Genomic DNA, 109,409 nt, shown 5'->3' with positions numbered 1-109,409 from the left:
CTTAATTGAGCGGGCCTAATACAATTATCTGTTCCGTCCCTAATGTTGTATGATAACAAAAAAACTCCTTTCATATTATATAAGAGATTAACGGGAAAACAACATTTTCCATCCCCGAATATTGTAAATATAAAAGTTTGAATAGTAATAAAGCACTAATTATATATATATAAAACAGATGTATTTATATTCTTGGTAAACGGCTATTCTACTTCATAGTAAGTACCGTTTCAACTACTTAAGGTATTACAACTTAAAACTAATGCTCTTGAGTTTATGAGTTTATAACTAGGTTTAGAATTAATGTAATATCAATAAAAGCCAACACGATTTCTGAAATAATTTTCTCATCGATCCATTTGATTATATTTTGATTCACTAAACTCAATAGGTTATAATATTAAATTAAACAAAACATAAACACACCTTTGCTATATCGTACATATTCTGTAAGTCAACGCAAGCTTGACTTCCACTTTGTTAAAATATTTTTATAAGAAAATCAAACATTTTGCAATCGAAATAACACATCTTCGTTTAATTTCGTAATCAGGCAATTTTAAGTCACCTATAATACGTGTATTAAGTTGCTACATTCCCGTGAAATTTAATATATATTATTTTGTATCAACTTACAGTTGAATAAATATGTTTTTAAGTAGAATAACAAAACGATTATTTAAAAAAATTTAAATTACTGAAAAAGACATTCTGTAGAGTGTAAGTTATTTTTTTAATAATGACAACACAATTTGTATAGAATGTTTAAGTTACTCACAAATTTAAAAATCAATAAAATAAATTGTTTTTTTTTTTAATAATAAATGCAAAGCCAGTCAAGGACAAGGCCATTAACTGTGATTGGTATGTTACATAAAGGTTTTTAGTTCATCATAATATACGCAGGTAAGTGTTTAAGATAGATAAATTTTAAAAAAATACTATGAAAAACATAAAAACTAAATAAAATGTACATTTTTGTTTTTTTTTTTGCTAAAAAGTTTCATATAAATTGATATCTTTGATAAAATATAGTGTGTTGTAAATGGTCAGAGCTACGTTGTCAAGGCATTCGAAAACGCTATTAGGATATTGTGTATTTATTGTTTTTTGGCTAAATTGACGATGTTCTGATAATATATATTTAACGATGATTTCAGTTCCACAGGTGGTGCATGATTCTGGTTCTGTCCATCCATGAGGGGTGTATGTGTACGTCAGGTGTGTCCAATCCTCGGTAGCGTTTATTTTATATCTTATCCTGTTGTCAGGTTTAGTTGGTTGATCAATATATCCGTGGTATGTTTGATTTTCCTTAATGTGTTGTCCCTAATTAAGTGCCATTAATTTCGAGATAAGTCGGTAATGGTAATTTTAGCTCCTCCCTTGATGTTATCTTTAGAAAAAAATTTCGAAGTACCGATGGTTTCGAAGTTTGATGTAGGTCACTCGTTTCTTGCTTCACTGATGTTCTACGATTTCGTCCCCCTCTATTCCAACATGGCTGGGTATCCATGTTAGAGTAATATGCTTAGAGTGGAGTTGAGCCGATTGATAATATCTTTGGTTATTTTAGGAATTTTGGATACTTAATAATGTGTTAAGAGAATCCATAAGAATGTTTAAAGAGATGAGGTTTAGCATCTCGTTAGTTAATTTAATTGCTTTTCTGATTGCTAAGTCCTCCGAACCAAAGCTACTGTTTACCAGTCCCAAAAATATGTTTATAAATTTATAGTTTGTTACTGGTTGATTCTGTATCTATAATAATGCATCTAGGAAGCAGTGACTAGGTATAGTTATGTATATCTATTTCAATGACAAAACTTACATTTTAGTTTACATTAATTCCTTGTTAAGTGGCTAAATAGAGTGTAAGCATTCGGGAAATGGCTGCAAAATAAACACTTAATACACAATAAACACGTACTGAAAATGTTTTAAACGTGATGAAATGCGTAAAGTGCTGTATTTCGTATATGTAAACGAAATGTTTAAATAGGTGTAATTAATTTCTGCAAGACAGCTACAAATTAACTTCACTAGGTACCTATATGAATGGTGTGCATCCGGTAAATTTGTATTATTATATCGTAATTGTATTTATATGTTAATTTACGAGACCTGCACATAGAAACTGAGGTATCTATATACTAACCATTACTAAGTACATATAATAATAGAATAGATTTATTAGTTTCAATCTTTGAGCTCATGAAACGTGAATAAAAACATTAATCTATACGAACAACCTCGTTAAAACGATGGAAACTATCGTACACCAGATATATTTGATATTTTCACCAAGTTTTTTTGCTAAAATTTCGTTTAAATGGTATACTTTTCAGAATATTTTAACTCTCTTTTTAAACAATTTTTATAGACATTCGACACTAGATATTTTTGATTTTTTTTCTACAAATATCGATGAGTACTAAAAAAATATTTAAAATATTTAGGCCCAATTTTTTAATTTTTTTTATTAGTATTTGAATAATGTCAAATGTTCACAAAATCACGAAAATTTTAAAATAATGTTGTATCTGTTTAAAATGAAATTCAACCATTTTTATTTCTAAGACGTGAAAGAAATTAAGATTCCTATGGTCAATGTTTCATATTAAGGCACACGGTGCTAATGTAATTTTGTCTAAAAAGTAAAAATACGCTTTATGAGAATAATGATCATGTTCTGTAGAATAAACTAAAATTGATTTTATTTTTTAACTTATAGAAGCCGGGTAATATTGTACGTGCGGCATTGAACTCCATTTTTGAACACTCTAATTTCAAACTAATTTAGTTGTCATGTTTATAATTTGTCTTTAAAAATAAGACAATTTAAAGCTTTTTTTTACAAAATATTTTGTACCATCATTTTAAATAAAATTAAAAATTTTAATTCAATGCAGCGTAAGAACTTCTAGGAATACCTAATAATTAGTTATTAAAATCCAACAATTCTACAAGGCTTGACAATTTTTCTTGTATAGTAATTTTACTCGATTTAATACACTGCATTGGCCCCTCCTATATAAATATTTATTATAACTAAGGTCGCAACTAAAACTTAAATATGATTCTCAAATTTTACAGAATTACGGAAAATTTTAAAAACCGGCACTCTACCTTATGACCAAAAAATAAAAAAATAAAATTTAAACACAATTCTTTTCATTGTATCTACATTTAAAATATGAATTTGTACGAAATAAGATATTCAAACAAAGAAGAACGATTTTAGTATTATTGTTAAAATTCATACATATTATGGCTTGAAACTTTTGTGTATATTAGTTTTATTGTGTTAAGGCTTCAACGTCCGAGGTTATTAGTAGGTTCATTACTGTGGGGGAGGGTTGGTTAGAACGCTGGTATATGTAGCGAGGATTTATCACGAAAAAGGGGGGGGGGGTCACTAATCCGGGAACCACTAACACCAGCCGAAGATTGATTTCAGAACACTGAGAACACATGGGTACTATAATTGCAATAATCAAAAATTGTATACAACAAATGCAATGTTTCAGGCAAAAATTAATTCGACATACCTTATAACAGTTATAACTTACAACTAATAGTAACATAAATTACTATATCAGCAGTATAAATATATCATAAAATATACTAGTACTATTACAGTAACTTTTGGTTGAAGCTAATAGAAAAATAAAAACAAAAGATCACTGTCTTGTACTTGGTGAAGACTGACAAACAGCCTTCGCTTGGAATAATTTTTCGTGTGAAATAATTTATCATTGAATTCAAATTGAACGTAATAATATACATTATAATGGCAATATACACTGGACACTGTCTTGTACTGCAAAACAGTTACCTACGTACCACCCTCCCCTCTCTTTAAATTTAAAATTCATATTCTACACACTTTAACTATTTTGTTGTAAATGGAAATCATTGTTGTTATATACCTACTGTTTTGATGTAGAACTTGAATATAGATTTTTTTTCTAAACTATAAGTACTCCGCTTAAAATTGGATATAGAATAAATCGATTATAAGTGGAAAATGATAAAGAAGAAAAAGGGTAGCTATAAAGTATAAACATATAATCCCATTTATTCATTTTTATTCTTCTTTGTTAACGAAAAATATAATATAATATTTAAATGCAATCTTTGCATATTTTATCAGTTGTTTCTTCAAAATATTTGAAAATCATACTAAACCGTTAGGTTAAAATAAAAATAAAAAAATAAAATAAATTTAAGGAAATTCCCAAATCAACATTTTTCAAAATTATATTATACAAGAAAACAGCTAATATTTTGAACTTGATCAGACATATAAGTTTAAATAGCCGAATATAAAATTGGTATGCTGGGCGGTAATGTAAAGCTTAGCCTGATTAATGTGATCTAATTTGGAACAACAACTGCAGTTGAAGTAGCTCTTGGAACAGGAGCCAAAGGACGAATTTTACTATAATTGCATCATTTGTACTTTGAATCTAATAAAAATCTATCTACATTATGCTATAATAGTAATCTACTTCTATCTAAAGTGAAATGTTGTATAGTTTTAGAGTATCTAATAATTCGTTTTATTTGGTTATCAATGACAGCGTGGAATACTGGCATACATAGTTATACATATATACCTACAGTATGATAAAAAAAACCATATTGACTTTATATTTATTTGTCATATCTTTGTGACAATGTCAAATAGCTAGTACTATATTATTGTGTTATGGATGTAGCAAAATTTCTTCTAAATACGACATCATGAATGATATTTAAAAAAATACATAATGAATAGTAATTAACGTATTATAGTTTATAATTATATTTTTAATCAACATAATCTAATATTCACAAAAGCTTTAAATCAAAATGTAAGTTGAATAATAAAAGCAAAGTAAATACCTAAATGTCAGAAATTTAAAACAAATACATCAATCGAAAGATATATTTTATTGATGGTATGTAGCTGTAAAAAGAAAAACAGAAACTACTTAAAAAAATTCTTTAATACCGTAAAAAAAAAATACCTAAGTATTAATTTTGTTTAAACTGTTAATAAATGATTGAGATAATATTTATATGCATAAACATATTATAGTAATTTAAATATGTATTTAAGAAACTTGATGATTCATCAATACTGTTTGATCTTTGTAAATTAAATAAATAAATGTTTCTTCAATTTCAATAATTACTTACAGCTGAACATTTTCGAAGTAAAATGTATTTAGTTTAAATCATTATACATATACTTATTATAATTATTAATTTCCATAAAGAAATTGCATAAAAAAATGGTAATGAAATAAAAAATAAAATGTTTTGAGTATAATCATTTGAATTATTGTCTATGATCAAGGTTATAAATCTCGGCTTGTTTATTAACCAACAGAAAATACTTCAATAGATATCTCTATATTATTCTATTGTATACCTAAGCTATATATTGTACCTAAGCACTCTTGTCCTACTTTCTCAAACTCTTGGCAACCACATCAATCCACCGAGTCCAAGATCTTTCAATTTATATTAATTGTCTTACATATAAAAACAGTGGTAAAAATTGTACTAAGTTTGTTATAGACTTAAAAATGTCTTTAAGACCATTAATATTGTAAAATATATTTATTTATTTAATATGCGTTGGTGTTTTTTATGTAAATTACATAATTTCTCAATATCATTATCGTTATTTTCTAGACGCTTTCTTGTAATCACTTACGACAATGTCTTTTGTTCATTAGTATCTTTAATGGTATCCATTAGCAAGACATCGGGAACGTGTTTTCGTCGTTTGATGAGTAAAAGTAATTTTAGCAGCTGTTGAACTTTACAGCTATAGGTAACATATTATTTGTGTTATAAATCGACAAACGGTCCAGAACAACAATTCTATTTGTTTAAGCGTCTAATTAAGGCAGACCGTTTGCAAAACTTCTTCCAACCCAATCATCAATCAAACAGTCTGGAATTAGTGGCAAAAAGACTTAAGGAGTAATTTGTTGTGTAAAGTGTGAGAGACCCTTGTAAATTGTATCATATGCGATTATATGACAAACAGGGCCAACAAAATAACACCCTCTTCAGTACTCCGTAAGGATTTTATGTCAAATTTCGTTATAGTTAGCTATTACAAAAGCTAAATTCATAATTGAATTTATAACTTATAGTTTCTATAACATATTTTGATTTCATAAAAAATAAACAACGGTAAACATTACGCCTTATTACAGTGTCCAATTATTTACTGTTTTTCAATAATTAACAATACGTAGAATACGTATAATATGTACACATATGGATAGTCAAATAATATAAACATTTATGAACATGCTAAATATTGTCTCGTTATAGCATTATCATTATTATCTTATTTGTCTACGTTACCTAAATAGATTAACTAAATTTTTTCATCCAGGAGATTATACCATTATAGAAAGTGAAAAAATTTTAATTAGCTGCATAAAAACACAGGCTAGTGAAAATAAATATTATTCAACTTTATTGTTCTACATTCTACATCGTGTTTTCAGATTATATTCCTTGAATACAAAATAAGTTGATTTCAACTCTCATAAGCAACAAATTTAATATACCTAAATATAAAATAAAACAATATTTTGATTGATTTGATTAAGAACCATTAAGTGTCATTAAAAATTCAAAATAAATTCTGTACACATAATAGCCCTAGCTAATAAGACAGTAAATTATTCTTGACATAACGACTAGTTCAAAGTGAAAAATATTATTTATATAGATGTGTATTATGATTATTATACTATACTAAAATATCGAACGTAGTATCATTTTATAAAATACTTTTATTCAAAAAAATAGAACATTTTAATATATTTTTAAGACCATAATTAAGTTATTTGAAGGTATAAATGTGATTGTATGACTTATTATTACAACACTCTACGACTTAAGAGTCTAAGCTACTGACACTCAACAAATAATTAAATGTAAGTTAGAACTCAGATTTTAACTTTTAACAAATAAATAAATACATTATTTGTAGTTTAGACATACAACTAAAACCACATTAATTTTCATGTATTACGCATGTATGATTAATAGTATTTAGAAATGCATTTTGGTCATTAGAGATTATAGTGTGGAAATAGAGTTAAAGTTTCTAACAAGTACAACTTACAACCTACTCATAGTCATGAAATAAATTAAAAATTACTAAATTTCAATTTGGAAAACTCCAAGTTGTCATGATCTAAACTTCTAACTTTTGAAAATTTAAGTTATTTATTTCTGGTAAATTATTCATTTTGAAATAACTTTCACAATGACCCCTCGTTATACGGCCAATTGAAATTACGGCATATTATGTATACATTTTTTCATTATTCGTTTTAAGGTGTTGTAATTCAAAACCGTATATAAAAGTTAGTAGTTGGAAGGAAAATTATAGATGTTCTATTCCTGATTCCTTTAGAAAAAATTTTTAAGAACCCATTTGAACAGAATTAATAATTTGAGCATTTCATTTAAACGATTCATTGTTTTGGAATGGTACATTGTGATAAAAATAATAATTTATAACTCAGATTTAGAGATATTATAGTTTTTAAATATTAAGCGTTCTTAAAATTTCATTTATCTTGAGAAAAAGTAAAACTATGATTGCATCAGTCCCATAATGGGAAGTGTACCGTTAATAATGGTAATTGGAATTTGAAATTTAAACAGTATTATTTAATAATCTTAATGCTTTTATTCTTCACATGCTTAATTTAAGTTGGGTACCTACTGAAGTAGAGTCTGAGTTGCTCATAAGCTTAATTATAAATATGGTAAATATTATAATTTTAGTTACTCGGTGTGAATCATCCAATGTCTAAACCCTTGGACCGACCTCAGAGGAATATTTCTCACAACTATTTATGGAATGTTGATCATCATTTATCACACTTTATTTGGCTTACAATTAAAAAATAACGAATATATTACAATGGGTTCAATAGTTAAGATTTTCGTGGTGTAATTATCTGGATTTTCGGCTTTAACTTTACTCTTTGAATTACGACGAGATATTTTAATGAAGACCTGAGTATTCCTGACCGTTTAAATTAAACACAAAAGTTTTCAAATCAACAAATACAAAATACAAATTAATGAATTATTAAACGTCGACAGATGCCAGAGCAATAAACAAAAACATAAATTGATCCTACATTTAGTTTAAAAATGACCAATAAAATAGCTGTTTGTAAATCTCGAAGTTTTAAAAATGTATTATTTTACCTAAAACATTTTAAGTACATTTTAGGTACAACAGGTACTAGACTGCTCGTTATCACTAATCCATAAGTTAATTAATGGTTTCACGGTTTTTTTTTTAATCAAAATAAACTTCTACATTTTGAAGAAATATGTATTAAAATTTAAAAGTTGAGTACCCGAAAAACGTACACATTTAATTTCAAACCATTAACCAATAGCTCAAGCTTATCTTTCAGCAGTTCTACACGAAATTTCAATTTTTAAATAACTAAAAGATTTTATGATTATATATTATATTTTACACGGCATGTGAGCATTATCAAACTTTTATTGAAAAAAAAAACAGTCTTTCACGTACCAGTTTGGTAACTATGCTTGCACAGAGTTCGGAAATTCCTCATTGTAAAAGGTGTCAAATACATAGCTCTTTTGCAAGAAGTCTTCATATTGCCTTTATATTGAATTCCTTAAAAACGGACGGTTTGCAATCCGTTTTTTTATTATGTGCATTCACGGAGGTATTTAATGTATTATTGTTATTATTAACGAAATATAATTATAAGCAGGTACGAAAAATATGTAATTTATAGTATGTTATCTGGGCAAGCTACTGATTCAGATGACTGCATTAGACTTATTGTTTTCTCTATTATTTGAAAGTGATTGTCTTGATAGAAGTATCGAAGTATGTTTCTGATTGAAATATTATAATTAAAACTCTTTTGAATGATTGTTTTGAATAATTGGATTTTTCGTAACTTTTTTTTATACATATATAAATATATATATTTTTTATTTTAAACTCTAAGACTAAAAAATATACTCCCTACAAGAAACTTTAGAAAATTGTTTATATTATGCTCCTCCTACCGTGGAACCGTTAACTAAAAAAATACATAATTTAATTGTAAACCTACAGGTACCCAAAGTATAGAATAATCCTTTACCTGAACGAAATAATAATATAGTTAAAAACAAATTACACATTTCTTGTACAATTGATGGTTAAAGAACTATGTTTTATTCATGTTTTTTATTGTAAAAAAACACTTAAGAATGCTATAAAATGGATACCTACTTTTATAAGATTTTCTTGCTATGAGCCCCCGGGTTAATATGATATTGAACCTTTACAAAAAAAAGTTGAGGGTTTCGAGCTCAAGACTTGTGAAACTTCATAAATAAGCAACTTTTCACGACACAGTACACATATTGAATGAATAAAATGTATTCTTCAATAAGTTCTGAAATATATTTTGGAAAAAAAATTATTTGATCTCTAAAGGTAGTATATATTATTACAGGAACACTGAAAATTTGTACTATATTAAATTATTTTCGTTTTTTTAAATGATATCTTATAATTTAATTTCAAATGGTATATTTTTAGTATTCATAGTGTTTTTATATAAAATACGTAAAATAAGTTTTAAATAAAAAAAACTTTTGTCGAAATATATTTATAAATGTTATTTTAAAAACATCCAACACTTTGTTTCCCAAGTTTTTTTTATGTACACAGTATTATTTTTAGTTTTACTAGTAAATCTGTTCATTTATGGTTGCAGTGGGAGTGTTGTTCTCTAGTGACTATAGTTGGTTGGGTTTGATCATTTAGGACATGTTATACAAAGAAAAAAAAATTTCAACAACCAAAACAATGTTATAAACATACGAGTATTCATTTTATTCGTAGTAGGGACGTACAGCTGGTTGTACATGGTTGAATGGCCTATCTTATCATTGAGGATAACCTATTTTCGGTGATGATATAGAGTACTAATAAAAACTAGATCATTGAGCCATCAACGTAATTTTTTAACATCTCTGTTTTAATTATTTCCTAGCAGATATATTATTTTTCAGTCGACTTCTATTCATGCTCAAATTTCATCGTTATTTTTCGTTACAACTGAAATAAATATTTTTTATTTGATTTTCCCTTTTTATTTCTAGATATGATAAGTATTTCTGAAGGCACCTGTATACATTTCAGTTATTACTCATCAGTCGATGTGCGCATGTTCAGTGAATAATATTTATAAGTGCTGCGAAATTTGATTACGTAGTTTCACGTGGGTAGATTTCTTTTCAAAATGTTGATGATCACGAACAAAGCGTATACGAGATCGTTGTGGTAAGACAGACAACAGCGCATATCGCGTATATACTTAGTGTATTTTGTTATTATTACTATTATATTGTATTGTGTATAGTATACGAAATAATGTAGGTAAAGCTTCTTTTTTTTCTGACCATCGCTGAGCCACGCCCAATTTAATTGAACTCGGCTCGGTTATAAATTAACGACGCACCCGGCCGATTTCATAAACGGTTTTAATTTCCTGCGTTTCTGGCGGAAAGCTAATGGCGGTTTCGTGTACGGCAAATTGACGACGTAAACAATATTTTGTACCTACCACCGGCAACGCGGGTATAACACGGACGCTCTAATAATATAATAATAATAATAATAATAATAATAATAATAATAATAATAATAATAATATTATAATATAGTGGCGGCCCGCGCGTGCACTTATATCATAGTCGTACAACAGATGTATATATATATGCGTTCGGCGGGTGTATAAGTACTTTACGAGCTGCTCTCCTGCCTCGGCGTTATTGCGTGCGTGAAAACTTCGGACGGTCCCAGAACCGCGACAGTTTGTGTGCGGATTCACAATAAACAGTCCCTGGCGAATCGATAAATATTTATACAGGTAGACCGTATATGAGTAGGTACACGGTGTATATACCGTGTATACTGTATAAGGCCTATCTACATTATATTATATTATTATATACATATATATACCTATATATGAATATGTAATTATTTAATAACTAATGACATCATTGTGATAAATTACCGTGATATTAATAATAATATTACTATTATTATTATTATTATTATTATTATTATTATTATTATTATTATTATTATTATAGGGTTAGGACGATAATATGACCTTAAGGCCAATATAAAATATGCACACGTATAGGTATGATCCCCAAAAAATATCAAAGTTATGCAGTTAAAATACGATCTAATTATACGACATTATAAAATCCTTTTATTCGTTATTCGTTCAAAACGCACAGTACATTTTTAATGAGCTTAAAAATATTTTAAAATGTTAAATGTTAAAATGAAAGTTTTGATGTTTAGCTCCCCCCCCCCCCCCCCCATTAAGTACCTAAGCATTGTTTGTGCCACATGACAATCCAAATATGAAAATATAAAAATATGTATAATATTGGATTATAAATGTAACTGAATATTGTGATTAGACGATTAAAATACATTACAGGCAACTACAGTTTGAACTTGGTTGAGATAAGGAGATAGCTATCAAAAACGAAATTATTAAAGATACGACTTTCTCAAGGATTCTTTACTATGGTCTATGAGTGATATCATTTTAAAATATGAATTTAATCATATTTCTTACTTTTTTACATTTAAAGACTCAAATTGTACCATATTTAAATGAGAAAAAAATTCATTAAAAAAAAATTGTTAGATACCTTTGAAAAAATTAATCAAATAAAATATTTTATTGTGACCATTGTGGGTTATTTATACGTTACGATTACATAGTATACCTTATCTGATAATTATAATAATATGTTATCGTTAGAATATTATAATATTTACAAACTATACAAATAAACGTCAATACGAATTTTCATCAAAAATTGAATTTGATATTTTAGAAGCAAAATTAAACAAACTATTAAGATTAAAAATAATGAAAACGGAAATGTGAGTAACAGAAAACTTAATCTAAGATCCGTGAATAATTTGTATCTAACAATAAGTTGTTCGTTTTATTGTCATCCATTCTTATAAGAAAAGCCATTTTTTATTTATTTTATATTTAATAAACTTTTCGTTCATTTTTCGACTAATATAATACTCAAAATTATATTTATGACTGACTTGAGATCTGTCAAAACGTGTGGTAAAAGATTAATTTCATAAATTGAAAACTTTCAAAACCGTCTTGATATATTTTATCGTAATTCCCTTGAATATCAGTTTAAATTTAATACTATCAGAAAGTTTGATCAATGACAACTCTCGTCAGCTTTACTTATCACGTTAAATAAACAAGTTGAAAAATATATGGAATTTTTTTTATACAATACAATTTTAAATAAATAATTCATACCTTTTCTTTTCCAGAACTAAAATTTTACTTTTAGACATAATTTTGAATAATTTTTTTTTATTAAATTATAAAATATATTTAGGTAAGTCATCTAATTACTTAGTTACAATTACTTCGGCAGCTATATTAAAACACATAATCAAATTGTTTAAATGAAATGAAAAAAAATGTTGTCTTATTTTCTTAATTTATGTTAAAGAGCGTGGAAAACGAGTCACCCCTAAATTAAGATAGTTAAAGAAACTTGCTGAGTTATGGATAAATTATACACTAACCGGTTCCTTTTATTTCTACATTGTTAATAATTAATAATAACAAGTATGTTTGAATCTTTTTTTATATAAAGGTACTTTCAAAAAGAATATAATATAACGAATAAATTATTTACTAAATATAATTTAAATTATGTAGTTAATTAGCTGAACAAAAACTATGTTATAAACAAAAACTGACGCAAGTTGTTTTTTTTTTTTTTTTGATTGCACCAACTAATATAACATTTCAGTTATATTGTTATAAATTTATAATTATAAACAATATAATATTTTCAAAAGTATAAAAGAGATGATAAATTATTTTATATTTGAAATGTCAAGAAATATGAGTAGACAAAACAAAATAATGAAGGGAATAAATAGTATCGCGTGGCTATACATTGAGTCTCCAATAAAATAATATTTGTATATCAGTATATGAAAAACGAGTTATATATTTTTAAAAAATATGATTTATCAATGGAATAATGACTATAAAAAACATTTAACTCATAAATCATATAGTATATAACAGTAAAACTCACGGGCTCCCCCCAAAAAAATGAACATTTCCCTCTCCAAAAATATTAAATGACAAATTTTAGAAGAACAATGATACCTACCTTCAAAAAATATAAATTCATAATTTATCAACGTGGCTAAAACTATACATAATATATAATATTATAATAATATGTCCAATGCCATTTGGAAATTAAAATTTATATCTTTAGAATAGGGTTTGTCCGTTGAGACGCTGTATTGCTATAATAATTCTATTTTATTTTTCAAGAATTAAATTATTGATACATACGTTGTACGTATTGTTATCATAGAAGCATGCTATTGACGGATATTAGGATATATTTTATATATTATTATACTGATACAGGAAAACAAAGAAATTCCAAACAATTGTTGTTTGAAAAATATACCATCGCTAGTTTTATTCAGCACATTCTCACTCGACACATGATGCCAAAGCACCAAACATTTTACCCTTTATAAACTATATTAAGGATTCGGATATTTCCTGTTTTAAATTCCCGTATTCAGCCAATATGTCATCCCTCCGAACCGATTTTTACATTACGTGAGACTTGACAAGACTGCAGGTTCGTTTCCTGTATTTAAAGGAAGTGATGACTCTTCCAACCATGTCCGAATCCAAGACCCTAAATACCGGAATACACCGTCCATCCTGTCTAAAACGCCAGGCACGTCTATTATCACAGCAGAACCTAACAAAATTAAATGGGTTAAAAAGTTTAAACTATAAATTAAAAACTTAGTTTCATAAAATATGTTGAAGCGAATGAGCGTTTATTTTATACATTTATTAAAATTTTTAAATATATATATATATACTATACACGGCACTTTGAATATGGATTACATTATCATTATTAGATAATTATTAATGCACATCAGAGTAAAATTGTTCTCAAATACCATTAAAAAGTATATAAATTATGAGTTATTGTATGAAATTAAACACTAAAATATGTACTAGCAGGTAGTCTAATTATTATTCGTGGTGCTGCTACAGAAAAGCGTAGGTAGGTATCAAATTTAATTTCGAATTTGTGACACTCTATCTTAATTATTGCTTTTATTCCATATATTAGTTTTTTTTTTAAACAATTCAAATTTCACTATTAAGTCTCGTATTATTTTGCCATAGCTATCTATTATTTATTTACTACAGTGCGTTAACAATGTTTCATTAATATATCATATTTAATTTAATTTAGATTGATGGAATACCTACTATATTTGTACATTATATACTTTTATAATCCTTAAAAATAATCAATTCGATTCCTACCAGTGATGAAGGGGATCTTAATAAAAAAAATAATAATAACCAAAGTCTTAGTACGTCCAAGTCCGGTCTGTTTGACTGAGCATACACATTAGGACCATAAATAGATTAGAAAAGAAGATCGTTAGAAAACTAACTTAATCCTAATCAGGTTGGAAAATACCTCAGTACTATTTTCGACCCGTTACATACGCGACGAGGCATGGAGTTATAAATCAAACAAAATTGCTATTAAGAATTAAGATGGTTTATAATTCATTTTTTTTTATTAAGATTAAACATTACTTAAAGCGTATGGTTTAAAATTGTTTATGTTTTAAATACAATTCACATCACACGGTTAAAATGTTTAGTTCCCAGAAATATTAGACAATTTATTATTTTGTCCAGTCTTGGTTTTGTTCAGTTGTCATCTATTTTTAACGCTATATTAAAGTGAAATCATAAATTTAAAAAAAAAAACGGAAAATCGATCTACCTTATAGTATATATCGAGTGTACTTCGTATTGCAATGGATTTGTTAAATCTGAATTCACTGCTCACATAAATCCCGTATAAGAAACAACGATTCTGAGCGAAGGAGACAGATGGATCAGCATCTATTTCTAAGGACGTATTTTTATCTTGTATTACATTTATAATATTATAAGTATTTTTTTAACTCAGTAGATTGAACTGATTTTTTCAAAAACATTCCATAGTATAAGATATAATATGTTATGATCAATATAAACGTACGGTAGAACAATGTGCAAAGGTTTGTGAATTGCGATATCAATATCTATTAAAAATTAGGTCTAAAGTTTTAAAACATTATGGTGTACAGAAAATAATAATTTCCTTATCGGTAAAACTTCCAAGTCCTTACAACTTATACTGACGTAATTAAATTCGATTGAAGATAAATCGGTATTATTCGTTTTGATATTTTATATTGTCAACATTTGAGCTTCAAACGTTTATAAAAATATTGTGACGGTGTATTTCCAATATTTTATAACTGATGAAACAACAACTCACGAGAAACTTTATATTACATTTTAAATTTGTTTGATAAAGAAGAGAAAATTGTTCAACATAAATCGAAAATACCTAAAAACATGTAGGTTTAAAATGTCTATTAACAAATCAAAGGTACGAAATGCTTTAAGAAAAGTCCCTGTGGTTATTTTTTTTAAATTACAACTCGATTCAATTTATATTGACGAAAACTGGTTTTTCTGAGAAAATAATCACGTTTTCTTGAGTTATTTGCTAGTTGTTCTCAATTATTAAAAAGAACACTGATAAACCTTGAATATACCACATAAGTAGAAAATTCCATCATCGCTTCACTCATAACGAAACACTTTTAACGTTACCTATTTGAAATTATGTTTTTCTCACGATAAAATAAAGTATCTGAAACCCAATTGTACTAATTGCATTTACACGGAATAAAATTATTTATGATGTTTAAAACGCAAAGTATCTGTTGCTTACAAGGTAATCTGAACATTTAATTTCAAATCCTTTTTTTTTATTCAAAACCATCCAATAAAACCAATTTAAATGGATTTACATCATTTCACTCATTAAATTTAATAAACCCTTAACAGCAATGAACTTCTTTATTATTTTAATAATGATTCTAGGGACTCTCTATAATGTAATTTATTTCATTTATTAAAAAAAAATTATAAATAAATAACGGTTTTTAACTAACTCAAATTGGTTACATATTTTATACTTTCATAATATTATTTATATAAAGGTGCAATTATTTGAATTCAAAATTTAATTTTTTTTCCAATTATTTACAAGTCATTCTATATCATAATTATGGTTTAAAAACAATAACTACGAGTAGATCGTACAAATGTTTTTCCTTATTTTAATTATGCGAAGATTTTACGTATCATTCCAAATGCATGAAGTAACTACGTTTTCAACGAAGACTACATTAAGGTTTATTATTGTTTTAGGACGTTCAAATATTTTTAGTGTTACAAACATACAATGATGGTAGTAAATTTAAAATTATTAAATGTAATTTAATGTAGTTTCTTGAATCAAAGAAGATATAATTTTAAAATTGTCGTGTAATTCTACCCACGTCTTAGATATAATAGTCATATCTCCATTTAGTCATTTATCCATTCAGTCGTTAAAATTTTACGATAGGTACTTAAATGATGTGGTATATACATGAAAACTAAAGTATTTTTCCATTCTTGTGAGGTAACATTTGAATATGTAATTAAATAATTAACATACATTAAAAGATTGATAAAAGATTTTTAAATCGCAAAAAAAAATGTTAAATTTCATCGACAAAGCTACGAAATGTTCCATAAATGATCGTATAATTTCTTTTAACGTCATTCCACTGGTACCTATTTATATTTTGTGTCAAAATATTATTATACATTGCATAATAATCTAATATTAACATCATGTATTATATTCAATATTCGAAAATTGTTGAAAATTCTTATTTTTATTCTTATTCAAAAAAGTATTTTTCTTGTTTTAATTATTTCCTGTGTATTTATAAGTTGCATAAGTTAATGTTAACGGAAAGGGATATCCATATAATAACTGTTTACCTTAAACCTTACAGTCACTTCACAAAGCTGCATACGTTTATTATCAACAGTATCTGCTTTTGATTTTCAAAGAATATAAAAATCAATTTTTTATACACAGCATCTGGTGTTTACAAGAAATAAAACGCCAAGTGCTCGAGAGCAAATTGTTTATGTTAGTTTCTCCAATATAACTCGTGAGGTGTGAATATGTGTGTGTGTGTGTGTGTGTGTGTGTGTGTGTGTGTGTGTGTGTGGTCACGAAAAGTTTTATCGGTCATGCAGAATATTATTCACCACGCCGGCTGATACAAAAGTTTGTAACCCGTTCTCTAAACACATAAATCATAATCATTGATGATTAGACCAACGGCGCTTTTAAAAAATGTCATTATTAACTAATTTATTGGTGCTAGACTGACCGCCATCATGATTCTCTATACTGTATGCGCATTACACACGATGTAATTATTGGTGTAAAATATTTTCGATATACATAACGTTTTTTTTTTGTTTGTACAACAAAGGATTTGCTGCAAAGCTTTTTACATGCATTACATTAACACCATCATCAATCACGAAATATTATAATTCTTATTAAATAATTTCACGCTGACGATAATATTTATATTATATTTATTATATTTATTAATTATTCCATGATATTATTGCCATGAATATTTTTTTTAAAATGATAGCTGTCTATCGTCGTTGTTTTCAAAGGTTTTCAAATATTATACATCAATATCTGTTGAAATGAAATACAACCATTAAATTGCTTTAAATTCATATAATATATATCTAATGTATAGGTTCTGGACGGATACGAAAGAATCAATATTGGTTGCAAAAAGAAGTCTATCTATTCAAGATTTAAACTTTGTCGTTGCTGTCGTTTATACTTCATTTAGTCGCATTATTTGTTTAAATTCTCATCGTCGTGCTGTGTCGTCTGCAGTTTTATCGGCTGTTTCGTTGTCAATAATGCCGATATTAAACAGAATATCCATTTAAATTATATTTGTAAACACAGTTTGGAAGTATCTTATTGTAAATGTTTTATTTAATCGAAAGTTGTTTCATAGATAGCCAAAAATGGTAAAACGGCTGTAATATATTATTATAGTGATTTGATTTGGTTTGTTTTGAAATGGATTTACTGGTTTTTATTACTGCTCTGAATGTAATTTGTACTTAGGTCCTTTCACCGTTGGTTTATCCAGTCTTTGTATTTTGGGGCAACTTATGATTTCTTCAACAGCAAGACTTACAATACTATGGATCTGTTTATGCCCGTCACATATAATATTTATGATATTTTTTTGAGAAACCTTTATTTTGCCTTAGTTGTGTAGCATCTATACTATATTTTATTTTTGTTTGTATAATATAGAAGATAGACGTAACTACGTAAGTACTATAATGTCGATTGTCAATCTATATTTTATTTCCATGGAAGTGTACCATGAAAACCTTTGAATTCAATTGTTTTTAGTGCAGGTGATGTACAGACGCAGTGAGCCCATAAACTTTGTAATTTTTTTTCACAGTTTCATTGTTTGATTTTTCTACATACAAATAGTTGTATTATATATTATGTTTGTTCTTCTTTATGTTATGTGCAATATGCTTGACAATGCAACAAAGTCTAATGGATGAAAAAGAATTATTAAAATACAAATTGCTACATCATAAGTAGGTTTTATTACACCTTGCATTAACAATGCATACGATTTTGAACATTTACCATAAATGCTTACAATAATAATAAAAGAGCACAACATAACACAATTATACTGACAATGCATATAGTATGATTGTTTAACACTGGTACTTATAACTACTTACCTACATGCTTGTCAATACAAACCATTTTGAAATGCTGTGCTACTTGACAGACAAAAATTCAGAAATACAAGTTAACTGTAAAATGTGCAAACATATTATTATACATAGAAATTAATCAATTTGTATTTTTAATTACATTGCTACCTACATTTTAACTATTTACAAAACGAAGATACCTCCACTTTCTTAATTAACTGTTTTAATTCAATTGCTTTGCTAGAAAATTAACTAACTAAATACTCCGTATAACGTTTTAAATATTTACTTTTACTACACAATAATAATAATAATAATGGTGCTCATAGTTTTAAATAGAAAACAAAAAGTACTGTACGACTATCATATAATGTATATACGATATATATATAAAATGTAAATTAACAAATAAATATAATAATCTGAATTCATCTAATAGTTTACCATAATATAATTAGATTAAAAAATAGTCATGATAATGTATATAGATAAAATCAATGATTGTGTTTAATAGGAGCTTATAGTATCTAAAACCAACGATTTATTTTAACAACAACGTAATATGTAAATTAATATTTTAATAATTAAACACTGTGCAGCCATGTGCGGTGTGCATCATAGAGGTATTTCATTGTGTTTTTATTCATAATTTGATACATACTAAATTATTATTAATAAAACTTAAATTTTAAAATATTGACACAAATCGGGTCTTGCAAAATGTTAACTAACTCAAAACCAAAAAATATAGTTTTTTTTAAATTTAAATTTATAGTTAATTTAATAATTTGTATACACTAATAATTTTTTAACGGAGTTCATGTTTCAAGTTATAGACTACTGATACCTGCAGTTATGAGGTTGTGTATAATATAAGTCCATAAGGGTTTATTTTTTATAACATGATAAATATTATTATAATGTCATGCATATATAACTTTGTTATTAGCTACATAGGTACAAAACCTTCATAAATACTAAAAAAATAAATTTTGTAACAGTAAACAGAATTCAAAAGTAATGAAATGCTGCTTACAGTGAACTACTTAACTAACGAATTAACAGCAATATAGGAATACCGTTTTTGGTTTTATGAATTTTTTCATTTTCGTATCAGGTTATTGATTAGTTTGTTCACATAATATGTACCTAGTAAGTACCTCAATACTAATCCCCAGAATTTTCAAAAGCTTTTTATAAATTAATTTGCTTTAACGATGATACCGTTTTCATTTCAAATAAACACAAATGACAAAGGTGAAAGGTTTTCTGAAAAATGCTTTAAATCCTGCTATATCATCACGCGTAAGGTCGTAACCCACTCTCATAGTGTTTTGAAAACATATATTTACATTTTATTTTTGTTTTGTTCATTTGTCAGTAAAAATATATTATAACCAAGCATTTTTTTCGAGGCGTTGAAAAATAATGACACAAAACCAAATGTTTTACACGTAATTAAATATTATAATGTTGGTATATATAAGGATCATGGTGTTTTCTGGAATTAAATAATTACAAAAAAACAGTTTCTCTACAATTGTTTAATATTATTGGTTTATGAAATATCATCACAGAGTATACAACTGGTAACAAAACGTACGTCGATAATAATACTATATGTGTGTAGTCTATGATTATTTGTAAGAAGGAATATGTACGCTTGCGTTGAGTTTTATTCCGCTCTAATTAATAAGATACGAAAACACTTTAATACCTAGTAATTAATAATTACAAATGAAATGCACCTTTAACTTAGTATGTGATAAATAAGCAATTTTGAAAGTTGACATCTCAGACAATCGGATGCAGTAACGACTACGAGTCTAGAAAAATAAACGCTCAAACAGCGTTTAACAGCTTTTAAACTTTATTATTAACAGTAGGTATACAATATCACGAAGCGTTTAATAACAAGTCATTGTTCGATGTAAAGTATTATAGTCGAAGTGAAGTGATTTTTTTCGAATTCACAAAGTATCTAGTTATATACGGAAATGATAATGGTTCAAAAACTTTCTCTAGCACACTTGAAAATATATAGCCCCGGTTGCTGTAAAATTTAAATTTAAATTGATTGTACACATTTCAAAGGATATAACTTTTGTAGTTGAAATGAAACATGATTTCTTCTCGATAAAGAGACTAACAGGCAATTTATCATTTACTAATTGTTTTAAATTAAAATAATTAAGAAGTACTTATACGGCATGCCTAAGGATGAGCAATATTTCAATTAAATGCATTTAAAATATGTATATTTAAAATGCATTTTGTATTTGATGTGCATTTTCAAAGTATTTTCAAAATACAAACAAAAAAAAATTAATTAATTCTCACCCTTTTAAATTTTAGCCCAGTAACTAAATATTAAAGAGTTATACTCTGTTATATAACTATGAACTATATTCTAGGCTACAGGTATACCCTAAAAGTATATATTATATACGTCATAGTCTCGATTATCTACATCACGTTTTTAATATGTAAAAAGTATCGAGCGAGGACAGATGAGTTGTACAGTATTTAATAATATTATTTTTTAAAGGAATCAATGTTTTTTAAATTAGTGATGAATATCATATTTAACCTTTAAAAAAGCTATAAGTTTATCATAATAAATATATATATATTAGCTGATCCTACACAACGTTGCTTGTGACATATTAGATGCACGTAGATTCAACAATTCAAAAACTTCGTCAAATGTAAAGTGCACAAATTCATAAGTTGTTTTGATTAAATTTAAAATACATGTCTAAGATTATATCAAATCATAATAACTATTATATTTTCTACAACCGACGGCAACAATATATAAATAACATAAAGATTGCTTTTCGCACATCACTATACACTCAACATTTGTGTGTTGAAAGGAAAAGAAAAAATAAGTAATAAAAAATAGCCAGTTATACGATAAATCTAACTGAATCTACTAACGACAATTTTATGAAAATCGGTCAAAAACTGTGGATTTGCATAATGTTCATCCGTTTTAGCCTTTAGGCCTTTGATTGTATTAAGTAGATAGTTGTAAAACTTGACTTTACTCAGGAAATTGAACAAATAAAAAATACAGCGCTATATAGGTGTATCTTAGTTATAGTTTATCTCTGTTCTCCGAAAAATCGGCGTCAATGTACCTATAGCTTTGTGAAATAATTTGACCCAGATAGGCAACCACAAATCACGGATTGGATTTAACGCTGAATGCATTTTTTGACGTAGTTTAAACTACTCCCTAAACTTGTATGATATCTCTAAAAATAACCTTTGACATTTTCATCAAAATTAATTTACCAGTTTTTGAGTGTTTACTTCTACAAACATACATTTGATTTTAAGAGATGGTATTTTTGATCGAGGCCATGTGAACGTGAACCTTTGATACATGCTTCTACCTCATCTGCCCGAGTACCCAATGGCAAGTATTTAAATACTTTGAAAAATTATCTACTGGGTTCTCATTTGAAAAGCGAAAGTTTTTTATCTCCGCGGGATACCCCTTAAGTAGTACAAAAAATCTCAAGAATTTGAAAACATGGTCATAAAATATATTTCAAAATTTCGAAAATCCGATTAAATATCTGTATTACTAAAGAAAAATGTTGGCAAGCATGCTTGTAGATTCACTCTTTACATAAATTATATTATATACAATTATTTTTTAAAGCATATAATGAATTTATCGTAATTCATATCATTTTTTTTTTAAACTTAAAATTAAAAAGCATTTTCAAATTCATATTTTATGTTTAATATTTTTCACTTAAATTTAATGTATTCTGTATTTGAAGTAGGTACACAAAGTGATGTTATTTTCTCGCCTCTCGCGCATACAAAATAATTATTCGATCAATTCGTTTGCTGTATAGGATTATCACATTTAAATTATGAACTGCTTTTGCAATAATCAATTAAACGGTAGTAGGGGAGTTATGTGTTATTATAATATGTTTCAAAACATTTAATGTACATCGAGTTGAACTACTAAATTGTTTACAAGTTATGCATATATTTAAAAATGGTTCTCGTTAAAATAACATTATGGTCCTCGTTACTTTTGACTTACCATATTGCGTAAGATAATATTTAGATAATTCGTTTTAAAAGATAAACACACCGGTTTATATGCGTTCTCTATAGAGTTCAAACCAACCAACGTAGTTTTTTTTTTACTAATCTGTAAGATCTATATAAGTAAATGCATTTTGTACTATATACAATACATTTTAAAACCGGACTACCATATTATATACACTGAGTCTCCTAAGATAATAAACTAAAACGGAATGAAAACAAGAAGAAAAATACTATTCGTCGCATAAATGTTTTCTTTTGAGTATATTAAGAAATGGTAAACGCAGCTCATTCAAAAACTTCTTTACCGGTGACCTTTGGGAAGACGGTAGTTATATGTTCAGTTGTTTCCATTTTCCCGATCTGCACAGTCTACGTTAAATAGGTAACACCTTATCGCGAACACGCTGTATACACCCACTCGCTACAACGACGTTATTATCATCACGTGCCAGAGGAACAGACGAGTCCTGCTGATGATTCGCTTACTTCAACTTCGCTTTAAAGCACTCTACAGTCTGTACGGTGGAAAATGAATGTAAATGACTCGTTATTGTAATAGTATCGTACTTTGTACTTGGGTGGGCGAAACCATCACGAATCACCAAGGAGAGAAGTGCCGCAGAGGCTCACACGAGAATCGAAACAACAATATATGACACTACCTACAGTGGCACCCTTAGCTATATTTCTGCCTATATCAGATATTATAAATGCAAGTCAGGTTGATCGCGTACCTCTTGCGGATTTCGTTTGCAAAAACGTTCAGTTTGCTTTTGCATGCCGACGAGAAATGATGTGAGTCGAGTTTATTCATTATACATACTTGATACTGTTACATAATATTTTTTACCGTTTGGATGTTGAGAATACATTTTTATTGAAGCAAAAAAACAAAGAATCTATTTAAAAATAATCAAGCAATCATATCAATATATTGTATGTATAACGTCATTCCTATCATTATTTCATAACATGAATTTCGTAAAATATGACGACACATACATAACTGTAAGACGTTTAACTTATTCGAGCAAACGGGATAATTCATTTTGACCTTTTTTTTGTTCATAAAATTGAATTTTATGTACCTATATTATTAGTTATTACTGTGTAATAAATATTTTCATAAAAGTAATTTCAAAAAGAAACCAAAATATTGATTTAAAATACTTTAACTAATGTGTAACTAATTATATGTTGTTCTAACAGCTGTACATTTTACATCATACAGTTCTTTATTCCAGAAGGTGTACCCTGTTTTTACAGATTAGTAAATTTTATTGAAATTCCGAGTACGAACAAAAATGTTCATTCCATTCTCTGAAAATATCCTTTCATGAATAGATTATTGAATGTTCAATTAATAATGACCATGTTCAATTCGCTTAAAAATTTAAAAAAGCTTATTAAAAATTAAAACAATGATTTTCATTTCAAATTTTAATTTTCTTCAATAGAAAAAACATGCAGACGTGTTCAGAATAATAAAAAAAAATTTTGAAGAGTACCTACATTTGTTACAATAAAAAATTATTTTCAACAAAAATAACACAAGTACACAACATACAAAAAAATTATATGACTTATAAGTTATAAGTATAATATATAAAATATATTATAGCTTATTCAAATCGTTCTCTGTAACAAGTTTTCATTTTTAAGTAGGTAAGTACTCTCGAAACGCTTCAAGCTTTCCAATCCATCTGCCTGCGGCCATAGTAACGTCTTCTCCTTGATACTTCAAAAACAATAATCTTCAAAGAGACCTAAAAATTCCTACCCTTAATCAATTAACAAAATTATATTACTTTAAAGTTTAAATTTCATACTAACTTAAACTCTCATAGTAACCCATTAATCAAACAACTATCCTCCATCTCACTTCCCGGTAATGTATGTTGAAGACTCAAAAGACAGTGGCCTAGGGACATACTAAAAAAAAAAACATTAAAAAAAAATAATAAACACAATAATACTTAAAATATGCCAGGTCGGGTGGCACTGCTGAAGTGCCCACCCATAAAATATGATAATCTCCTGTCATTAACCATTATCATTATTAACCACTATCAAAGTTGCTTATTAGTTATTACTTATTATACTAATTATATTGTATAGATTGTAAATAATTTTAATAATAAAAAAAAGTTAGTAATAAAAGTTGGTACAATGGTACGTAATATTTATATCTTATTTTTTTACTCTTATTACACACAGTTGACAGTTGCAAACACTAAACTTTATACGAGAATAGAATGTTGATAAAAAATGCTGTTGTCAGTATCTGCTTCGATAGTATATTGACTGTTTTTTGTTGTAAATGTATTGACAATAATGCATCTTCAGCTTTAGTTATACAGGATTAATCTATCTTGATTTTATACTGAATAATATCAATTTTTCGATCAGGTTAGATCATGTTAGGTCACACAGATGCACTCAGATTTTAAAAGCGGACCTTCTTTTTTAATTGACCAAAAACAATTTAAGCAGCCAAAATTATTAATTGCATGATTAACTACAGATATGCTGTGTTGTTGACTGTTGTCACTACAATGGCTGTAATAATGTAATATAAATGCATTTCAAATTGAGTAACGTTAACATTTCTATTTACATTTATTTATTGATTTTGAAAACATTAAGTTTTACTGTTACTACCTATCAGACTTTGAATGAATTAATTGTATTGCATAAAATCATAGAATACGTCTTGATCAATTTGTCTTAATTTAACACAATATATTGTACAGAAATAATGATAAAAACAGTAGTAATAATAATTTGGAATGATTGACAATAACCGCGAGTCTGTAAAATTGAATTATATATTATTATTATTATGTAATTCGTGAAATATATTTTACAATATAAATAATTATATATTTTTTTAATTCATCAACTTGACTTATTGTTGTTTTTTTTTTTTATCAAATCCATATTTCAAGTTCGTATGTATTTTAAGAGAGATAAAGTTTAAATTCAAATAATTAAAGTAATTGGGTTTGAACACGCCCCTCCCCTCAAACACCGTTTGTACGCCACTGCGGAATCGCATTCGTGCGTAGTATTTGATTATTTTCAAACAGGCACTTTGGAATTAAGTATTTATTTTGTTACAATATGTATTTGTTTTCAGTGAGAATGCACGTGTTACACGAATTAAATTGGACGAAATTAGTATACGAACCGCTGCACAAGTTTGAGACTCAGATCATATCAACAAAAAACATACAAGGATACGACAGCAAGAACACGGAACAGTGGTCATTAACAGGCGCGCTATTATACTCGGTCACAGTTATCACGACAATCGGTAAGCGTTACACGTGTTTCTCGATTGTATATCTTATAAATTATAATACTTTTGTGTGATTCGTTATCGTTACGGTAAAATGATTTCGAATTAAATTCAAAACTGAAAGCTGCATCACGTAGTATGCGTTTGACTCCGTGCGGGTGAGACGTTTCCGACAAACTTTCATTTTGAACCGATCATCTTATGAACTTTTTTTTGTTTAATGTCTCTGATTGGAATCATTTCTATTTAAATTAAATAAAGATTGTTTTTTAAAGTTTACACACAAAGTGTGCTGCTTAGCTAGGTTTGTAAAACCAAATTGACATTTTAAATATGGAATAAAACAATTATAGTGTTTGTAACTAAAGTGGTTTATGTAAGTGATTTCAATAAATTACCAAGAGGAGTTTGGGTGAAATTTCTTTTTTAAAGAGATGGCATAAGCTATTTAAATTATGTGATTTAATTATCTAAACCATACAATTATAAGTAAAGCAATCGAATTGTGTATCAACCCTCGAGATAATAATGGATTTAAAACATATAACTATTAAAAGGTATTACTATAGTAGGTATGATCATTTATTTTTATTCATAGAAAAAAATAGGCAAAAATGTTTAATTTATTATAATGATTTAACTTTTTTAAATTATAATGCTATATACATTTTGTATCATTTAATTCTTTTAAAATAAACCAGTGAACACATTAACAATATTTTTTACTATAATTAACTGAGTATATTGTAGATTCTCTTAAAACAAGTGCTGTTAAGTTGAACATATTAATAAACTGAGTAATATTAATATTTAATTGGCTCGTTAATTTATATTATAATAAGTAATATTAATGTTGTAATGTGTTTTAATACTTTTGTCGTTACCCATACATTTTAGATGCTTTTGTAACTTTGGTTTGAATAGAAATTATGCAGTATTATCTTTATTAATCAACAAGGTAGGTATGAAGACTACAAATGATGAAAAAAAGGTAGAAAAGTACCTAGTTATACTTAATAATACCACTGTTTTAAGTTATATTCGACAAAAGGGTGTGTCTAATTTATTCAAAACAATACAATTACTAATAATAATAAAATATTAATATTTTAATTTAAGGTTTTTAATGATATTGAGTACAAAAAGTTAGGGTGTAATAATAGTATAAAAATCGACAAAACAAATTATCAAATTCATCTCAGTTACAAGATATTAGATAATTTAAGTACCTACTCAATTTCTTACGAAAGGTACCTAAATTAAAATGTTTCTATAATGCTGTATAATATACGATATTTTAATTGTTATCTTAAAAAGATTTACTGTAATATTCAATTTTATATCAACTAAGGAGTAAGAACATTCGAAATTTAACTAAACTGTTAAATAAACTATCAGATATTAATGTACTACAGTGTTTAAGTGTCTCCTCGTTACTTCCACTGAAATTAGTTTAGCAAATAACTGCAAACTATAAATAAAGTAAATATTCATATCAGTTATAGTGTTATTTATACACTCTTCGGTTTGGTTCTATAGAAATTAAAAAAATTATACAATTTACAAAAACATTAAGTAAATCTTTAAAAGGTGGTCTAAGCTCTTAAAACATCGTGTAAGAATGTAAATATTTAAAAGAAATGTAAGTATACAAATAAAATAAAATAATATATAACAATGTATTTGAAAATAATAAACTTTCAAAGTATTTCCTAAGTTGAATAAAAACCCCATGAATAAAATCTAAAGGTTGTTTACTTTTAAACATACGTCTTAAATTTTTATCCACTTGTTTTAATGTTTAAATAGTTATTGAAACTATATAAAAGATAAACACAACATTTATTACTCCCCTTATAAACTTAACTTCTCGGCAAGGAAAAAAAAACTATTTGTAACCAAATAAAACTCAGCACAACACAAAAGAACATGCAAGATACCCAAACGAGAGAAGGTGTTTGACGTTTTTATAAACGAAATATTGGGACAACATTTTTAAGGGGTATCTATATATGTGCTACTATATAACTCTAATTGCATAAGCTTTAAATAATTTAATTAGGTAGATATTTAATAAATGTCTTGTTTAAAATTGGATTTTCACACTCCAAAATCCTTAGCAAAAAAACATTTTTCTCCTTAATATGAAATTAAAAATCCTTTTGCCATGGAAAAATTATTATATTCAAGCATAGATTATTTTTTTACTTGCTGATATAAAATATTCTTGAGACTATAATTTGCATTTTATGAATAACTATTGCTTTTTTATCTTGTGACCAAATAAGATTGTTTTCTATTAGATTCTGATAATTGTTGTAGCTTTTTTTCGGTTAAGGTACGTTTGACATGATAAAACTATAAGTTAAAACCGTTTTTGTAATGTTATAATAAAATGGAAACAAATTTCGAATTGTATTTATGTACTTTCCATAAATTGCCTTTCTTACGTTCCAACAATATTCATCAATAGAGATTACAGTTAAATATTAAATATCCATAAATAATAAAATGAGTTTGACGTGTCAAAATTACTTATAATCTTCAAAAACATTTATATTTGTTAGTAATAAAATACTGATAGTTAAGAAAATTTAATTTGGAAAACAATTATTTCAATGATTGTTTTTAATTAAATATTTAAGTAATCTGTAAAGATTAAAAATAGTTTTTTTTTGTTTCCCCTTAATAAAATAATGCATAAAACAAAGTGCCTAAATACTTTTGATTTATAATTGTGAAATTAAAATTTTAGAATAATTCATTGATTTACAATTTTTCTTGTTATGGCAATTATTATTGTTCAGAAAAATTAAATCCTTAAAATGGGTAAGATTGTACAAACATAAGGTTAATGATATATTTTTTTACAATACCATGGTGGTTCATTTAACTTGCTATTAAACGAAGCATATAGCATATTTGCTACATGCAGTATCTCTCAAAGCATATTAATGTTTTTTAATTTTTTTTTATATATGATTTGATGTCATCACGTCTTTCAGTTTTTTTTATAACTGAAAAGAACTAATAAAATGGGTTTATTTGAATAACTTGGATCTTATATAATTATTATGTATTCATAATACAAAATGACTTTACTTTACTCATATAGTCTATACAAATTCTTAAAAATATATTCAAAAAGGCAAAATTTAAATAACTAAGATAAAAAAAAGTAAAAATTTCATTTTCTTTCAACAAATATTTTCTATAATTATACAGCTATGTAAAAAAAAATGTACGTAATATTTTCAAGATGATGAGTGTTTACTGTTAAAATAATGATATTTTATAATATTGTGATGTATCTCATAATATTGATGTAATGAAGACACCAATATTTTAAATTTAATTTTTCAAAATATTATGTTAACCTGAATCGTTCATAAAACGTTTCATCCCTAAAATCCCTTTAATATATTTATTCATTCAACGAGTGTGTTTTTTTTTTCAGGCTACGGTAATTTGGCACCAAAAACACCAGAAGGCAAAATCGTAACTATGGTCTACGCGTTATTCGGCGTGCCGCTAATGTTGCTGTGCATATCCAATCTGGGGTCCCTGTTGGCCGGCACTTTCCAGTTCGCGTACTCCCATTCGTGCTGTTTCTCCAAGAGGAAATCGGGTAAGGGAAAAAATTGCATTTAAAAAATAATAATAAAAAAAAAAAAAACGTACCAACCGTTGTATAGGGTTAAAAACGTAATATTATCACGTCTGCAACGTACACCTCTATAAAATATATATACGCATATTATGTGCTGTATGTATTCGAGTGCAACCCCCCCCCCCCTCCCTCCTCCCCAACCACCACATCCAATCGACCCTACAAAAATCACGGATATCACGTGCGTGGGTATAATGAAGTTCCGCTTCGACTTGATTGAATACCGAGACGGTGTTATATAACTTTATACATACCTACACACACGCGCACACACATAATATTATATTATATACACGTATGTGTGTTACGCGCATATATAGGTAAGCGGTCCGTGTGCATTATCAATTGTAATATCGTTAATGGGTTTTCATATTTTAGCTCCTCCCCCGCGAACATCGAGCAAAGTTTTTTTTTCTGTGTAAACGCCGCGCAAGTACATTATTATAGTACACCAAGCCCGCATTATTATACATAAATAGTATATTATACGTATAGGTGTGTTGTAGTAGGTGAACGCGAAAATCTAATTTCGAGACCAAAACATATTTTTCTTGCAGATAATATTACTCTGACCTTTTCGCGTTCCCGTACACTGTATTATAATACATATACTGCTTTATGGAAGATTACTTAAAGAAAATTTCACGGTACGCCAAAGGTTTTTTTTATGACTGTATGCGCGCGTGTGTGGTGTGTTTGTTCAAAATATTACGCAAACTAATATTCCATTGTTAACACAAGGTATTAAATAACCTGAAGCGAAAAAATGGCTCGTTTAAAATATATTATCTGGGTGTATAATGGACTGAGTTATTTTTTCCGTGTCGATGACGAACCCATAATATTCCATACGCATGCGTGCACAGTGTGGTTGACATTTCTTTACCGTGATAGGATAACAACCTGGAACCTAATACGAAATGAAATCCATCCCCGCATTAGAAACTATATATGTTTATAACAACAACAAGAAAACTATACGGAGACAATTTGTTTAATTGTGTCGTACTTAGTTTTCTTTGATTATCACCAATCAATTATCTGTCATATTTTCATTACCTTAATATTGAACTTAGTCGGCAATCAAACATAACTATCGATGTGTGCCAAACAGGCGTGGGTTCGGAGGGGGTGCTAGGATTGCTACAGCACCCCCTTGGCATATTGTTACCTGGTTAAAAACAAATATTACATACCATACGTATTTTTCAGTGAGCCGTTTATAAGCTAAATAAGTAACAAAAAAAAAACTATTAAGTAATTTTTTCCTCAAAAATACTGATAAGTGTTAACCAGAAGTGACTGAAAATTAGAACGATACATCACTACCATGGGTATCAGACATGAATATTGTGTCTGGTGCCAAAAAAGCTCAAATGTTTGGATAAGAAATAAAAATCCCTCGACTTTGTGGTCAGCAAACTCAAAGAAGTAATATTATTGGTTTTAAGCCTACGGTTTGGCTTAGAGTTACAATATTTATACAATTTTTGGATTATATTGTACATGTACTTGATTCTAGATTTAATTAAAAATGTAATAATATTATTGCACTAGAAATCCTAATTCCTGCAAACATTAACTTTTATGATACTGATAGTATATTAGGACCGCTAAATTGCATTGTGAAGTTATTGAAGGTTCGGATTTAGAATTGAAAGCGGAAATAAATTTGGGGGAAAAAAAGTGGGCCAACATTCAAAATAATCCACAAACTACTGTTAAGGCATTAGAACATTGCAATGAATTTTTCCCCAACATCAAAATACTATAACAAATTTGAAATTTTTGCCAAGTTACCAGTTTTTACAGCCACAGCAGAGCGTTCTTCTCAACCTTGAAGAATTCGAAAAATGTTTAACGGTCCAATATGTCTGAATAACGTCTAAATGATTTAACCATGTTAAATATTCACAAACAGATAGATATAAACCAAGTAGTTAACACCTTCACTCGGAAAAAAAAGGGGATGGAATTAGAGTATAGGTCGAAATGGCCCGAAAAATTGTTATTTGTTTTTTGTTAATCAATTATAAAGAATTAAAAAATACAATTAGTGGATGTGATGGACTTTTTATTATTTTATTACAGAGTAGAATTTTTTTTTTAAATAAAGAGATTTTAGTAGTATTTTTAAAGTGTCACTTATGTTTATCCTTTTAAATATTTAGTAGAATATTAGGACTAAAAAAAGGTCGTGCCATCTGGATGGAGTAAATAGAATACAATACCTTAACCGAAGCATCCCCCATAAAAAAAACCTAGATCCACCACTGGGGCCAAATATTAAAGAGTACAGAAGGTTAATCTCGATGTTAATAATTATTAACATAATATGATGAACATAATATGCATATTATTCAGACTGCACATCAACTTTACACTAAGTAATGGTATTCATTCAGTGCTTTGTGTAAAAGTTATTTTATTATTTCGTAGCCTATACATTTTATTGGGTTTCTTAGAATTCAAAAACAGTCAGTAATACAAACGCTGAAGATTAGGTTAATGCTGTTTACTTAGGGTCAGATGAAATGATTTGTGAAGTTGAAAACATTTTAATCTATTCAACTTTGTCTGAGTTTGATTCGAATTTCATAAAAAAAAACATCTTTGAAAAACACTTTTACGAATAATGATAATTCTGCTGTGCAGTAGTATAAATAAGCTTGTCAATGTAGTACTTGTTTTGATAATGAAATTCAAAGTTTTCTTTGTGAACTTAGTAAATAATTATTTATTTGGACGTATTTATAGAAGTTTGGTTTGAGTTGCATAGTTTACAATAGTATTTGAACTGAACAAATAAATATTTTACAACTACTATACAACTAAAGTATTTATTTTTTGTTTTTCGTAGAAATTAAGTTACCAAGTTTTCTATAAGTATGAAAACTTCAATAAATATTTAAAAAGCACCAAATAAGTAGTTTTTTTTTTATTGTAAGACTAATGATAAATCATCATATTCTAAAAAAATATTTTGATTACAAAATACATTTAGGTTCCACATAGTTCATTATTTTCTAACGTGATAATGAATAAAAATATCGTTTAAGACATAAAAATACACAAATATTTCGGAAGTAGGTTTATTATGTTTACCATTGAAAAAAAAATTCTAAATACTTACTCCAATATCCAAGCTTAAATGCAATTGAGTGGTATAAATATATAGTATTTTATCGAGCACTTTATGTAATATACAATACAGCCGTATTGGGAGTTTAATCGGTGTCGTCTCTTTAGGACTTGTCAAATGTCACTTGGTGCATATCACTAGACGTGGGAGGCTTATAAAATGTTTCAAGTTTTAATTCAGAGAAGCTGTAAAATCTAAAAGTTGAATGGTGACCAAATGGATTTGAGGTTTTGGCGACACAAAATATTTCTTCTTTTGGTTCACTGTTTTCACCTGTATTGCAGTCGTAAATTCGAATAGAAATCTTAGTGGTGAGTAATTGTGGAATGAAATTTTTGGCATAGTGCCACTTCAAAAACCAACCAAAAATAAGACGATAAAAAAAAAACAAACAAAAGTTTTCGGTAGAGCATAAATAATTAATCCAATTAGGACGACAGAATTCATCTACTACGATACCGGTGACACTAACTATGATTTATATACATTTCGATTGCTATAGTTTATTAGCCCTTTTTTTTCTTCAGGAGGACACCTGGTAATTTTTTATTACAAAAAGTTTATTATCTCTGCCCACCCAAGTTGTATATTTCAATCTTCTAGTGGCTTCATAATAATATAAATAATCTTATTCTGAAAATTATGAGGTGTTGACAAATATATATAAAAATAAAAGTTACTTTCTTGCTGCTGTTTGAAAACTGAATTATTTTTTTTAGTATAAGAAAATGCATCGCCTGAATTCGTTTTGTGCAATAAATAACGTCATGCGAAAAGTATCTGTCAAGTCTCAGTTTTTTATTATTATTTGTATTTACGCTAAAACGTTCAACTCTTATTTGCTTTTAATGTAGCTGTTTTGTTGTGGAAATAAAAATGAGTAAATAATATATTATTCATATACTGAAATGTGTATGTAATATAAAAAAGAATCCGAGTCTTTGGAGTTGGTGTGGCTGTAGCGTCTCTTTATTTTAAATAAACTGTTATTATTAGCACTCAAAATATTAAATAAAACATATTTTTTTTAAAAATACAAATAAAACTATAACTACAAGACCATATAATATCATATGGCCTTAAAAATATTAAGAAAGATAACACAAATTTGAAACGTTAAATAATCAACGTAAATATGCTTTACATATGAAAACCACTTGTCCTGGTTTATATGAAACTTTAAGATTTCAGTTTGAAAACCAAAAGTTATCGCATTCTATAAACGGTCCTAAATGGAATACATTTTCTAATAAAAATATAAACTCAATTTAGTGTAAAAACACTAAAAACTTTATAAGTCAATAAAAATAGTTGGGCTTTAAATTGTCTTACTTCTCAAAGAGTACGAAAATCTTGTTTTGCTGTACTATGGTAACAATATTGTTTATTTATTTTAGAAAATATGAATTTTTATGCAAAACAGAATATAATGACCTAACATCTTTCTAGAATATTTTTTTTGTTCAGCTAAATATGAATTATAGTTTCAACTAGTTATAGTTAAGATACAATATAAATAGTATTTGATATTTTACTAAATAAAAAGTGAAATACGAGTATTGTGCTATATTTTAAGTTGTATGTAGTTCAAACAAAATATATGCTAAAGCTTGGTATCTTATTATATGATTAATTTGTTGATATTGTTCATAAAACTAATAAAAAATCAGAAGATATCGATACTTGAAAATTCAATATACTATTTGATTGTAGGTTAATTAGATTTATATATGCTATTAAAATGACGACTTTACAATGTTTATTTAACAATTTATACAATGTTATCTCAGTAATGAATCGAAAGAGGACTTAAATATCACATCAGTTAGTTTAATTTAGTGGGAACTATACGGAATTAAAGAAATTTATTCTTCTAAAAAACATTTAGTACAAAATTTAAGAAGAACAAAAATACTTTATATTGAGATGGAAGTACTATTAATTTAAAAAAAAAATTAATATTTGTTATTGTACATTAAATATATATATTACATAACCTATGTAGTTGATGCTTAACCAATAAAAAAACAATATATATATATACATTACATTACATATATACATATATTACTGTTCTTAAGGGATAGGCAACCAAAACCATGGTAAACTTTCGTTCACATAAAAAACATTACTTAGCTATTATGACTAAATATGGCTAGACATAATGATATAATGCAAACGATTAGAATTAAGCATTAACTGTTTAGATTTTATGTATTTATTAAAATATATTTTTTACTCATTATCCCACCCAAGACATTTTTAAGTACTATCGTCACACTAAAACACAATCGTTAAATTAATATTATTTATAATTTATTTAACTGACACCAAAAAATATAATATATCAACTGCAAATTGATAAACCATCAATAAATAGGTAGTATTTTAGTAAATTATTATAATAATATACAACATCCACGAAGAAAAAAGTTTACCCATTAAAATATAAATTTTTTTAATGAAAAGGTGTAAAATAGGGTTATCGACTTATAGTTTTATAGAAGCATAAAAATTAAAAATATAAAAAAATACAACTACAGTGCTATATAGAAATACAATTTTATTAATATTGACTTTTCTTTATTTTTTTGTATTATAATAAAGGTTTAAGAATATAATATATGTTTTTCAATAAGTTATTTAGGTAAACTTAAAACTAAAAGAATTCAAAAAAAACTAATAGTTTATATTTTGCTATCATATAAATAAAAAATACACAGTAACATTAAACCACTCTAACCATTAGGTATGTATTTTTTTAAAGAAAATTATTTTGAGTGACTATCGCCTAAGTGCTTTTCTATTTTATAGGTAATAATACAATTTATGTTAATAACCTAATATAATAAATAACAAAAGACAGGTATTTATTTAGTTATGGCTTTTATAAAAGTTTTTTTCTAATTTTTAATTTAATTGTTGGTAACATAATTTGGTTGCATCCGTCATTAACCATTCTTAATCATATTGTATTGATTTCACTTTAAGTTTAAAAGTATTAGAAGTTTAATTTGCAATGTTTTTCTAAATTTTTTTAATAAAATTAAAATTAAAATTAGAATACAGTATACCTTGCTGAAGATCCCAAAATTGTTCATCCTCTTTGTATGTGGTTAAGTAGGAATCAAGGAACTCATAATTCCTTCGAATTGAATTTAAATGATTCCTGCTATATGTTATTCATAACCATGGCACTGAGTCATCTTTTCTCCAGTACCCTTCTAACTTTTTGATTGCTATTCTTCATTACGCTGACGTACCTACTCCATGCAATTCACAGTAACTATTAACATTAAGTCCTTTACAGCCACGGGCCAATCATATTCTCAACTATATCCTTTAATAGTTTACTACGATGAATTTGTCTGTTATCCTTGAATATTTAATATTATTTAATATTAATCCATTCCATTGTTGTATGACATGATTTGTCATAATTTAGTTTTTTAATTAGTTTAATTTTAAGTTGTTATTATAATATACCTACAGATTTTAAATGATAATTATTATTCGAATACCTTTCAAGCACGGTATGATTTAAAAGCACTGGTTTAAGCTGAAACAAATTTCCTAGTACATATACTTCACTCGACGACGTCCAAATCAAAACAAAATAATATAACAGCCAAAGCATTTCATTTTAATAAAATATAATGAGGGTCTTTAAAAGTTGTGTTCTCAAAAATGTTTGTAGTCGAGGAACATTTTTGTTATTAAATTTTTCTAAACAATTTTATTGTCATTATTATTTTTATCCCATTAATCAATAATAACGACAATTACAACTCATATATATATATATATGGATGTACCTTTGATACGTTTTATTTTTTTGTCGAGTAAACTATATTTTTGTCTACCGTTTTTCATCGGTATACTTACATCGTCTACGACATAATAACGTGTTAGCTCCAACTTTTTTCATTCCGAGAATGTTCATTTACGATTAACCATGGACTGCAATACCACCATAACTACAAACGTTCGTATTTATATTCTCTACACTGTCTACTGCTGTCTACTTTAATAATATAAACTTTGTAATTTAATCTGTAACAGAAGTATCGAATTTTATTGCTATTGCACCATCTGCAATTAGATTCAATTCGGATACTTTTATCAAGATTTGCGTATTCTGTGCGCGTTTGTTATATCGTTTTTGATTATGCTCATTTAATTTTTGTTTTCTTATCTTTATCTTATATTCGATAAAATAATAATTCATATGTACATCATGAACAGTATAAGTATAATAAGTTTGAATAAAATCCATTTTTTATTTTCTGCAGTAATTTTAAGATATTATTTTCTAAATCGAATTTACACAATTCTCATCTCACAATAATTATTTTATAAAAAATACGATAAGTATAAAAACATTTTTGTTAAGTTATAGAACTATACAATATAGACAAAACGTCATAATTGTTTATACACTTTTATGTACTTCTAAATTAGATAGGCACATTGTACAACAATATTAAAATATTATTGTATTTACTTTTTTGTACATATTTTCCATGTTTTTATTATACATTTTATATGAGATTAAGTTAACAAACAGGGCAAACCAAAGAATAATACATAAGATAACCAAATTTACGCCTTAGAGAAAAAATACAGTTATTTAAATTAGCTTTAGAATAAATTTATATGTTAAGAAAATACAAATAATAATACATATTTAATTTAATGCGTCTTATCTTTGTAGGTACTGTATATTTCTATAATAATACCAATACAAAAGTTGTTATTTTTTATTATGTACTAAGACCGAAGTGTAGCTACTTGGCACATTATATTTACAAATTTAATTTTTTTTATAATCTATAAAAATGTAATTATGATTTCACAATAAAAACAATTATTTTTTAGTTTATAGGAAAATTGCACTTTATACTCGAGCACTATTTCGTTTTAATTAAATTAAGTTATTATTATTTTTATTATTTTGTTTTCAATGGAGCACGCAAATTTAGCTACTACTTACTCCTACCCTGCATGTATTTTCGTTTTTTAAAAAAAAAATTCTCTATGAGAATTTTATGCTGAGTTTAGGAAAAATGACTACAAAATCTATATTAGTTTTTTTGTATTCGTTTTTATTTGTTTGAAGCTAGTTGCCAACAATGTGCTTTAGTGACATGGTTTTATTTAAACAAATCATTTTTGATATGAAAATATTTAGATATTACACGATTTACTTTATAGTTTATATACTTACAACAATTCAAATTCTTAGACGAGTTCTGCTTCATCGACCTTTTTTTTTCTTGGACGCACACTGTGTCCAAAAAGCTGCAAAACCGAAAAATATAAATTACACAAAATTAATTATATTTATTTAAATAATTATGGTTTTAATAAGTAATACTCATAATAATGATATCAAAAACATTTTTTTTTTGAATCCAAATTCATTTTGTACAGCTTGATAAAATATGATAAACACAGAAGTACTAAACAATTAATCATGCAAATCATGAACATATTATATACTAGTGCAAATATAACATGCGATAAGGATAATTATGATTATTACTTTGGTTATTGTGATAAGATTAATATCAGTACCTATACTACTTGGTATGTTAACAAATGTTTACATTGCACGTTAATGACAAAATATGAAAAAAGATCACAAGATATTTTCAAATAAAACCATTATGTAGTAAAGTGTCTACATAATGACGTGTACATTATTTCCAGAATTTTTAATTTGTATGAACTACTCTATAATTGTTTATTTTTAATTCAAAGTTTGAATTGAAATAAAATAATAAATAATGATGTAGATGGTCTATTATTGCTTGCCTTAAAAACCGATAAGATAAAATGTAATACTTTGCTAGCTTGATCATGAGCTTACTATATTATACACATAACAATGTTTGTTCTATATAATTATAGTATATTTTGAGACAGTAAATAAGATCATGAAGAAGGGATTACTACCATGACGGAAAATCGTTTACCGGTAAGTATTTAATACGGTCAATAGACATAATATTATAATATTATCCTGGAAATTTAATAACGAGATACTGCTACAGATTCCATAACAAGAGTACAATTGTGATTAATATTATAAAAGCATTTTTATCATTATAACTTAACACTTTACAGTGTTTACACCTATGAGGTAGCTAGTACAATAGTACATGCCTACTATATTATGCGATTCACTATTCATTGAGATCCATAAATGGCATAGAAATTTATCAATCGTCATTCGTGGAATAAAATCTGTCCAGAATGTTCACGAACGATTTCAGGTACGTGCCTGTCGCTCTGGAGGGTGATAAGATTAAAAAACTAAAATACATGAATCGAGGTGGATGAGCAGATTCGTGTACAGTTTTAGTGAATTCACATTTGTTTACCATTTGCCAAAAGTAGTTGAAAATGTTGAATGAATATTGAAGAATTTCGGTTTTGATTCACTTTTTATCGGAAAACGTATGACTACAACACGAAATTTGAAATGATCAATGTTAAATGCGATGTGTGATAATCAGTGATAGCTCATAATTATAAAATCACTTTGTCCTGATATTATTTTATCTGTGCAGTCTGAACAAGTAAACACACATAATATTTCAAAAAATAAAATAAAAGTTTTGTGTCGATAATTTTTCCGTTCTTCTTTCTTAATGTAAATGGAAAATTTACAATTTATTGCTGTTTCATATTTCTCTCCAGATTTAAACATTCAAAAAATATCTTAGTTTTTTGTTTCATCAGAGGTATATCATCCGTATTTATAAATCTCAGAATGAAGTATGGTTGCTTGATATCCTATATTCTAATACTACTTCTAGACTCTAGTTACCGACATTTTGCATTATTATTCGAATAAGTAGAAACAACTTGTTTTGATCTTTGATCTAAGCTTCCTGTTATTTAGGCTTTATATACATACAATGCATTGATTATGAATATCTACATGGTTACAACACATAAATCATAAATTATACTAAATGTAACATTTATAATCTACAGTTTATTCAAATTCATAAAACAACTATATTGCATTTTGGGTTTACCATAATATGAGTGTCGTATTTTCCTATGTATGAACATTGGACACTATGGACCAATCAAATTAAGTATTGCTCAAAATTTAAGGCAAACATTTTAAGAAAAACATTTTAACTTCTCGAATTCTCTAAGATCATATAATTTAACAAAGCATTATCACTTTCATACATGTATAAATCACATTTCTACACTCTCTCTCTAAAAATGCATGTTTAGCAAGACCAACCCTGTATTGTTACTTTTAAATTTTAATATTAGAGTGAATTCACTTATTATCAAACTTTAAGATAAGAACATTACCTGTGTCCCTATTTTGACTTTTTAATTTTTTTAATTTTAATTGTCATACAATTTATAAGCATTCTTAAATCGAAATAATTTACACGCTTATAACTTACATAAAAATTAAAATATCATAAAATAGCCATCATAAGGAAAAGGGTAATGTCCTTAAATTAATGTTTGATAATATTTGAATTCACTCTATTATTAAAAAGTAATAACACAGGGTTGGTTCGGTCAAACGTAAATTTTCCATGTGCACGTGGGTCAGAGAGAGAAAACAAATAGTGCGCAGACATCCTCTTAAGGTATATAGTTCATAAATATCAAGAAATTACAAATGTTAATGAATCACGAACCATAAGGTTAGGTTGACAGGTTGTATACCATAATGTGTAGCTTACTAATCAAAATATTAATAAAATCGGTTATTTTTTTAAGTAATTGAAATAATATCAATACATTTTCGTAATAATTAAATTTCATTTCACATAATATTATATTAATAGTTGGTTTTACGACGTATGTGTGTAGTGGGTACATTATGATTATAATTACAAAACAATTTTTAACATCTTTTTTTTACTCAAATAAATAAATAAAATTGTATAATATAAATAATAGCTGGTCGATTTTAACGGAAACCACGAAAAAATAAATGCTGTATTCAGGACAGTATAATTTTTCGTTTTAATATCACGAATATGATTCGATGATGTATAATAAGTCGCGTGCTTATTACTTTTTTGTTATTATTATTAAAGCAGTAGTAAAACACAAGAATGGGGGTGAATAGTTTCATGAATAATAATAAGAAACAAAGTAAAACAATTATTATTTACAATATACGAATATGTTAACCATATATAAGGTATTATTCTTAAATTTCCAAATTATAATACCATGTTTCTAAGTTTATGACTATATTCCTTTTAAAGTTAGCCCAATTACTTCTGTTTACAATAATGTCTTTTAAACGCTGTGTATAGTTTAAACCATCTATACATCTCTACACTTGTGGACGTATACAATTTATTTAAAATATAAATTGTAATATTTCTATCAGACATTTCATTTAAAAAAATTAAAGAATGTCTTAATTAAATCAATTAATTCTCTCATTAATGTGTAAAACGTTATTCCACTATACTGCAGTTGATATGAAAATGTTCGCCTTAAACAAAGAAAAGTATTACAATAAACAATTTTAAAATTCAAGTTCAATAATATCGTCATTTATGTATTTGGACATAATAAAAGGTAAAAAAAGGGGTAAGTGTATGTCACTCTGCTGTTCAGTAAGTTACAAGTGGGTCACTGTAATAGATAGTGTTAAATTTGAATTCAATGACAAAATATCATCGTATACGAAAAACGATTTTGAGCAAAAACCGTCTGTCAGTCTATAATATTACCGAGTAATTTAGTATATTTGATGATGTTATTGTGAATAAAATAATTTATTTTACTATTAAGCATTAGTACAGTAGGATAAATTCATTTGCTAAAAAAATTGCATTTGAATAATCATTGAGTGTATAAAATATATTCATATTTATTCATTTAAAAGTTTCAAGTACCCACGAATAATATTTTTTAATTTACAATAAAATTAATAACATAAATCATTATTCTTGGTTATTTAATAATATGTAATGTCGTCCACATTTGAACATTAAAAAATGTTGTTGATTTTTTACGAATTTTGTCGAAATTCTAAATTCAAAAGCTCATAAAAAGTTATTGGGGATTTACAACCAATTTATTTTTTTTTTAATTTTCACTAATGCTAAGTACTACCGATGGGTGGCTTCTTACTCACGTAACCCTTTAATGCTTGTTACCCCAATCTCACATATTATACTTATTTTGCTTAACTGTATAGATTGTATATTTCTTGTAAAAATTAAAAAAAAAAAAATTTCACTACCTAATAACAACTTACAAAGAACCTTACTATTACTATTACATTTTCAAGTTTTTTGACCACGCAAAACATTTTTTATCAACATTAACTTAAAAAACAAATAATAATCGAAAATTGCATATGCCTATAAAATATTTAACAGGAGTCAAAATATTTTGAACATTTTATGGTGTATAGAAAACGTGGATATCAAAAATTCAGTAAAAACGTCATATATCTAAGATATATTTTTTAAGAGTTATATAAAAAACCAAAATCGATTTTGTCGAAAACCGTGTTTCCGTAAAAATGTCTGCTTTTCCTCAAATTTTTGTTTGTTTTTTCTGTTGCTTTTGAAAAGTATTGGGAATTTTTTCTTCTGACTGTCCCAAAACGACACAAAAAAATAAAATAAAAAAACACACATCATTGTAAGATCAATACATTCATCGCTTCGCTCAAAATCTAAAATATAATAAGTACGATGTGATGTAATGATGATGGATATCCAAACTATAATGTCGTAATATTGAATATATATCATGTTATTATGGGGCATGTTCTGGATTGTGAACTTTACTTAAATCTTGAGTTGGAATTAAGTATACTTTTAAGTAAAACTTATTTTTTGCACATTCATTCACACTTAATGTTATAGTATTATACAATATTTTTGATGTTTTGTGTTAAATTATTAATTTTACTAGTGTATGTATGTATTCAGCAATTTTCCAGTTTCTACACAGAGCTAACTATGAAAACGGTAAAACTCGATAAACTGCCCTTATTTTATTACAGACATACAATATAATATATTTTGAGGTTTTGAAGTAATTTTTTGTATAATCAAACAGTATGTAAAAAATATTATAACCAAAGTATCATGGATAGATTTGGAATGAATTTAATAATTTCTTACTTGCCATTATAGTATAATACATAGCAAGTTCTAGAACGGCTGAAGTGGACGGATACGAGACATTTTTAATAAATCATTGACCATTGTTCAGCATTATATTTATAAGAGGGTCTAATGATCATTGTACGCTTTAGCTTGCCGAGAAGGTTGTTACTAATTATCCCAAATATTTTAATTGTAGCAACACAAACGAAAATTTCAAAAGACGTAAAATATGGACGAACTGCAGACGATGAAGATAAAACTTATGATTGTATAGTCAACAAAATGATAAAAATATTGCCATTAGAAAAATATTTTAGTTGGTTTTATTTTTCTTTGCATACCAAAGTATACACCATTATACATCGAATATTTAAAAATATAACTATTTACTTCTAATTAATAATTTTAATTAAACAACGTTTTTTTTTTTTTTAATTGAAACAACTTAACAATTTTCCATTATTTTTCCAATGATACGTACTTTTAAACATTACATGATTGCAAAAGGTCAATTTTTGCTTTCAATTAAAAAATGATACATTTTTTTTCGGTACAATTTCACGGTTGTAATATTTTGTATTCAAATACCAGTGGGCCTAATACGGGTACTTACGGGATAACAAAAATGTATTGATTTTTTAATTTTATTTATTATACGTATAATATGCATGCAAATAGTTTTGGTTTGATAGTTTACTACTTATATACAGCATGATTCACCGTTCACCAAACATGCTGACCCCCTAATGTTTCCTTTAATAATGAATTTATTTATATTTTTACTTTTGAAATTATTTAATATACTTAAGATTATATTTTTGATTTCTTGAACCTAACCTTAGTAGATACTTTTATTACAAATGTTGGTGCACCGTATTCAAAATTTGGATGAGAAGTTTTTCAGTTAATGAAATGTTTATGATAAGGATAATAATCCTTAAAATGTTTTACAAAAATATAAAATCGATGTAATATTGCCTATTGGATCTAAGGTGTTTATGGTGCTTGGGCCATTACTATAATTTATAAATTATAAATGTTTATAGATTAATACAAATTACTAAAATGGTCAATTCACCATAGTCCCAATGTATTCCAAACCCATTATAATATCGACACACAATCATCTTTTTTAGTTATTACCCGACTTTAAATAACTCAACAATAACTTGTTCGAATTTGAATTTAAAAATATTCAACAAAAATGATCTACTAAATAAAATACAGTAAATAAAGGGGTACTAATTTGGAAACAAAAGTTTATATCTCTGCAGGACACCCTTTTAAGTAGCACACCAAATCCTGTTAATTTGAAAATATGGTATTTTTCTTTAATATACTTGCAAACTCTAAATCAGATTTTAAATAACTACATAATTGAAAAAAAAAATAGGAGGTGACTTGGTGCTCAGTGAATCATTATGTTTGTATAATTTTTTCTAATCACTTTTACTGGTATTAAAGTCACATCAACAATCTAATGTAATATAATTGTATGTACCTAATGGCTAATAGATTACATAAATTGTAATTACTGAGTAAGTATGTTTTTAAGATAAGTTATTTTCTCGATTTGTACTGCCAGTGATAACATTTTTTTTTAAATACATACAACTTACCTATCTTAAATAATAAACTTATATCTTTACTGCTGCCTTGCAGTAAATATTCTTACCATCTTTCTATACAATGGTGAAAATGTTTGCACTGTAAATGAAAAGTAGTCGCAGCAATTTTAAGATGGATTTCAATTTCAATCAGAAGTTATAAAACTGTCTGTTGGTCTGTATCATCTGGGAATAAAATAGGAACGTCTAGATGATACTCTGCGGTTTTGATTTACTATATTATTTACTGTTAAGGGGGGAACAAAAATCTTTCGGACAACATGCCGTCCGAAAACGACTGTACTGTATTGCGCACTAATTAAAGATACCTACGTAGTTCTTCTTTTCAATGTGATTGGATTGGTATTTTTGTTCGGCATACCTACTTCCTATATTATTTTATTGATTTTATCGTCGTAGTTGAACGTTCCTAAACTTTGTTTTATATCCAAACCATATTATAATCATTGCGCACTGCGCTGAGTACATGGATTACATCAAAAATTCAAAACACTTGCGAATTCCTATGCCTATTGTGTTGATATTGTTGAGTTAAATTGGAAATTAAATTCAATGTTCGATATCAAATGTATCGTTGCACAATACACAATTGTCATGCATGAATAAGGTGCCCCTAACTCTATTTAAGTTTCATTTGACCCTGTTTATTTATTTATTTATATTTAAAATGTATACTCGTGTATAATATTATATTTTACTATTTACGAGTACCTGCATACAACTTATTTGATATATTATTTAACAATGAGTAGATATTTAGATATTTAACAACAATAATACGCGATAATTGGGATGTAACACGGGTTTAAAAATCATTGTATATAAATGGTATTGAAAGTCTCTTGTCAAACTTTAATTAAATACGTATTTATGATAACGCTATAATATATTCATTGGATTCTATTAAATTTAAAATTGTATTCGTGACTTACAATTTTTCATTGTTTTAATTATAATTAAATGACACAATGCCGAAGCTCACCTAAAATACACGAGTGGGTAATCGAAAAATAATAATCAACGCAATCTGTAGGTACCTGAAGAAATGCGATATTATTATAATATTATCCCCATAGAAAACAATACCAAAGAATTGAGCGATGCACACGCAAAACGCAAACGAAACGTTCCGTTTGAACGACATTAAAAATCTTCGGCCACCAATAATAGGTAGGTACATTATCATATTTTATGAGCATTATATTAACTTTGCCATTGAACCCTTTTTATTACCCATATATGTCTTGGTACGAGATGAACTTTGGATAAAACTTACGCGCGATTTACGGTCTGTGGTTGAATAATAACGTCCGAATAGCATATAGACAATATTTTCCAACCCATTTCGTTTCTAACAATAAGCACGTTGCATCGTGCATTTTCGGTTACAATGACGTTGAGATAAGTGTTCATACAATACCTACAACGTGCGTAAGTCAGTCGCTTTATCAAAACGGCCTGGAACACATTTTATAGCTATCGTAAATTTGTTTTTTTCCCGACTCAAATCTCATACAAAAAAATAAATAAATTTAACACGCAGTGGACTGTATATTATGTACAAACGACTGGCCATGATAAACGCGGACAATATCGCACTTTTATAACTTGTCTACGTTATTTTACCGTCGAAAATATTTTTGTTTAATTTTCAAATACCTGCAGTAAGTATGCCCGGGATGTATGGTGACATTTTCAGATTGAAATTGAAGAAAAGCTATACCTAGAGAGCACACAAACAGAATATACTTAACGGCTGTGCCCTCGAGGGCGATCCGCAGTGGAACGAGAGTCGACCCGGATAAAATGTTAACGCTTTAATCCGGTACAGACGATTCGAGTCAGTTACCGTGACTGTATAGTATTATAAATCTCCACCCCACCCTTCGACAAGGGTTTCTAACAAAAACTGTAACTGGTGGTCGACATTTTTTTGGTCTGATCTCAATATGATAAGTTTATAATACAGTGCAAATAATAATATACGCTTTAAAATCGTACTACGCGTGTAGGGTATCGTTATATTATATAACATTGCTGAAAAATAAAATAAAGCTCCATGATTGATTATACAACGCTCCTAACCAATGAACTCATAATATTAAATAAATGATTATTTGTGTTTTTACAAAATAACATCACAGATTATATGAAATTATTTATTATTTTAATTATTTTCGTATAATCTGTGATAATATTACTGTGAATGGGCATGGGTTGCCGTAGCAACGCACAGGAGAGAGACAATAAAATATTATTACATTTGACTAAATGGGTTTATTTATGTACTACTTAATAGCAATTTCGACATATTATAAGAAATGTGATTTACTCATTGTAATTAGTTAACGGCAGCCTGTGTATATTTATGCGGACTTTTAAAAACATGTATTATTTCCTATAATAGTTTAATGTCATAATATGTAGTTGCAGGTATCTATACAAAACGATGGTATTAAACCTAAATTGCATAATAGTTTGCCAAATGTACTTTATTTTTTTTAATTAAAATTCGTATATAGACTGTACCGTTTAGCAGATTCGTCGTATACAGTCAACCACAGCCCGACAATGCCGAAAAAACAAAACACATATAATCTACAAATAATTACAGTATTATGTTAATCTCGTCGTGTTGTATAGTGTTAGTATTACTAGGATTTTTTTGCCATTGTTTGATAGATATTATATTATATAGATATTATGCGAATTGTAAATGAAACACACATGTTTTCCTTGAACCTATATCATTTTTTCACAACCTTCAAGGCCATCCGTCATAAACCTAAATCAACCTATATCATAACTACCGTGCCTCCATGGCGTGACCAAATAATTTTTTAATGTAACTCAAAAACGATAAACTATGGATGCTTGACATTTTCATCAAAGTTTATATTAGCATTTTCTGTACACGATAACATTTTCAAAATATTTTGACACTTTTTGAGCTTTATATATTTTGTTAAAAAAAATTTTCACTGGGTCAAAAATGTAAAAAATGAATACAAGGTTTCGTTAGTTATACATATGCCATTTAAAAAATATCAAAATAAATAGTCACAAATTTTTTTATTTTTTAACTTAGAAGTTTGTTGAAAATTGTAAACATTTTGAAATAAGTAGTTCATAGTTCTGCCGTTACCAAAAAATTAAAAAATATACTTAAAAATACAACTTTTTCATAGAAATTTTAATTTCAAATTTGGTCAAAATTAGATATTTTTATATTCACATCTATAGGAATAACGGTTTTAGTTATTTTGTTGTAATTAAAAATATTATTGGGGGACGAGGTGACCGAGTGGTCTGACTCTTCCGCTGCGACGCAGCCGGTCGCGGTTCGATCCTCGGCCACCGGGCGGCATTTTTCTCCGGACAATTCGCGGTGACCGGAGAACAAGTGCTGCCATCCCCCACCCCCGGGGCATGGCAGAAACCTACGGGTGCCCCATTCGAAATTCTGCCAAAACAAACACACACGTGTTCCCCCTACCGTTCCAAAAACCTACAAACCATCAATACAAAAAAACCTACAGTACCTACTAATAGCTAATGGCCTCAGTTGCCGGGCTCAGGATCAATTAAAAAAAAAAAAAAAATATTATTGAAACTTTTAAAGTAGGTACCAATATTATATTATATTTAATACACAATAATGACCTTTTTGAACGCAAAATTTTCGACAAAAATTAATTCGACCAGTAGATAGGTAGTAGGTATCTGCTAATACAGTAGTATAACTAATGTAGTAAAATAAGTTGCTTTAAATAGTAATAATATGTCATTTAATTGACTTAGTAATATAGGCTGACAAATCGTCATCGCTCATAACAGTCATAACCGTTGTTCGTACCTATACAACGGTTGTGAATCATTGAATTCAAATTTACATTTCAATGTGTTATAACTCATAAGTAATTACTATAATATTTAAATTTATGTAAAAAATATGAGGGAGAGAGTGAAAAGGAGAAAATTACAAAATATAACATTTATTGTATTATTGTGTAATATATGTCTGACTACTAGATACTTATCATTAGGTCAAGTCACTGAGTAATTAAGTACCATTATTATACCTATACGGTTGTCTAGCGAATCGATAAAAAAATGTTTGAGTTGGCACATAAATGAATCTCGCCCTCATTATTCGGTCTGGGAAAACCCTGGACACTTTGTATACAATCGGTAACTACTGACAAAGACAATAGTTTGTTAAAAACAACAGTTATAATATCATGTCGTTTATGCGGTATCGATGAATTTTCCCGGAATGTCAAGTGGGATTTTTATCAGAGGTGTAAAGTAACAGCGAGTGCATCTTCGTTCGCTCGGCACAGCGCGGGGGACACCTTTCCAGAGTACATAATCGTTTAGCTTAATAAAAAGACATGATTAATGGTGTTTTATCTACAGTAGACTGACGTTAGGTCCCTTGTCGCCGTGCATCCTCCACGAGAGCGTTTAAGTCAAAAACATTGGCTTTTAACCTATACACAATGCAATAAATCGTTATACAACACGCGTCTTTTACATTTTGTCCATTCTACTGGAGCGTAGTGCGATGGAAAATAAAACATGCTACTTTAAACAGAGACAATATCTCTAATATAATATGCATCTCATGTGATATGGAATTTTATTTTTTTTTATTTTTTCAAAAAGTCATATTATTATCCAACGACATTTCATAAGTATAATTGACGTTTCAGCGTTATATTTACGTATATAAATTTGCAATGAAATAGTTGTATATATAGACCGAAATCAAAAACTATAATTAAGGTGCTTATTTTTATGGAACTGGTTAATAAAAAAATTTGGTTAAAATGTAAGTATTATAATACCTATAGTGAAACTTCCATTTAATGAAACATTTTTGAAAATTTAACCGAATTAGAACCAATTCTATTTTATGGATAACTCTATAGGTAATACGAATTTTTTGTTGCTCATGAAACTATATGCATGTTATTTGATATTTCGTTAGAATGCAAATTAATGTAGAAAAAATAATGTATTGGAAATTGTTGGAAATAAATTTAATTTAACTGTTTACATTATAATAATATACATAATATGACCATATTGAAATATTATTATTAAATATTGACCAAAGAATTTCACAAAAATGCAAGAACACTACCTACCGTAAGCTTATGAATAAGTTCAAATAAAAATGTATATTAAATTTTGAGTGGGTAGTTATTTATTTTCGATCAGATATTTAAAGTAATAAATAATATGTAAAAACTTTCTCCAGGTACCTATGTCATCTAAATTATTGTAAATTCAAATAGTTGGTATACCATATATGAATTTCCTAATCCCAAGGCTCGTTGTGTCTATCAATATTTAACAAAAAAATATACCTATATAAATATTCGTTTATAACTGCGTTTTTAAATAAAGTTATAAGGATATATTATTTTTTATTACAAAACATTGATTGCACTTTTTAATAATAAAAAATATGATTTATGACTAACATATTGTATTTAATTCCCCAAACACTTTCTCCCTAGTGTATGGGAAAACAAAGCGAAATGTTTGACTTTAGTTGCGTTTTTGTGGATTACGCGAAAAAAACAATGGGCAATGGAAATATGACAGAGGGATTGCCGTTGGACGATAAAAAAATGTTTGTAGTGGGAAATGTGGTGAAAAGAAGGTAAACAATAGTGTTATTAGAGACAAAACCAAAAGATCATTTGCATGACAATGATGATAAAAAATATTTTTTTCATCATGACGTTTCAAATGGTCATGTGCATTTAATTAAGTGCTGCGGGCTTATTAAAATTTTTAGAACAAGCGAATTACTCGCTTATAAATTATATTAATATAATTTTACCTTGTTTTATTTTAAAAAAACACACATACAACTATACAACTAGTGGATATGATATTTGACATCTACAAGTATTATTTTTTATATTTTTACCTCTCAAATGTTGAAAATTAATTTTAAACTGAAATGTTTAGATACAACTTTAAACTTAATTTATTTTTTGAAAATCATAATAACTTCACATCTAATACTCTAATATACAGGTTGATTCGTTAAGCATACTCGTTACTTTTTTCTTCAATAACATAGTTATTCAAAAGCGGACTTTTTAATTTTCAAGTGTACAACTATAGTAGTATTATAACGAGTAGGAATACGTTTGAATCAATACAAATCTAAAATAACGCTCCAAACATTTGGAATCAATACTATTTTAAATCGTTAGTCCAGTATTATCCACAAATATTTTTCCGTTGCGGTATTTCTATTTGTTACAACTTATAAGTTTTAAATTTTAATAAACATAGAATACAATTTATTGTGTTACATAGTGTTTTGTTTTTGAAATGTTTTAATTAGACATTTTATTATGAGCAGTTGATCATCGCTTTTCATAATATTTATACTCATTTAACATTATAATAATATTTATGAATTAAAATAAGAACCTTGATTTATTATTATTCACTAGTAAAAAAAAGAGGAAATTGAAAAAAACGCCGGTTTAATCACAGAAGGAAACGAATAATTTATTGAAAATATCAAATAATGAACTCAATGGATATTGCAGATGGGTATATATCATAATATTAGTACTTTTAACTGAAAGATGTAATTTTTCAATATTGAATTTTGCGCTATTTCTTTGAAGTGCACAGCGGAGGCTAAATGACTTGATGTGCACATATGAATATACCGTACGGCAATATGAAAATATAATTATTATTGTAGATTTACTGAAAACGAATACAAATCCGAAGTGGTGTTACTAAAGTGTAAATCGCGAGTGTGTTGCTGCAGTAAAAAGTTATAATCAGACCATATTCATGTACACATTGTACTGTAGCGTATTTATTGAGTGGTAGCCTGTGGGCATAAGGCGGAGGTACGCATATTGACATAATATTACTGTTACATTGTATTTATAATTTGTATGTTGCGAATAAAATTCTGTCGAGTCTGCGCAGTCTGTATGTATGTGTGTTTGTGTGTGTGACCGATGACATCTCAGCAGGGTATACACGCTTCTATAGAGACTGATACATGAAAGCAACTACAATTTCCAAATTCAATTTTTCATGGCATTGTACCCACACTTAATATGTTTTTATTGATGCATTATTGATTTTATGTAATTTATTTTCTTTTAAATGATAGTTTTAATTTTACATTTTAGAGTGGACATTTTACTTTTGTAGAAATGTTACAAAATAAATGCCATTTTGTCAATTGATATCCATACAACACCTTCTCATTAAATGCTCATGCTTAGCAGCAGAGAAAAAATTCTTTCTACGGCCAATGAATATACAAACATTTTAATTTATTAACACATTTCCTTAAGAAACCAACCAATCTATTTACAACCGAATTTAAATAATTCTCAAACGTGCTTATCATTATTATTATTATTATTTATTATTATTATTATTATAATTATTATTACTGCCTGATTACCTTTGTATGATTATTATGATAAATGTATTATAAAATAAAATATAAAATACTAATTTTTCTTCCCGGCTAATGACTTTGTTTTTGAATCCATCATAATAAATAAAAATAATAAAAATATTAATAGATGTAACCTATTAGATTAAATCGCTCTATGGTATTATCTAATGTATACCAGATACCTACTGTTCAATGTTTTTTTCAGTGCATGGGTATAGGAATGTCTGAGCACAATCTATATATAATATATTACTATTGTAATATGCGTCGAGGCGAAAATCATAACATAATTACATTTTATAATAATAGTTATAATTTACCCATTCCGTTTGTTTTTTAGAAAATCGGCGAGAAAAGTCGTCGAAAAAATCTTCGGCTGTAAACGCTGGGTCGGTGCAACACACTCCACCACCGCCACAACAGTACAACGTGAGCCACCACCAAAGGGCAGAATTGTCGCCGAGATCACGAAAACAGCAAATAGGTTCGAATAACATATTTTAGTATTTAATATTATAATATTATTATTGGGGTTCTGAAAAATTATTTTTAAAAATTTCATAAATGTCACAATGATTCCCTTAAAAAAAAATGATGTTTTGTTGTATTACAAAAAATCAACTCGATACATATTTTAATTTTTAATATTTTAAAAAGTATAATAATTTTATCGAAGAATTAGAAATGATTCATCAACGCCAGTTAGTATTGATGGAATAACATCTCGATTCTTGGAAGTGTGTAATCCATTCTCAACTCTCAAAAATATAAAGCTAAGATTATTTCAATTTGTGTTAAATAGTTATGTATGTTTAACTATTTTGTACGAGTTGAATTGTGAGAATTATTACATTAAACTAAAACAAAAGTCCTCGAGATAATATTTCAAATTACCTTAACTAAAAAAAGTAATAAATGTACAAATATGCAAAACAAATCTAATTACCCTAAGAATAACTAAAAAACATAGGAAATTAGAAAACAGCAAAATATGTGGAACAAAAGTTTAATTTGTAGAGTGTCTATAAAATGAATTAAATAATATACTACATAATATTATTATTAGAAGAATGAATTGTTCAAAAACACCTAAAATAAATGCAATATGCATTGAAATCCAGGCCCTAATTATTATACGTGCACGTTTCGTGTAAATTAGTGGACTGGTTCCCGCCCCCTCTTTTCTTAACAATTTTTCATAGTGCCGATTTAAAGCTATATTTACAGAAATAAAATGAAAAACGAAATCGCGATTTCGTGTATTTCTTTAGCACTTGTTAAAGTTACGACATGGACAGCGGACATATATAATTGCATACACGGTTATCATATTAGTATTGTTCAAATAAAATTTCTCGATATTATCGAATTTCAGACCGATTGTGTGCCACACAGCAAATAATTACGTCGGTTAGCTGAAAACGGGGATATTTATAACATGGGGTTAGAATGTCTGTCTGTTAGTTTTTTTCCGAAAATCTCGAAAAAATGGCGTTCGTGATAGTCATTATACAAAGCATACAAACCGTACTTTGTAGATATATTATTATACTTACCGAGAAAACGCCGCCGCTGTGAGTTTAATTGGCGGTGACAACAGCAGCGCAGTGGTAGTATCGTGTAACATACATAATACATATTGTATAATATGTATTATGTATAATTAATGTTTGTTTAAAATTAAATTAATAGTGTTTAACTAGTGGCGGTGGTGCTATAGGTTAAGTCACACCGAACAGCAAACTTTAAAATATCTCACGTGTAATAGGAGGGCCGTTCTAGTGATTTCTTGTTTATGAAAAATAACATATTATTTAAACCACAATTTATGTTTTTTTATTTAGACACATTATAATATTGTTATTATAATATTATATTGATAAATCAAAAAATATTTTTCATATCATGTTGTTTACCAATTTAATCACTTTGCTTAAAAACACGCTACCCATGTATTTGTTGTCTCCGTATTACACACGTACGGCATACCAAATTTTCGTTCATTATTTCAATGGTGTGCTGTTAGTTTTGATATAAGAGTGAATTGACTTACAATCAAACTTTTGTGTAAAAACATTATCTAGGTTTGAGCATCAGCATTTATGTGATATTTTAATTTTCAAGCGAGATATGATCATTTTTAATTTTTGATATTTCATCTTGCTTGAAAACGAAAATATCAAAATAATTACCGGCGTTTAAGCACGTATAATGTTCTTACCTAAATACTTTCCAATAAGTCAACTTATACTCTAATATCAAAACTAACAGCACTCCATTGAAATTTGAAACTAATGAATGAACATTTGGTATGTCGTACGTTTGTTGGACGGAGACAATAAATACATGAATAGTATATCCTCTTAAGTAACAAATGCCAATCCAAGTATACAAAACAATTTTAATAAGTGGTTAGGTGGGTTAATTTTTTTTTAATATATTAATTAATCAACAGGATTATCATAAGCAATAATAACACTATTGACGACCAACAACATAAAATAATATTACATCATTTAAATAAGATAGGTACAAAATAAAGAAGATAGTAAAAATTGGTACAGGCTAGATACACTTAGTTTAAATATTTTTATACAATTCCAATGAATTGGTGAATTTTATGGAGTGGTGATTTCTGGATCTAATGCTTAAAGTTTACTTGGATTATGACGAACATTGAGCTTATCTATGGTCGTTTTGTCTTGTAGTTTCTGTGAGTGATAAGTGTTTATCTGAAACAGGAATTGCACAAATGCGCAGATTGGTGGTTTTTGTCTCGTCTTGAGGTATTTGTGTGTTAGGTAAGAATGGCTCATTCGGGGTCTATAAATAATTATTTGGGTATGCCTAGGAAGCTGGAAGAGTACAACCGTGGTTCTAAGGTGGACGATCTAACTGTTCTAAATGTATTGTTTATGGTCACAGACTTTATAGGTAGAAATTTGTTAGTTTTTTATATCAGGATCAGGTGAGATTTTATATACTTAGGTAGGACTTAGGAACAATTCAAATGTTAACTCAATATTATTGTACTGAGATATTTTCACATTTTAAACTCTGCATTACATCACTTTTATAATATCAAAAAACACAATGCAAATATTATTTTAAGTAAAAACAAATGCCCTATATTTTGTTTTTGTATTTTTTTCATTTACTGTTGAATCGATGTTAAATGAAATTCTCAACCGTTGCATAATACGTCGGTTATTTCTCATCAATCCGGATTTAATAATACTTATTTTCTATTCGTTTTTCTCTTTAACGTGCGTGCAATATATAAATATATATGTTCGAAATACAATTATATTACTTTAATATAGCCTAGCTATACAGCCGACCCATTACAGTGTCGCGAACGCGTATAAATTGAATGGCTTAAAGTTATTATATGGCAATAAAACTGTTTCATAAAAATGATATCATTTAGGGTAGTAGTGTTTAGAAAAAATAAATATTATTAGCTATTTGTTGAAAAATATTAGTCACTATTGTACCTAAAATTCCAATTCTACCAAAAATTGAAAACTCAATTTAGCGTTTATGACAGGTCATAGTATAGGGACAAATTTTTACGATGAGTCGTTATAATATTTATACTATATTTATAGTTTTGGTGCCATGTATTCATATAAATCATCATAATAATATAATATATATATATATTATACAAATAAGTGCGTGAAATAAACAATAACTGTTATGAATTATTTATCGTGCCGATCGAAAAATTGTGTGCAAAACAATATGATCTTATCGTCTCCTTTAACAGTGCGACTCGATTGCCTATCATAACGTATAAAAGCGAGTAACAAGTGAACATTGAAAATACTGTGTACGTATTATTATATTATATAAAGCTAATTAGCGTTAATGTTTTTGTCGGAGGATGCGTGTTTATAACGCACGCATTGTAGCATTCGAAACGAAGAAGTTTAGATGATTTTATTTCAAACCACGGAGCTACAACAAAGTTTTGTGAATGTGAAACCCACTGTAGAATACAGTTGTTTTTTTAATTTTGTTATACACATGCGTGTACGATATTATTATAATACACAGGATTTCTGAATATGACGTACCTACCTATTCATTTCACCTGTTTAACGCACATATTTTTTATATTCATCATAAGTTTCCCCAAGACAGAAAATCTCAAAATCATGCAGTCCTGTGAAACTATATACTCGTACATATAATATTATATTAACGTATTCCGTTTGATTACGTTTGAAACCCATACCAGAGCGGTTTCAGTCTGGCCACGGCAAATTAATGCGTTTTGTTGTGGCCACGAAATCTATATGACTCGAGATTATTTACGTTAATCATTGTTCTGTGAAACATAATAAAAAACGTGTTCAATAAAAATATGCGTGATAATTTTTTATCGGTCGACCACGTGACATCAATATTATGATTTTATTATTAACTACCTATATTATTATAGGTATTAAAGGATTGTAATATTACACTCTCTAATACAATTATTTATAATTCATAATATTTTATGCATTCGTATCCACGTTTGTGTGAGTATTTCATAATTTTCTCACTCATCATTGTGTTTAAAGCACAAAAAAAAAATAAGATAAAAATTACTAAAGTTCGCACAAACTTTGAGACCCTTTGTTTTACTTTGGCCGGGAATAAGAATAGTTTTCAACACTCTCGCTAAATTACTACGTTATACAGGAAATAGAGAGTAATATGAACACTTATATTTTAACATCACCTTGCCGGTGCACTGTAAACTTGGATTTATTCTGAGAAGGTAGTTTAAGAGCCGAACAATAGTTTATGACGACAGGTATAATAATTATATTTTATTTATTTATAATGTTTATTCGGTTGTTATCACGCATTAGTATATAATATTATATTATAACATTATGCTATTTTCCATTCTAACTTATTTTAAACTATACACTTAATGAATCTTAATAATTTTATACTTTCGTTCAATGATGAAATAAAATGACATATCTATACTAAGAAAAAATAATATTTTTTATTCGTTGCTGTATTAGTAATTATGAGATATTAAGCAGTCTCGTTCAAAGAAAAATGTATTCAGGTTTATATCAACTTAAAAATACGCATGCAAACACGCAATTCGTTGCAGCTATAACAAATATGAAATAGTATTCAAAAATAATACAATATAAGTTATATTTATATAGTTTTTAGATTCTGCGCTGAGCAGTTTATTGGCTGTACTATGATGTGTATGGCTGGTATCACCTCTGAAGAAGTAAATATTCTTCCATCTTCAACTTTCCAACATTTTTCAATACAGTCAGTAAAATCATAAGAGTGTAGGAAACGAAGGGAATTTTCAACATAATATATTTTATTTAAATTAATAATAATAAATGTAGTTTTTTACTTAATATTTTGGCCTTTTTTGTGCTCTTTATAGACATATACATAGACTTTTATACATATTATAGGTAGTACATTCGATGCAATGAAGTTCAGATGACATTATAATGTCAGGAAAACTTCAATTAACCAAAAAAAAATTTTAATTTACAATTTAATAAATGATTTTCTTCTGTTGAACTCATTGAATGAACACATCTAAAAAGTGTGCATTATTATTGTAGTACTTGTTGTCCATTTGTAAGTGTCTGAATTTGCTTGCCTCGATTTCTCAATCCCACTAGGGAGATTTAGAATAAGAAGTAATATGTAGTCTTTTTTTTTATTAATCTTAAGCATCGGCAACTATGGATATCATCATATATACATGTATACAATTATATGGTCAGTGTCTTATTATATTGACGTTTTTATTTTCAATGAGATTTGGATGGGCCCGTTTATAGGCAATCCGTTCAGTCGTCAACCCATCACTGCTGATGGGAGTTTATATAGACAAATACATGTAATATTGGCTTTTATAGGTATACGACGATAAAATGGAGGTAATTTCAGGGATTTTTTACGAGACAGTGTAGATGTCCAAATAGTAATAAATTTAGACAAGACAACCGGAATTATTAAGGTGCCTAGGTAGTAGGTACGATACAATTGTGTGTATTCGTTTATTTTATATAATATATATAACCACCCATGACACGAAACTGAACAGTAATCACATGGTTGAACGATAACAAAACCTCAGAGACCCAGAAACCTCACGTCTTATAGTCGGATATGCGGATGCAAATACGGATATACGGATGCAAATAACTATAATCCTAGTCCGTATATTATGTATGTAAAACAAAAAACCACAGAATAATTCTACCTCGCCGTTTTTGCTGATCTTATTATACTATACGAAACCTGCTTATACACATTTATGCATATGCTACTAGTATAAATAACGTGAAAATATTTAATTCGTTTAATATAATAATTGAATAAAAGAATTTAAGGATGTAATCAACCGAACATGATTTAATTCAAGGCATGCTGCGAACAGAAATAAAAATACAATTTTCGCTACAGAATTAATCGATTTATCAAGACACTATTTTACATTATTTAACACATTTTAACCGTTGAAAGCAATAATTGATGTTGCGATGTACAATGCGAGTATATGTATAATGTATATATATATATATAGGAATTATTGCATAGGATATTTTAATGAATTAAATTTAAGTGTATTATGTCATTAACGACTTGATGAAATTAAAAAAAAAATTATCCTTCTCAAATATTTACGACCATCATATTTTCAAATGTACGTCTAATTATAGTTCGCAATCGTCGTGAACCGTAATTGGTTGAAAACAACTTTGTCAAATGCTTATTCCGTTTTAATAAGAAATTTATTTTTATTATTATTATTGAAGTTGTTGATTAGTGAAATATTAATTCATTCCTGTTTTATTCATGACTATCGATCTGATTTTATTTTCCTCTCCCTTTGTATATACCTACCACCACCACCAAGTTTAAACCGATCTGTGCTGCCCGAAAACTATAAAATATATGATCTCAAAACTGCACTGTGGGGGTGGTATTGATGTCTTCCGCGTCGAGTCATGTAGAACCAGTATAGTAGTTACTAGTTTATAAAAATTCAGAACAGTATTGCTAATATCACAAAATATTGTCTAGTAAAAAACTAAAAAATTATCGGAGAAGTAAACCACTGAAAACCATGAATGTATATTATATTATTAAGCATATAATACGTTGTACAGGCAATAATATTGTACTATATTATGTTTTTTAACCAAAGATGTAAAAGCTCAAAACTCAATGTTTCTAGCGCATGAATTATAAATTTAAAGCTTAAGCCATGGTAAGAAACATTAGGAACCAGTAAATTGTGATACAGGTATTTTGTTTTGATCATCTGATGTACCCCTAAAAAGTTTCAGTTATAGTTACAAACTAACAAATCATGATTGTACAATACATAAAAAAAGTACCATATAATTAAACTATGAAATTTTAAAATAAAATAAGTGTTTTGTCTTTAGAAAATCTACTTTTATTTCAATAAAATGTCTACACACACAAAATAAAAATGTGATGTGCTTATAATATTATTTAATACGATTAGTGTAACGATATTAACAATGAATCATAAATTCATAATTAATCATTAAATTATGAAATTATTAATAATTAATTAAACAGGTTTGAATTTAGTGGACGTATTATTCACATTGTCACAATGTTTTTGTTTCCATCTTACAAATTCGTGACATAGTAAATGAGCATAGCTTAGACATAAGATTGAATTTACCTGCTATTATTCAACTTAAAGGTAGCAATATTTTTGGTGTTTCATCGATTTTTTAATTTTGTAACGATGGATTGGTATGATCATTTTTAAATTGTAATATTTTACACACTTAAACCTCGCTTCACAATGAAAACTTTGAGTTTTATTTAATTGATAAAATCACTCAAATATTAGTGAGAATTAAGTCAAACAATAACTGCTGAATAAAATGTTCTATATTGTACACTTAAGTGACAGATACCTCACATTTTTACCAGACGTATTTTTAATGGCATATGAATAGTACATGATATGATTTGTGTACGACTATGACTTCGAAAGTAGTCGACAGTACCTATAGTCTATACAAGCACACACTTTTTCCTCTTCGAATTTATGTATATTTTGGTTTTTATTACGATATCATACTCTCCGTACCTATCTGTTTATAATAAAATAATTTATAATATATATGACAAGTCCTTATACCATATTTTTTTATCTATCGTACAGGTGGTAGCGGAGGAAAACCGGTGTACCGTTTAACGTCGGAGGCCAAACACGTCCTGTGCGAATGCGCCGAGTATCAACTGGCCAACTCGCCGACACACGACCACGTGGCTGCGCACATTCTCAGGCAACTGGGCGATCGTCCGGACTTGCCAACGACTGCTGCGAAACACGACGAATACGCGTACGACGACGGAGTCGGCGATGGCGAAAACAACGAAGACTGTTACCAGTGGTAAGCACTAATCACAATACAATTACAACTGGGAAAAAATGTATACGTACATCCTTTACAAGGGGGTAATAAAAAACAAGTGAATAAAGGCAACCAAAAATATACAGCGCAATGCCCCACAAAGAACTTAGGCATCATCTAAAACGATGTATTTTTTTCTTCAGTTATTCCATTGGCAGTCTACAGACTAAGTCTCATTTGATAATACGGATTCCTAAAAACACAAATCGAAAATCATTATTATGTCACTGAAATATTTTAACTTATAAGGTGGTAGGAGCACATAATATTATATAAACTCACATTAAATCATATTGTTGGTATCACAAAATGTTTATTTTATATGTTTATAAAATACATAAATATATTTACACACAATATAGCATGTAGCATATTTTTCAACCAATTAAAACCAAAGAATAGGTATATATTTCGTCAAACACAAAAAAAACATGTCTTGGACATCTCATCCACCTCTAATTTTTTTACCAACTCTGCCTTATGTCGGGTTGCAACTACCTGAGGTGATTTAAATTTGTAATTATAAATAGTATTAAAGCATAATATTATATTATTATGAATTTAATAATATATTATAACGACGAAAGAAACAATTTACGTATCGCGATACGTGTGCTGGGATTGCGTATGGTTCCGAAGGCACGGTGCCTGACACTAACAAATAACAATAAAGCAAGTGTATTATATTGTTTATAAACAGTCAAACAAAAAAATGATGGATTAGTGTATTGTAACGATATTATATCGGCGTGTTTTTCCGAAACATTTTTTAATATTTCAAGTTTTTTAAAACTTATACATATTTTCTTCGGAAAAATTGTTTCGTATATGGATTAGAACGCCAACCAAATAACTTTAGATAGGTACATGAAAATGCTATACTCAATAGCAGAGTCACTTTTTAGCATCGTTTATTTGATATACCTACATTTCTCTATTTTTTTTAATGTTTCGTTAAAATAATAACCATTGGAAACTTAATAAAAACGGGTGCTTGGTAATTATGTAGAAAATTGTTTATTATTTAAATATCCATCGTACAGATCCAATACTTATGTTTAAAAATAGACCGATATGTAAGTAAACCAACTGACGTGCCCGACTACCTACTCATTGGCCTAATGGTTGAAACTTAATGCCTACCAGCCAACGTCGTAGTGAAAATAGATTATAATGATTTCCGAGCACCATTTGTTTTCTCTCTCTCTAACCCATACGCTTCACAGAAAATTTACGTTTAGAACAACCAACCCTGTGTTATTACTTTAAATAGTACTGTGAATTCACCTATTATAAAACTTTAAGTCAAAAACATTACCTGTATCCCTGCTTTGGCTATTTTATGATGTTTATATTTTTATGAAAGTTATGAGAGTGTAAGTTAATGCAATTTAAAAGTGCTTATAAATTGCACAACAATTAAAATATCGTAAAAAATCCTAAGTAAAGAGCTAATTCACTCTAATGTTAAAAAATAATAAAAGTGACAACAAACGGTAAGTTCTAATAAACATAAATTTGCTATGTTGCGCGAGCGGATCCGAGGGAGAAAACATATGTTGGTCCGACATTCCGCGCACGCGTGTACCTATATTGCCTATACGACGAGCCGTTTTACAAAACGGTCGAAATCAAATTCGATGCAAAAATAATATTAATTCGATCACTGCAATTAACACTGCCATGTATTATCTTATGTCCAGATAATACAATGATCAAACTCGACAAAATAATGGCAATCGATCAAAGTGCATTAATGATATTATTATGTTTACGACGACAAATGCGGCAGTGTGCAAGACTGTTAAATGCATAATAAAACGGAGTAAAGTTTTATACTGTGTATAGGGGTGTATAGTTTTATGGTAATGAATTTTTAAACATGACCTTGCGTCACACCGTACATTTGCAGTAGTCAGATGACCGTATCGCATTTAATGACCCAAAAAGCGATTGTCCGGATCGTGGACTTTTATATGGATATAAATTTTTTTTAATAGTGTTGCACGTAATTTGTATTCGAGATAAAAAAAAATATATAAAAATAAACCTAGGTATATCATAAAGAAAATGACTTAGCCGGATTGAGTTTAATCGTAGACAAAAAAAAAAGAAACAGGACACACCTTGTTTCTACGAAAATACAAAAAAAAACTCAATATCAATTTCAACTTCGTCGTCTCGTGTTTGACAATTCTCAAAAACTGTCTCAATTGTGAAGGTTCAAGAAAACGTTTCGTTCATTATATTGTATAAACTATGTTTCTGCTGAGGTTTACAGACATATTATTTCGGGTGGTCTTTTGTGCTCGCAAACAGGCCAAATATAGGCTTATTAGTTATTATTGTGGCAGACGGTGGTGGTTACGCCAAAATGAATTGTTCGGTGAATCATCTCTGTAGTAATGACTCAAACATTTCGGTGATAATTTGTATTCATTATAACCGAAACTTGCACGCATTGCACATACAGTCCATCCAAACTGTGTACATATTGATTCACTGAGTATGTTCACGCCGCCCTTTTTATTCCATTTTTAAAATTGTTAAGCATAATTCAGGACCATATTTTCAAGTACTTAGGTTTTTTATGCCATTTAATGATTGTCTGTTGGCGGTACAAACTTCATTTTTTTTACTGAGCGTTGTTAAATAGATAAGTTTTTTGAAAATGTTTATACATCTAAATCAATATTTTAACGATTAATTTTCAAGTTACTCAACGGTGTGTATGAATGATAATATGTTTAGCAGATATGTAGGCTAAAATAATTTAAAAATTATAATTATTGCTAATTACGATTTGTAAAAATTGTCAGAGTATATATTATACTTATAAGTACCAGAATAATAATTACACATGTATTTTATATTTTAAGACAAACCATTATTTATTTATTTATAAAAAGCACGAGCTAATAACCCAATTGTTACAAATACTAAATCAAAAGAAACATAATTAATAAATATTATATTAACAAAAACAATAATGAAAGAAATCAAATGAATAAGGATACAATGGTGCTCGATACTCCAATACTTCCATGCCAAAAAAAGGTATATTTTACAGGTAGTAAATTCGACCGGTAACTTGCTTCCCGTTTCGAGCTATATCATTATCATCGATGTTATCGTGTCACTAAAATAAATAGTCATCCACAAATTGTCCAATTCATTGATGTCTTCAAATAATTTAGATTAGTACATAATATGTCTCATAATATCATTAATTTATTATTATAAATGTAATCGATATATTTTCTTATTAATATTTTGAATCGAACTTAAATCATTATTAATATGACAAAATAAACTACATATGTATTTTTTATTTTAATGAATTGCGTTTAAATAATCGATTTTTTTAATATCACGGGACTAGAATGCAACCATGCAAGTAAGCTATGACCTTCTTTTGGCTTTTTTGATCCAGGCGCAACTTAGCTATTAAATTAAATCCGGGACGCAAGTAGTATGCACCGTTTAGTGCACAGAAAACCGAAAACACTCAGATGATAATCTTGTGGTATGCCAAGTGATCCATATTTAATATACACTCAGCAAATGAGTAATAACAAGAATTTTAGCTGTACTAGCTCTAAAATATAACTACTACAGTTAACTACGGTTGATGGTATATTGATCCCACAATACAGATGCACGTTCAAAACAAAGCATTATCAAGAACAATATCATCCTTAGTGCAAAAAGTTTAATAACTGAAAAACTACTCGTCGGTATCTCGATTTAGATGCGTCAACGTTTTTTAAAAATATGTATGTATTGTTGACAATCCACAGGAAAAGAGTGGTTCTCATTTGAAAAAAAAAACAGAAGTTTAAATCGCCGCGAGACACTCATATAATATAATGGTTTACTCTTAAACAGTGTACAACATCTAAGTATTTGAGAATATGGAGTCTAAAGTATACTTAAAAATCCCAAAAATTTCAATGTGAATAAATATATCAAATCACAGGATTAGAGGAAGTGGGCAGACTTGGTAAATCCCAGTTATAAACTTCAATTATATAATATATTTAACATAATATATTGTAATACGGAGATTATGGTGGTAGCCTGACTGGCGCGGTTGTGTGCTGTTTTTTGATGTATAAAAAACTAAGCCGGTAGTACGTGAAATCACGTACGTGACTAATAAAAATTAATCGAAACCTATATTGTACGCGCATGGGAGACGCTGAACCAAAACGAGTGATTTGGGGATGTTTTATTACGGCCAAATGTAAATCGCACTGTACCCGCCATTGAGTGGGAGACGTATAAAAAATAAGACAGTCGGGGCTTTTGCGCTTGAACGGTTCGCGTACAATGATTTCGTCGAGTGTTTCCACCATAAAAAAAAAAATGTGCGTATATACACACACGTATAATATACACGAGCATTACGGTTTGCGACTGCAAAGTAAACTCCGTTCGAATATAAATTTCAAAATCCCGATCGCGTTCGGTTCGGATGGAAAACATTGCGACGCGTTGCTCCAACAACCGTCGTAGCTTACGCATTTATTCTAAACAAAAAACATAATACAAACGCCGATGTACACAGAGTGTTTGTCCCCGTCGATAACTTTTTTTTTTAATCAAATTGATATGCGGGAGCGTCATTTACAGGATGTCGTGGACGTCACTTGTGGGTGGGTGCGTTCATTTAAATTCCATGAATGATGTTTATGTTTTTAGATTTTTTTGTTGAAATTCAAAGACACTTGTTGAACACAAATAATGTGGTTTCTCACATTTTTTATGATAAAAGTTATAACATTTTTATCTTGAAAAGAACGATTGATATATTGGATTTATATACCGATGTGTATTAAGTCTAGAGTCACGTTTTGGAGTGAAATATTCATTAGAACCATCAACATTAAGAGTAATTTCTGTTAGTATTTTGGTAAAAATAGAAAATGTTTAATACATTTCTTGACAAAAAACTCAAGAAATACAGCGAGAAAACTAAAATAAATAAATACACTGTTCGGTGAAACGGTTCTGTCAACACTGTTTGTCATTTTTTATTATCATTTGTTTGAAAATACACAAATTATTTTGTACTTGGTTAAATTAATAAAAAAGTAAAATAAAAATCGTATTTAATATTTTAATATTATATTTATATTTTATACCAAAACAATTCTACACAAGGTTTCCAAAAAAAAAAAATGATTGCCACTTAAAGCCGTAGTATTTAAAGCCGTTGTTATGAAAATCATATACTTGGACGTAATATTGAACAGTTAAAAAATATAACAATTTTAGTTATTTTGCTTAAGTTCAAAAAATATTAAACACATAGACTTTAACCTTTTCATAGTTTGTTTTTATTATCATCATCCGTACATTATACGTAATGAAATTTTCATAATATTTATAATCATTTTAAGCTATTTATTCCACCAATTCCACCTATTTTACTGTACATCCTATACCGACTAAAAAAATCACTAAATAATTGTATAAACTTGGATAAACCATCCAATATACATCAATCTCCTCAGCTCAGAAACTCAATGTTTTTTAGGAATATCAAATACACATATTATACATCGGTTGCAGTGAGCTAAACTGAGTAGTTAATGGCCAATAGTCGACACCTTCTATGCAGCAGAAGCGAGTTGACGGTTTTTATAATTTTCGGATAGTGATAAATAATTGTCAACAAGAATAATAACGAAGATCTCAAAGAAAACTAACTTGGTAAATTAATTGCGCTATTTCCTGCGTGTGTACATAGTGTTTCACTGGTATGCGACAATTATCTCTTCTTAGAGATGTACCACCAGAGGGTCCAAAACGTATTTTTGTTTATTTATTCATTGTTATGTTATTATTGTATAAGCCGGTATCGCGTACAACTGTTGACTGTTCCATACCAACGCGATTCGTGGAAAACCAGCTGTTCACTAAGTATTGTATTTTCTGGACTTACACCGAAATTCAGGAAAAAAAACGAAATCGACGAAACTCTCTTCTCACTTCCAAGAATAGCTTTACTTATTATTCTACATTATATTACAATAGCATATTTTCGTAATAATTATTTCTTGTTTGACGTTTTCGGCGTAAACACGGGTAACGTTTGCAAAATAAAATATTATCATCAGATCACGACGCATTGTCACATTAAACAATAGTATATCTAATAATACGATTATCGGAATCCACTACCCATGATTCATCAGACTTTGCTCAGATCCAATGAGTCTGCGAGTACTAATATAACATTGTAAATCTTAAGTACTTTAATATTTATTATTATTTGTATCATCTCCTGAATAATATAGTTCTGCTAAATCATACTTAATAGGGAAAACAATATTGTCGTATTTTTGTATTATGGATCGAGAGTGTAATGTATATCGTGATAATATTATGTTTTGTACTGATTGTGATTGGATAATAATATTATGCAAAATTATTTGAAAATTATTTTATATTCCACGTAAAATTCTAAAATGGTGCTCACTTACCCCTTGGATTATGATTTCCGTATTATATTATAAAGAAGTTGAGAACCTCGATTTTATTACTATCATTTAATATTTGCTTAATGCTATTACTAAAACTGGTCAAATATTTATCATACTAAAAGTCAATTAATGTAACTTCCGTTCGGTATTATTTAAACAAAAATACAAGCTTTAAAGTTTAATGAAGAGGTGGTATACACACGAGGATAAACGCTGTGAAACACCTCGTGTATAAGAAATTAATATTTTACATTTTTCTTAACATAAAATAAAAATCATCGAAGGTTTAATTTATATATCTCTATATTTTTTTATGTGTATTCATAATATATTATATACGCAGTATGTACTTAATATCGACGACAGAATAACCATTATGATTAGTTCTTTATTTATAAGTTTTTTTTTTATCTCACGGACAATATGTTTTTGTTATCCGAATGTAAGGAAGTTAGGATACAACCTTGGATACAAGGATCTGATTCTCAAGGATCCCTGAAGATCGTTATAAACGGATTCTACATTATGATATTATATTCATTAGATCTAATATTATTTACTCTGGTTCTAAAACTAAATTCGACTGAGTTACAAATATTTAAAATTTGAAAATAATTCGAATTTTTTAATTTTTTTAAAACATAAACATTAAGCACACCTCCGACGACTCTTGACGCCCCTGTTGAGTGATATTTTTTTTACTTCGGGTTAATTGTAAAATATTCACCAAAATGTGTATTTCTGCAACATCTAGCTATCACAGCAAACCGTATTTCAATCTACAGACATCAAGTTAAGATAATTAGTGGTACATGTATAAGATGGGACATAATAATATATTATACGTGATAATCCATCGTTGGTTGTAAACGTCAATAAACGACTATCACATGTACGCGGGATGTAATATAATATTAAAATAATAATATTCCAGTGTACAATTTTACGATATTTTATTTTTATGTGCAAACTTTATAAAATACGTTATATTAGCTGATATAATATTATGGTGTATACATTGTGACGTTTATTGGTTATCGATCGCACGATAAACCGCTAGACGATTTGCTCGTTTAGATAATATTGTATTATTATTATTATTATTATTATTATTATTATTATTATTATTGTTATTGCTAGGTGCTCAGTATTCTATCATTGTTACGGGTCTTGCGTGGGATTGACTCACATAAGATGTCATTTATTTTCAAAGTCTAAATTTAATTCTAAAAAATATTTGAAACCAGAATACTATTTATACAACAGGAATGTAGAGTGATATTTATTTATTTATGCATAATATGACAATAATATAATAATTACCGTAAAATAATAGTAATATTTTTTCCCACTTTTGTTGGCAAAAGTTCTTGTGTTTAAAAATTCAAAAATTCAATTATTTGGAATATTTATGATTGCATTCTATGAGTGACGAAGAAATTATATATGCCTAGTTATGTGGCCACAGGCGTTATAATATTATAATTTAAATAGAGGTATTAAGCAACTTTAAATACTATAAGGATATAATCATCCATTTGAATAGGTTTATGAAAACATTGTCTGTGTTTAGTTTTAAGTATTTAATAGACTAAATATTACATCTATTTTATATTTTATGTAAAACCATTATTAAGGACAATTATTACTGACTAGTTATTATCTTTGGATTACAACTAGGAAACTTTTCATTTGAATTTCGATTTAGATACATCAACGTTTTAAGAAAAAAAGTGTAGTATGTACTACCACAAGACTCTCTACAAAAGATAGAATAAAACTTAAGTACCGATTTCAAAATATTTTATTTTAGTAAAATATCTAAAAATATGCTTGATGAATCAACCCGTGTATCTATATATATTTTAAAACCCGAAGAATAAATAGTGCGTTGTTTAATATAAGTTTGAAAGCTATTTGAAATCAACAGCTTCATAAGAAAAAAACGGTATCTCGTAAAGTAAAGTCCAATTTTCATTCAGAAAAAGATTTTAAATTCAGTTTTTCATCAAATTCTCAATCTGTAAACCCGTACCATAATCCTACGAGATGACTAAAAAAAATATATAGCAGAGATACCTACTTATCTAAAATACTATACGCATCATATAATATATTATATTCATGCTTGCACGTTTTTTTTTTTTTAATAATGCATGTACCTATAATTCAAATTTTAATTATTGTAATTTCAAACAATTCTTTAGGACCATTATTTTGAAATACTTGAATCTAAGAAGTGTCGTCCAGGGAAACGAAATTTTTTTCAAATGAGAACTATTTTTTTACTGTAAGTTATTGGAAATAGAAATTTGAATGAATAGTTTCTGATTTATTGAAATGTACCTATGCATTACGGATAATAATAGGTCCATAAAATGGGTTGGTTGAAATGAAGATTATAATGTTGTGAAAATTATAGCAATTTATTTGTATTAGGTAATCTATAAATATATTTTATTATTTTATTTGTAATAGTTAGTAAAATAAGTATGTTTGATAATTTCAAAATTCAGAATTTGAATGAATGCATTATTATAATAGATAAGATATTAAAATAACAGGAGAAGGAGGATTATAGATATTATTATTAACATTATATTTTAAATTATAACCATAAAAAAAATATATACAATATACATAAACTGATATATATATAATAATAAAAGCATTTTATGCTTTTATCATACAAATCTAATGTAAATAACTCATACCCAATTAGGTACTTAATATATTTATAAAAAATGTACCAGTATTTTTATTAAAAAAATGTAAGACATTTAATTTTGGATTTGTGTTACCCTAAAAGTGAGTCTCAAGAACAATATGGTGCTAATTTTTTTTTTAATTACAACACATCACAACTTTTTATCACTATTACAATCTGGAATGTGAAAATCATTTTTATCACCCGTAAATCGACCCATCCTACTTTATAATCATCGCTGTGGCAGTTGAAATTCTTTAATAATAGGCGTAATAATATACGTGGTTTATAACTCAATACAAATTCGATAAAAAAAAATTGACTTGTACAAGTTTCAAGTAGCACAACGGTTGCTCTACAAATACTGAAATATACATTGAGCCTTTTCCTCGCACCACATACATTTTTAACAGCTTCTTGCGGGTTTGTTTCCTCCCGATCTGGGCCAAGAAAAGAACTCGCTCAAACAAGTCTCAACCACCACTGAAACCGTATATTATCGAATATCGGGACGTCGTATATCGATGACATTTCTTTCGAACCATTTTATACTACACGCGAGGTATACGAACAGCAGACATCATGGGCTTCCTGCATATTATATTATATTTTAATAGTAGAATATATTTATATACATTAAAATAGCTATTTCATTCTCAAAATACAGGTTTCCGGTCTGTGGAACTTGCGGCTTGCTTTTGGACATATTCTGTCGTATCAATAAATAATTGTATTTTTCGAGTGTGCTCCCTGCTGTATAATATGGGTGCTTGACACATTTGATAGTGCTTGACGCGTATTCATATGCACGCAGCGTGCTATTTAGACATATTATTTTCGTGTAGTACCCATACAGCCGATAAACGGACAAAATTCACAGGGACATTTTCAAAAAATATGATCAACTGAATACAAATTGTAATAAATTAAAAAATATTGAATTTATTAAATGTATTATTTAAAAATAATAAACAAAATTTCAAATGATGGACTATAAGATAATAATAAAATATTATACAGATCATACGAATTGTACAGTACAATTCGTACCTATATTTAATACAAATTTTCTCAAATTGTTATTACTGCAGTTCAAAAAAAAAAAAGAAGAGCGTAAATTCACAATAGTTTTTATTGAACGTTGTGATAAAATTCCTCAAAATCGTGAAACTTTGCAAATTGTTATGAAATTAGAAATTCTTAAAATATTGCTTTTTATATCCAAGACAATTTATATATAATATTTTTGAATATTTAATACAAGATTCTTCATAAGTCTATCTACCTATTATTCTATTATTAAAAAAAATGGTTTACCGGAAAGTCACATCATTTTTAATGCAGAGCGTTTGAACTGTTTGAAGTTAACATTTTTAATACAGGATATTCACCCTCAAAGTCAGTAGTAGTTGCTTCTTAAAAAATTGTTTTATTATATTGGTATTCAAAATCAAATTTTTGATTATTTTTTAAAAAAATTTTTATCAATAAAAAAAACTGTCGTTCCATCGAAAAACTTGCATATCGAATACAAGTTTCCTCATACATTTTAATTATAATATTGTTTTGTGTTTCGCAGCCAAATGTACGGCGGGGCGCACGGCACGCCCAGCCGAGTGCCGCTCCTAAGCAGTAACCGTCAACAGCAACGGCGGCGTGGTGGTGCGGACAAGGACAGGCGACAGAACATCACGACCGCCGCCACCGCTTCGGAACAGTATCACCGCGAGGTTGCTGCTGCGGCGGCGGCCGCTGCAGCGGCCGCAGTGGCCGCGACCAACAACAAGCGGCCGAACAAGAGGCGCAACGGCGCACCACCCGGCGTACCGGTGGCCCTGGTGCTGCTCGTGTTGGCCGGTTACATTTGTCTGGGCGCGGCCGTCTTCGCCGCATGGGAGGGCTGGACGTTCATCGACGGCGCGTACTTCTGCTTCGTCACGCTGTCCACGATTGGGTTCGGCGACCTGGTGCCGGGCAAATCGTTCCAGGGCACCGACACGCAAAACGGACAGCTGCAGTTGGTCGCGTGCTGCGGTTACTTGCTGTTCGGCCTGGTCCTGATCGCCATGTCGTTCTCGCTGGTCCAGGAGGAGGTGGTGTCCAAATGCCGGCACGCCGCCCGCTACGTGGGCCTACTCAAACAGCCACCTCGGCCCGGCACCCAGCCGTACGCCTTGTAATGGCCACCTACAACCCTCATCCTCCACCCATACGTGTCGCCCTTTTTCGTTACGCGTTTAAAAAACCAAAGTTACAAAACATATGTCCAAAACATTATCCCCGAGTCACGATAAAAACCCGACCACGAAGGCAGCATATTATTATGCACGATGAGCACGAAATAATTTCTTTCACTTTAGAATTTTTAAACGAAACCAAATAGTCTTTTTTCGCCGATTTGTATAAAAAATCAGACACGTTCACTCTCGAACTTTCCGGGACACAGAAGTTTTTCTTAGGGGGTGTGCGGGTAATGATTATCACCCCTTATAGTGCGTTGAAGGATACGTATCCAACAGAATCACTCGATCGATCGCTACCGTACATGCATATTATAAAGTAAATACAATAACATTATAATATATAAGATTATTAATGCTATTTTTATTATTTATAAAACCGTGACGTCGTCTCGACATATGCATCTGTACCCTCCATATGATAATATATGTACTATTTACGATAGTATAAAAACGGCTCCCATGACGAACGATTTCCTAGTATCTTTTTACTCGCTCTCTCTCGCTCTATCTCTCTCTGTACCCAATCTCTCAAAACACGCACATACGCGAGGTAACACACTGTTGGGTACACCCGAAACGTGCACACCTGTTGACATAGGGTTTATATCTGAATATGCGCATATCAGTTTTTGGAATCTATATCATTGGAATACATTAAATAATTTACACTAACATAGTTCCCAAACATCGTTGCTGCAATTCAACGATTTGTTTAAAAGTTTTTATAAACGAATATCACTTATAACTCAGTTGAAAGTCATAAATCATAATATTATTATTATACTTGTTGCACGTTGAGCAGATGATTGGGAAACGTTGGTCCAGCTGAAATAAACTAATAATACTTTTCCCAGCAACCCAACGAGTAACAACTATATTATACTAACGGCAAAATATGGCCTGTTATACTATTAATTGTGTTCTGTCCGTTACTCCGCTCTATACCAAACACTTCTGTTTGAAATTTTCCTCCGAATGAAAGAATTAACCACCCACGTCCCACACTGTTGCAAACGACGTTTATATGTTTATAAGTTTAAGAAAGTTAACTTATTATAATATTATTGTGTTTTGTTTACGTTTTTCAAAACGAGTTTTGTTCTTTATGTATAAAATTATAAAATTATTATAAAATCGAAATAGATGATTAAACTTTGACTCTTATTTATTCACGTACCAACCAAAAATTGAAAAACTACGTACCTTTATAAAAATGTCATTTTCTAGTCAAATGTACCTATATAATTACTATATTATTAAAAATGTATATTATTTTAAGTATAAATTATTATTTTTAACTAAATATTTATACATATAATACCATTATACCTATTATATAAGCTATAAATTATACTATAAAATATGTTATATTATGATAATATCTTGTAACCGTATATAACTCATTGAAAACACATTGTAAATGTTTTCTATCATCTATATTGATAAAGTTGTAAATAAAATATGTTTTATTTTAAATAATTCAATATCGTGCCGGCCACTTGGAATAACTGTGAATAACTGTTCACAAGTAGATACTATGTATAAACCAACCTGCCTAATACCTAAATACGCATATTATTTCAAATGTCGATGATCACGAATTAATTTTTCATGTTTTTTTAATTGTTCGTTATTTGCACTCGGGAAATTGGCATACTAATTTTTTAGAACGGAAGATATACAAAGCATATGATATTTTATTTATTCAAATATATATATGTGATTGGTTTTGAACGTACAAGTATATAATAATATATTTATACATGCCGTACATATAATATATATATATAATTAGGTAACATGAAATACAAAGTATTGTTAATTGAATGATATTTTAAAATTACAAAAATATAACTAAAATCAATATTCAGAGTTTAAATACCTAATTTCGTCCTAATTTAAACTTGAAATGTCTAAAAAAAAAACAATGTAATGTAATACTTGTTTACATTTTTTGATTCCAGCATTTTTGGAACTACTTTTAAGCATTTTTGCATTTATTATTCTTCTAATACCTAATGAGACAACATCGTTATGTTTTCACCACAATCATAAGAGTAAAAAATTCTTTCAGCGATGATGCGCTCGTCGGAGAATGGAGATAGAAAATACTAAGAGGTTGCTTTTTGAAGCACATACACTTTCACACAACATTATATGCTCGAGTTAATCGTAAAATATGAATAAAGTATCATGTTTTTTTTTTTAATCAACCTGCAAAACAACGGCCTTACTACAGTTACTTGTATTTTCATATTTATAAATTCATGTTTTTAGAGGTCTTGTGACCTTTAAATTCAATAAGGAACATTTATAGGCAATTTCTAATATACTCGGCCATTGGCTGTATTTTTGGGTTGTAGTCATAAATTATAATTCGTGGGAGTATTATAAATCAAATATAGTAAAACTTAAACGTCTTTTTTACGCAGTCACATGCAAATGTCAACAATCTATTCTGCAAAAACCCTTTTATTTTTCACGATTACACGATTCTATACTATTGCAGTAGTTCGCTTAATATTTCTTATAACCTCACCCTAATTTTCATGCTGAAAAAAATATTCAAATTTCCCACGATCGTGAAACGACCAAAGCATAATAATATTTTTAAATATTTTATGGTCGATTAAACAGACGTAAGGTTTGAAAATTAGAATGAGCAATTGTTTTTACTGAACAATGAACATACGATAGCCCATGCTTTCCATAAGAACTCTAGCTCGCAGAACCCTCCGAGTTCATTTGTTTTTCCCCCATTTTCTCACTCTCATATATAACTACAAATATTGCTTGCAATATATTATAACCTCCGATAACTCGGCGTGCGTCAGTGTTTTTTTTTTATCTATAGTCGAATATAGCTTTTTCATTTCGTTTGACACTACAGAGACGCCTGTCAAAAACTTCATTTTTGTTTTTGTGTTTGAAAAAAGTTTACCTTGCTTCACTAAACATAATATATTTTAGTATACAGGTAGGTAGGTTGGTAGGTACCTACCTTTTTTTATGTCCTGTCGTTTTGAAATTTTTACAACATGAAAATAAACATCTACGGATGATGAAGTTTGAGTACCTACCATACTACCATGGGGTATATTGATAAAATGTTATCCAAGGTGCCGGCGTAATAAAGATGTATAGTATTATATATCACACAGGAACAACTGAGCACACAGGATAAAACTAATTATATAATATATATTAAATATGAATATATTATAATTATAATACTATTTGAACAATGAAATAATAAAATTAATGTGATAAGACAATTTCGACACTACACACAACGTGTAGGACGTAGGTACCTTATATGAGATGGATATTAATTAATAAACAGTAACAATGCTTAAGGAAATAAATAAAACAGGGCTCTGAACAATATAAATAGGTACTCAGTAAAATATTGTACCTACCTATCATACTTGATAATTGCAATAATTTTATATGATAATTTTGTTTAACTTAATGATTATTGATTATGAAACATATTTATATTTTATTTTGTTAATTTGGTAATTTAACTGTTATATTTTATGTTGATCATATTATATACTAATGAGTATTCAGTATTGACGGATACAGTGAATTTATGAATTTTAAATTGTTTATACCTATTACCAATAGATTTATATAACCCTTTAAAAACGTTGATCATTTGATAATCATGGAGTCTTATTTGCCAACACATTGACTGTTAATGACTGTTGAATGTTGATAATAGTATATACTTTGGGTATAAAATATGATTACGTTAATTTTAAAGCCAAAACAATACTCGTAAATGGTAGGTACGTCTAGCAGTTGAAATTGGCACATACACACGAATTTACCATGTTTTAACACCATAACGGTTAACAATTACTCGATAAATGCCAACAATGCTGACAAACCATGTAACGGACATCCGACAGAAGTAAAACTGGAAGTCAGAACAAATTTCTAACAGTTTAGTTGTGTATCATAAACTCATAAGTCATAAATCATAAACATACCATTATATCCACAAGACCTGTTTCATCGCAGATATTATGTTATTGGTAGCGTATATGAGAAAGAAAATTATTCACGTCATAATGGCTGCAGCAGGTCGACCCCGAAATTAGCATTATGCATTTATTTTATGCCACCAAAACGGTTTATTCTGGACCAAAACTTATAACAGCTTATAACAGCCTACCACGTATTTGATGTTTCTGGGCGAACAACTCGTAAAACTGAAAGTTGACGACTTTTAAATCTGTTTTTAAAATAATGGAAACATAAGAGGGTAGCACAAGAGGTACCTAACTGGGCGTTTAAAACGATTTTAGCATTATTTTTTTTTGCTATTCGGAATAGTCAACCAAAAAAAATATTTATATTAATACATCACTATAGTATACCTACACGCCTGGGAATACTTGTAAGTCACTCAACGTTTATTTACATACTTATACGACACCACGTGACACGTGTGCTACACCGCATTTATATTATATTCAACCCCATATTACAGAATAATGACGACATATTAAAATCCCTATATAGATGCATATAAAAATAGCCATTTTCTTATTTGGATGTGGTAGATAACATTTCTTTTATTTGTTTGACGATTTCGGGACAATAATAATAGTTAATATTATAACCAACTGAAGTGTTTTATTCACTCATACCCTGAGGGAGGGAGGATTTTAAAAAAAATAATAAAAATAGCAAAATGTAAGTTAGTAAATACCTTGGTATGTTTGTATATAGATAGTTAATACACTAATACCATTGCAGATTATAAATTAAATTTTTATAATCAATGGTAATACACTAATACTCAGGGATTACCTAAAGCCGGATTCAGAGCTATTGCGTCTTTCGTGCCGTATCGTGTTGTGTCCAAAATGTGTGCTCGGCCAAAGCCAATCTCTGTAAATTGTGTGGTAGATCATCATGGCTAGTGATTGATATTAATTTATACCTGTATAATGATTATCACGGCCAATCATATTACGATAAAAGCCACATGACACGACAGACAACGTTAAAATGAACCCTGCTATATTGGTACCTACTTACAAATAAATAATTTTTCTAATACACGAGTGACATGACTATTATTTTGAAATAAAAAACATATTGTTCATTGGGTACTTTCCTAACTAAGAATTATTTAATGAATTGACAAAAAAATTTTAATTTAATCATTTTTGGAGGGCACCTAAATACCTAATAGGATTCTAGCGGTCCCAGGATAATATTCAGTTACACAGTAACACAACTATATTTATAAAATATAAGTTCCCATTTACACATCACATTTCTACTAGCAGAAAAAACAACTAGGTAGGAGGTATCTACCGGTTAATTAGTTAAATTAATTTAGCTCCACGAACGAATCTACATTTCGTCAATTTTTGAAGTTTGCCATCTCTTGAGCGTTGTATATTTTTCATTTTTATCAGGTCTCTTAATGGTAACTAGTTATATAATAGGTAACTATTATATACGCCAGTGCGCGTCACCAACATGGCAACATTGAACATTGAATATTCTGTTAGACGTTAGTTCAACTAACTTAGCTGTTACCTGGATATTGAGTGGGTAAGTGGTAAGTACCTAGTACTGAGTACTATACAAGGTGTAAACAGATAGATTTGAGTACCTAACAAAAAAAAAAAAATGATGCTACTTTAACGCAGGACGAATTTTTTTTAACATTATATGAATAATAAATAATATAAGAAATATACTCATGTCAGCAAATTTCCTATATTTTGAAAAAAGTTTTTACGTTCCAAATGAATTTGATCAAAAAAAAATTGATATTTAAAAATATTTTAAAAAATAAGCTACTCGACTTAGATAAATGTTTTACCATCAAAATTGTTCTTATAATCAGATTTACAAATTGGCTATTTTTAACTTATCCAAAACAATTTAATTAAATTTTAAATTTTTTATATTCAGTATTAAAAAATAAAAATAATTTTTTTATATTAAACATGTAGCGCAAGTGACTGTAAATTATGTATAAAAAAAAAATTCAAAATATTGATTATAGCAAAAGTTATTGCATTAGTCAGTTATTTCTGTTACACCGTGTATAGGTAGGTGGTAAATGGTAATGTGCCATGTGGTATACCGTCAACGGAATTCGGCAATAATTGCCGAGTCGTGAACGCGCCTTGAAAACTACACTTGAAAATGGTATTGAGATTGAGATTGGCGTACTCATGATAGAAATAACTTATTATTACTTTTCTATCTTGGGTGTACTGATATCATTACACCTTGGTTTATGGTTACAATTTTGCTCATATCTAATTAATTTATTATCAGTGGTAGAGAGGTACTTATCACGGCTGAAATATTAAATTTGATAGGTACATACACTTGTAAAGTTACAACTTGTAGAGTTGCTCATATTTTACTATTTTACTAATTAATAATTTACGCATGATGTTGAATGTATAGAGAATAGAAGCTGAGTTCCTACTGGCCACGACTCGGAGCTATGTTCACTCCTCTAAGATCAATAAACAAAAACAATTCTTTATAGATTTTTGATCTCCACCACCAATTTGTTCGATGAACCGTCGGCTTAAGAATGCCCTGTGCGCCGCGTCCGCGGGAGTCTGTGGGTCATCAGCCGGCTTGTTCGGCAAGATTGGAATGAGTGTCAACGAGTTCTTCGGCTTGAACAATCAGGTAAAATTGATAATATTAAATCTTACAGATCATATTATTCAATAATTATATTAAACATCTATAATTTTATGATCCAAAAGTAAAACACACAACAAATCTACACCTAAAGAATCAATGACAATAGTAACGACATTGAAAGTGCAGGTCCTGATCTGTTAATTTTTGTTTTCATCTCATAGGCTCTGTATGCGAATTTGGCCAGATTTGTCATGTTGGCAATGGTCGTGCTAGCCAACGTCGGTGTTTGGCTAATGTATACCAGATCCCTGAGATTCGGTTCCACGTTGGTATCCACTGGCATCAGCATAGCGTCCAATTACATTTTTACCGTGAGTAACAAGGAACTAGCTACTTGCACTGTTTCATGGCTTCCCCATTTGTATTTAACGTCCTAATACTTCTATTAAACTTATGCAATAGCCATTCAAAGTTTTCATCAATTTATTTTTCGGTTTTTATTTTGATAGGCCAAACTAAATGTTTGACCTACATATTATAACTTTTCAAAACTATTTTATGTTTTTGAAATTATAAAAACTTGTAATTAATAACTAAATTGTTTTAATTATTCCATTTGAAATAAAAATGATTTGTTCTTACCATTGTTACCATCTAGGTTACCATTAACATAAATATATGATTTGTTAGAGTAACTATTAAAAAAAATCTTTTGTCATTTCTTAAAGCAAAAACATAAAAATGTATAACAATAATAGATATTTACGGGCAAAAAAAATAAACTAAGTCAAGTGCTGCTAACAGATGTCTCCTTAACAAGTTATCTACTTACTGTGTAGTGTGTATTATATTATGTGATACACGTCAAACTTTTAATTACCTATTGCCCTTCATAATTGTTTTCTTATACTTGCCAACTTCTTCTTGAGTATTATAATACTCAAAAATTGTCGAGGGTATTTTATTTATTCATTTATATCTAGGGAATTTTCCATGCCAGAAACTCTTATAAAAATCTGAGTATTATGATAGGCTTTTAGAACTACTGAGTACATTATGATACTCAAGGTGTTTATAAGATCAGTGACATTGGTAGGGAAGTCAACTTGTTAAGTACCTAACATCGTAACTCCTTGTCTATAGTCTCTACAATATTATTTACTCATAAAGTTGTTGTGAATTTAATTTTATAGATTGTTCAAGTCAAATAAAATTAATAATATATTTCTCTTGAAGCAAATTCTTTAGATAAGTGAAAACTTATGTGAAAAAGTTAGGTGTCATATTTAGAGTCCTCGGGTATAATTATCCACTATAAGATGCTCTTTAGTGTATACTTTACATATAATATTATCTTTTGTCGACTTTTGAAACATAAACAATTCAAACCATGTTTTAATTTAATACTTTTTTCTCATTATTGTAAATGCCCTTTTCTATAATATTATTGTTTTTTTATCACTCGAATCCAGTATTTAATAAATTAATAATAAATAATGAGTCGGTTAAAAATGTTTGTTATTTACCTTAATAACCTACTTATTTCTATGTTAGCTATTAAAAACTATTCAAATTAAAATTTAGATTTGATGCCCTTAATTTATAACATTGTATATATTTCAGGCTCTAACTGGTGTATTATTGTTTGCTGAGAGCTGTTCAATTCTGTGGGCGTGCGGCACACTTTCTGTCATGATTGGAGTTATACTAATGTCGATTTGAGTGTTTTATAAATAAAAGTATTAACTGATCTCATGTACATAAAATTGTTACTATTTAAATAAATAAGCATGCTTAGAAAAAAAAAACACCAACATATTTTATTATTACTACTCCAACAAATGTGCTTATAATAATTATATTTTCTCCATGTTTGATGATACAATAGAATAATTATTTAAAAAATGGTTTGACCTATTATGATTTGATTAATAAAATTGACATCTGTGTATAATCCACCAGTAGTCATGTGACAATCCGGTCATAAAGATAAATCAGACTCGTGTGTTATTTTAAAACAATTTTAGGTAAAAATGTAATATTGCAGGAATGAGAAACTACACATTTTTATACTTATATCAAAAGCAATTGTATTCCTATCAATTTGTTGAAATAACATATACATGTAACACATTTGAAACTTGAAATTCAGTGTCAAACAATCCAAAAAAAAAAAAATACTAATGCATTGAAATCTGAGCACTAATTATAACACGGTATTTTATATTATTTAACTTATGGACAAGCTGTCAAGTATAAAACCATAAATAAATACAACTTATACAACTTGTTAAAAATAAGAACATTCTATCAATTAACTCATTCATTCTTAATTACTATTTTGAGTTCTCACTATTCAAATGTTTTTTAGATTGCTGTTTAAACTTACAGATGTTGAATACTGTTGGTATCAATATATACCTACATTAAGATGCATTTAATCTATTTAAACTAATTTAGCTGATTTCTTGACAATCAGTTTTTATGATTTTAAACAAAAAAATATTGTTAAATAGAAGTTTGAAGTACTTTCAATGCTAAATTTTTGGAAACAATTCAAGTTAAATTCAATAGTTTACTTTACTATGTTTTTTGTGCTTAACTATACTGATATACTATCTTACTTCACATAAGATTGGTTTAATGATATTATTTTTTATAAGCACTTTGATCATTTTAAATACATAATAAAGAAAAGACTATGTATAGTATTTATAAGAGGAAAATATTTACACTGAAGTATGCAATGCTACAGTTCTTAGAGTTGTCGGATATAAAAAAGTATAAAATAGTTTCCAAAAGTAGAAAAAAAAAATATGCACAGCAGTTAATTATAAGTTATAACGATATGTAAAACCACAATTAGTTTAATTATTGCACTAAAGAATACACATCAAGTGAACTAATATCATGAGAATGTATGATAAAATGATACATTAATTTGGATTGTATAGGATAAATAAAACAAAGTTTTTTATTTGCTAAAAAAATACTGTTATATTTTATGTTGTGAACTGGCACAAGACTCAAGTATTATAAAAAAATAACTGGCTAAATATTGTTGCCACATCACAGTCTCTTTGGAACAGATAGCAGTTATAAAAATTAATTAGCACTCCAATATATTATATAAAGTAACAATAATTATATTATAACATATCGGCGGACTATCTAATGATATATACTTTATCTTTCAAAAATTTTAAATGATTACAATACAAGCGAAAAATTAAACAACATAATTGTATGTAAATATAAATAATAAATTGTAATAATATATAATTGGACGGATACAATTAAATATAATTTTTTTAAAAATGATATCCAATATTTCTTAAACATATACGATAATCATAGTTATATTTTTATCATTTTTATTTTGCTTTTTAAAAAAAATTAACTGTTTATATACACAACAAATTATATATAATATAACACACATATAATTGATATTATTTGTTGGAAATATGTAGTGACAACAACAACAATAATTGAGATAAACATGTCTATTGAAAGACGCTGGTCTCCAACTTCACCAATCAATAGTATTAGGAACATTGTGTGTATGTGTGAATATCTGTTATTATAATCAAATTATAACAATATTTCATAAATTTTGTTTGACTTCCAACAGTTCGGGATGGTTTTCGACAATGTTTAACAGAATATTATCGATGTAAGCCCGCAACTGATCGTTCACCTCCTGTTGATCTTTCAAGGCAGTTTTCATCTGAAAGCGATTAAAACATCAACAATATAACCTATATTTATTATTACATTATGTAAATAAGAAAATAAAAATGAACATCGTGCAGCCAAGATAGTTACTATTGTTACCATTTAATATTTAAATGAATTAAGCATCTTCAGGTGACATAAATTAAGAAAACGTTTGAATAAACAATAAAATAAAATATTAGTCTACAACAAAAAGTTTAAAATTAAATTAAAATAAAGTTGTACAGTAATAAAATTGTTTTCGATTTATTACCCATTATGATTAAAATGTATTTTATAAGGTTTTATAGTATAGATATACTAATGAATAATGCATTTTACTTGCTCAATAATTATTAATTATTTTTGATATTTATGAATTTGTATGGAAGTTATCAATTAACATTCTGATAGTAATAAACTAATAAGAAATGACGGGACATAGGGACTACATTGTGGTAAATGTAGTATTATATATACCAGGTTAAAATATATTAAACACGAGTGAAAATTGTTTTTTGTTTTTATACATTAATATATAAAAATAATTGAATCTTTTCACAAATAAAACAATATATAATATATATTATATTGATTTGTAACGGAACAATTAAATTATATAAAAATTCACAACCAATAAAAACATTAAACACCCACTAAAGAGTGAAAACAGCAAAAATAACAATTTATTACTTTTATTGTCAAACAAAATAAAATAATAGGTACCTAATCAAAAAATCATAAATTGTTATTTGTCAATTTTAGTATGCATGCAACAAAGCACACACAAATTGTAATAAAATGTCAAGTGTGTTATTAGTTCCATGCAAAAGGGTTAAATAATTATATTTTTTTGCTAATTCTTATCGCTTTTGAGTGTATACGTCGATTGACATTCCAATAAATTTAAGTCAACACAATACAATTAATACTGTGATCATTCAGGCTACTCGACGACACGGCAAAATAAATGTAGGAAGGCACCATGACAATATTATTATTGTTTGTGTTCCCACATAGCTACGGCTCTACTCGACGACGCGACGACGACACCAATGACATTGAGAGTTAACGACCGCGACTCGATTGAATCGTTTTCAACTGCTATTGTTAAACTCTCGGAATACGTACAAGATCATGATATCTATCAATCAATATTAGCCGAATCCATTTTCGATTTCATAAATGAAATGTTGAGGTATAATTACCGGGTGCGGTTAGAAAAAAAAATTAAGAAAAAAAGCCAAACACTGTTAATTTGATTTAAAAGAAAAACATATTTTAGTAACCAAACTGAAATTACCTTGTTTATTTGCAAAGACGAAGGACTGTGCTGTGAAAAGGAGCAAAAAAAAACAATTATATATAAGTACTTCAAGTGTGTTGTTATACATCAACATTCTACAAATTATTTATAAAGTGTAATGGTGTATCATATATTATATTATCATTTGCATTTTGTACGCGTGTGATATTATTTGCTCATATTATTGCTCTATTATGTGTACTATTTCTACTTACATATGACAAATTTTATTGACATAATTCGGGTTAGATGTGTTATTCCGGTATTGTTTATGTCTTTTCTGACGGTTTAAAAAATATTATTTGTAAGCACGGGTTCGCGAGATTATTAGATATTTAGACGAACGACACGTTAAAAAAAATTATTCCAAATATGAGTAACCATTAGTCGTATATAACACCGCACTTACGTCATCGTGAGTCAATCCGTCGAGTTCGGATGCGAGGCTGGGTGACTCTGTCAACAACAGCCTACCTCTCTCGATGCCTTTGGCTATGGAGGAAGCTTGTAGTTCGTCGTAGGAGTCTTTCAGTGCTGCCGAAAAAAAAAACAAAAATAGATACAATTAACACTCACTCTAACTGTTATAAGGTATTTGTTAGGTTAGGGTACGATTAGAAAATCACCATGACTAGGATACTACATAATATAATATTTACAGGAGTGGTTTTCCACATTTTTCAAACATGACCAACTCCACAAAATTGAATAGCACATGTCTCAACAATAAACAATTTTTTCTTCAACGTAAACCTCTTTTTCTTTCTTTCATTAAAGTTTTTAGAACAAAGTAGATAAATAGAATTGTAGGTAATTGATCATATAATAATATTAAGTAATTTATATTTATTAAAAAAAATTCAAAAGCTCCCGGCACATCAATTGAAAACCACTACTTTTTAGATTACACTTACATCGATTCTGATGTTTTAGCGACTCCAGCTGGGCTGTAAGCTCAGTAACGTACGGTGAAGGCGAATTTAGTTTGGCAATCATGGCTTCTTTTTCAAGTCGAGATATTTCCAACTCTTTGGTCAGACCATCGATGATCTATAAATATATATAAGGCATACGTGTAATATAAGCAGCACAGTCGGGCAACGTACAATGTGCATTAAGGGAAATCAATACAAAGTGTCGTTGTAATTGTTGTTTTAATTATTATAAGCAGAGGTGGCAGTATAATTTTTTATATACTGACCTCTTCGTTGTCCCTTTCTCTCTGTTTCAACTTCCTAAGTTCAGCCTCCAGCAGACGTATTTCATCTTTGAACGACTGAGCACCCACGTTGAGATCACTCACACGTTGTTCCAACGAAATCTTTTCGGTTCGCATCGCCTCTAACGCAGACTTGCACTTTTCTGCCTCCAATCGTAAATTCTCGTTAGCCGACTCAATACTTTGAAGTCTACAAATATAAATAAAAAATAATGGAAATTTATAACTATTAAGTCTTGTGCGTATAATACTGAAAAAAAGTATAAAAAAAATATCCACGCCTACCATTAAATAATATTTTATAATATAAGATTAATAACTAAATTTTATACGAAAAATAGCATGTTACTTACACAGCGTAAATTACAATTTAAAAAAAAAAAATAAAGGTTTAAAAATGTTTCGTTTACACTCCCTTTACCATTTGCTTATTATATTATGTTAACGAAACAAACCGTTCTTTCCTATCATTAAAAAAAGAAATATCATTGATATTAAATTACAACGCTTATAAATGAAAATTTAATGTCACGTCTTTTTATACAACGGTGTTTGCTTACTACTGCAAAGGGTCATCAATTCATTTTTATTCGTTCATACTGTTACAATTTACAATATAATTATTTTAAAAGTATCATACTTGCAGTTATTAAGATTAAATTATATCATGTACAATAATTATACACTATACAGATTACATAATATATTTAATATAGTATGTGTGAATATAATTTGAACTGAATTAGTTACTGTTATACATCAATCAAAAATAACTAATAACTTTTATAGGAATTGTGATTTTTATAATATGACAATATATTACCTATTATGGTAAATCATTACTATTAATTGATTTTATGAAATGTGACATTAAATAATATCTTTAGACTTTAGTTACATAACTAACACAATACTACTTTTTGAAACGCTGGGTGGATACTAATGATACTACGACACGACAAGGAAAATATGTAAATTCGATGACTCCAATATATCATAGTATAACATAAATATAATATTTAACTCCATATAAGTACCTATAGCTAATGACATATCATTTATTGTATTTACCTTATGGCACAATTATCGATATGCAATTGTTTTTCCCTATCAACTCGGGTGACGAGCTCTCTGTGTCTGCGTTCTTCGGACGCAAGCCGCTCCTCGCACCTGAGTTCGGTGTCACGGAGTTGCTCTTCGAGCATGTGGACGCGGGCTTGGAGCGCGGCGTTCTCCTCCTTGGTACGCGCGTACCTTTCGTCCGTCAGGTGCTGATTGTCGGTCAGGGAATTCATCTGTTTTTGCAACACTTGTACCTACATATACACATACAAACACATTATAATTTATACGACACCGGTTAGTGTAATTGTTGTAGTAATTATTTTGAAAATACAACACGCGAGTACTTTTAATATATTGTATAGATAAAACAAAGGCGCATAGGTGTGACAATATACATATATTATAGATTATATTAAATACCCATAATATATACACAAACATTGCACGCGAGTGATTATTATAAGTGTAGGTATAGAAAAAAAAATTTTTAAATAGTCATAAACGAACGATGCGATGAAATTACTTTTTGCACGCCAAAAACATGCGAGTTTCGTGAAATTTTAGGCAATTTCAACACGTCGACTCCGGTGGGGCCCGCGTCATAGGCGTTGCCCACAAATTCGAACTGTCCGTCCCACATGTCGAACTCAAGATCAGAGCAGCAGTTTTCTAAAATGTCAGCCTTGTTCTTCTTGGACGACGACGACGACGACATGACAAACAACATAACTTCTTAAGAAAGTAACTATGCGAACGTAAGTATGAGACTACGGAGTGTAACAACTGCGGACGGCCTTTTGGCCGATTTTTAGAATAGAAGCCATTTCGCTTATCTGAATAATGAATATTGATAACGACAGCATCAATTAACTATATTATTGAACGCGAGTGTGTATGTATGTGTGTGGTGTGTGAACTATTGGAGCGTTCGTCGAGATATGACGTGTTTTTTTACTGAACTTTGATCACACTGCGTCGAGAGAATATGATGTGCACTCTAATAATAATATCAACGATGAATATTTTGGCATGGCGACAAAAATTTTTTTCCCTAAAAGTCGACTATGATTTCTTGCATCGCATATTTTAAGTAGCTGCCCAAGCCAAGCGGCGTATATGCGCTTCAATGGACGGAATAATAATAACAATTATAATAAGACCGTAGTAAATAGACGATAAAAGTATGCTTGTACTACACGCAGGCAGCGGTGTTATTGTCGTTGATATATATTTCGACACATTTGCCCAACAATATAGCGAAAAAAAACGGGAGCGTACGCGAAAATGTTACCTCACCGACGACTACTATTATACATTATGTACGACAACACACTGACGACACACTCACATACACAGACAGATAATAATATCGAGACATGCGCGCAGACGGAACGATATTATTAAAAAAAACCTAATATATTAACTCTGTATTGTTATATATATTTATAGTATGTAGTATACTACTCTAGTACTCTACTATAACATTATGTACAATTATTCGTTCGTTAAACGATGATGACGACGATGGGCTTTTATCATCTGCCACCACCATGTTGGTCCCCTACCCAATTTACACGTGTGGTTGCTCTATACTTATACACAACTTGAAAACATCCTATCGCAAACTGTTGTCACTCATCGAATGCACCACTAATCACTTTATATTATTGCAACAGTATATACAAGCTACAACTACAAAAATTATTAGTGGGTGCATAACATGCGTGTACACACTACACGACAACACACATCCATTTAGGAGATATTTGCAACCAATAACAGCTCAACGATTAGTCGCGAGGACGATGCTGAACAACCAAACATACGGCGACATGAACGATAGGCGAGAACGCGTGATATACATAGCCACTCCAAAGATAAAAGTGAGATTAAAGAAGATGAAATATTAAATGTATTATCATTCTACGAAATGTTAAATCAATAATTATTGAAAACCAGTCAACAGTCGTGATCACCAAAATATCGTATTCCCAATATATAACTAACCTACACAATACATATTATAAAAATAAATATTTTTTATTTGTTTTAAAAATTTAAACTTTTATTTTAATTTTGTAGTTTAATTATTATTTATGGCCTGTTAAAAAAATCAATTCCCACATTTTCTAAATTAAGAAATATATAATACACGTTATACCTAATAATTATTTTTACTGCTTTTAGGTAAACCTTTATAACAGCACTTAAATTATAGCTAAATATTAAATTTAAATAAGTAATAATAATAGACCGATGAAAAAAAAGGGGGCAGAATAATTTTCATTCCTATAAATAAGAAATTGGTTCCCGATATACGGAGTTATAAGTCGTATCGATCGTATCGATATCTTATTGGGCCCGCAAAACAATTAGTACAGGGGTCCAACATTTGTTGGATAGTTTATAGGCTATAGATTACCAGGGAACCTACTCGTAAGTGCCCATATAAATACATAGGTATATCTAATGGGCATGGGCATAGGTAAGGGGGGGTTTTGGGTGTTCAAACACCCCCCGAAATTAAATAAAACAATCTTGAGCTTTTTGTGAATTTATTCGAGAATATTATTAACTCGCATATTATTTAGGATTTAGACAAAAACCCCCTCCGAAAATATTTCCTACCTGGGCCTATGCTAATGGGTATTGGGTACAACATAGTAAATACAAATAGATCCAACTTGAGATTGAATCAAAAATACATTTTAGATAACTAACACTTATATTTAAACTAATAAGCATTTTTCTTTAATCAGACTCGGGTATACAAACCAATAATTGAGCAACATCATTGCAATATTGAATTTAAATGTTTTATTGATTCTCAACTGAATTGCTATTACTATTGCTTGATCCCGTAACACGCAGTAGTCAAACTTATTCACCTTGCAAATCGGTTATATTTTTAGTAGAATTTAAAAAAAACTCGAATTGGCAATTACCGTTGATGTAGCTATCGAATACTCAGAACACGTGAATAACATTGTAGGTAGGAAATATTCTACGACGCGTGTCTATAAAAACAAAAATTGAGCACACACATTTCTTGTGGACGGCGAAGGAAATCATTTACACAGCAGCAGCGAGCATAGGAATGCTGTTTAATGGTCGTGACTCGTGATGGGACTTATCATGTATAAAATACGAATGTAGAAATAATGATACGTCTTGGTCGCGGCGGTGGGGTATAATAATAATGATTACACGATGGCAGCTACATTATGATCTTACCTTATTGTTGAGGTCGTGAACGTCTTCTTCGATGGACGTATCGGAATACACATCGTCTGGAGTATCGCAAATGGAACTGCGACCGGACGAATTGAAACTTGAGCTCCGATATAGATCACTGAAACACAAAATCAACAATGGTATTATTATCTAATAATGTGTAGAAAACTAGAAACGACGATGACAATAATAATAAAAAATAACAATAATAAACACCATTAAATATTATTTTTACCTGGCGAGTGCGTTTGAACTGATCCTTTTGCTCGATCTGTGTAAAACAAATCGCAAACGTGTTATCATTTAATAATTATACTCAAATATTACAGAACAATAATGATAAGAAGAAGAAAAATTTAAAAGTAAAAGTGCTCTGTAAACTCCGCTAAATATGCAATTTTAAAATACCATAACGCGTTTTTCCCCGAAATATCTATTCATTAAGATAATAATAATAGCTGTGGCAGCATCAACGGCGATGGCTATTCTGCAGGTATGGAAAGCTACTTTCTACATACATTTACTTACTATAAGCACCGTTTTTAACACTACACACGCACTGCGGGTCAATTAATTATCATCATAACGAGCGTTATCAAATTTTAAGACAAAAAAAAGAAATGCATTCCTTCTATACGAACGGTTTTACTCAGATTATGATCGGCAATTGTTGCGGATATGCTCCCATTAACTACACGTACATATGTATGTTTTCATGTAGTTTTATTTCACCTTAATTGCAATTTTTCTACGAAACTATGTGAGCTTTTCGAAAGACTATACCCAAAGATTAAGTGAATTAATTAATTATTCTAAAACAACGCAGATATATTATTTAATATTTTAAAATGATTATCACTCCGTTTAATATAAATGATAATGTAATAATTGTGTATCAAAACAAGACTATAAAATAATATCTAATAAGCAATAAGTAAGAGATTAACTAATTAGTAATTAGTGATAAACATAATTGAGTGTAATCTTTTTATCAATTATTTCTCAATATTGTTGCAGACTAATTCGACATAATCGTTTTTAAAAGAATATGACAAACATATATTCTTTCAGATCCAACATTTAAATGGTGTAACTCCTATCTACCAATACGCAATAGCAATCTAAATGTATATATGCTTCCAAGGACAATGTGTTAAACATAAATTTATAATTTCTTTTTTTTACTAGCTTCTTCCACTCTTGAACAGAAATATAGACAGTGAAACTAAACAAAAAGAAAAACAGAGGTTTTCACTGCACTCGTACGCGATGATAATTACATTTTCCTAGTACTCGGGAAATCATTCTTAAAAAATCATCGAAAAGAGGTCGTTGTCCGTAAGGTAAGTATACAAATACGTACAGGCTTATACACCCAACAATTCATTACATAGGTACTCGTATGATCTGTATTTAGAACAAACGGATGAGCTATCAGTGCAATATAATTATATTGATTTTGAATTAAAAATTATAGAGCTATAAATCTATATTCCAAAAAATAATAGCATGTATAAGATTTTAAGGATGTTTCTATTGTCACAAGGCAGGCTTCTTTAGGATACCGTTATTATATACTATTATAATATACCCTATTTAGTTATATCTTATATATAATCTTACTCCTATAGTCCTATTTCTAGCACATTTGTCACAAAATTTCTTGACCATGACTAAACTATTACGACTACGATGACGCTCATCGTGGGATGATTTCTCAATTTTTCGCAATTGTGAACCGGAATAAATTTATGTGAACGCGGAAAACACGGTAGTCAATATTCGACAGTAAAATTCGCCATATGGAACGACGACAATGACTACTAAAAACCTATAATAATAGTATATTAATGTGACAGACGACCATTATTTTCAGACTTTTAAATCAATACCAAAAATAAACTGCAGGTTTGTTAGACGTATAAAATATATAGATGATAATAATTACCGTTATGAAACAAAGGAAAACGAAGTAAGTATACATATGATAGGCGATAGCCATTACATACCTTCTCCACGAAGACCGATTATATTCCTGTTTCATGCCTCGTCTATTCTATTATACACTACACTACACCAGTAAAGCATTGGCCATGAGTTCATAACATTTTGACGAAAATAATAAATATATTATATTATAATAGGCACATAGACAATATTTACTCGCACACTCGATAAAGACGCGCTTTTATCTCGGGCGACACACGACCGCTCGCCGGAGAAAAGTGATCAAACTCGTAGCCCGTAGGCCGTCGCACAGTGCACACTCGCACTATAACGTAGGTGAAATCACACACACAATAAAATCGTACTATATATTATTATAAACACAAGTCACGTGTATGTGTGTGTACGCGCTCGCCGAGAAGGGGTGTTGTGTACGTTAACGGTGTATATATTGTATGCCGAACACGCAGTGGTGTGGTGTGCGTATAGGTAATAATATATTTTACGCTTATACCACGTAGTTGGTTACTACGGCTACCACTACCGGTCTCACAAGGCGGGTTATATTATATACAGTGGATAAGAACAGAGAACGGCCCCTCAACATTCCTTCCTATCGTCGCGTTTCGCCTTTCATTTTTTTTCAATGCACCACTGGGTCATACTCATAAAGTCATAACGCTCGCCGGATAATGTTATTATTATTATTATTTTACTAAGCACACTCGAACCGGACGATGGCGGCCTACACATGCGCGTAACCGCGAAAAAAATCAAATTGTATTAAACAGCTGGTATACCATATATTAAATACCAGCCTACCTGCCTTATATATATATCATATTATATTCTAATATAGAGAGAGAATTCCAGTCACGGTGTACAACAGACTCGGATTCGTTGAACTCAAGGACACGTAGGTATTTGGCGTAAACCACTCCGACAGTGCAAAACATATCTAGCCGAGAAAATTGTGAGGAAAAAACAAACAGCTTTATGTACCTCCACGAATTTCGACCATACAACGGAATATCTATACACCGTGTACATACAATCATAATAGGTTGCCTATTATTCACTATATGAACAGTTCACGTGAAAAGATTAAAAAAATAGTATTGCGTAATTCCAATTTTCGTTTTTTACAACATAGCTACCTAATATAATAATCGTTTGGAACATGACAAAACGTTTGTGCTGCATGTAAAGAATTGTTTTCCTACCTGCGAAAATGTCAACAATCGACGAGCCCGCAAAACTACGTTTACTTTCGCCAAGTACGCCCACAAACGCAGCCGATCCAGGTTGGGTGTATATTTATATACATAAATAGTAAAAAATATCACCCTCCTTCGCACGAGAAACAAGCGAATTTCAACAAAAATCTCGTCGACTATACAATGCAAGCAGGTAGTAGATACAAACTCTATAATTCTATATGTTTGAATACACGATAGTTACTTGAGTGCTTCGAAGATTGTATATACATAGTAGGTACAATATATTATTATGTAGCATAGTAGTAATAGTAAAGGCCGGTAGTGAACGGTGTACCTAATACTTATAGTTATATATAAATCTCTATAAATCATATAATGTATTATCATTATGTATACGACTATATGAGCAAGATAACTGTAAATGGGGGGTAATTATATGTGTATAATTTGTGCATGATGTACATATTATACTATATATTAACTCGCGATTTTATCACAAGAGTATAAAAAGTATGTAACATCGCCCCCGCGAATCGTGCGCCGATGTGCACACGTTGAAGAAGCGCGTAATAACATCATTGTATCTGGAAAACTATAATATGGTCTAGAGAGTAAATTATTACGTAATACACGTAGATGGTAAATATTAATCACTAGTATTGTTTCGGATCTTTTGTGTCTGGTATGGGAATGTAACTATGACGACAGCGGTATACACACACACGCACACTAACCGAAAAACGTTTGTTCGATCACGTGTTTTAAAAAGGAGGACGGTGCATGGAACTAATTTCAAAACTAAAAAATATATTTGTTATATTTTTGAAAAGCGTTTTACATATTTAATAGCACATTATACGGAAGTATGCTTATGCGCCAAAAACGTTTTACCAGTGTGTATATTAGTTTGCAATGTTATCGTCAAAAAAGGAGTAAAACAAACATGTAACCATCCTTATTTGTATTTAAGACAAAACTGAACATTGAACCGCTAAAACCTAATTTATACTCGACTCTCGTGAGTTAGGGACTAAATAATAGTCGAAACCGATAATTTCAAAAACCACCAATCAAACACAAATGACTGACGGTTTTCCAAAAATTATTAATATAATAGGTATAAGATACACAATATAATAATCGAATTAGGAGTGTCGAGGATAGAAATCAAAGAACCCGCACGGACTATAATACGTGTACAACCGGGAATAATATTAAAATATTAAATAATATAAGCGAAGCCAACTCCGCACAAATCATATTATAATAAGTAATCACCTATTTCAGGTGCCACGATTTCGAATACACCATAGAGTTAAATATATATTTAGACAATAGTTCTTTTGTGTCAAACGACAAACCCACATACGATTATACAAATACTCTATACAGTACCGAATAAGGACCCACTGATGGAATTTCGACGTAGAGGTCATCCTACTCAGTACTCGTACTAGTTACTACTATGTAAATAAATACACCAAGCTCACCTTTCTCTCACGTAATTAGTAATTTGTACCTATTTTCAGCCGGGATCAAAATTGTTTTTAATAAGTATTAAACTAATTCAATTTGATGATCTCTAAATAGACAAATTATTGAATAGAAATGCATGGCGTCTCGTTTTATAAACCATTTTAAATACGAAGAAAAATGTTAAAAGAAAAAATACCGCAGTAATCATATTATTAGGTTTGTACCTAACACAAAAATATATAATACAATAAAATGATATTTGTTGGCACGATTTTTTTTCAAAACTCACAAAATTTAAGTACACAGTCACGAAACGTCTCAGTCTGTCAAAATTAAAGTTTTTACCGATTTTAATCATTAAAAGTTTCAGTGCGTGCGTAAGTGATTAACTGCCTACACGGTCGATAGAGTATATATCGTATATTATAAAATAAGTTTAAAAGCAATATTAAGTACTTACGAATGTCTCATCGATCCCCATTTACGGTTTGGCAGTATTTCAGAGCTAAAATGTATTTTTAAAAGAGGCGATTAACATGGGATAATATAATATTATGTAAATTGTACACGTGACGTAAACAAGCCACATTAATTTATTATACCTGTGCCCGTTTGTAGTCCTTCTCAAACTTGTCCTGAGCCACGTATTCCTCTTTAGGCCCAAAGGGTTGGTGATTGGGTTTTCGACGACGCTGAAACGAAAAAAAAAATCATAATTATTAACGCTATGTTATAAGCAAATAATTTAAAATTGTGAAATATTTGTTATAAAGATTAAACAAACTTTGTGATCACGTTGTTGACAGGCGAAGAATTGTCCATGTCACCTTCACCGTAACATTCGTAACTCTCTTCGTCTGACATACTCGAAAACTGGCTGTACCAAAGAACAAAATTAAAATTAAAATGTCGTTTTCATACATTTCAGTATTTCACACAATTTAACACACCTGTTATTCGTAGAATTCGAATCCGTGTTTCCGCCGTGTATGGCTGTGTCCTCTATGTTGAGTTTGAACGCGGGAGAGTCACCTTTGTTATTGTTATTGACGATATTTTCATCTTCTTGTATTTTGGGCGCCATCATCCTAGCCAAAACCTACAAACACACATACAGACAACAAACAATGAAATACCATTATATTGACATTTATACAAATGTATTAAAAACCGATCGGAATTCGAAACAATGCATACGAATGGTCATCGTGATAACATAACATTAAATCATTAATTATTATATAAGTAATATAAGTAATAAATTATAATAACTTCGTCGAAACGTAATTAATGGGTGTAAATCATAATATAAGAGAATTCAAAATGTACATATTGTTTTCCAATACCCGCGATCGTACCATAGTCATGATGTTTTTGTGAGCAACCTTCACGATCGGTTCGCCTACGTCCCGCAAGATTATGCACAATTGTATGTACCTATAATATTTTATTATAATTTATTGAGCTATACAGTAAGACGCGTAAAATTAACTGAACTCGTTCGCGTAGGATAAATCGACACTCACTGAACACCCGGACGAACTCCCACACCCTTATATATACATGGATGCGGATAGGTGTGGTAGGGCTCCGATGAGGGGGTTGTACTTTTTTCTTCGGAAAGGTGATAGGCACGTGTCCCGGCGGACAGATGTAGGTAGGTACCTATATATAGAAGTATACCCGTCAATAAAGCGGAACATGCTGTATTGTGTGTTGCCGCACACGTTTGTCGTTACTTATATATCATGTATTCATATATTTATATTATTATATTATACCTATACGAATACGGCGAAGTTTAGGCCAAAAAAACAAGAGGAAACTGCAGTGCCCTAAGTATATAATATACTCCCTCTTTTGCAGCTGCGTCGCTCAAGACGACGTGTGCGTTTAGATACGGCACGTTCCCCACTGCTGTTTCCGATCAGGAAACGAGTGTTGCGTATCGTGCAGAGGGTTGTTAGTCGCGTTTCCGTTTCTTTTGTTTTTTTCTGCGACCCATTTAGTCATAAAAACTCGAGACGTGGTAGTTTTAACTTATTAAAACTGTCACAGATACAGATAAAAACTGGAATATTTACGGACTGAGGCCAGGATTTATAAATTTGACATTTACATAAAATTCACAAGGAAAATTAACTATGCAAACAATTAAACAATTAAATTGATTAAACATTTATAATTGGGAAATTTTGTTTATAGAATAAGGATTTACGTGGACTTCAGAGTAACATAATAATATTAAAATTATTATTATTATGTTGTCTAGTCAGTAATAGGTATACTAAAACTAATTTACCAAAACACTACCTATACCTATAATAAACATACATCTTCACATTTCTCATTTTATAAGGATGTCAAAATTCAGTGTAGTACCTACCTAAAGGCATTGATTAAATATACATTAGATGAAATTTATATATAGGTACCATATATATTATTTTTTTTAAATATTTAGTATAATATATTGTATTTTACTGTCCTTTTTCTAACATGTGGAAAATAAGAAATAAAATTATTTTGACTTGTTGGATCAATCAATGAAAAATTAAAAGATTTTAAGGGTTATAAATTTATAATTTTTATAAACTAATAAATTGCAAAAACAAACATAAGGGAAGGACTTCGTACTTTCTTAAAAAAATGAATATTTTTTTAGCTAGAAACATGAACTTATAAAATAAAAAATCTAAAAAGCAATTTATGTATATTTTCTATAGTCTGTAGGTACCTACAATCTAAATACATACTTCAAAAAGTATAAAATATATTACAAATTGTGTATTTTGTATTCTTTATTATTATTTATTAGGTAGGCATGAGAGATTTTGAACTTACATAATCATATGATGTTTAATCACCAGCATAATGAAAATAATTGGTCATCCAGTAGAATAATTTGTTGTATTCAATTAATTGTTAATGATATATTGATTTGATTTGTATTATCAACTATATTTATAAAAAATTAAAAATTAAATTTTGATATTTTGTATCATATAAATGTAAATGATTATGTGGAGTGTATTTTTTTTGGAAAAGGACCTACTTATACTGAATAATACAAATTCGTCATTATTAATTATTATCTTGCTGTAATTTTTATAAAACGATACAATTATATTTTGACTTAAAAACAAAAAGCAAAAATAAGTTCCTATCTTTTTATTGCTAAAGAATATCATACTAAAAACTCAAATTTTACTACATAGTATAGATTAAAGATAGAAAACAATAACATTTTTAAGTACAATCCAAAAGTATAAAATGTATTTGTTCACAATATTTTCGTGAGTGATAAATATAATGAATTTATCCTGAAAAAATACATCCGCGTATAAAATATCCGCAAAAAGTGATTATTAGGTACTCATTAATGATATAAAAGCATTAATTATATCAATATCATTACATTACAAAAAAAGCAATATTATTATAACTTATAAGCTGCATACAAAATTATAGAATAATGCAGAAATATTAAATATCTATATAGTACGTCAAATCCAACTAGCATAATTTGTACAATGCGTTATTGTATGCGACGGAGACACTGGGTCATAAAATTGTGTTGTATGGAATTTGTTTATTATTATTTATTTTATTAGATAAAACTTTATAATATAAATACCAATATCAAAATGAAAATAAGGCCACCCCGCACATGAGATTACATAGTTCTATAACAATCGACTCAACTATTTTTGGATGACAACTAAGCATAACAACAAAACCAAGTTAAAATTTCATGAATAGGCGAATCGTACATAGTATTTCCGAATAATATGTAGTTTTAATTATTAACAAACAAAGAGTAGGCAAAACTACTATTATTTGTGGTATAATGAAAATATGAATATTATCAAAGCACATAATATATTATATCATATATATAAACGGACGACCTTATACAATATACATTACAGAGGCAACAACAGCAACTATAGTGACTATTCATAATACTTTTTTCAACGCATTTAACAAGGACAATTTGTATTATGCTATTGAGAACCTATTGATATATTTCTTGATCCATACACATGAATGTATACTTTTTTTTTTTTGAGGAAGGAAGTGGGGCGATTTAGATAGGTTCGTCAAAACAAAATGTGTGATTCGAGGAGAAAAAAATTCAGATAAAACGATTAAGTATTCCGGCCAGATGGCACTCGTATATCATATTATAGTATTATACTGTATGTCTGGCTTTAGTTACCAAGTGGTAGTGTGGACACGTTATTTATTACGGTTTCTAAAAGAATATTTGACATGGAAAACAAAATATGATGGTGTATAGCACTTAAATAAAACAGTCAAGATTATATTTTTAATACGGGGAGACAAGCACATTATGATGGGTCAAAACAATATTAAAAAGTCTCTGTATTGTCATGAACCATTAATCCCGTCATTTTTAAACTCGTTTTAATGCGATGAAGGTTTGTATATTTGTACACAGTGTAACTTTTTCAGTTTCAAAGTCTCGTCCTAGTAGCACAATTATTCTGTATAATAAACATTATTATTCTCTCTACCCGCAATGGCCATGGTTAACACGCTAAACCACCGTTAGCCTAAAAAACACACACAATATGAAGCAATTGGTGGTGGTAGTTGCTTCACTGAGATACGGTCTAACGAATATAAACCGTGTGGTTTTATTATAGGGCTATTTTATATGTATAATTAACGCACAAAATATCGGTGTCTATATAATATGTATGTAAAATGAGTGTTACCTCGAGTAAATATGTATTTGGGATTCATTGAAAAACACAATAATTATGTATACATGATATACAATCGTATGTGTGTGACATAGACGTTTTCATTATCATTAAAATATGCAAAGGCACATTGGAAGCAGTTACTTGGATTTAATTTAATAATTAGTATTATACTTTACTTTTTTAATTTAATTTTACTTTCTTCAAAATTGTTTCTGTAACCCGTAAAATGTATTGAAGTATATACAATATACATAAATATATTGTTATAAGCTTAAATTATTCGAGAAAACCAAATAAATGTACGATTCACAAGTTACAACACTGATATCTCGACGTGAAGTAATTTTTAATAAGGTTTATTTACCTAATCGAATTAGTCGAATTATTTGATTTAAAAATTCAATACGAGTGCATACATTTTGAACGCTGGTGGGTAATTAGTAAAACCTTGATATAATATAATTATCATGTGCAGTTTTATGAACAACCCGATATTATTCTGTAGTGTACTCATCATTTTCATTATTCGTTTGACAACAGCCAGATGTCGATGGTAATTTTTTATTTAGCATTAAGCAATAGAAAAAGTACCATATGGTCAAAATAAAACAATTATTAAAAAATAATAACTAAACTAATAAAGTAATAACACAATTATATGTACAACCTACGGAACATACAAATCCAATGGGTTTTAATGTCATAAAATGTAATATTTACCATAAAACCAAAACATCTATAGTTAACTTCACAATTATTAACAAATTTCAACGAGTATAGACTGCGATTTTAGGTTAAATCTTTTAGTTCTTATTATAAGATCAGTGATAGTTTGACAAAATTAATAAGGAACTCTAAATGTATTCCATAACACAAAACTCCCTCAGATTCATTGAACAATAGACAACTCGTTACACTTATCAATACCAAAGAAAATTATTAAAATAATGTGTTTACTGTTTCCATAATGAAGATGAAAACATCGGTAATATTACACTTCCTCGGTTTGCGAATTTATAAATATATTAACCGAACGTGTTTAATTGCGTACTATAATAATAGTCTATTTAGGAACTGGTCATGGTATTAAAAAAACTAAAGATGCATGTCAAATATGTATTACATAGTTTCCTCATTTTCAGGTTAACGCCGTCGAAGGTCGTTGAGATTGACTTGCATTTTTTTCGTCGTAATTTATATTATTATGTTGTTGAATATTATCATCAAGTCGTGTACTGTGTGTCTGTGTAGGTTTAGTTTCTTTTGTCGTTGTTAAATATGCAAAGTGAAAAAAACTAATTGAATATTGTTTGAAATAGGTACCTGGTACCTACACAGTTCCGCGTTGTAAGGGAATCACGGTATTTTTTCCCCGAAATAAACTTTTTAAATATTAAAAAGACACTAAGATATAATATTGATTGTAAATATTGTTATTCTTATTTGTTGACAGTGGTACATTATAACATTCCTTAATATTGAGTAGATCCTATTCCGTGCTTCATGCATTATGAATAATTCACAAATTGTTCTACTTTTTGTTTTTAATACGAGAATATTATGAGAAAAAACTTATGCATCAAGATAGTACATCAAATAATGAGGTCGGTACAATCTAAAATCTATTATATTTAAGAGTTGTGAAAAATTAATGTTAAATTGTTAAACTGCCGACTCTCCTACTTTTTTTGTTAGCTTTCAATCAAAAGTTGACTCTCCTACTTTATATTATTAATTTTGCATTAATACATTATACTGAAATATACAATAATAATAATAATAATGACATACAGTAATTCTCAATAAATAAATAGTCAAAAACATTTCATCAAAATTATACATCATTGTACATCCACATTGTTGGTATATTTTTCAACATAGAAATATGAGATTTTTCTTATACAATTTTTTACCAGTCTATTGTAAGTAGATTTAGAATTATTTTTATGCAAAGGAATACTATTATATGACACGTGTACCATATTTGAGCATTTATAGTTATAATTGTTCAATGAAAATCCATAGTAATTTACGGTACAATTGGTTTAAAATGAATTATCGATCACCCTTAGCAAAATACCAAGTTTAGTAGTAAAAAAAAAACTGTAAATACGTAGAAATGAATGTAAATTACAGATAAACAAAAAGATCTACACTACCTACCAAAATGAAACGTAAATATAAATAATACAATGTAATATAATGCTACAGCTGTTAACCTTGTGAGAATCTATTGGGGCAAAAAAACAAAATTATCTGTTTTGGTGGTTTCCTAGAAAATATTAGTAAGTTTTTTTTCACAGGTTTCCTTTTTTAATAGGATTAAAAGCGGTGTTTTTCTATGTTTATGAGACACATCATGTTTTATTTAAATTGGAATTTGGATGTTTTGTATTTCGTAACAATTAACCTAGTGAAGCAATAAGAACTCTAAAAACAGTTTTGAATTTGTCGTAAAGTTTTCTTGAGATCGATTTTCCCGCATTTATGATTTTTGGATTTAAATTGCATCTAAAACTTAACTTCAAATTGAAATATGATATTTTTTATACTTCTACTTTTTTAATACATTTTTTTTAGGATTTAAAGGGATAAAATTAAACATTTTGAGAAGTTTTTCCTAAGTAAACATAGTGAAATATTTTAGGTTTCAGTGTTCATATAGCATTACTAGATTCATCTGAATGTTAGAAATAAAACACACTAAATAACCGCTTCCTATATTTTCTTAACAACGCAAGACAAAGGATGAAAGTCAGGTTAACTGCAAAGTATATGTTTGCATATTTCAATTAGGAACTTAAAAATAATATTTTTTCTAACTACACACTTTCTAATGTTTGTTTTATAAATAAAATGTCCCTACATAAACTAAAACACATTATAAATTAATATTTTTGAAAATTAATTATTTTTAACATGAATTAATGTTATAATGTCATTCATATTATATTATATGATCATTTCACATTTTAATGGACTTAAATTAAATATACTTACATTTGTCATTCAAAGCGTTTTCAAATTTAAATAAATTGTAAAATGTTGAGAACAATTATTATTAAAAAATATTATTTCAATAGGTAATGATGGTTGTATGTTGACATTCTTTATTTATAAGCTAGTTGTTATCATTTAACGTTTTAAACAATGGGCAATACTATTTGTCACTAACTAGTTTAAGTAGCGTATAATAAAAAAAATGACATGCACAGGAATATAAAAACATTTATCAAATATTTTAGTACCTACAGACCTACAGTTGTCTGTTAGTATATCTACTTCAGTGTCAATACAATTTAGTATTATCGTTCACTGATTTTTAAACTTCACAACAAATTAAATATTCTTAGAAGAATCAAGCTAATAATAACTAATAATGACTTAAATATTACAGTATAAAAAAGTTGTCAATACCTAAGTATTTAATCATAAAAAAAAAAATGTTACTTCTTCTACTTAAAAATGTCTAGGTAAAAATAGTTTTTCTGTATTTCATGGATTAGGCACACATTTTTTGTTTTATTATTAATTTTTGGGTATTATAGGCTACATACAAATAGGTATTTATTAAATATGTATATTATCATATAAAAAAATAGCATTAATAAATAATAATTAAATTGAAATGCTCCTACCAGAACCGATGAATTGTAATCACCATTGTACTCCTTAGTCCTCACACCCATAAAAATTACTACAAATTAAATGTAAATTAAAAATGACAACTCATAAAATTGAACGTTTTGATGGTATAAAGGTAATTAAATATAAACTGCATAACATTCATGTTAAAAGAGATTAAACATTGTTATCAATTATAGATTTATTAAACAATAAAAAATTATTTAGTATGTTAACTACATTATTACATAAATTGATGTCTTAATGGTCAAAAGATTATCAGTACAATTGTAAGTCTAAAAATTATTTAATTAAAAAACGGTAAAAGATAAAAGCTAAAATAATCTTATGTATGTGTGAACACGTTAATACAATACTGTAAGACACGCTCAATTCAAACATTAGTTAAGATTGTCACGCTGCAGACTTAATAATAACATAGAAAAATTGGATTGGTCCAAAACTGATTGGATTAAATAATTAAGTCCTGGGTGTAATAATTAGATTACACTGTACATAAATTATAATAACTAGGTTAATCAATAGTACCTAATGTGAAGATAATATTTAAATATCACCAACCTTTGACTGTCCTATGAGTGTGTGTTGTGATATGTATTTGATGTGTAAGTGTTCACAGAATCTTCATCACATAACTATAGCATAGGTGTCCATATGTTGTATGACACTAAACTGCATTGCACAATTGAACATTTAAAAAAAAAAAATTAGACACACATAACGAACTTCAAGCAACTTAGAAATCACTGACAGGGCTGTGTAATTGGCAACCCCAGGGACTTTTGAACAGTTAGATGGTTCAAGATAACAGTATACAGAAACCAGAACCCAACTCACACTTAACGGATAAGATAATACTATGTACACGGGAACGTTGTGGGTGGGTGCCGTCGACACCACAGTTGTGAGCAAACTGATGTGTTCATTTTTCGATGACAAAATAATTTTAAATATTTAAAAAACTATTATTATTATGAAACTAAAAAAAAAAAAAACAATAATTGCACTGTAAGCGGAATTACTGCTGCTGCTGCTGCTGCTGCGGCGGCGGCGGCGGCAGTGTGACAATGATATTTCACCTCACCTGTACTGAGGTACCTCACTACCACAGTACCCGCGTTACCTGTAATAATATATTCACCTGTAATTTGTGTTTGTTTTTTTTTATTTACACCTATCCACCGTTCTGACAGTGCGTGCGGCAGAGACGACTCGAATTATTTGCCATCGAACGAAACTGTTTACGTTTACGTAAGTCGGCGACGGGTGAACGGCCAACTGCCATGTCTATTGTCCGTAGTAGTTCTGTAGATCAGAATATCGGATCGATACGGCTTCAATTGAAACGTTTGCTTCCGCTGTGTTGGAAAACGATAACACGAGTAAGGATTCGGATGGGTCATGGCCCAGGTAGCTGATGTACTAAAGCCAAATAATTATTATACCTTGAAGACTACATTTACGACCGAATTTTGATTAGTTATTTTCCGCGCGACGGGCACTGAGCGTTATCAGAATCAGGCTATCAGAGATTTCTTCCGTGGTTCCGTCCATTCGACTGATAACAAACGAACTGCCATCGCCGGACGATGAATAATGTTTATCAAAATATTGTTTTTTTACGATTTTTCATTGAAAACACAAAGTTTTTATTTTTTTCATTTCCTAAGGCGGATTCCATTAGAATTTAGAGTTAGTTGTCTCTGCAAATTCGTCAATTATTTATGTCGGCTGTCGCTAATCCGTCCACGTCATCGAAGTAAGTGTTCACGTACAGCGATTTTACGCCAATACACTTTAATCTTATTGATGACCCCATATTTCGGTTGGTTTATGTATAGTTGATTTTATACATTTTCAAAAATTACATTATTTTCCTACTATCTTAGAACATTCACAATTGATTTTACCAATTAAACCTTAATTTGTTTGCAAAGATAAACTAAAATATGATATAGAGATTAATACATTTAAGATTGTCTGAATATCGTAATATTTGTAAAGTATAAGAATGTTAACTACCTACCCACCTTCGAAAATATAAATATTTATCTTACAATTGATTGATAGAAGATAGATATTTAAGAAGTATAATTTCTGATAATACCTAGGTACCGAAATGGAGAAATTTACACCTTATTTAAAATTAAAAATTTCTTTAAATTAAATAAATTTTATAAATACATTTCATAAATTGTCCAAGTGTAAATACCAATATCAATACTCAAATAAGTACAATATTAAAAAAAAAACTTTATAATTTATATGATTTGTTGGTATCCAATATCATTTCACAGTATAAACTAAAATTTTAATTTTAAATAAGTTTTGTTGAAACTTAGATAAAATATTTTCCAGGAAAAAATTAAAAAAATTATTTAATATATAGACCTATATTATAAATGTTAGCTTAGCAAATTATTTATAATGGTATGGTATTATAAGTTATTACTGCAGTTGACCATTGGCAATCATGTTCCATTTTTCATATTTCTTTAAAGATCCACATTGACTATGCTAATAAAACTTAGATCTTAAATAATATATTTTGTCTACATAAAACTCGAATAATAAATTGATAATCTAATTAGCAACTTCCTGTTCTTAGGATAATGGACGGAGACAGTGATAGATCTTTGTCACCTAAGTCTTATGAAGAAAAGATATTGGCCAAAGAGAATATAGAACTGATATTAGCAAAAGATGTCATAGAAGAATCTTTGGACAAAAATTTTATGTTCCGTAACATTTTTAAATGTTTACGCTGTGAACTAACTTTTGAGAATGAACACCAATTACATAATTGTATAGCACTGCCTCTTAACATAAACAAGCAAAAGAAATTAAAGCGAGTGTTCAAATGTTCGCTATGTGATAAACACTATCTCTTTCCATCGTTAGCCATGCTCCATTTGAAACGTCATCAAAAATACTTAGAAAGTAAAGTAGAGAACATCTGTGATATGTGCAGTGCCAAATTTGAATCTGCAAAAGAATTAAAAGATCATTTTGAGGTGGAACACAATATTATTCAATTTCAATGTAATATTTGTGATAAGTTATTTAAGCAAGCCAGGAATTTACAATATCATATGATGAGTCACTCAGGAGACAAGCCATTTCAGTGTGAGTTGTGTGGACACAAATTTACTAGGGCCGATCATTTGGTCAGACATCGGAGAGATAATTGTGATCAAATGGAATTTGAATGTGATTTATGTGGGAAAATTTATAATACTAAAAGAGGTACTGCATAATAAATTATTTTATTTATGTTGGGTGGATAAAAGTTTATTTGTTGCGATCATGATTATTATTTTCAGGTATTAGAACACATTTGAAAGTGCACTATGACAGTCCAAAGCCTGGTACCATATGGGCATTGTATACAGAATCTGGACAAAAATATTATGAGTGCACATTATGTAGTAAAACGTTTACTCAGTTTTCTAGATTCAAGGAACACATACGGACGCATACTGGGGAGAAACCTTTTGAGTGTCAAATTTGTAACAAAAGGTTTACTTGCCATTATAAACTTAAAATGCATGGTGATGTGCATACAAATGATAGACCCTTCAAATGCAATTATTGTGAGCTCAGTTTCAAAAATCGAAGGTACCTTAATAAGCACATGCGTAAACATGATGGAATCAAAAAATATCATTGTAGAATTTGCAATAAAGAGTTTCAATGGTACAATAGTCTGAAATATCATATGGCCTCACACTCTGATGAAAAACCATATGTATGTATTGAATGCAACAAGTCTTATTCTCATCTTAGTACCTTAGTAACTCACCAGCGGACTCATGGTGAAAAAAATTATGAATGCCATATCTGCAATAAAAAATTTAGTTATTCTAACACGCTAAAAAATCACTTAAGTACTCATAGTGGAGATAACCCATTCAAGTGTCATCTGTGTCCAGCTCAGGTAAAATTTGTATACTTTCAATGGCTAATAATAAAAATTAATTAATACTTGATTTTTACAGTTTGCTACAAGTACATCGCTAAAAATTCACTTGAATACACATGGTGGAGATTATCAATGTAGTTTTTGTGGCAGTACTTTTTCCAAATTATCCAATCTGAGATGTCATGAACGTAAGGTACATTGCAAAACAAATTTCTATGACTGTGGAGTTTGTGAAGAAAAATTCAGTTCAAAATCGCAAATGAAAGAGCATTTAAGACATGATCATCACATTCAGTTTACAAAAACTGTCACTGTGTACAATGTTGAATGTATACAAGGTCTCTATAAAGATTCATAATATTGTATCAATGTAATAATTTAAATTATAAATATAACAAGTATTTAAAAAAATGTTGGGAGTAAATCAATGGTATTTTTAAAAGTTATATAATTTCATATGTTATGTAGTTAAATTTTAATTTAACTACATAATGTAATTGCAAATAATAATATATTAAATCATATTACCTTTTGTCAGGGTTAGCTTGATGGCAGTATAGTTACTATTTAACTACTAACTACATAGTCCCTCACACATTTAAATGTTACCTGGCCAGCCTGAAGTGTAGGCATTTAGGGCTGGTTGACATATAGTCAGTTTTCAATAATTAATTAATTAATTATCATTATGCAATATCTGTTTTATTAACTATTTGCTATGAATTGGTTCTTAATTGGCTAGAATAAATTGTATTTATTCAGTCAACCAGATTCATTTATGAGCATAACATTGCAGTCACAAAGTACCACTTGAACATGCCATTAAATATGTCCCTCAAAATTATTTGACACATATACCAGATTAATCACCAAGCTGGCTCTTCGATTTTATTTTTTTTTCAAAATGTATATAATACACATAAAATTATTTTTATCCAAAAATTAAAATTGGTTTTTTGTAATTGGTTTCCCATAATTATATCCATTTAGGCACAGTTCGCCTAAAAAACTAGCACACATATATGAGATCTAAAACAGTATCACCAGAGTCGCCACAAGCCTCAGAACTTCACAACTATCTGTTTGTAAATTAGATATTAACCGTGCACATTTTATTAGTATAAAAACTGGATCAAATAATTATTTCTCTGGAGAACCATTCAATTATCAATAAAATAAATATTGTTTGATTAATCTTTAGTTGTATTATCAGAGTGACATTGTAACTTGAAAAATGTGTAGTTAATACTATGTAACTAACACATTAACATTCACACTAAATTAGATAAAATGTAAAGTAATATGACTTACAAATCAAATTATATACCTACTTAATATTATAAATTATATTAAAATTTTTGTAGTCACTAAGTTGTAATATAATATAAGTAAATACTAACTATACAAATTGAATAGGTTTATATTTTTTTATTACATTTTCAATAATAACATTCCACTAAAAATGTGGCAACTTATTTAAATATGTAAACTAAAATAAAATAAACAAAGTGGGTACAGCCTGTATTCCAATTTATCAAATTTTATTTCATGTTGATAAATTATTAAATACCTCTAACACTATCCATTTATAAAGGCTGCCAAAATTAAAAAAAAATGGAACATAGTCATAAATAATATACTCTAATTTACATTAGTATTTGATAAAATCATATAAGATTTATTTTTTAAATAACTTACAATATTATACTACTTGTTTAAACTTTTCATCTCCCCACCTCAAAACTTTTCGACTTCCATCATTTGACAAAACTATTGTGTACAACTGCAGCTAGAAATGCACTGTAAGGTTATTGCCTATCTTAATCATATTAAAAATAATTTCATATATTTAACAAAATTGTATTTATCATTATTACTTAGATATTTATTATGTTAAATTCAAATAAATGTATTATATCTAATTTCAACTATAACTGAAAACACAGATATATACAAAATGTTGATTTTGGATACCAACATAAATATTAAATTTAATTATGAATATTAATTAAAATAAGAAGGTATCTCAATTTGAAGTTAAAAACTAAATAACTTATACATTGAAATGTGATTTATAATCATAAAGCAATTTGTAGAGTATTTTATTTAAAAATAATCCAATTTAAAATACGTAATAATTACACGTGGAATTGAACAATGAAAAATTATAGAATAAATTATTAAAATGTAACTTATGATTTTTCAATGTATTTTTCTTTTAGTTGAATCTGTTATTTTACATATATATATGAATCATTTAAATTTTATAATGTGTTGCTTGCAGAGAAAAGGTGACATTTATACACTCCACACAGCAAGAAATAACTCTTCATCAAACAATAATAGCTTATTGATTGTCTAAAAATAAACATGGTTTAGGAATAAGTCACAGCGATGGAGTAAACTAATCAAAACAAACCTAATATATTCAAAAATATACAATTGCAAACAATTGATTTTGATAGACACTTTGAATTTGTTATATTCTAAGGTAATAAAAATTGTTATCCAATATTTTATGGAAGGACGAAACATAATTGCATTACAATGGACAGGTCCAATAAAATAAAGATTGACTGTTTCTATTTTTGTTAAATTTATACATGATAATTAATTTTATATAATATTTAAAGCATGTATCTACATACTTAACTATTTTTAAAATAATTTTTTTTTTTATAAATAGGACTAGGACCAAACAATTTAGGTGTGCAGTGTGTTGTTTCAGTACTTGCTGGTGTAGAGCATGATAATGAACAGACCCATATAAATAAAACTTTTAAGCCCTTAACAAAAAATTGATTCTGCATACATCCTCTTAACATATTATTTATTTAAATACAAATAATCCTGTGATATTTGTGTAATATTATATTATATGTTATCGCTTATCGATTGTGGTTTGTTGTATATATCGCGCCGACCCCGGTGAATTTATATGTATTATTACGTTTCCGTCAGTGTTCGTTGCGAAGTTGTGTCGCGAACTACTACGCCTCATGACGTTCAATAAATATACCTTGTCAATAATATTTTGAGTATTTATTATTTTATACAAATAT

General features: G+C 28.7%; 4 protein-coding genes across 11 annotated transcripts; 3 read left to right on the top strand and 1 right to left on the bottom strand.

Moving 5' to 3' along the window:
- Positions 1-26,106: 26,106 nt before the first annotated feature.
- LOC111040212 lies at positions 26,107-72,693 on the top strand. The gene is made up of 5 exons (XM_022324029.1): positions 26,107-26,283; positions 29,726-29,896; positions 52,653-52,796; positions 60,522-60,753; positions 71,552-72,693. The coding sequence occupies exons 1-5, from the start codon at positions 26,112-26,114 to the stop codon at positions 72,150-72,152; spliced, it is 1,320 nt and encodes a 439-aa protein (XP_022179721.1). The 5' UTR covers positions 26,107-26,111; the 3' UTR covers positions 72,153-72,693.
- Positions 72,694-78,554: 5,861 nt separating this feature from the next.
- On the top strand, positions 78,555-80,619 carry LOC111040211. The gene is made up of 3 exons (XM_022324028.1): positions 78,555-78,902; positions 79,082-79,231; positions 80,484-80,619. The coding sequence occupies exons 1-3, from the start codon at positions 78,783-78,785 to the stop codon at positions 80,580-80,582; spliced, it is 369 nt and encodes a 122-aa protein (XP_022179720.1). The 5' UTR covers positions 78,555-78,782; the 3' UTR covers positions 80,583-80,619.
- A 1,218-nt stretch (positions 80,620-81,837) lies between these two features.
- LOC111040210 (rab11 family-interacting protein 4) lies at positions 81,838-103,680 on the bottom strand. Of its 7 annotated transcripts, none has more exons than XM_022324027.1 (14): positions 103,567-103,680; positions 102,987-103,097; positions 94,995-95,143; positions 94,829-94,921; positions 94,647-94,736; positions 94,505-94,549; positions 89,637-89,672; positions 89,402-89,519; positions 86,174-86,418; positions 85,085-85,292; positions 84,798-84,933; positions 84,293-84,417; positions 83,881-83,910; positions 81,838-82,590 (listed from the first exon to the last, which is right to left on the bottom strand). In XM_022324027.1, exons 3-14 carry the CDS (start codon positions 95,129-95,131, stop codon positions 82,468-82,470), a joined length of 1,386 nt encoding a protein of 461 aa, XP_022179719.1. In that variant the 5' UTR covers positions 95,132-95,143; positions 102,987-103,097; positions 103,567-103,680; the 3' UTR covers positions 81,838-82,467. The 7 variants fall into 7 exon arrangements, with proteins under 7 accessions (XP_022179719.1, XP_022179717.1, XP_022179718.1 ...); XM_022324025.1 differs by lacking the exon at positions 103,567-103,680 and adding an exon at positions 103,263-103,527; XM_022324026.1 differs by lacking the exon at positions 103,567-103,680 and adding an exon at positions 103,177-103,521.
- A 44-nt stretch (positions 103,681-103,724) lies between these two features.
- On the top strand, positions 103,725-106,791 carry LOC111040209 (zinc finger protein OZF-like). 2 transcript variants are annotated; one of them, XM_022324019.1, is made up of 4 exons: positions 103,725-103,807; positions 105,034-105,671; positions 105,749-106,362; positions 106,424-106,791. In XM_022324019.1, the coding sequence occupies exons 2-4, from the start codon at positions 105,038-105,040 to the stop codon at positions 106,703-106,705; spliced, it is 1,530 nt and encodes a 509-aa protein (XP_022179711.1). In that variant the 5' UTR covers positions 103,725-103,807; positions 105,034-105,037; the 3' UTR covers positions 106,706-106,791. The 2 variants fall into 2 exon arrangements, with proteins under 2 accessions (XP_022179711.1, XP_022179710.1); XM_022324018.1 differs by lacking the exon at positions 103,725-103,807 and adding an exon at positions 103,999-104,184.
- Positions 106,792-109,409: the final 2,618 nt, after the last annotated feature.

Source organism: Myzus persicae, unplaced genomic scaffold (genome assembly GCF_001856785.1).
Source record: "Myzus persicae strain clone G006 unplaced genomic scaffold, MPER_G0061.0, whole genome shotgun sequence".
Taxonomy (NCBI): domain Eukaryota; kingdom Metazoa; phylum Arthropoda; class Insecta; order Hemiptera; family Aphididae; genus Myzus; species Myzus persicae.
This window is presented reverse-complemented; position numbering and strand designations above follow the sequence as displayed.

Excerpts from the sequence above, each read along its gene's own strand:
- LOC111040212 (XM_022324029.1), top strand. The coding sequence starts at position 26,112 with ATGCACGTGTTACACGAATTAAATTGGACGAAATTAGTATACGAACCG. Across the intron at positions 29,897-52,652 it reads TTTCTCCAAGAGGAAATCGG|AAAATCGGCGAGAAAAGTCG; the intron begins GTAAGGGAAAAA and ends TTTGTTTTTTAG. Across the intron at positions 60,754-71,551 it reads AACGAAGACTGTTACCAGTG|CCAAATGTACGGCGGGGCGC; the intron begins GTAAGCACTAAT and ends TGTGTTTCGCAG.
- LOC111040211 (XM_022324028.1), top strand. The coding sequence starts at position 78,783 with ATGAACCGTCGGCTTAAGAATGCCCTGTGCGCCGCGTCCGCGGGAGTC. Across the intron at positions 78,903-79,081 it reads TCTTCGGCTTGAACAATCAG|GCTCTGTATGCGAATTTGGC; the intron begins GTAAAATTGATA and ends TTCATCTCATAG. Across the intron at positions 79,232-80,483 it reads CGTCCAATTACATTTTTACC|GCTCTAACTGGTGTATTATT; the intron begins GTGAGTAACAAG and ends TATATATTTCAG.
- LOC111040210 (XM_022324020.1), bottom strand. The coding sequence starts at position 102,469 with ATGGGTGTGAGGACTAAGGAGTACAATGGTGATTACAATTCATCGGTT. Across the intron at positions 94,922-94,994 it reads TCGAATTCTACGAATAACAG|CCAGTTTTCGAGTATGTCAG; the intron begins GTGTGTTAAATT and ends TCTTTGGTACAG. Across the intron at positions 84,934-85,084 it reads GAGAAAGGGACAACGAAGAG|ATCATCGATGGTCTGACCAA; the intron begins GTCAGTATATAA and ends ATATATTTATAG.
- LOC111040209 (XM_022324018.1), top strand. The coding sequence starts at position 104,150 with ATGTCGGCTGTCGCTAATCCGTCCACGTCATCGAA. Across the intron at positions 104,185-105,033 it reads AATCCGTCCACGTCATCGAA|GATAATGGACGGAGACAGTG; the intron begins GTAAGTGTTCAC and ends TCCTGTTCTTAG. Across the intron at positions 105,672-105,748 it reads AATTTATAATACTAAAAGAG|GTATTAGAACACATTTGAAA; the intron begins GTACTGCATAAT and ends TATTATTTTCAG.